The sequence below is a fragment of the Zosterops lateralis genome, assembly GCF_965231275.1.
Source record: "Zosterops lateralis genome assembly, chromosome: 9".
Classification (NCBI taxonomy): domain Eukaryota; kingdom Metazoa; phylum Chordata; class Aves; order Passeriformes; family Zosteropidae; genus Zosterops; species Zosterops lateralis.
Window position 1 is genome coordinate 20,018,139 of NC_139769.1, and position 144,179 is coordinate 20,162,317.

Sequence of the window (144,179 nt, forward strand, 5' to 3'; positions counted from 1 at the left end):
AAACTGAATTCTATTTTTATTCAAGGTAAACATGGTAAGCAATGAACTGTATTTTCAGTTTTAATGCTTCTCAATGCTGGTTGAAGTTCCATTTTTCTTCCAGAGAAATGGTATAGGACTATAAGCATAGCATATGCTCAACCTTTTTTGTTTCTGTCACAAAAATTACTTTTGTTAATTAACAGTTTTCCTGGCAGGCTCAGCAAAATGTCCAGGAAGATATTTTCAAGAGCCATCAGATTTTCACACTAAATGCTTTTTAGACTATAAACAGCACACATGGCCTGCCCAAAAAATAGGCCTTTCCACCGCATTCCTGCAAATGCACATATTGTCATTGAATTAAATGGCAGTGAGTGCAGTGTGAATTAAATTGTAAATATCAGAAATGTACATGACATGGAGATACGTGATAGTTACAACATGGAATAGAAAGCCAAGATGGGGGAGCCCATTCCTAATTTCATCACTTAACTCTCCCATGGATTTGAGGAAATAGCTGATCTGTATGCTATCTGAGTCCTACCAGCTATAATCTGGGGATAAGAGTAATGTTCACACAAAATACTTTGAAATCTTGCTGATAAAAATGCTAAGCAATGTAAAAACCTTTGAAAACATTCTGACTTTTTTCACATATTTCCTGGGGTTTGGGGCATTCCTAAAATAGCAGCAAGTCAGCAGATATAGCACAGCTTTCCAGGACAAGGGTCCTACACATGTCATATATTTAAGACAACAGGATGAACACTGGAGGTTTTTTTGTGCAGAACTTGCTTTTATGTCACTAAAATGAGGCACTGGCACAACTGGTGCCAGCTGAAGTTGTGCCACGTGCATTGATAAACTGGGCTGAGGTTTGGTCCTGGTCCTGTCCAAAGTAGCAGGAAGTGTGGCCTCTGTCCTGAAAAGTAACCTGGAGAGAAGCAGCCAAGGCACAGCTTGCTCTACAACCACGACTATCACTGCAGCTGTGATATGCTCTGCACAGAAGTATTAGTTTGGGGCAGAAATAGTAGAGTCTGTCTTCTAAAATACAGATTGTCCTCATCATGATAGCAGCAGTGAGCCAGTTATTAGCAGGCCATTACTACAATGTTGGAAAAAGATGTTCCAGGTCAGCAAAATAACGTGCACTAAACCTTCTCACTTCCCAGATTTTCTTCAATATTCTGAGTTTCCTAAGAAGTCAATTCCTGCTACCCATTCATCTGACAAGCCAACATCTTACACCAACCACAGAACTTTCAGAGAAGAAACTTCAAGCTCTTTGCTGTACTCCATCCTATAAAAGAGCTTCTGGAGGAACAGGTACAGAGGTTCCTTTTCAATCTTTTTTATTATAATGCACCAAAAGTAAGACACACTATCACAGTGTGTGATACTAAGCTGCTGCTTAATATCACTGCTGCTGCTTAGCATGCAGTGCCATGTAGTCTCGAAGCATTCTTCTTATCTGTCTTGATATACATGTGTTATTTTTTGTCTTCTATCCAGATTGTAAGTTTCCTGTGGCATTAACTAAAAGGAAAAGTGAGACAATGCCCACGTCTCTGGGGTGCTATAATGTTTGAATAATAATTATGCTAATAGTATCTTTCCAAGAAAAACGTTGGGACTGGCAGGCAGAGACCAATGGAGTCAGAAGAACAAATATTGTAATGATACTTTAAAATGACACTGATGTTCTGCCAAGGCAATGTTAGCAAAATCAAAGTGAAACTTAATGCTATTCTAGTGAGTAAGACAGAAAGAAGGAAAGCAGAGTATATACCCTTGACCTGGAAATTGGGAAACATTTTCTCAGCTTGGCCATTACAAGCAGAGTATTGGAAAGTGACAAAGAAAGGTATCCTGGCTAGTCCACAGGAGTTCATGTAGTACATCCCTATTTTACTTTGGCAGAATTGCAAAGAGGAAGCCAAACACTAGTGGGAAAAAAAAATCCCATCATATTAAAAATGCCATGCATTTTAAAAATTCTTTTGTGACTTATAGCTACTGGATATGGAGTTTTAAATGCTTGTGATATTAGTGATAATTTTGTGGCATGAGATGAATTATTCATTAGTGAATCCTGAAATTTCAGCTATTTCCACTGATGGTACTCCACAAGGAGAGAAGAGCTGATCTGCAATGTTCACTGAAGGATTGTGACTTAAGTCTGCATTTACCATCCTTTTCATCTGGATTTCTGAGATGCTACCACTGTGAAATTCAGATAGAGATAACAGATTTATATTCTATTTTTGAAGGATGCGGGAAAGATATAGAAAATGAAAACTCTTCCAGCCAGTGAATGATTTAATTTTTGAACTTTTTCTTCCTGGGAGAAATCTAAATGGGAAAACTGGTAGGGCAATAAACACTGACACAGGGAAAGGTGAGACCCAGTTCACCAGCATAGCATCACAACCTAAACTCAGCCTTTTAAATCCCCGAACTGGGGTAACTCTGGGCAGATTGCTGGGATATGTAATGGCTGTTTATATCTATTGCAGCATATTTTGCCACTTTACCTCAACTAACTTTGAGAGGAGAATTGATTTGGTCATTTAGTTAATTGGAATGCTAAAGCAAAAGGTTTTGTTTACACTGGAAGCAAGTCTTTCATGAAAAGCTTTGTCCATCTTAAAAGAGAGCTCACAAAGCAAGGGAGACGTGATGGTGGCCACTAGAGAGTGGGAAGATGAACGTAAAGTGAATTGCTGCCTGCAAAGTGCTGCTTTCCCTGTCTCAGGAGAGCAGCTGCCAAACACACTCGAGAAAGAAATCTGAAATCAGACATCTGTATGTGCATTGCGTCCACCATGTTTGCTCTGAGGAGAGAGAACCATATGAGGCAAGACAGTAAAGGTGAAATCCAGCAAGACATCCTACTTTATTGCCATGGCAACTCCACCCTGATGAAAAGTAGAAAAACAATAAAACATCTTTAGGAAAAAAAAATCAGTGCTATCTACCAAGGGAATTGAGGAAGATGCACTTTAAGGAAGAGCTTGACATTTCCACCATTTGGTGACTCTTTGAAATAAAGGTATGGCTGCAGTTTTTGCAAGCTGCAGAGTTAGAGCATATTGTACTTGATAAATTATTTAGTTTGTTTAGCAGCTAAAGTCTGAATTATAAGTGAAAGCTGTAGTTACAGATTAGAATCTTTAATGCTGCTGTAGTCAGACAATACTATTATTGTGATTTTCCTTGATGTCTTCCAACATCTGTCATCCTAGACTAGATTAACACTAGAATCACCTTTCCTGCATTATACTTTCCAGGACAGGTGTACATGAGTGTGGATAAGTGTGTGCATCTTATGTAAGTGTATATCTGAGTCTGAATGTCTGGGCTTGGAGACAGTTTCATGCATTTGGCAGGCTTTCTTTGAATTGGTAGTTGATTTTCAATGTGAATTGCATTTGGTCACATACAGAGCCCATGTCGGGGTCGTGGTGAAGGAGCTCAGCAATGAAACATCTGCTTGTAGAGAAAATAACAACATCTCCTGAATCCCTGTACTGACACAGAACCAGTATGTGATAACAGAGTGTGCAACACGTGCTGCAAGGGGGCAGAACTGGGGCAGGTGAAGGGCTCGCACTGGGCATTTGTCTGCACAGCTCTTGTGAGAGCTGCAAACTGCTCTCACAGTCCTGCTGCCTCTCTCCAGAAGGTTCCTGGAATGGCCAAACACCTTCAGTGGTACAGACTGCCATTCCCTGCACTGAGGTATTCCTGTGCAGCATGGAAGGTGTGATCTGTACCTCCCCCAGCCTTAGGGAATCTGATCTAGCAGTTGTGTTTGCCAAATATAATCCTTTCATTTTCATCTGCTATTTGCAAATATTGTTTCTTGTAACTAATTTGCATGGGCAATGGTTATTCTAATTCTGCACAGTAATGAGAAAAGCAATAAGACTATCTTACCAAAGGGCACTTTTAAAACTAAATATATTGCTCTCTGTTTTAAATAGCTTATATCTAATGGGATTGTTTTTGTTTGTATTAACTGTAGCTAAGCCCTTATAGTGGCATCTAGAGATCCTGTTTCAGGTTGTAATTCCTGTGTACAAGGTGGTAGCTATATCAAAGAATAGAAAAAGTAGAATTTTTCCTATAAATATGATAACTGTAAGATATGAAGGTGACAAATGACAGAAAATCACTTGATTCCCAGTTCAGAACTTAATGCGATCACCTTTCCCTATCTCCATATACATGATGGATAGGGAGATCATCATTCTTCCTTAGCTCTGTCTGGTCACCACTGCTCACACCACGTGGACAGCCTTGCTCTTCAGCACCCACCCAAGCAATGTTGGCCTTTGGAAGAGAGAGGGTGAAATCGTCCCCAGAAGCAAAGCCCTTGGCTGCCCTGCCATGTGGATCCCTGAGCTGGCACTGACTGTGGCCAACAGTCCCAGCATATGTTCTAAATGACACTCAAACTACAGTCCTACAGAAAAGCCAATGGAAACCACTTGGCAGGTGTGAGAACACATTTTTTAAAGGGTTACTGAAGTTTAATGCCTTTGTAACTAGAGGGATAAAAAGCTCCATCCTGTAGTAAATCCATACCATTTTTTACTCTGAGGGGAGGCTGTGGCCTTTAGTCTCTACTACATTCATCAGGAACCATGTCAGAGTTTAACATAGTACTGCATTAGTGCATGATGTAAAATGGAGTCAGGATGACAAGAACTTATAGTAAATTTGGTGTGCTTATGGCAATAACTCAGCAGCTGGTGTTTGCCACCCTGTGCTGTGAAAAGCATATACAGACTTTTCTTTGAAATAGCAGCAATTCAGAAATACGTTTGTTTAAAAAAGCCCACAGAGATGACGTGCTGTCTGGTTCCAAAGAAAAGAATGTTTGGGCTTTTGCAGAACTACTTCATCCATGTGGGAACAAAACTTATGCCTGGTGGCCAAGGTCACAGAGACTTGGATCATTCACAGAAAGCACAAACTGAAGTGGTTTTGGAGCAGAATTAACAACAGCTCACACTTTCTCATTGAGGATGTGTCAGGAGTAGTTTTTTCCTTACAGTGGATGCAACTTTCCTCCTAATATTAATGGGAGATATGGCTTCCTGCATTTTCCATCAATATTAATGAGAGATGCATGTGCCACTAATACTGATGAGAAACGTGTGTGTAATTCCCATTAATGATCATTAGCTACCCACAGGAGAACCCTCATTAATGCTAATGAGCATTGCATGTATACGTAATTCCCACCAGTATTAGCCCAAGATCTATGTGCCTGTACTGCCCATTAGTGTTAATGAAAGATCCACATCTGTGTGGCTGAAACTGCCATCAGTGGTAATGGGAGGTATGCAGGAACTGACAAAGCAATATACTTTACCTTGATAACAGGAGCTTGCCCTTGGTGTTTGGGTTCTAGCTCATCTTCAGGAAATGAATTTCTCTCTGTTAATAAGCCAGATTGTGAATTATGCTGTGTTCTAAGCACCATGCCAAATTAAGGCAAAATGCAGAGATTCATTTTCCAGGCCTCTATGTCACAGATCAGAGAACAGCAATCTCAGTGTTTATGCTGGGGTCAGTATGTGGAGTAAATACATGCCTTGATTCAATGGGGTTTGATCAAAATTGTCTTTCTTAATGAAAATAAATCTCACCCAAGGCTATACTCTGATCAGTACTCGTGCAGCTGTGGTCTGCCTTGAACTTGGGTCCTGCCAGCTATGCTTTTCATTGGACCTGTGAAGTTTGTGACAATTTATTGTACACATTTTCTTTTGTAGTTGGTTACTTCTAATCAATTAGAGGCTGTGTGTGCAGAGGGGGTCTGAATTGTACCCTTCAGTGAAAGGAGTTAGCAGAATTTACAAACTGAAAATGTCACACATGGGCTGCAGCCTTTGCTATTTCTGGGGGAATCACTTGTGCAGATACTGAAATTCGCTACGCATCTTTCACATCAGCAAAAGTCCATAGATAGACAGCAAGCAGACATGACCCCAAAGTATTAAAGATCACAGTCAAAATATAATTCCCTGCAATATTCTTTTTTAAAACTGTTAACAGGGCACACCACACCATAACCTCAGAAAATCCCAGAGCTCCTTACCTAGAACAAGTCCTATTATGTGCTGGCTAGCAGCATGTAGAGCCACTTTTGCCTTGCAAAGCCCCTGTAGCAGCATGAAAGAGTAGAGTATCATCCCTGTGTGGCACCATACACAGAACTTCTTAAGGAACCACCCAGGGAAGCATGGGTTTGTCAGAACTACACCAGTGTAAAATATCTTGTGTCCTTTTCATCCATGTATCTGTTTCAAGATTATTTGTTAAGACTGGGAGATAAGTGACTGATCAAAAAGAGAACTTGTCAGCTCAGTAAGACTTACTTGTGTAAGGAAAGGGAATCTCCTGCATTGCTACACTATTTTACATTTAGAAAATCCAAAGTGTAACACTACTGTCTTTGTCAGAGAGGGTCTGCCTATAAAACATGCTCATAGCATTGGTACAGCCAGTCTAAGAAATTCCTGCCCCTCAGCACATCTCTCTGCCCAACCCTTTCTGCCCTTGCTTCACCCCAGGGCTCTCAGTCATGCCAGCACCCTTTGGAGCTGTGCAAAGAATTAGATATTTGAAATCAGCTGCTTTAGAGAAAACACCCAGTACTGGGGTGCTCTGCTTGTCTTTTTGTTTTTCTTGTGGCAAGGTGATTTGTATGACCCAATTTCCCAAGGACAGTCCTATCAGGATAACTGAGGGGACTGAGGACCACTGTGCAAAGACAGGAAGAGGCAATTTTGAGAGAGGTGGTTACCAAAAGAGACAAAGTCTCATCAAATTATTCTCAGGTGCAGCAGTCAGTCTTCAAGTTAGTCGTCAGGACTCCTGGAGTCGGCAGAAGCCCAGCACGCTCAGATTTTTAAGGACTGAGGCCACACCTGGATGACAACTAAGAAACAAATTAAAACCTGGGGCTTATTATTCCTGTTAATCATTTTTTCTAGATGCTGCATCACATTCTTCAAGCTACACCTGCTCTTAATTGCTTCATTGCTACCAGCCAGGAAACAAGAGCATTCCAAGTCAGAAGAGCAAATACGAAATGAGAAGAAAACAATCCCAAACCCAAAGAAAATAACCACAAAGCATGCTTCTGGAAGAGCATGCACTTCCATCTAGGAATAAGGAATTTAATTTGGCACTGGGCTTCATGTTAACTAAAAACTAACAGAAGTCTATCACAAAACTGCGGCTTAGGGCTCAATTTTCCTTTCTGAGCATGTAACCTTTGTTTACATATTTGCAGCTCTGGGGCTCAGCACTGTAATCAAGTAATTAAAAGCTCCTGCTTTTAATTAAGGGAGTAAAATTTGCATATGCAAACTCCCCTCTTACTGGTGTTAATGCCTCAGCAATGCCAGCAGCTTTGAAGGAACTAAAACAATAAAAGGTAGAAATAAAAAAGATCCAAAATTTAATCAATTTCGTTTCACAAAAATAAGGGGATACAGAGAGATCATTGTAAATATTTCCACTCCTAAACCAAGCATGCAGTAGCTGAGATTCTGGACCATGTTTTAACTATGGAGATGTTTTCATAGATAATACAGAGGCCTTGTCCTGTCAAAGGGCCTGAGGTAGATAACTCAGGAGCAGGGTTTTCACGCTGGGGGAAAGCCAGGCATAGGTGAGTCTTGAGAGACTGCTGTTCACAGAAGTGCTCCTCCCTCATGCAGCCTGGAGAGATGCTTCTGGTTTGAGAAGTAAAGCCTTGCACTTCAGGCTTTCCCAGGACACTCCAGCCTGCTCCTTCACTCTCCTTTTTGGATCACCACAAACATACAGATCTCCTCTGCAGGGAAACACAGACAAAAATCAATGAAAGAAAAAGCATGTGTTATTTAAAAAACACTAAATTTGTGAGCTTGAGAGAATGTCAAGGGGATATTCACAGATGCACCAGAAAAAAGAGATTTTTAAGCAAGCAGACTGGGGTTACCAGAGAACTGGAGAAAGTTTTGGTTTTTTCACATTAGTTTAACCATACAATCCTCCAGTGACATTTGGAGTGTACCATCAAATCCCACTGGCCTGCTGACCAAAGAGAAGGCAAGTCTCATTTTAAGGAGAGAGACGGAATCTTGGCATAACATAATGCTGCTTGGAGCAATCTCCCTGTCCAGGCAGGTACCTGCTTAGAAAGGAATCAGTCCTTAGATCTTCCTGAAAGGGCACACCATGAGTATGCCTGCATTAATGTTGGAATTGCAACCTATCTCAAAATGATGTAAAACATCACAGGCTCCAGAGGAGCCGCTATGGTACACTGAGTAAAATGTGCCCTTTTATAATTGTTCAAATGCATTTTGACATGACAGATGAAAAATACAGAGCTGGTCTATTGAATAAACACTGTGGTAAGTTTCAAAGATGTTACAGCTTATTCAGTAAATAATAAAAAGTTTTAAAATGGTCCAAGAATGTATTTTCACAATATGACTGAATTGTTTCAGAGAAAATGATTGTGTTGATTCCCAGGCATGTCCATGAGTGATTTCCTTTATTTTCCTTTTAGTTTCACCGTTTAGCCTGACTGTTATGCATGACAGTTGCATAATGATGTCCCTGGGCACAAATTATAAGAAACCTGTTATAAATTCACCCCATGCTAAAGTGATTTTGCTGCTGTGGGTTTAAAGACCCAGTAAATGTGGGTTTAAAGACCTCAGTAAATATTTTAACATAATCTGGGAGTAGAGGGAATGAAAGGCAGTGCTGAGAGAGGGAAAGGTATTTTCTAGCAAACTGGAAAGAGATGAGGAGGTCTTTCTCTGCTTGCTGCCAACTTTACCTTCATTTTTTGTCCTGTTTTTTGACTTGATTCTTCTTTCCTAAACTAATAATGGCAGGAAACCTTTTCATAACATTCCATTTCATGACAGAGAGAAAAGGTATTCTGATCCATGTCCATCATTATTCTTGATCATAATTTTATTTCATCCAATGTCTTGAAAAGTCTTATAGAGAACAAAACTAATTACAAGACTGATAAATCTTCCCTCTGAAATACAATACATTAAGAGCACATAAAGAATTAACTCCTACAGCAGTTTAAAAAAAGTTTATCTAATTATCCAGGACCAAACTATCCATAACTGACATTCTCACAGCCTAGGAACAGCTAAGTTAATAGGGCTGCATTTTGTTGTTACATCTCTAAACCAGAAGATACTCCTCTAGATTATACAGCTGTAATTGTAAGTAGAATATTTGAGTCTGAAATACTCTATGGGCTGTCCTGTGAGCTTTTCTGAGCATTTCCTTGAGGAGATGCCCCTGGCTCTTCCTTGGTCCCACTGACAGCCTCTGCTCTGAAGGAAAGGAAAAACCTGTTCACCCAGGAGGCAGACAAAGTGAGGTGTACAGAGCACTGGAGACAGACTTTTTACAGCTTCCCTTTCACTTAAATGTGAAATAGCTAGACAAATAAAGAAGACATTTTTAATAGTGTGCTAATCCTAAAACAAACGGCAAAGATAAACAACAAGCAAGGTAATATTTTGCTTAAAGATCGAAAATAGAAAGCATGCAAAGAGTTACACAAGGTTTAGGATAAGGAACGCAGAGTTTCAGAGAAGGAAAAGGTAATGCTGAGGCTAAGCCAACCCTTTCTGTTAATGAAGCCTAGGGATAAGCTTCTGCAGGAGACTCACACCTCACCTGGTCCTGGAACTCCACCAAACACGCTGCTAACTGGCTGCTCATAGAAAAAGAAACTAGTTTGATTCTCAGACGTTGTAAGTTAGATGCAACTAATTGTGGACATGGTTTCAGTAGCTGAGGTTTCAACAAATACATCCAATATAGAACACAAGGCATCACAGCTTATTGACAAATAACAGGTTTGTAGTCCATGCTAGAAATAAAGAATATAACATCATATGGTTCTCAGTTTTTATAGTGTCTTTCAGTTAAGAATAAGAAGCAAATCCAAAGTTTTGCAGAGTCCAAAAATTGCTGACAGCATGAAAAGAGAAGCATAGTAACACTGAATTTTTATGAAAACCCTGAAGCAGAATGCACTTTGAATTATTTTAAGTTTACAACGTATCTTTCAAGCAGCTATAATAAGACACGGATTCCAGCAGTTACCAGATTTGCTGCACAGAATATTCAGAATTATTTTCAATATGGAAAACAACCTTTCATGTATCAAATAACTATTTTAAAAACAATGCTTAAGTTATTACCAAGACTATCTACCAGCTTCATGGTGACTGTACTAATTTTTACTTGGAAAAGATTTATCATTATCTTCAGGGTTTTTCCATACAGGAGAAATGGTTAATTCTCTTTGGTTCCTTGGTAAAATAAAACAGTCCAAAGTGTTTACCAGCAAGGCTATAAATCATGAAAGAGCATTTTTGACCTTTTAATTTTAATGCCCCATTATGAAGAATATAATGACTTGTAGTGTTTACTAGCATTATTATCTTTCCAACATGGAAATCAAAGAATTTTTGTTTTGGGAATTTTTTGTACCTACAAATAGGCTATATGACTTTTCAGGTAAGAGAAAATCAGTATTCTTATGGAAAAAAATTGTGGATCCCTATTTTGTTATGGTAGGATTAAGTGAATGGCTTAAGGCTGAGAAAACAAAGCTGTGGCACTTCCACATATGCCAAGTTCATCAAACTCAGTGCTTCTCAACACTAAAAACTGAATGAGTTCTTCCACAGACAGCTGTTTAATTTAGCAGAACTCCTATTTTGTATCTCACAGGGTCACAGTCTCCGGATACTTTCCCAAATTGACATTAAAAGGCCCACTGTGGGCCAGGCACGCCTGAGGGTGGCTAAGAGGAAGTTCAATGCCAGACATCTAGTGGAGCAGGTCTCCTCATGCACTCCAAAACTGTCTTGCCCTGAGGACACCTGGGAGGAAGGTGCTGAGCACACAGTGTGTGTGGTGCTGGGCAGTGTGACAGTATCTGGGTGTGTCTGGTTATGGGGGGGATGGCACTCACTGGCTTGTTATCAACTACAGAAATGCCAGGCAAGAATTAATGCCAGTGGTCTGTCAGTGCCTCCACCAAGAGTGATTTGGTGAGGTGCTGGCAGACTGCTCCTTCCACTCCTGCCTGAGCTGCCCAAGAGACTGGGGAAATAAGATCCTTTATCTTGGCAACTTGTGCATTTAACAGCCGGTTCAGGATTTCACACTTATTTGTCACCTGGCTAAAGGGCACTTTATTTTGCAGAAACTAAGTCAGACCTCTTAAGCAGAGCATACGCCAATAGTATCTTGATTAACTAGCAGTCAATACTCTAGACTGTCACCAGTTTCCAGGGAGATAGACCCAATAAAGCAGCTAACCCTATTCAGTATGGCCCAGCTGAGTATATAGTAATAATATTCTACATTTATATAAGCCATTCATCCTCAAGCACTTCCAAGGTTATTGTGTTCTGATACCACCATGGTGACAGTGTCATACTCCCATCCAGCCACACTGAACCACAGCAGTTTCTCTACCATGGGTGCAGGAAGAATGCTGCTGTGCTGAGATAAACCTATGACAGGAAAAACAAAAACAAAAACAAAACCAAAAAAACAAAAACAAAACAAAACAAAACAAACCAACCAAAAAAAAAAAAAAACAAAAAACAAACAAACAAAAAAAAAAAAACACCACCAAAGTTTGTTGAGTTTCTGAATCTTGCTTTGGAAGAAAGACTTTTAGATTTAGAACTAATCAGAACAAATCCATGTAATAAAATGCAAAGACCTCAATCAATTGAATTTGAGAAAACAGTCAAGACATCTTTTCCTATACACGATTCAACAGATCCTGCAGATTAAATATTTCAAAATCTCTTATTTGGACTGCTAAGCTCCCTTTGCCAGTGACTGAATGCTGAATTACTGTTGGATGCATTTTCCTCCCTTTAGTACCTAATTTCAGTTTTATTTCCTCTTTCTACTGTAGAAAGTATTTCTGATTAACCATCTTCTTCTACAGCCCTTCATTTTTTGTTATAATCCTCCATTTTATAAATGCAGAGAGTATCTCATCTTCAGCCACATTTTCTAAACGACAGAGGAAATGAAATGAGGTACTGAATGCTTAGCTATTACTTTCTCTGCTAGAGTTGTGCAGTACTTTATATATATGGCATATGCAGCATCTTGTTTAGTTGTTGTGGATGGAGTAATGCATTCACTCATAAGAGAAAAGCAACAATATATTTGATTGAGAAAAGACACTGAGTTAACAACACTGATTTAACAAGATTTGATGCCGAGGTACACAAGAATTTACTGCATAAAGAACAGGATCAGACAAAACTTTCAGGAAGACCATGAGGTTCATAAAGGACCCCCTTGAATTCTAAACATCTCAGAGGAGAGTTCAGGTGCAGCTGAATCCAGACTTGGTCCCAGACTTGGTCAATGGTTTATGTCCAAAGGATTACATCCATCTTTATGTCACTTAGCTAAGATTTCAGAATTTCACTGTGTCTATCCCTAATTCCTTTACCAAGTATCTGATGTGATAAAGAGATTCTCAAACTTGAATAGTAGAAACCTTGAGAGGCAATCCTGCCTCAAGGGAGATCCTGGTGTACAGCCCACAGCTCAACAGGCTGTGGGCTGTCCACTATTTATTAAGTAAAACCATACAATCAGAATTCCAAGTACAGATGTTTATTTCTTCCAAATTTTGCTTGAATTGGACTGGACAGCTCTGTGATTAGGTGGGTGTATTGCTCAAATTAGCCCTTGGCTACTGAGCCGTTTGCTGTCTCCCCTGGATCTGCTTTGAGCTGGTTGCAGCCGTCATGACCAGCACAGAATATCTCATCTTCATCATGAGATATTTCATGAGTATGACTGCTGCTGGTGGTTTCCACTGGAGCAGGGTTATGGAAATAAAGCTCAGGCTGGGTTAGGAGGCACAGCATTACATAGGTCAGCTACACCATGCCTGCATCCCTTTCCTTGATAAAGTGTCTCCCTCCAAGTTCACTCGGGACTGTGCTGACACTGAAGCTGTTGCAGTGCTTGTGGTTAAACTTGCCCAGCTGCCTATTGAGAACTACCCTTCCCATCTGCTCTGTTAAGCAAATATAGCCTTCAGCAAACAGGGAACTTAAACCACTTGTTTAGGAGGTTGTGTTTGTGTGCTGGATGTATTTCGCCAGAAGAAAGCTAAGGGGTTTTTATGCCAAGTCTTGCAGACCTACCATTTTTCTTTAGAGGTCTCAGCTTTCAGCTCTTCAGACTTTCTGCTGTATTTTGTAAATGCTATGAAAATACTATTTATAAAGCACAACATTTTAAAATGCTTTTATGAATGGAAGCTCAGTAAGATTATTTGTCTTATTGCCACTCTCTTATTCAAGAATAGATGAAGAAGTTTTGCTCAAACTTGCCAAAATAAAAATGTTACTTTTGAGAAGGAATAAGTTCAGAAAGCTGTTTTAGCCTGTGTTTAGCTCTGGCATATGGTTTCTATTTGCTGCAAGGGGACCTAATTCATTCTCAATGCATCGTTTTTTGAATAGAGAGATTTGCTGGAATCGAAGCTGAAGTCCCGGAAAGTTTAGCATCAGAGATAAATGTTTTGGAAGGTTAATAGCCTGTGGAAATAGAGGAGCCCCACATTATGTTTAGTACTCACTGCAGCTGAAAGATGAAATAGAGACTCTCTTCACCCGGGCACTGAAATGCAGCCACCTGTGGGGAGTAATGTGCCAGCTCTTTAGTGCAACAGTGCAAAACCATTTAAGTGGGAAGTGGAGCGTTATGCTCATTCCAAAGGGAGTGTTTGCCATTGCTATTACTGAACAGCATGACATTTTTCTCTGGGTGGAAGGCACTGTTTGTGTAATGCCATGTTTCAAAAGAATTTGACTTTAGATACACAGGAAATGGGATCCTGCCATCAGTTAATCGATAACTCACTGCCATGGACCAATCTCCCTACTTAGCACTGGAAGAAACCAGCAGAGGCAAGACCAGGAACAAAGTGAATGTTATTTAATGTGAGTGCCCTCTCCAGTAGGGGTTCTTGTATTTATAATTTTTTTTTCACTAAACTTAGAGAGATTGAAATGTTTGGTACAGGCAAATAGCTTTGAGAATTTTGCTATAGATTAATATCACTGTTTAATTTATTTTAAATTTCCTTTCTTTTCCAGAAGAATTAGTTGTCTCTCCTTAATTTAGGGAATTTCTCTTATAAATTTAAGCATAACTTTGACCTGAATTTTAACCAAGCCAATTCTATTCACTTTAAAAATCATCTTTATTCTGCCGTATTAGAAAGGGAGACTTGGAAGAAGTTTTGCAAGAGGTGAAGCCACATAAAAGTAAACTGCAGGATTCTAGTTCTCGGAGGTGATTTGTTCAAGGAAGCCACACACTATTTAATGGGTTTAGTGTATTAACTGTGGTGCTTTCTCCCACTCTTCTTTGTTTTACTCAAACCCAAGGAATTGAATTTCCCCAAATTCAGCACACCACCCTGTCTGCCCTTCTGTGCTCAACTGTCAGAAGAAAAAGCATAAACATGCTTTAAAAATGGTTAAGATGAAAAATTGTGAGAGTATGTGTGAAAGAAATCTCTTTAAATGTTTAGATACACTTTCACCTGAAGGTGGCAATATTTAATAATGTTCTGAAGAAAGAAGCTTCCCATATAGATACCTTTAATTAAAGATTTTATAGTTTTAGGTGGATATCCTTCTCCCCCATTATTTTTTCACAATGTATTGAGAGAGAAGTATGATGAGGTATCATATACTTGTTTCAGACAATCTTGAACATACTTTATGCAAAATTATTTGCAATTAAAATTAAAGCTAACATATAATATATAAGCCATAATTTTAATAATAAAAATATAACCCTTATATAATAAGCCAACCATTCCCTGCCCTCAATTTAAAAGCAATTTTAAAAGAGATAGGCTATATATATTCCTTTTCACAGTATTATTACCAATATGCTCTTAACTCCAAATCCAAATTGAGGCTGATTCTTTCAAACCAGACCTTGTCTTTATGCTAAGTTATTTCACCTGCACTCAGTACATGCTGTGTTTCAGAATGTGATGCATCATCCAGGCAAGAAGAGGCAACGTTCTGGGGATTGTGCTGTGTATGGCAGCACTGGGGTGCCCTGCAGACCAAGGGCAAGGTGCTGTGTGCACTCAGCATGGGCTAATAATCAGTAAAGAAGCTTGGCCCAAAGCATTTCTGTAGAACAGAAGAAATAAGGATTTAAAATATAATTCCTTTTTAAAAAAGATTTTATAGATTTTTTTCTAAAAAAAATTAAAATAAATATACTCTACAGATATCTGTATTTGGATTTTTAAGAAGATATAATTCCATAAATAACCTAATCTTTCCATCCTAATTCATCTTTCGCTGTTTTCCAGAGGGCTTAGTGATTTTTTTCCTTTGATTTCTATAAAATTCAGTGTTTTCTGCAATCCCATTGATTACTGTCCTTGTGGCTACATGCAGTAAGATATTATACACGGAATTGAAATGTTTTACACAGTCCTGGCTGGTTAGGCTACATCTGCAATGCTCTGAGCATTCCCGACTAGGAAATCATGTTAGATTTGAAGAAAAAAGAACACTTAACTAGGGCAGGCAGCAAACAAAAAAATCCTCAAAGTTCAGAAGACAGCAGCTCTTGTATTAAGAGTAGTTAGGCAAGAAAGCCAACTGTTGAATTTGCCCTGTCTAGAGAAAAGATGAAATGATAACAGGCTGTGAGTACTTAAGAAGAATTAATAACAAGAAGGTGGAGGGTGGTGTGGGAGGATGGTTGGCAGCATGGGGAAAGCAGGTAGAAGCATAGTAATAGCTCAGAATTACTGAAGGGGAAAATGTAGATTCAATAGGACTAAATGAGAGAGGAGGGAGGTAATCTGGCACAGAGGGTCACTGATTTCAAGGCAAATGTTCATCCCTGAGGATCATGTCAAGCTACATTGTTTGCAGAAGCTGGAGCTGGTCACCCCAGGGGTCTTTTCAGCTCTAATATTTATGGGTCAGATGACTCCTGTCTTTGGCACCAACTGAAGGAGGAGTGTTCTGTATGGAGAGCTCTGCGTCCTGGGGACTGCCCTGTGCAAAGGGAGCTGGGAGCCTGCCTACATACACCCTGCTGGCTCCTACACCTGGGGAACAGCCCCGAGCTTTACCCAGACTGTCCACCTTGAGAGAGGAAAACAATTTCTCACTGACAGTGGCTCCTGTTGGCTCTGGAGACAGGCTGATATAAATAAAGTATAAGGAAGAACTGGAGAGCAGTTAGCTGGAGCACTGTTAGTCAGAGTACCATTATCTTGACTTGAAAAAGTGCCATTGATGAATTGATGGCCCCAAAACTAACTAGTTCACGTAATTTCTGACAGAAGGTTGATTTTGCCTTCATGTCCATCCCTGAGCAAAAGTGAACAGTAAATTATTATCCTTCCAAACCAGAAATAAAGGCCATTGAGGAGGAAAGCTGAAGAAAATAAGGCTGCAGTCATTTCCTGCCTGTTCTTCCTGCCCAGCCACTGTTCTAGCAGGTGGAAAATTTCCTGGTGCTGTCCCACCTCTGGGAAAAGAGAAACAAACTAGCTCCCTCAGGGCATGAAATGAGGGAGCTCTCTACTACATAAGACCACAGTCTTAATCTTCCTCCTAAAGATTAGCCATATTTCTTATTGGGTTTCAAAAGGTTTTTTTGGGGAATGTCTCAACTCCTTTTTTAATGCATCCACTCTGTGACATTCAATGCACTTAGTCATTAAAGTAGGCTCACTACCTTTGGCATTTCTATTAAAACTGCGTGTTCAGGAAAGGAACAGTGTCTGAGTGAATCACTGACAAGAAAGTACAGGTATTGCAGAGGGGGAAAAGGGTGATTATCTCCAGGCATATTCTGCTGGAAATTGAATAGAGTCAATGAAGAATTGAAAAAGTTGTAATAAGAACCACAATGTCACAAGGTAACAAGGCAAAAAAGCAAAATTAACACAGTCCTAAGCCTATGCATTCAAACTTCACGGTAAAAAAAAAAAAAAAAAAAAAAAATCCTAACACAAATGACAGAAAGACTTCCTGTATACTCTGACACCAGACCATTCACTAGGCAAACATGACACAATATGTTCCTGAGCAACAATGTGTGCAGATTAGTCATTTGCCACAGCCGTAGCTAAAAAATATTTTCAGCTTGCATCTGTAGGGACAAATTAAGTGCACTCACGAACAGGATAGTCTCAGTAGAAGACTCTCAACAACACAAGTGAAAATGAATTGAAATAAAAATAGAGGAGTGAAAATAACATATAATAGATAAAAAAAGAGAATTCACTGTGCCATCCAGAAAGTTTTGCTACAAACAGAGAAGTTTTTCTCAAAGTGTCCAAAGCAAATGCTTTTGGCCCTTCTTAGACCTGGTGGGATTTCAGTCTGCAGGCTGTATCTGCAGAACAAAGCAGCCACGTCCAAGCCTCAAAGTCATGGAGCTCATGCTTGGCACAGGGAGGAGCAAGGCAAAGGCACTGCTGGGCTCTCTAATCCCAGAGCTGGCACCTGAACACATTAGTCCCAGGCACAACACTGTGCAGGCACAGGCTTTGTATCTCAGCACCAAGGAATCACTGAGCACCATCTCCAGCACCTCTTTGCTCTGCAGCAGGTCTGGCCTTTCCCTGAGGCTCCCAAGGAAAGCAGTCCCTGCTGCTCTAGGGTGGGATGTGCAGGGGGGATGCCATCCGTGCAGAGTCCCTGATCCATGGCCTGGGGCACTTTGCTCTTCAAATGATGGGAAGTGAAGTACCAAGGGGCTTCATGCTGCTACACAGCCCCTCCCACTTTCCAGGACTGGCTTTGCAGGATTAACAGATCCAAAACCCCAGGGCCTTGGCCAGAACACTTCATTACGGCAAAGCACTGCTAAAGCTATGACACGTTTTGCAAAGAATAGCTTAATAATAAATTTTAATAGAGTCACATGCTCTACTTATTTGTGCTTTAATTATTATGCCTCTCCTCTCCTACTCTGCTGAGTTGAGCCTATTTTATTTTCAATAAGGACGCTTGATGAAGATGAATTAAAACCTGTAATACCTAATTTAGCACAGAATAAAATATTTAGTGTGTTAGTTCATATTCTGATGTGCTAGGCAAATTTTTCTCACACTTAACAAAATTTAGGGTCAGTCAAACAGCAGGAATCTGTCAGGCCCAACTCTGGCTATAATGATCTGTGGTTTTACCTGATCTCTTTCACTGAGGAGAATCTCAGTAAATCTTTTTTCTTGGTGAAATCACATTGCAATGTACCTTTGGGACAGTAGATTCATCTAGTTAATGAGACATATTTCCAATGCAGATGTAAGATGGAGGTGGAAGGGTGCTGGGGTTTTTTGTTTCATTTTGCTTTTCTAAAAAGCCTACACAGAAAAAGTTCTTTTCCTTTTGGATTCTCTTGCAGTTAGTTCAGGGTCCTGGAAATGGTTTTATCTTTTATTAACCAGGGGGTCATCTCTATTATCTCAGATGGAACACACTGTCCTATTTACAGCACTGCCTCTGAATAAATTTTCTGTGTTTCCATATTTTTCCTTTACTAAAAGAACCCACTGTAGAAAAACAGAAAAAATAAATTTCAGGTTGAAGAATCCTTTACTAAAAGGAAAAAGGACTACAGCAGAAGAAGCAGGTCATTCTGTAAGATTCAGTACCTAAATTTTAATGTATGCCTCAGCAGGGTGGCATGAGCCTAATTGGATTTGAAAATTGTGTAATAAAAGCCACATTTGCCAGGGCAGCTACAGGAAAACATTATTCCTATTGGGTCTTAGATTTAAGGGACAGCAGAATGAAAGAATGAATAAGAAGCATTCTACGAAATACCCTTCCACATGACTGTGGAATGCTGTGCAACTTCAAATCACAGTTCCAAAAAACAGGATTTATATTAGGTTTATGTTGTCTCCTACCAACAACCTCATATTGATAGAATACTCGGGGGGAAGCTTTAAGGAAGATTAGCAAAATAATCCTTTCATGCTGGGAGTTGCATTTCTTCAGTTAAAGGCCATTGCAAGCAATGAAAATGCAGGCAAAACTGCCAGTAAAAGAAGATATCCACAGAAGACTGAATCTGAGCGTTTTCTGGAGTCAGCTTAAATTATCTGTTAATGGACAGCTATCACACACATCCCTCTTTCAGTGGAAATGTATGATCTGTATTATAACAGCATCTGTTAATGAGGTGTCACCAGCACAGACAACATTGCATTGATGTAACCTGCTATTTAATTTATTTTTTAGCTGGACAAAAATTATATGAAGTTTAGCATTTAGATTTTTCATTTATTTCCAGTTTAATACATTTAGAAGCGCACAAAGGAATTACACATGCACTGCCTAAATCTTGTGAGGGACATAAAAGTTTTCTCCCAGCACTTAATAAAGCTGAGCTTTTTCTTAACCTCACTTGAAATGACAGATCAAGGAGAATTTTGTTCTTAGAAAAGAAACAGAGCTTTCTTTAAAGGACAATGTATGGATAAGGGTTGAGGATACCTCTACAGTTCAATGTGAAACCAGCAGCATTTAACCTGGCAACAGTGCTGAATAGAAATACACATTGTCTTTAAAAGATACCCTGCACAAGTACTTTTACATGAAAATCACTGGCTTGAGTTTGGGGTGTTTTGGTCTTTATTTTTCCATATTCTTGACAGAATAAACCAAGGCTAACTCCATTTTCCTATCTGATAGTTAACTATTTTATTTCTGGTTCAGTGCCCTCCTTTAGATACAAAGACCCATGAATAAAGTAGCTGATCCCTTGAGGAAGCCATAGGTGATATTGCTATTACCCACTCACATTTTATAGCAGTCTTGCTATGAAATCAGCCCCAGAGAAAAGGAGGCAGAGCACTGCCCTGCCTAGGATGTGACACAGCCTCACTCAGGCCTGATGTGATACAAAGCACTCGGGCTTCACCCAATGAAAATGAGGGAATAAATATTTGTTTAATTTGCTTCCTACTCAGAAATATTTAATCCTAGGCTAAAGGACTGCACCACAGAATTCCCACTGCAGAGGAGAGAGATTTTTTTCCAGTTAAATGTGAATCCTAAGATGCTCACAAGGAGACCTTTTCCAAGCAAAAAGTGATCATAGGGAATTTGGGCATCACCCCAGTAAAAGTCCATTTGACCATATAAGATACAACAGTGGGAAAGCAGGCCATTTCCCTTCTCTTTCTAAGCAGAAAAAAAAAAAAAAAAAGAACAGCAGTTGGAGACCAGGGATATGACTATGATCTAATTCTACTCTCAACCTGAGGTAAGTTACTTGACAGCAGTGTACTTCCATGCAGGTCAATATTAGGATGGAATCAAGCCAAATGGATTTACATCAGTACATGCTTTCACAGTTACTGTGAGAAACAGTCCCCAAATTCCAGAGCAGTTCAAGCTGTACTTAGTCACAGCCTGGAGAGGAGGCAGGTCCCATCTCCATGTCCCTCTGTAACACAAGCCAGTGAATTTACAGCCTTTTTTAGAGAGAGTTGTACTCATTGAGTAAGGACTCTGAGATTTACGATTGCATCCGTTGTTGTGCTCCTCACAAAACACAATCTCCACCACTACCTCAACATTAACCTTGAGTGTTTTCAGGTGTTGTTGGTTTCCTCAGCCAATTCCAGAAGTTAAGGCACTGGGCATTAGTGCAGTTTGAACCACCTCCCCAATGCCCTCTCTGCTCATGAGTCATGAAATCCCCTCTGCCATCCCTGCAGGTGTTCCAGCTTGTGGCGAGTCCAGTGTCTCAAAGGTTTATATTTGTACTGAGAAAAATCTCTGCAAAATTCTCCCATCCTCCAACACTCGGCACATTTTAGGGATGGGAAGAATTACCAGGATCTCAGAGCAGGCAGCGCCAGCATCCAGAACTTCCTTTTTGCTGCCTAGATCCCATCTTTTACTGTCAGTGAACTTTGAAACTGCACCTCAGAAGATTAATTACTAACCAATACGACAGTTCTCACCCAGATGTCAGCAGTGATGCCTTTTCAGTTAAATAAAAAATATATTCTACAGAGATTTTTCAAACGTTGATACATTTAAATAGCAAAACAGTTTAAGGCAAGAGAGCCAGTTTTCCAACTGACTAACCTCAAGTAATAAAAAATCAAAATTGTATTAACTGTACTTAGCTTTCTTTTTTCATCACTTTACCTCTCTTAACAAATGCATATGTGAAGAGATTCCTTCTGTAGTAGCCACTCTAGGTGAGTGCATGGAAAGCATTAAAAAAAGTTCTCAGGTACTGCTGGATATTGCTCTTAACCTGCCTATACATTAAACTTCTAATAGAGACAAGGTGCAATGGATGTGAATGACAGAAAAAAAAATATTCTCTTGTAGACATGACTTGTGGCACAAAAATGTGGGGTTTTTTTCATTTTTTTATAACTGATTAGGAGGAGGTCTCAGTTCATATTCCCAAAAATAGCCAGTGTCACTCTAACTGCTAATTTGAGCTCATCAATAAATACCAAGCTCATAAATAAATACCAATTCTCTCCAACCTGCAGTAAACTGAAAATTCTTAGTTTCATTATTTTTCCTTTAAAGCATACATTCTTTGTTTGTGTTGTGTAAACTTAGAAGATCAGTCAACCCCTTCTTCTCATAAGGGAGAAAGAAAAAGTTACTTTTTTAATGTTACATGTGTATAAAATAACTTTTCCCGTCCCCCATCTTTATGGTGATTTTTGTATAGTTCTGGGAAACAATTTTGCACCTGCCCTGGAAAATCAGCTGTATAATTAAAATACTGTTGCACATGGAAGTAAAGAAATAAGTAGATGCAAGATGAGCAACAGCACCAGTTGACAGATAAGGCAAATGAAGAATGTTCATTTTGAGACCCAGACCTCTCTGAGTTATTAATACATCTAACTCCTTAAATAAAAATCTGGGTCTAGGTTCAGGCTGACACAGGATCACTGGTAATGGCACCAGAAATTGCAGTCAAATCTAGAAAGCTCCATCCAATTAGCAGCTCACTGACAAGACATTCTTACTCTTTTCATTTTCAATGCTGGCAGAATTTTTATAGATAATTTTCATGAAGATGTAAACTAGATTTTTGAAAACACACATCGCTGAATAAAACTTATATATGCAAATTCGAAAATTTCAGAGTGACTATTACAATAGAAAGCCAGAAAAGGTCAATAATTGATAGGAAAATATCAAAACAAACAAAAAACATGGAAATGTTATGCTGATCTTCCTCATAGGGGATGATGTGACAGTATTTTGAACTCACATACCAAGTGTGATTTTTCAATTATCTGCAAATAAAAAGTTTTATAGGACTTTTTTAGACAAAATTATTAGGAGAAAAGTCAGATCTGATAAGCATATTATTTCAATAATGCCCACTTGAGATATTTTTACAACTGCTTGTAATGGATGTGCTCTGTACCAAACCCTTTCTAGTTTTTGAAACTTTTTAAATTAAGCAAAGCATCCTAATTTGCACAATTCATACTAAGCTATATTATTTATTTCTGCTATCTTTTTACATTAGACGATAACACGAGCTATTGCTCTCCTGTTTAAGCTTTCTCCTGATTTAGCACTTCTATGGACCTTCAAACCACAGATTTTGGAGTCAGTTTGAAGATAAGACAAGCCTCAGGCCAAGATGAATTTGCCCAGCATTGCTTGTCCATTGCTTTCACCATTTAATTTGCATTAAAGAAAGAAAGAAAGAAAGAAAGAAAGAAAGAAAGAAAGAAAGAAAGAAAGAAAGAAAGAAAGAAAGAATACTATTTTAGGAAATCACAAGGATATTTGATGATTTATCTGACAAAATATGTTTTAAATTATGTTCAAAGGAAAAGGCGATGGAAAGACATTTTACAAATTGCCATTATTCTTCTTCTGTTGGATCTGGTACTGAAAAAAACATCAGAACTAGGTCTTGTGTCAAAAAGAAGGGAATCACAAATGTCAAATGTAACTGAAGCAAGTGATTAGATTTGGGAACTTCCTCACTTTTGGCACCCAGACATTTGGACACCCCAAACAGTGACAGTGTAAGGAAAAGGAAAGGGGGTCCCATGGTGGGTCCATGGGTCAGGACTCAAGCATAGACAGTGCAGTGACTGAGCTGATGGTGTGAATGGAGTCTGAGGGTCATACTTAACATACATGTCTGAGGTGCTGTGTCCCCATGGAACTTGGCAGTATTTGTACACTTGCTCTGCACAGGAATTCAGGAGGCAGTGCAGAATTGACACAAATACAGATTTTGATGCAATTACTCATAGTTAAAGTGATATTCCAAAGTTGTGGTTTTGCCAAGATGACATAGCACCTCCAGATGACATAGCACCTCCTGTTATTGTTACTTACATGTTATCATCACTAGGACTGTTAAGAATGCTGCACCATCTAAATCTCACCTGCACTGGGCTAAAAATTGCACAACTTCTCAAACACAATAAAGGCTCATCAGCTGCTCCATTAGCCAAATGTGGTGTGTTCTTCACTAGCTGCCATTCTGTGGTGCAAGACAATCGTATTGTTAATACGAAAGAGTCAGAATAAAATATACAAAGCCTCCAAATTTACCAGAAGGTAAATTCAATGCATTCAATTCAATGTAAACATCAATGCATTTAATTAAATTATCTGAATGAGAAATCAGCTCCTAGATACTAAAGGCTTGCATTCAGCCAATATGTATTCCCATTCTTCTGTCCTGTCCCATTTTCTGTGACATCCTTATGTTTTCTTTCACTGATCTCTTCTGCCATTTGGCCAAGATCAGGTTCAAAATCTTTTTCTTGCCATTAGTAATGACCCTTTGCACACCCTGGGAAATCATCTTCTTTTTATAGAGAAAATACTTCACCAGAGCCTTTGCTGTAAGTAAGGTTGAAGGGACATCTCTACCCCCTAATAAATACAGAATAGATTTAGCAAGGAGGTTCAGAAAAGTTTAAAAAAAAAAAAAAAAAAGAAGCAGATGAAAATGTAGTACAGCATTAAAAAAGAGAGCCTTGAGACTCACTCAGAAGATAAAAGGATTTCTTCTATCTTGGAAGCTTGTGAGATGAAGGGTCCAGGTAACCTAGGCACCTATGTAACCTGGCATATTTAACTTTCCTGATACAAATTTATTTTTCTGGTATTTTTGCAAGATAGAGTAGTTAACTGAACCAGTCATGATGGCATTCAAATAATGAGCCCTCTATCAGTGAGGCTGGAATAAATTCCAAGATGAGAATAGTCCACTACAATTTAAGGAAGTGTTATTTTACTGTAATCTGGTTCACATTTTTACAATTTATCTAGGAGTTCTAGCACTTATGAATTTTCTTTTTTGCCTACAAAATGTTATGTACAGTATAACTATTTTCCCCTAGGAAAGAAACTATAGTGTCCAACACTTTTGGGATCAGATGTGATAGCCTATATTAAAGTGCTACAAATTTTCTTCTACACCAGATATTATAATCAATGACACAAATTTATATAACATAATATACTTATTATAATATCATATGTTTGCTCAGGAGTGTTATTTTTCCCTTGCCCAACTAAGTTTCGATACACCAGAACTCTTCTATTTTTAAATAATTAGGGAAATCTGGTAAAACCCTTATTGCACCATTGTATTATGTATTTTGACATTTTCTTTTCATGCAGTATTAATATAGTTCTTCATGCCATCCCATTTTCTTATTCTTACTTTCAATAACATAAAATATCTAAAATTTAAGCTAAACACCTCATTGGATGAACTAGTGAGTTAATGGGTCCAACTTTGTAGTGTCACAGCCAGACAGAGAGGAGACCACTTCAGGTGGGCTTTGATAGGGAAGTATCCTGACAAAATAATGGGTTTTTCCCATTTACTTCATGCCTTCCAATGAATAGTCTGTCTGCACCTACAGAAAGCTGCTTTTATCAGCACATTTCCCATCTGCTCTGCACACTGGCAGCACGGCCGTATCAGTGTGAGCTCCTAGCAGAGACAACCTGTCCTTCCAGCCCTGGAGTTCAAGGGCAGAGCCTGTGTTATCTGGTCCTTCCACAACACTGACTGAAGTTTCTCCAAAGTCACGGACTACAGAAAGGCTAACACGGAAACTTGGTGTGAAATAACCCATTTCAAGGTGAATTTTGCATTTTGAAGTTTCCGGAGACTGTTAACCAGCACCAGACAGACCAAACCCATGAGGGCACTGCCCACACAAGCAGCAAGCATCATCCAGGGAGTGCTGAGCGCCTCCAGCTGCACAAGGAAGGGAGATCCTGCAAGAATAAGCAAGAGACATCTCTTGACTTAGGCTTTAAAAATTGCTTCCCAGCTTTGTCTTGTCAAAGTAGATGATCTAGTTGTTTTTATTTAGCAAGGAAACAGTAGTACAGGAGGTTTGAGGGTCAGGGAGATAACTTGCTTCTGTAAATTATAAAAGGATGGGATGTGGCCCTGAGAGCATCTGTAATTCAATTTCCAAATAGTTTCACTAACAAGTATTGCAACATCTTCTCCACCTTACTGCTTTTCAAGGACTAGTAAAGCTTAAACATTTACTCTGAACTTGCAGGTCATGTAATTCAATTCTCATAAAGGAACATGCAGAGCACCTGGGTATCATAAAGATGCCCATCACTAAAGCAGACTTGCATGTGAATGTTGTCAATGTTTCTGTTTGGGTTTTTTCCCCCACCACATTGTAATAGGATTCTATTATGATAATGAGACTTACAAGGAATTTTTGCCATCATAAATTTGGATAGAAAAGCTGAGAAGTCTATTTAACCCAAGTCACCATCATGCAAATCTATATAAAGCAATAGACAAAATTAATTTTCTTGTGAAATGAAAGAGGAGTAAGAGTCATTTTACTTTGCTCTGTCTTACACATTAAGGTAGCAGGAATTTCAGAGAGAGCACATTACCTATTCTACATTATCATGAGAAATGAAAAAATTGAACATGTGCAATTGGGTGTGTGCATGTGCATCTCTTTTCCAGCAGTTAATGTTAAAAAGGCTAAGCTACATAGTCAGAAATTATCCTTTTTTTGGAGTTGTGTAGGTTCAGTAAGTCCACTGAAGTTCCTTTCATCCACATTGTGTGAATGAAGAATCAGATCAATCAAAAATTAAAATCCTATTAGTGGACTTGGACAAAACTGATCCTCATGCAAGCCAACTTAATTGTGAAGTTTCCTCTGATTTAAATTCCACTTAATTTGTCTGAAGGCAAACTCATAATTCTGCCTCCATACCTCACTATCTCCTCAAGTGCACTGGGAAAGCAACTAAAAGATGTGTTTAATAGGCTGAGCTATGGATTCTGCAGGTCAATAATCTTCAGGGATCAAAACCAAAAGAAAATGCTGAATTATACCCTGCCAATGACACTGTCTTTCTTGCAACTGCCAAAATACCTGCAGAGGGTTATCTCAGCTCATCTCAGTTACAAGGGCAGAGCACGACAAGAGGAACAGATTTGAAAGATCCAAAGAAGAGACTGAAACCAAGAACCTGCATTGAATACAGAAACAGTATATAAAATCCATCTAACACATGATAATATGCTCTGTGCCTACAATGCTGCTGAACTGAAAATGGAAAATAAACCTTACAAGATGCTCAGTGTAATTTAGGAACAATAAGCCACGGACAACCATTCTGAGGGACCTGGATGGAAAAGGGCCCAAACCCTTTGGCAGCTGCAGGTTGAAAAACTGCTTTTTGGTATCTTTATGACACCATCCAGAAGCAGATGGATATCCAAAAAGACCCTTTTACTGTGAGCTTTATTAAGAAAATGATATGCTGTTTGCTCAGATAGTTATTCTACTAAAAGGAGCTATTCTTTTTTGCCCCAGTTGTTTTACTTCCCAGCTAACACATCTGAGTTCTTACCAGCGATGGAAAGAAAATCAGAATTTTAATGCCAATGTTGCACAGGGTTTCACTAAGAATTTAAATAATAAAAAAATTTAGCATCCTAAAAATATCATTTTTCGTAAGTCTCAGGAAATACTGGTACCAAAGCCCTGTCCCAGGGATTTTGAAACAACTAATGAAACCTTTGCTTTGTAAATTCTTTCCAAGAAGTTGCGGAAAGTCAAGTAGTGTCAGGACTGGGGAGGATATCACAGTGTCCTAAAAGTCCTTCAGGAATAAAATCCTTTTCTTTCAATCTTAACAATAAAATGTAGGGACTTTTGATTCTGAAAAGACATATTTTCTAATTCTGACATTTCCTTAAATCAGCTCTTCAGTCATTGTTGCCCTTTCTAGGGCTTAAAAGTCTTCACTATGTTTCTCCCAACAGCTAATTTCAGCTAATTGAATATCTTTCATTTTAATCAGAGGGACAGCTCATATATATCTGTGAAAAAATAATGTGTTAAAATACAATACAATACAATATCTGTATAAAGTGATCTAGAAACGGAAGTCTGACTCTTTTTCCCAGTCATGAGGGCATCCAATGTTTCCATTTATCTGATGGAAGGAAACTTCATCTGGTGCCCAAATCACACATTCACTGCAGTCCACGGAAGCTTTGTTCAGGTACAGTTCTCCCACAAACATTGTTCCTGGGTTTGGGGCACCGTGGGTGCCCTCAAAGGGCTCCTACCTCTGTGTAACAAGAGGGTGACCTGATATGTTCATCTGGATTCTAGATTTCAGGAATAAATATTTTAATTAATATAAAAATTAAATTTTACTTATCAGGTTTATAGAAAACAAAAAAAGTGTTTAAACTAAACAAGAAAGAAGCTTGTACTTTTTTTTTTTTTTTTAATGTTTGAGACTGAGTACTTTCAGACTAGGAACAGAAATCCTGCCAGGCAATAACACTCTGATCTAAAGCTGGGGTCTGTGACAATGCATGAGGCAAAGCACTGATAACCCTCTCTGGTAAATACACATCTAACCCTGACCCAGTACCTTTATTAAGAAATTCACCCACACACTGAGCAAGCCATTGCTTTCCAGAGCTTAGTTCACATCTATTTACTGTAATATTTTTCAATATAGAGTAAAATACACTTAGAATGCACTGAGATCTGGCCAGACAGCATTTATTCTTTTACCAGGAGGAATAAAACATACTACATTGAAGCAAGTGTGCAAGCTCCTTTCATAAAAAGTCTTTTGCCAAAATCTGTCCTTGCAGTTATTAAAAAATATTGGTAAATGTGGTTCAGATTGACTAAATAGCAATTAAAAGATGTAGGCAATTTAAATCATAATATTGGTGTGGAGAAATTTCCCTTTGGTGGGATAACCTGGTGGGTAAGATGGCTGTGCAGTACTGGCTGTTCAGTGGAATGGGTTCTCAGAAAACCCTCCTTCCCTCTTTTGTAAAAATCTTTAAAATCCATTAGCTTTGAGTAAAAGAGAGGAAATTACATGACTGAGCATGTTAGCAAGAAAATCCCGAGTGGTACGAAATCTTATAAGAAACTCCAGTAATTCTATTAAGAAAACTCTATTTTTCGTTTCATACAAAGAGATAACCCCTAAATTTGTACTCCTTCCCTCACCTTTCAAAGTGATCTTGTTGTTACAACAACTCTAACGTTCTGCATTCACCATCAGCAATACCACAAAGTACTTAAAAAAAAAAAAAAAAAAAAAAAAAAGAAGGAAAGAAATAGTCCTTGTGGACTTGGGCAGCTCACTTACGGTGTTACTATGGTCAATCTTTCCAGCCACCTGATTTATGAAGGCCATAAGTTACTCAAAGATATAAATCACCACCACATTTCCTAATTCTGTTCTGTATGTTATCTCACTGTTTTACACTAACACATAAATATCTCCATATTCCTAATTCATGGGGGTTACTGTTACTATTTTCAGTGTCTATTTTCCAATGGGCTTGAGGTATGCAACACAATGTCTTTTGTTTGCTGTGAGTATAAGTGTATCTGCTGAAGTAAGGGATGACAATAGTATTATAAATAGTATTAGAAAACTATTTTGGATGATTTTTTTTAAATTGGAAATTTAAAAAATAGGTACTGTCCCATAATACAGAGTTTTGGTGCAGCAGGAGTTATTTCTCTCCAAATGGAGGGTCCTTATGAACAAAAAGAGCTTTTCTTTATGCGACATTTGGTTTATTTGAGAGGGTCATATTTGGTCTGTAATTGGTACATAGTAACAGAGCAGGGAAAAGTAAAGAACAAACAGAAGTGGCTGTGTTTTCAGAAGTCATGAAATGCTAATGAAAACACCCCAGAAGTGCCCATACACAGCCTGGTCCTTCCCTAACAACGAGGGGAGCAAGAGGTCTGGAGTTTAATTTTCTTTTAGGGCAGCACAGTAATACACCTTCATTCATTCAGTACTGACTTGATCCTGACATATTCCTCTAAGGCCACAGGGGAAATGATGGGAAGCTGGAAGGGTTATTTCTCTCCTCCTCCTGCAAACAGCCAGTGGCAGAACTGTCCAAGGCAGCAGAAATGCCAGGCACTGAAATAATGCTGGAATGTTACAGAAGATAAGTGAAATGACAAAAGGCAAGGCACAGCCCCCACACCCCTCCAGCCCACTCTGTTTTAACCAGAGTCATCTCAAGGGCTTCATGTAACAAGAGAAGACACAACATTTTCAGATGGAAATGTGATTTTCAAGTTGACAGTACAGCTTTAATTAAATGGGAGTCCAAGGAAAGAACATAACACTGGGAAATAAATAGGCTATAAAAGAAGAAAACCACTAGTGTGGATAGCCAAGGAAATTAAGGGAGAGAACAGGAAAGAGCAAAGGCCATGTGAGACATCTATTACAAAACATCAAGGTTAATGCTACAAGTGGAGGCATAGACAGCCTAAGTGATAGGGATTACGGAAATGATCAAGGAAGCAAAGATCAAACATGAAAGGAAATTGGCAGATTCTTACTCAGTGCATTCTGTCTGCACTGACCTGAAAAAGGGAACTTTTGTGTTTTAAAATGTTGCAGCTGAAAAAAAATAGCACTGAAATATATTGTAGCTTTTTAGACAGTGAATTGACTTAAAATGCAAGCAGCTATAGAAAGCAATTATTTTAATATTCTACATAAAATTATAGACTCTCTGTCACTTCCTTAGAAATTGTCCTAGATTAATGTGAAAGAAGGTACTTTGAAGCATCAAACAGGGAACTTATGATTCTCTAAGTGTAGCTCCATATCTGAACACTTCTGCCATTTTCTATTTTTCTCCAAAAACAAGAAAAAAGAAAAAAAAAAAAGAAAAAAAAAAGAAAAAAAATTTCTGCCAAAAGTATTTTGGAATTAAGGAAAAATAGAGCCAGACATCATGGTGTAGCTGGAGCATGAGCTTCTGCAGCTTCCAGTGGGAACAAGGACACCCAGTTTGAGCAGGACACCTGGGCTCCAAGGCAGCCCGAGAGGAAAATCAAATCAGTGTTTGATCCCAGAGCTGGCTTGTGCTGGGAAGTCCTTCTGTCACCTTGAGGAGTGTAATTCTGCTGTTTTATCAGTTTCCTAGTGGTGGCCATCCCTTTACCCATCATGGCCACCACACTGCTCTCTGCTACTTTTGTTTCATTCTATCTTAGGCAACTTTTTACTGCACCTTGTGCTCTGTTTGCTGTTGTTATTTACTTAATTCAGCTGAGCCCAATCTGATGAGTCACAGTCAGACCCTGAGCAGACACGTCAAAAGGACATTTACTGTTCTGGAAAGCTTGTGCTTTGTGTGTCAGGGAAGAAGACATGTTCTACGTCATATTCAATCTACCTGGCATTAATCCTCCACATATTAGTTCAGTCATTATGATATCTGTTTGGATAGATATTATTCTAATTAGTGAAACTATGAAAGAACACAGATACACTCATGCACACTTGAATGAGGGGTTTTTTTTAGCTTTTTGTTAAACTGTCAATTTTAGCAATTATTTTGCCTCATCTTGAGACTTCTGTCTTTTCCTTCTGTCTCCAGTTTTAGATTGTACCTGTAGCTCACACATTGTAGCCACAGGTTTTCAGCTCTGGTACTTGAACAAGAATTTGCCTTTGAGATAAAAATGAAACACACTAAAACTGACAATTTCTGAGTCAGCCCAACTTTTTTCTGTATCCTAAGGGGAGAATTTCAAAGGAGCAGCCATACCCCTGCTTCTACAATTCTAACAATCATTTTCTAAGGAGGATAACATTATCCTATCTGCCATTCACCATTTATAGCAAATCTAAAGTGAAGAAAGGCAAGCAAAAGCAATTAAAGAATGTCTATTTTTTCTTCCAAAGAATTAAAGTCTATTCTTACAAGACTTATATAATCATGCTCTAGTTGCACTTGACTCCAAGTATTCGATTCCCTAAGAATTTAGGAACAGTGCTGCTGCCTATACATTTTCTTCAGGGGACTATAATGGGAAATGTGAAATCCAGTCTGTTGGAGGAAGGCCTGCAGAATGCTCTCATTGCTAGGATTAAGGAGCAGAATCAAGGAAAGGAGTAGAATTACTGTCATTACTCTCTTCTGAGCACATCACAGCCTAATTTACCGTCCAGTTCCACAAAAGGGTTCAGAATTATCTATTCCAGGGTTGAAGTACTGTTTCCCTTTGGTGAGTGGAGACAAAATCATACCAGTCTTGTCAATCTTCTCTATTTTCCTCTGTTGGCTGCTCCCTTCTCAAAGACCTGGGTGGAGGCATTGCTCCTTCAGCTCCTTCTCTGTGCAGGGGTTGCTGCCTCTCTCAGCCTCTGACTGAGAACATCCCATTCACCACCAGGCACAAGAAAACACTGCCAAGCACAGCAGCAAAGGGAAATGGTGCCATTTGACTTTTGGAGAATGTTCAGAAAGGTAATATAAACACACAGGAGATCAACTATACAGAAGCTCAGTGGGTACATGACAGCTGCCCACAAACACTTGAAGGAAATAAGCACTACTTTAGTGAAGGTATTATTTAGCATAAGCATTGGGAAAGCAATGCAAACACTGGATAACTGAGCTATTTTAACTTGTAGGGTCAGTTCCTGTATAAACATTAAAACATTTGCAATAAAGCCATAATTTTAGGAGGGTAGTTTGGAGAGCTATTTGACTATAACAGAAAAACACCCAGAGACTGAATTGGTTTGGAATCAAGTGTATTTACAAGTTATTTTCCACCACTTACAATCCTTTTTTTTTTTTTTTTTTTTTTTTCCCTCTGTAAATGTAAAGAGCCACGTGGTCATTTTAAACCTATGTTGGTCAAGGTGTTTTCAGGCAAAAACTTAATGCAAATAATACATGATTTTTAGCTCCCTTGAACTAGTATCGGTTCACTGAGATGTGTTTAGACAATGCAAAAATGGAATGCAAATGCAGAGAGCTTTGAAAGGAAGGGTCAGTGAACAGTGATGACAGAACTAGCTTTCCGAATTTGCTTGGGAAAAATGTTTCATTTCTTTCTAGCATTTGAAGGTGTGGGGGTGCTGAAATGGTATCATAGGTTTCTTAGTTGTAGGTTTGATGTGATTTGGACTTTAACCCTAGCCGGGTAAAGTTCCTGTCTTGGATTGTGCTTATCAGAGGTTGATAAGAGTTGCCAAGACAACTCTAATCCTCTGCCCTGGGTTTCGATCATCCTATTGTATTTTCCCCCATCCCATTGTATTTCTCCCCCACATGTCCACCATCCCCCAGACCCCAAAACCTTCAGGAGAGGTGTCTGACAGTGATTGGTGGGTCTCCTAGGACTCCATCCCAAATTCACCTGATTTGTTAATGTTGTGTATTGCATTTTGACCTTACCCACCTGGCCTTGTTTCATTGGTCTGGTAACTTGTGTCCACCCCTGAGATTCTGGGGGAAGAAAAACCCCCTGCAAGACAGGCCGGGGGTCACTCCCCAGAGGCACAGGCCTGGAACCAGGGGCTGCCCCTGAGTTACCCGAATAAAATCTTTCTCCCTGAGCCTGGAGTGTCCCCTCTTTCGAACCACGGCCGAGACAGCTAAGGCAAAAGCACTGCGGAGCCAAAGACCCACGCAAAGGTACTGTTGGACGTATCAGAGCTAGCAGGGTGGCCCAGCTGACGCTGAGCTGACCTGAGAGACAGATACGCGAAGCAACATGAAGGAAAGCAGTATCTGTGTTTTTCACTGAAGCCACTGGTAATCATAGGAAATAAAACTATACCTGCTCTTCTGGGGTAGTCAGAAAATAGATGTGAATCAACACCTGGCTGGTTTGGTTATGGCGTCTCCAAGGCAGGGCGTCTGTTGAATGCCCTTTCCTGCAGCAAATCCTTTGGCTACTGGGAGAAGGAAAACACTGAGATTATAAATATATTCCTAAGAAACCTCTCCATCATCGTTTTACTGTTGGGTCAATATCCATGATTAAAGTAACCTTTGGACAGTATCTCTATTATTTATTTTTATGGCTTAGCCAGCTATTTCTGAATAAAAAAGACAGTCAAAGTTATGGATGATGTTGACAGAGCAGCAAAACTTCAAAGATCAAAAGATGTTTCTATTTGGAACTTTCACAAGTCCTTTAAATCTGTGTTTACCAGTTCAGTTTCCCATACACCAGCATCTATTTCTTCTGAATTGATAAAATTCTCATTTTACAAACTGAAAATTTCAGGAAAATTTTCTATACAGACATAAAAATCAAATTTATAGAACAACGAACTCAGCGTAGAAATGATGAACATTCAGTATGTCTGTATATCCTTCATGAGCAACAGTGATTTTTTGTTTCATTTGGTTTAACATTGCAGCACCTGCAGCTTGTTTTGGCTCTATAGAACCAAAAATTCCATTTGCAAAGAGTTCTCCTTTTACTTTTGGACATATTTGTGCAAATACTGCTACTAAACATTTATTTTAAAATTTCAACTCAATGTGCTTTTTTATTCTATACTTTAAAAAAATCTAGTCTCTGTCATCACTACCTCTCCCACCTTTTTGACCCCTCTTCTTCTATGGTTTCTGTCCACTAACCAGTCTTCTCTTTCATTTCTCCTTTCTCTTCCTTCTCTCAATATTGCCTTACCTGTTTATGACACTTGTTGGCCTCTTCTTTTTTCCTTTTCTGCCCATCTCTAGTCACCATCACTTTAAGGAGAAGCCTTGTGTCCAGAGGCCATCCCTTGGGCAACCTCAGCCTTGTGATGGAGCACAGACCTTAGAGGGGCAGATGGAATGTGAATGTAAGCAATGGATGTTGTTTTTCTTCCCGAGCTAGAATGGGGACACTGTGAATGATCAGTCAGAGAGTGGTGGAGAAGGGGTCCAGGACATCAGAGAAGACAGAGTTGGAGAAACTAATTCTAGTCCAGAACTGAGGTAGAAGGGATGGCATTAGAAGGAAAGAAATACTGTGTCCTAATGGTTGTGGACAGCTATGAAAACTAGATATCAAAGTGCTTTCTGGGATATTATCCTGGATGTGAGTCATTACCTGGACAATGGCAGACATCTCCCTTTTTCAGCCATCTCACTGCTAAAATGTTTATCATTATTAGATGACTGGACAGCATCTACACTGAAACAAATAGCAAAGCCACTCTAATGATTTCAGGATATTTAATACTCTCCACTCATTTCTTAAGTGCCCATAAGGACCATTAGGTCATGAGTCACAGAGGGTAAACACCAACAGTAAACGTAAGCTTATAAAAAAGTGACTCATCATGTAATTTTATGCATATGAAATACAAGAAAACACTTCAACCATCATCTATTGTAGCAGGGAAAAATGTAGGGAAAGGTTTACTGAAAGAGAACAATTTATACAGAAACAAAGGTAACGTGTTTGAGCACATTAGGCCTCTCCATTATGCATTTCCTGTGATTTTAGCTTGTTCCTATAAGCAGTTACATGGTCAGATACAAAGTGTTCTTTGCAGCGCTGTCACCGAATGAGATGTCTCATCTGCTTATCTTGTCTGTGTGTTTTATTTTAAGCAAGCGCTCACAAAAGTAACTTGCATTAAATTACCCAGATGTAATGTTTTGCAAACAGCCAGTGAAAATTATGATGAGTGTTCCTAGTTAGCTGATCATCAAGCCATAATAATTTTAGGATAATTCAAGCTATGGATATTATGGAAAAGTAAGGAAGTGTTAGAGAAGTGTTAGTGCCAGGATTTTCTGTTGCTTTTTATTATTTTTTTTAACTATATGATGCAGTCAGACAAGAAAGGCAGAAGAGGTTTGTTTTACACTTAACCTCTGTTCACTTGTACTAAGCAAATACAGATTTCTCAAAGCTCAGAACAGAAATCCTGGTTTGAACTGAACTTTTCATCACCAAATGGGATTTTCAGTAGTGAAGAACAATTTGTTTTTGTCAGCTTTGACCCCACTTGTCTTCATCAGGTTACTTTTCTGAAAGAAGTCTTCAATGACTACCTTAAAGAAAGAGATGATGTACTGATCTAAATGGCTCTGAGTGGTATTCTCAGAAGTCACACTGCTTTCCTGAAAAAGGCTAATGAAGAAAGACCATCTCCTCTTCTATGACACTCCAGTGGCTGACAATATATTATTAAAAATCTTCTATCTTCAATGATACAACTGAGCAGAAAAAAGAGATACACAGACTCATAACAACCTACGTAATACTGCATGTTTCCAGATATAATTATGTTAAAAAAATAATTCTACTGTGGCAATTGCTAGCCAATATAAAAGACATTAAAACTGCTTAATTTAAAGACCACTTTGGAGGTCTTTCAATCCATTTTAAAACGAGCACTGTTCAAAACCATTATGAAATATGGACATTCCAATAACACTTCTCCTGTTTTGATACCTGGGGCAATTTAAGAAGGTCTTGATTTTACGGGTTCTACAAGATTAAGTTCTCTGTTTATACGTGAACCATGGCAATTCCAATTTGTGTTTCACAGACACTGCCCTCAAAGCCTTCCTTAAGATTTTAGCTCTGGAGTAATTATGCTTCATAATACATTTGGGCCCTCAAGTTGGAACGAGGTTGGCATGGCAGATTAGCACATACTGGATTAATTTCATGAATGCAATGAAATTTTTCTGCTCTGGTGTAAAATGACGAAAATTTCCAGTGATGATGAATTTAGAATTTTAATAGGCTGCAATTAATCTTTTGTACATTTTTTTCTCCCTCTAAATCTAACATATCTACCTTCCATGCTAATTACAAGATTGGCTGTAACTGTGTAATTTGTCATGCAAAACAACAGCTTCTGGACATCCTCTTATACAGAAGTGAAGGAATTGAGTTTGGGCTATGTTTGGTGCCAGGGAATGTCGATATATAATAAATGATATTTAAGGGCTTTTCCTTTTGCTTTAAATATTGTCTCAAAAGACATGAAGCTAAAGTAGGAGAGGCATTGTGAAAGTTCAGTCCTGCCCCTACTGCCTTGTCTCTCAAGCTTTTTGAGTACTACTACCTGCACAGAGCCACATTATAATAAGTGCCAAATATAAGACTCAGTATGACACGAGTGTTTGTGTAACTGCGGGCCCAAGTTTCTTTTGACCAGCTTGAACAGATAACCTTTTTGCAGTGCTACCTTTGTATTTAAAGGGATCTTTTTGGTATAAAAAGTCATTCTAAAAAAGCTGAATAGAAACAAAGCACTGATTGTTTCTTAAAAAATAGAATGTGCAGAATTGTAACCACAACGAGAGATGTATATCGGGTATCAGAATTTCATTAGTTCAAACACTAACCTCATTAAAAACCTCATTAAAAGGGAAATATTAAATATTATTGCCATCTCTGGCAGTAACTAATAATCACAGAATCCATTTAGGAATCCACCTAGAGTTTGCACAGAGGTGGGAAGAAGCAGCATGAGAAGAGATGGATCAAAGGCTGGACAGAATTCCTGCCTGGGCTCTGCAGATACCTGAGAGAAGACAAGAACTGTGGAAGCTCAGCACATTTCTTTTGGGCTCTGACTGTCAGCCAGGGAGAGCAGCTAAATCTGAATCTCACCCAAAGCTCATGATAAACAAACAAGCAAACAAAGAAGCAAACAAATAAATAAAGTGTTTTCCTCGAGGCCTGCTGTGGATGTCAGGGGAGAAGCAAAGAGCTTCTGGGTACGTGGAGCAAACAAGGATCCAGAACTAAAGGAACATTTTTTCCTCAGGGACAAGTAACACCAGATATGTATTTTGAGGTATCTCAGACATAATTTTGAGGAGTTTGAGGCAGCTGCAGCCTCTTCTACTTTCAAATAAAACTGTGACACCCAATGGCTCTAAAATTTCAGCTCCTCAGTTTTTTGCAGGACAGTTCAAAAAGGAGACTAAGAATTGAGTTACAACTCTACAACTCTGTCATGTCAGGGTTTTGCTTGGTTTATTTTCTTTTTCTTTTACAATGAAATGTGTTTGAGATTTTTCCCCCAGTATTATATTTTAATTAAAATGAAGTATTTAATGTGAAATTCAGTATTTTCTACCTACGCATAAGAATTTTAAATAAAACATGAAGTTCTAAAATTAGGTGTAGACATGTGGACAGGCTTGTCCTTTTAAAATGTTTTATTTATTTCCCCGTCAGTAGTCTGACTGAGTAGGAATCAACTTTTTCACCTGATATTCCTTATCCAAATTGACTGAATGCAGAGGAATCCTGAACACAGAAACATTTTCTGGGGCAGCACACTGACTTTTTCTGACTGTCCTAATTTACTCCCAGCAAATGAGGGGAGCCAAATGATCATGCAGGCCCAGGCCTGGTTTAGTAACCAGGCAAAGTAGTTGAAAATTGCAACAGGACCAGAACAAAAGGGTTTCCTGGCTGTTTATGCACATCTAATTTCTGTCTAGATGCAATACAGAAATGAAATTAATTTCAAAACCAGCTTCTTAAGAGGGATTATTTTCAGGGGAAGAGGACCTATTTTTTTCAGTCCTATATGAATGTCTATGGTTTGTTTTTTCCTCTTTAAAAAACAGAGCCTTCGTATGAGGTGCTTTCTATAGTGATTCAATCAATATTAAAAAAGAAATAAAAATAGGTTTATCAAACCTTCAGGAATAATCTCCTGGATTTTTTAAGATAGCTTTCTGTTTCCTTTCAAGCTTTCTTGCATCATTTGATAATGATGGTGTTTTGCCACTTGGCTCAAGTTAAGGTTTAGTACCACAGTTCCTAATACAAACCTGGGCAAGATCACAAAGACCACCAGATTGTTTTGGACCAGATCCCATTCTGCAGCTGGGAGAGGCTCTGTGTTCTGGCATTCACTGATTGATGAGAAGTTAACATGTAAAGTCTTTCATGCTGGACACTGTAAATGGCAGTGGAAATCCTGAAACCATATTTACCACATGACAGTCTATTATGGCAAGTGTTAATTACCATGCTTAGTCTGAGCTGCTGTGCTGAAATGACACCACAAGGTGGGCATGTGGAAACTGCATATCTCGAGGAATCTTTGTACACAATAGAAGCAACCTTAGTATTTAGTGAAGGTTCTGATGATTTATTTTTCTCACTACATGCTAATTAACTACCTGTATTAAAGGACTTCTTTCTATTTTATTTTTACCCATGACACCCTAAATACCATATCAGACTGAACCTCAGCTTTGGGAAGGAGGGAGTAGATGAAAGGAAGGAGAGAAAAAAAAGAGGAGTAGACATGAAATTCCTTTTCATTAGGAGACCTTCCATTCCTTCTAACATTGATAAGATGAAATTCTGACTAGTGGTCGTGGTCATTGTCATGAACTAAACCACAAGAAGTTTCACCTCAACATGAGGAAGAACTTCTTTTCTCTGAGGGTGGCAGAGCACTGGAACAGCTGCCCAGGGAGGTCATGGAGTCTCCCTCTCTGGAGACATTCCAATTCTACCTGGACATATTCCTGTGTCACCTGCTCCAGGTGACCCTGCCTGGGCAGGGGGTTGGGCTGGATGATCTCCAGAGGTCCCTCCAACCCCAGCAATTCTGTGATTCTGTGAAAAGATGTCTGCAGGACTGCTCACATCTGAAAGTTTCAAAACTTACAATGGTTGATAAGGAACAGGAAAAACATCACAAATATACATCCATGAATGTATATTTGGGCACAAGTGTGACCAAATCCTACAGTGACAGTGCTGAAGAGGAAGGTTTGCCATCTTTGATGTAGGAGCCCAGCCACTGGCAGTTCTCTGATAGCTTTTTAAAGCCGGATTAACAAACTTTAAAAAACTTCAAACCTGTCCACTCCATTACAGAAAATATCATTTTTCAGTTGTAACCAGTGAAAAAATAGGCTCTGCAATGAAATAGCTCAGAGACCTCTTCGTTTGCATAGTGAGGCATCCTTTGAAGATTCCTTTACTCTTTTTGCCTTTGATTAAGGCCCAGATCTAACACTCACTCTCCCAAGGTCTATTTGTGAGAGCAAGTGGCCTCTGTATCTTGAGAAAAACTTCAGAAGTGGCTTCTTGGAAAGTGCCCCAGCAAAGTAAGTCATGACAAAAGACAGCTAAAAATATAGTGTAAGATTTTCTTAAATTAATCTCTGATCATCTCAGAAAAGACTGGGTAGAAGATGGTTTATTGTGAGTCTCTGAACATCTTTAATCTAATATCTCTTCTAATTTTTTCAGTTGTACTCCTATTTATTTAGCTAGCTGATGGAAAAAAAAAAAAAAAAGAAAAAAAAGAAAGAAAAAAAAAAAGGAAAGAAAAAAAGAAAAGTAGCCTTGTATCTGTGATTTTGTCTCCTATCTAACAGGTAAAATCCCAGCCTGGTTGCAGCTGGTGTTGCCCTCTCACATCCCACTGCTCTTGTGTACAACAGATCAGACACAATCTTCACTACAGCTCACATACCAAGAGAAACAGAGTTAGCACCACTAGTAGGACTGAATTAATCACTTGTACTGGGAAAAAAATTCCATCTTTCCACATTCCTGGTTTTATTTTTTGGATATTTTTCTTGGCTGATATTTATATCACCACAGCTGGCAGAGCTCAAACCTGCTGTAGTTCCAGCTAGGTCTCAGAGCTCTCCATGCAAGAAATCAATAAAACTGATTAATGAAAAGCATCATTCATCAAACCCAGCTCTTGGATACAGCACTGCAGTTGATAAAATAACTTAGTTGTCTTATCCTTTAGCTAACTGCCTCATGTGTGGCACAGGGCAATTAATTGATTGTTTGCCAGTACTCACATTTGTCATATGTTTTTTAACTAGTAACAAGATATTCTGATGAGATCCACTTGAATGTTTTAATTATAATGAAAACATTATGCTGTAAAAATAAGAATCAATTCTGGCAAAGAGTAAATCTATAAACAATATTGTCAGTTATTTTTGGTGAACAATACAACATTAAGTAAAATTTAAAATCTGGTGACAAGGAACAATAATACACATGGACAAAGGTAATAAAAGCCTAAAATAATATCATGTTCAGTTAGTTATATTACTCTTTGACCATTAAAATGTTAACATGATGATAATCAATCTTAAATCAATTACCGTGTAATTGCTGAGTCAATAGAAGTGCAGTTAAATATTGATAAGTCTCTAAAAGCTCTATCAGGACATATTGACAACTGGAGAAATGAATGCAGGCCTGTGCAAAAGGAAAGCTTGACTTGCATTGCTTTGATGGAGAGCAGCACAAGGCTGAGTTTACATTCTTATTACCAGTTAGACGTGGCGATCGATACTGGCTGCCTCTGCCCTGTCAGCATGGAGCAGTGAAGTTGTGTCAGTGTTATTTCCACTATTTTCATCTTTACAACAGTGTGAAGATGACCAGCTAATATCCTGGGTAGTAGAGGACAAAGCACTTAACAGTCCAAAGGAAAAAAAAAAAAGATCAAGTGATATGAGAAAAAGCCTATTTATGTCCAGAAGGGTCACTGCTGTTTCTGCTTAGCATTCTCTGGTGGTTGCTAAGGTAGTCAGAGTAGCCTGCAGGAACACTCACTGGAGTGGCTGTTCTTATAAATTATGAATTAAGAGTCCCTTTATTTTGAAGGATATAAGCAAAATAGCTCCAAAGATTTACACCATCTTTTGCAAAATTACAGAGACAAGACACATTTTAATAAGACCCAGCTTTTTTTTATGATGCTGTTTATCAAAGAAATCACCAGTTTTGTTCCTTAAAATGGAATAGTCATCCCTATCATCCTGTTCTTCAGTTTATGAAAACTTTCTTTGTTTCTACAATACTGAGCTACTTGTGTTCCATTTGTTTGATGAAGTCATTATGTTGAAGCAAATACCCTTTACTATTTCTTTTGTATCTATGAGTGGATGAACAATCGGTATCTAGACACTAATATTCTTTGAATGAAACATGCTCAATTTTATCTGTAGCCAGAAGCAAAATATAAAGGAACAGAGAACAAAACTATTTGGCTTAGGATTTGGGTCAGATAAGATACAGTATTATAGTAAGCTCCTGTAGCAGTAGCTGGTAAGGTTAAGTCAGGAGTGCCATTATAACTTTCTGTTTCTTTCATTCAGATAACTTTTTGAAATATTCTCCTTCTCTGGTGATATTTTCCTGCTTTGTGGCTGCTCAGGGGCAAATGGTTTTTAGCAGGTTTCAGCTAAAACTGTTTAGCCATTTCCCTTTACTGAAAGAATAATTTTCACTTCCCTCTTAACCCCTTAGTATATATTAAGGCAACGTTTTGTTCTTGAAGCAACAGCTGAGTGAACCTTTCAGGCCAGCCTTCAGGGCTCATTTTCTACTTGCCCTTTCAGGCTGGCAGCCAGACACAAAATATGTGAGGACCATCTTCCTCCATCTGTTGCAATCAGTAGCAGACATCACCTTCAAGGGTTCAGCCATGCCACAGAACATGAGAAGCTGGAAAGCAGGGAGTTCAATTCAGGAGTTTCTGACAAAAAAAAATCTGTGTCATACACATGACTTCCATGGTATGACTTTTAAACCCCACTGCTGGAAATTTGCACTAGAATTCCAACCATTTTACGTATTTTGCCAGCTGAGGAGTAGCCTCCTAAAAGCCCCACAGTATTTTCCAGGCTTTCACAACTCCTCAAGTTCCACCACACCATCGGGGCTCAAATTTTCCTCTTGTCTCAGGAACCTCAAACACTTACATTTGTCTCAGGAACACAAAGAGGCTTGTGGTTTTGCTTAGTATTGTATTGTTCAGCAAATAAAGGATGAATGGCCCTCAGTAACAGTGGCCCTTTGGCTTCATGAGGCTTAGATGACATTGGACAAGATATGCACCTTAGAACAATCTGGTGCAAGTAACTAAATTGAAGTTTGTTGCTCAATGAATAACAAAATATGTCTTTATAGCCCATTTACATTGCTGAATTTGCTGCTAATAGGGGAAAGAGAGAAGCATTTATAGGTTCGGTTTTATTTTCATCACTTATTTCTTCTGCAAACTTCAAGAATCAGAAAGTCCATATTTGCCTAGATGGTTGGTGGTTCTGAGAGTGGAACAACAGATATCCTCAGCCGGAAAAAAACCCTTAACTGATGAACATTCTGAGGCCAAGATACAGCACACCCTTATAGAGATATGAAAGAGATTTTGGTTACTGTTAAATTGATGTAACTACCCAATTGCAACACAATGTGGAGAGTGGCTGCTTAAAATTCAGGAGTGCAAACTGTGTGGATGCAAAGTGAGCTACGGCTCAGATAGGCAGAGCAACCAAACTTCCACAGCTGTGGATCAACACTTTCTGTGCTGTTTTGTCTCTGCAGAATTAGCAAAAACATACATCTGTACAACCAAGACACCAGTGTCTTATTTAGATTCAGAATGTGAATGGGGTTATTTTCTAGCAGGAATAGACTCTCTCTATCAATCATTGCCATTGATGAAAAAGTCACTTTCATGGGGAAGAATGTTACACTTTCTAACAGGCAGAAATTTTTTTAAATGTCAAAGACTTTTGATAAGTCTGTTAAAAAATTCACTGTTTGACTAGAGACTGGTTTTATCAATTGTTTGGACATGTTATACGATAAGTTATTATGCTTTAGGAATCATTTGGAAAAATGAAACAATAAATTTTAGATTAACATCTCTGCTAATGAGATCCCCATTTTAATTAAAGCTCTTTAGCAGATGAAACAGATAGGAGTTCAATAGTCTCCAGCTTTTCCACTTTTCCATTTACAACAAAGCACGCTCTTCTTAAAAAAGTGAAATCTAGACATAATGTACTTATTCAGATATTGCAGCAAGTAGCAATTAAGACAAATAGTATCTTTAAAATTGTGCTGAATTCAGCCTCCAAAAGAGATACAAATTATATTTACAGATTAAAAATAAGATTTTATGTGCTTAGTAAAGATGACAAGCCAGTCTTAGGGTGAGCTGTGGGGCAGGGGTGCCAGGCCTCCCATGCCAATCCTGGTGGGCTCCAAAGGGCTGGGCCTGATGGCAGCACAGTGCACACACAGGGACACAATGGCTGTACTCACTCAGATCTCCCCCCTGTCTACATTCCCCAGGTAAATTCCTTCAAATGCAGCCACAGTCAGAGCCCACACTAAGTCAGTATGAAGATTCAATTTGGTTTTTAAAATTAGGTGTCAAGGCTAACCCTCACATGGCATGTTGTATAAAGATCACATCAGGATCACAAAATGTTGTCTGATGCTCAACTCCTCAAAATAGGCCTGAACTGAAGCGCTCACTAATGCTGCTTTTAGTGTGAAGAGAGAGAAGTAAAGATACCCCACACATTTTAATAAGTCCAGATAACTGATAACAGCAAAGTACCCATGAAACAGATCAATTTGACATGGAATTTTTAGTGTTAGTCTCAAATAAAAAGTATGAATTATCCCTCAGCCTTTTCTATTTCCCAGTGGACACTTTGACAAGGAGGGCTATGGAGTTGCTCATGCTCTCTAAATTCCCCATGTCTACCTGTTCTAAAAAATTGAAAACCCTATATATTTAACCTCATTTGGAAAAATAATAAAAACTATAGTTCAGAGTCTGAGACTATTTAAATAGCAAGCTAATTACCTCTGAGGAGAGAAGTGGTTATTTTCTTATATAACCACTGAAGAGATCACCTACAAATCTGCCTTTGTCACTCACTCCTCATTAACATAAGCTTCACATATTGAAAAAGTGGATTTTAAAATGTAGGTTTTAATACATTCTTACGATTAATATATGCCATATATAATTTGGGATATGCAGCTTAGCCACATTACAATTAGAACAGACCAACCATCTAAAATATTCTGATTTTGAGTGTCAGATATTACAGTGCTAGCACTGCATTAATGTACCATTTTGAAGCACAAACTGTTTGTATTTATTATTAAATTTATAGAAGTGGTTCTGTACTCCTGTAGAAGTGTGAAGAAGTATTCTATATATACCCCCAGTACTCCTGCTAGGCCTTTGCTTTGCAAAGACTAACTGCAAAACCAAAAGAGGCGTGACACTCCTCTTTACAAGCATGACAGGGAATCTGTTCAATATTTATGACCTTCAGATGTAAAAATGCTCTTTATCAGCTCCTGTTTTGCATTCTATTCAGCTAAAGTCACACCACAGGTCAGCTAAAAAGACTATCACTAGTGCAAGATAAATGAGCAGCTAACAGCATATGTGAAAGGCTGCAAGTATCATAGTAGTCTAAGTGGATAAAGTATAGGATTTCCTTTTACAGGAAAAGGCAAAGTCCTTTGCAAATTTTTAACAAGGAATGAATTGATTTGTGCTTTACACAAAATACCTACTTTAGTAAGACAGAGAGAGGATGAGCTTCAGCTGTGTGATTTTTAAGGAAAATTACAAATGCGAGATTTGTTGTTGCATTCAAGGCTAAATCTTGCAGCATTTGTCAATCATGTCTTCTGCTGGTGTTCCTGTTGCTCTGGGCCTTGACATGTAAAGCTTCCGAATATGGCCCATGTATACATATTATGGTTTTGACAGAAATAAAAAGTGTGCTTCTGACCCAGCTGCTGCACTGTGGGGCAGGAAGTGCCATGCAGTGGGGTCTGTCCTTCAAGGGCTGGTCAGCAGCGCCCCAGTGATGAAAACTTGTGGAAATATCCAATTTTTACTGACAAAATGCTAAGTTCAAGGAGATTCACCCTCCACAGGAACAATCTGTCTTTAATGAACTGCACTGGTCTGAATCCCTGGCAGATAAAATCACAAGGCTCCCACATAGAGGGATCCAAGGTTTATAAAGGTTGTTTTCTTTAATAGGGTGTCAGTTTTGCAAAAAGTGGCATAAAGGGTTCAACTGTTAATCAAATAACACTTTTTTTTAAAAAGGTCATTCCAAAATAGGAGGTTTTGTTTGCTTAATTTCTTTGATATTGCTTTTTCCATCTGTCTGGAAAGTAAAAATACACAAGGCTTGGAATCACTGGGCCAGCTTGTCAGGAGTAGGAGAGCTGTCTAATGCTATTCCAGCCACACCATAAGGTGTTTGGACACTTTCATGTTCCCCTGCACAAGGATCACATAAAGCCTGTGCTTTTTCAGCAATATACTTAATCATATGAGTGTCCAGACAAATAAGGACGATTACAAACAAAATGTAGAAATACTTTCCATTCCAAAGGAGGCATGAGATGCTGTTCTCCTCAGGCTCTGCTCAGCAAGTCTCAAAAGGTGATCTTTTTTCCAGTTCAATGGTTTTATTTCCCAAAGATTTAGGAGAGAATTGCTGTATGTATAAATTATACAATACTGCTAAAACCTCACAAGAAATACATGCTTAAAACCATCTCTGGTTTTGAGGGGATACTACTGTCTGTCCTGCCACATACACATTATCTAATAGCACTCCTAAAGATTTCAGATCCATTCAGATCCATCTTTTCAAATCACAGGTGGAATGATGTTACAGTGCAAGAGCTGGCCATGGATATGTCAATGTAGTCCCTTTTCAACAGGGATCAGTTGTCATAGGTTTTTTGTTAAAAGTGAGCAGCTCCAGTGTATGTGTGCAACTTTTTACCGATAAAAGGAGGAGCAGACAGGAGGTACAAGATATACCACTATGCCAGCAAAGATTTTAAACATTCCAGGAAAACTGTCTTAGCAAATCTGTTAATTGAAAATGAAAATCCAGATTTCTACCTCATCGTCACTCTAGCAATTTTTTTTACCAAGATAAATCTGCTTCAGGTCTCTCCACAAAACAAAGCATTTATCATCTTTTTATGCATCACACATTTTCTCTCAAGGCATGTTCAATCATTTATTTCAGGCACTAATCATTTAAGGCTATAAAATTGATTCAAAATAGAAGTCAGTGTACAGGTATATACTGACTTTTCCTATGGAATACTAATGCATTCAACCGCACAGAGTTTTTCATGGTGGATTTTGACTTGACTTTGAGGAAAGGCTAAACACAGCATTTCTGACTAAGTGAATGCTACACATCCAAAGGTGTATCATGGGGAGAACGTGTAGTTGAGGTTTAAGCTGAGAAGCTGAAAGAAAATATCACTTCAGGAGGTTTTTTAGTACCAGTATAAATAGCAGTTGCTGTTTAAAATCTGTCACAGTATTTCGGCTTTGTATACTGAAGAGCCCTGAGCAAAAAAAGGTTTCTAAATGTGCCTTCTAGTTATTTTTTCTAATAGTGTGCTAATTATGCAGAAAGTATGCTGAAAATTGGTACACTGGATGTCGTGGTGCACTCTATATTTTTCTCTCTGAAAGCACTGTGTTTATTTTCACCCCAAGCTGTTTTCAGTATCAGTGGCCCAGAAATTCTCCAGTAATGATCCCAACAAGCCCTTTCCCTAGGTATCCCCTATGGAGATTAGGATTTCACTGAGGCAGGCTTATTTCCATAGCCACAGGAGCCCTTAGACCCTGCCTGTGCCCCTGGGGATGTGCCACAGGGAGTGTGATACAATCCCAAGTTTGGCTTTTTGTCAGTGCTGTTAGGAGAGGTATTAGGTTCACTTCCTGCAAACCCTGCCCATGGCAAGGATGACACGGCCCAGATCCCAAACCCAGGAACTGGAGGGAAATCTGAGGGAGTGGATTGTGCACCTGCAAACCCAGCCAAGAGGTCTGTGGGGTCAGTGGTGCACTGAATGCAGTGTTGTCACTCTGGCCAGCAGCAGGAAAGAAAGTCTCTGTGTGCTGACCCTCCATGACATCTGGGCTGCAGTACAGCATTGACAAAGAAAGCAAGCATCTTTTTGAACCATTCTTTGGGGCTGACAGCCAAACACATCTGATTTGTATTAGCTTTGCTAGTTTACTTTTCATGAGTTTGGGGCACTACCAAGATATGTCTCATCTATGGCCTCCCACCATCAAACCAGTTTGCTTGTAAATTAGACTGGGCTTATCTTGTCTGGTATCACCCTGGGGTGTTCCCACAACATCGTAAGTCTCCTGATGCTTGCAATGCTGTTATTTAATATTTTGATATATATTTAGATATTCAAGCCAGGTGACAAGCTGCACAATACAAGAAAGTAGTCAATTCCTTTTAAATATAGATGCTAGATGTGCTTTTCTCTACTTTGTCTCTTTTGCCCCTCAAGATACCTCAGCTATTTCCTTGAGGGCTCTGCTGCAAGTTTGTTTATTTTTGTTGTTGCTGACTTTTTTGTTGACCTCTGATTTCTCTAAAATTATCCTGCAGTTTGTTCTTTCCTTACCTCTGGAATATCCTCGTGATCCTTTTTTCTTAGTTTTAGTACTATCAAACATCTAGTAACATTAAAGCATTCTGTAAGTCAGCAGCAAGAGAGCATTTAACGTTCAATATTTTCCACATCATCCATTATTTGTTGCCTCTTAAATAACAGACATTCACAAGCCTTTCCTCTGGTTGTGGTGAAATTATTCTCTTTGATTCATGGGCAGTATATTATAGCTAAGAACCTCCACTGCTAAGAACACTTAGACAAAAGCTACCCAGGAGAAGCTCTACTTTCATCTTCAAAACTTTTCTTGATTTGCAACCATTAGAGAGGGTTACATAACACATTATTACATTAAGAGCAAAATAAGGAGCACAACTAAAAATGTGAAAGTCCAAATGCCTGAAAGTAAAACACCAGAACCATGGACCACTGTCAAATCCTTTGATTGAGTGGTCATTTCCATTAAGTTGTGTATTTTCCTTTAATTTACTCCATATTACTGCACTCTGTGGCTTTACCCTGGGGATTTAATTTTGTTCTACCTCAGCCTAGCACAGTATAAAGCATATTTTCAGTACAATAATTAATTTTTCAGCTTTGTATTGCTTTTTTCATCTTCTTTTATCAATGACCCCCAGGCTACTACACAGAGCAATTTTTGCATGTGACACCAACAGAACAGCTTTTCATCAGACTAGGGGACAGCAGCCAGAACAAGGAAATTTTGCATTAATGATGAAGGTTCTGACAACAGCATTAGAGCCAAATTGTTTACATTTACTTTCACCCACTTTTGATTCTGTTCTTCAGTGTGGTAATTAGGTACACACACACCAATGTACCGCCTTTGTGAAAAAACAGAGCCCAATGGCTTTTGGTAAGTTGTATGCTTGTTATTATTTTTCATCATGCACTCATTATGGTAACTACTACCTTTCCATTAAAAAAAAGATAATGAAATCATTAATTACTACTGCTGTTCAACTGAGCTAGAAACCACATAATCTCTAGAAGGTAGGAATAGGAGCTGAAAAGGGGAGATGTTTTTGAAGGACATGCTTACACCTGGGTTATGTGCTTCTGTGTGACAGTACAGGCCTGGAGAGGATACAAGACAGCTGTGTACCATATAGATTCATCAGAGTTCTTCTTATAAAATGTACACACATGAAAAAAAGGTATTTTATGTCTACAATTAGCTCTCATTGCTTTCATGGTCAGTAGTATCCCTCCATTAGGGATTATCTCAGGATAAATGAAAAGAGAGTTTGGTTTCATATCACTAAGATGCACAGAATGAGAAAGGAATAATCGCCAGTCTGAGTTACTGTTATTTTGAGCAGTAACTCAATAGGATAGAAAACAGAAGGAGTTGCAGTTTCCTTTTATAGGCAAATTGGTTTATGACCAATATTTAGGCAAGACAGAAATTTCCCTTTGCTTCTCAGTTAATTTTCATTTCACTGGACTGCTTGTGCACCACCACCATGCTAATATGAAGAGAGACATCATCTGGTCCATGCAGGCAGAGTACACTTGTCAGTGTTTATGATTACAGAAGTCAAGCTGCTTTCAAGTCACATTCAGAAATGCTGAAAATGTGCGTCTTTTGATAGCCTGCCAGTAGTGTATAGATATATAACCAGTATGGTTACAGCACATCATAAAATTTTATTTCCTGCAGATTTGTCTGCCACAGAACATTTACTCGCTGTCAAAAAGGTAAAAAAATATGCTAACAGCTCTGGGTTTCCTCTACACACTCTGAAATTTCTGAAACCATCCCTGCAGCTACTGTTTTTTGCCTTCTTTCAGCATTTGATGTACTCTACTTTTGATGTATGAGGAGAATTTATCTTTAGAAATGGATTATTTTCATATTGGTATCTAGGGAACAGCAGCTTCTGGAGATATGATTTAATTTGGGTTTCCTCCATGAGGCTTAGGCACGAGCCTGCCACATGGCACTTCACATCATCTCTTTCTGGAAAGAACCTTCAGAGAGTGACATTTGTGTGGTTTATTAGATCCAGGTATTGCTCCACTCAAGCCTGTGTAAGCAGAGATGAATACAGAACAGACCTATTGCCAGCTCAGTGGTTTCATGGTTGCCAAATACAGGGCTAAGAAGTCTCTCCAGGGCCATCTAATGCAGCAAGTGTTTTTGTGCTGTGTGTCAGGACTCCTGGTACAGCATCAGAACTCAGCTGAAGGGGGCTGAGCAGTGCCCTCAGCCAAATTATTAGAAAACAATCTGGAGCCACCTTGAACTCAGCACTCTTTGAACTCTGTGGGAGCTTTACTTAAGTCATCCTGTATCATCAAATTAGCTGAAGATCTTTATGCCAAATTCTTCATACAGCTGGGCATTCCCTCCTACTGTAATGTAGAGCAACCCAGGTGTGATCCCACTGCAGACACTGGCAAGCCTAGGTTTTTACTGCTTTTACTCAGACCATCTCCCAGAGTACAGGGATAAATCCCACAGCACTCATGCTGAAAAGTGCAGGGAAGGTGCACAGCTTGCATTCATCCAGCACCTGGCTCAGCTCTTCCCAGTGAGTGCTGCTGCACCAAGGTTGAAGAGGAAATAACTCATATTTAATCCTCACGTTCAGGAAGCAAAATTCAAGTCCAAAACAGAGCACAACTCCTGTGCTGTGAGTTACTGTTACTGTTCATCCAGTCCTTTTCTATCTGGGGATTTTCCCAGCACTGATAGCAGTTTCCCAAGGAAGCCCCCATTCCCCAAGGCAGCCTCAGCAGAGCCCTGAGAGCCCCTACACAGTCCCAGCTCAGCACTGCCCTGCAGGGCCTCCAGCACCCCAAGCTCAGCATTGGCCCCAGCACCCAGGTGTGCAAGGTCTCCACCTGTCTCCCTGCCTCCAGGAGCTACCCTGTCTGCACCAAAGTTTTTCCAAGAAGTTCTCTAATGACACAGTGCATGTGAGAGAAGAAACCAGAGTCACCAGCTGTGCTCAGTGACTCTCAGTGACTGAGCTCAGCCACTACTGGAGATGGCACGACAGCTCTGATCTACCAGCAATAACTGGGGGTGCTTTCTGACACCATTAAGGGCTTCTTGAACAGCTCTGGCCATACTATAATCCTCTCCTTGCTAGAATTTTAATGAAAACAGCTGTCTTTCATGGTATGTGTGGCACAGAGCTTTTGGGGAAGGAATATCTTACACAATTAGCTTCTAATTAAATTTTCTTTCTGTCTAAAAATATGCAGCAAATCAGGTCTGACAGGTAAAGGTTTTCCAGTCCTAGATGTTTTTGTGTTGAAAGAGGAAATCCACAATTCCAAAATGCCTGAACAGACAAAACCTACAAAATTACTTCCTAACTAAATGTTTAATTTTAACCTTAAACTTCATAGTACATTCCATGCAGGAAAGATCAGAATTATACATTTAAATGAAATAATTTATTACAATAAATTACCCAGAAAGCGGAGGAATATTTTCTGAGGAAAAATGATTAGTTTTAGTGAACAAACAGCTTCTAGCATTTTTTTTCTGAAAAAATCCCAAGCAATTTTAATCAAATAATAATAATACCACTTCTGAACTCTATATGTGTGTCTTTACTTTCTCCTTAGTAAATGGAATGCTCACAAGATTATAGGGAGGAAAACCCCTCCTGAGTTTTAGCATTTGGAAAAGGAAGCATAATAGAAACCAGTGCACTCCTGTGGGTGCACATGCAACCACTCCCACACTGCACCTGGCCACACAGCAGTGCAGTGTGTTATGAGCAACTGCATTGAAGTGAAGTCACAAACTCATTTAGAGTGAAAAAAACTTTAAGATCATCAAATCCAACCATTGACCCAGCACTGTCAAGGCCACTGGTGAACCCTGTCACTATGTATCACACCTGTACGTCATTTACGGCCAGGAATGTTGATCTCACCACTTTCCCAGGCAGCCCATTCCACCGAGCTAATAATTCTACAGTTAAAAACCGAGAGTCTTTCAGTGACAGACAGCTGAAAAAGAAACCCATTGGAAGAGTTTTCACCAGCCTGGGTGAAAATATTTGTATGACTGTCCTGCTAGTGCTTGGAAGGACTCTCCACTTCAAAGCCTGCTGTACTTCCCCCAGGCAACTGAAAATACTGACTGATGAGCATGGCTGAGGGCTGGATTCAGGCTCACTTCAGCAAAAATGTGAAAATCAAGTTATTTCAGATTTTACGCTAGAGCCACTGCCTCTTGGGCACATTTCCCTACAAAAGCTGGAAAGGACTTTCCAAGGACCTCACCCTGGGTGCAGGCTTTGAACTGGAGCACAACTGGGGCCTTTGCAACTCTTTTTAGACTACATTTTAAGCAACAAAGCTAAGCTTTGCATTCAGAGTAATAATGGCCCAAACACAGCAGTGTTGTGAGCCTTATGCGCTGTTTGCTGCATTATTTTATGTGCATCAGCTCTGAATGTCTTCTGTCAATGCTGCACAATATTTTTGTTTGGTTCGGTGCTCTCCTCATTATGAAAGTACAATAGCATGTACCTAATCCCTGCTAGGAAGCCTGGTTTACACAGACCTCAGAAAGCTACAATTGAGTAGAAAACAATCTCTGTATCTGGGGGTTTTCAGAGAGTCATAATATTTCTATTTTTATTGTCATTGGGTCTTTTTTACAAATTCCTAAGCACATGCAGAATAAATACACCCAATTCCCTGTAGAGTTTTTCAGTACAATAGGCATTTATGACAAGTAAATTGCCAAGAAAACATTTGCAATGCATATAATTTTCATGTGAAATCAGACCTTTAAAATAGAAGTAATTTTTTTTAGAGTTCCACAGTTTTTACAGCAAAAGCTTGAGGAAAGAGTGTTTCCCTTCTGAGAAATAAAGCAATAAGATAATTGCAGAGCTGCTGTGAACCATTTGGCAAAAGCTGCTTGCCATATTTGAGATTATCCCTATGGTAGGTTTTACTTTTCCTCATAAACCTTAAAGCAGCTATTAGATGAATAGTAATGAATGAGCCTGGAGAAATATCCATATTTGGCCATGAAGCCAAAAGAATATTAGTATGTTACTGTTTTACTCTAAGGACCTAATGGAAAGACAGATTAACTGATGGAAAAAATGGTTGGATCACGTTCTTTAAGAAACCAAGGTGAGTCTTAACCTGGACATTAACTAACAATGGAAGACTCTTGAAAGGAATCAACCTAATTCTCTTATTATTTTAATAATGTGGCATCCTCTTATGTTTCTAGCTAGCAAGTTATAAATCCAATGGAAGGAAAAATTCAAAAATGGAAACGGCAGCATTAAATTCAGTACTTCTGAAATGTTTCCCCTTGAGTTTTCCCTCCATGTAAGAGAACACGATTAGAAATCTGGACACAGCACTACAGGCAGCAGTGCAGTCTGAAGGGGAGTTGCACTTCATGAGCCAGGAAATTAAAAATAAACAAATAACTATTAGCACTGGAAAGTGTGGATTTCACACTTTCCAACAGCATATAACATGTGTTGCTGGCTTCAGGAATTTGTGCAATTATGCTCTATGGTGCAACTGCTCTTTCCAGGCCAAAACAGGGCAGCAAAACCAATCAGGCAGAGAAGCCAGAAATGCCCTGAGCACCGAGTCAGCTTTCAGCCACTCTGCTGTAATATAGACATCACAAATACTAAAATCTGTAACAAATAAAATTGCAAGTATTTAAGATGCTTATTCTGCAGAGTTCAGTGTTTCACTGACACACCTGAAGGCTGGTGGCAGAACTACAGCAACCAGGGATATTTAGGAAGAGCTGCTTTTCATTAAGAAATGTAAATCTCACCATGCTTTTAATTTCAACTGTGAACCCAGTGATATTTCTAAATATGCCACTGAACACACTGAGCTATGTAGACCTTTTATAAAATATTAAAATTTCTGAAATATGAATGAATATACTGTCACCACAGTTAAGAAAAAAGGGTAGCTCTATATTAATAATTATAATAAACTCATACCTGAATTTGATTTTCTATCACAAATAGCCACTTTTATTGTGAGAACTGAATATTGACTCTGATCTTCATTGGGGGCTATATCGAAAAATATGATGACTTTTCAAACCTACAAGAAACTGTTTAAAGAAAGAGTTACTATATTTGGTGTTGTCTCACTGAAGAGTCCCTATGACCACTGAAAAGATTTCTCTCTGTCCCTCTCTCCACACTCAACATCCTGACACATAAATTTAAGAAAAACTACAATAAATCAAAGTTCTGACATGCCAATATGAAGATTTTTGGTTTGGCTGTTTTCTCCAGTGCTGTAGGAGTACTTGACTTATTTTGTGCAGGTTTGAGCTGATATATTTTAATTTCAGGGTTTCACATAGCAGTTTTGTAGACTGTTGCTGCTCTCACCTCTTTACCAATATTATAAATCTAGTAAATTATTAATGAATTATTAGTCAGATTTGGGGCTTCAGTCTAAGCTTAAGACATACTACATGAAATCAGAGCATGTTGTAAAACAGGACATGGCTTTACTAGTCCCAGATTATGACAAACTTGGGCTGTTGCGAGCTACACTTCCTTTTCAGAGAGCTCATGAAAGAAGCTCTTGTGAGGCAGCAATGATTTTCATTATTCTTTTTAAAATAATGTGTGCAAAGAATGAAGAGTAGGAAATAATGAGCGGCATTTCTAGAGAAATTGTAGAAGACAAACCTCTGTAACTGCATTCACAGCCCCACTAACCATTTCTAGTGGTTGCACTGACAGGAAAATTATATGCTCTTGTTCTGAGTAGGTAATACTAGATATGAGCAAAGGTGTGCCTCTGCACATCTCATGAGAAGAAAAAAATTACCATCAAAGTTTGTGAAGCTATTTAAAGTAAAAATGAGATTCTGCTGTTGAGGAGTCCTGTAATGACTACATATGCACAGATACTGGCAGTGTTTCTGCAGTATGCTGATGTGTATGGCTTGACTCCTGTCCCTCTGGATCATTGTGTGACAACTAATTGCATGGACTCAGATCGGTGGGGGTACTGAGACCTTTACTGCCAGAAACCAGAAGCTGGTTTTGTGCACCCCTTCAGGGCAAAATGTTTCCTTATATAGTATTTTTCACTAAGCGCCCTATTACACATTGCCACGTCAGCAACACTCTTTAATGTCCTTATATGGGGGTGACCATGTGCTGTTCACTCCTCTGGCAGGCTCCTCTCTGCAGGCCATCTGCCATGCCCCATTTCTTCCCCCAGAGGTCTGGCAGAGACAAGCTTCTCTGTGCTGCCATGGAATTCTGCAGGCACATCCCACTGCAGCTCAATTCCTTCTTCTCTCCCTCTTCACATCATAGTAATGTGATGTCACTCTTCCTGAAGATGCCAGAAAATAATATTTTCCATAAAATCAGCACAAGAAACAGTGACTATTAGTCTAATCCCAATTTAATGTGCCACAACTGTGTATAATATTCAGAAGAAAACTAACAATATTTCCCCTGGGATTTTCCAGGACTAAACAATCCCTCACATTCTCTGCTCAGGTTAGTAAGAGACACATTGTGCCAGTGACAAAGGTGAAATGTCCACAGAGTGTGTTTTCAGACTTTTTGACAAAAATATTGAAAAATTCTAACAAACAGAAAATGAATGCAAACTAACCTGTTATTTGTGTATCCTATGTGTCACCATACTTGATGTAGACATAAGAGTCATATTAATTACATTTATTAGCTAAAAAATGCCAAAGCAAACCCCAACCAGAAAACCAGAAAGTGATATAATTTTTTTCCTTTTTAGACAGGAATTTTATCTAATGTATCTGGATAAGCCACGTGAGGGAAAGGAAAGCAAACCTCATTTTCCAATTAATATTCTTTGTTATGTGTCTGTGGAGGGTGAAGACCACTGTTTCCCACGCCTATTGCAAAACTCCTAATGTTGTAGAGATGTTAGAGCACATAAGAAAGAATTAAAACTCATCTTTTCTAAATGAAAATTCTGCAGTGGTCGCGGTGTCTCGGGAGTCTCGTCCCGCTTTGCCTGGCCAGCCCTGACCCTGGCTGCAGTGAGAGAGAGGTGCATTCCAGTATCCAGGGATACCTTCCCCATCCTGTGGGGTCTTTGCCACCACGAGAGCGATGACGAGGAATGAAGGAAGGACTCTGATGGGTGAACCCCAGCTGAAGTTTATTGATGTCCACAAGGAACCACCTCCCCCCCAGAGAGTCTGCCCAACAGAGCGCAGATCGTCTCTGTGCAGCACCTTAAATGCAGGGGAGGGGCAAGGGGAAGGGAACAGTGTGGGACCAACCAGGGGAATGGGAGGAGAGGCTCTGCACATAAAGGACAAACAGTAGAACAAATCAAGAAGGGAACAGCCAGGATCCTGCCCAATCACTTGATGACCTCACTGGAACTTTCTAGACCCAGAGTGAGGCCTCAAAGTGATGGACAGGACCTGGGGGTTATATAACATATGATTGTCATATAACTGTAATTGGGGTAAAACCAAGAAGGGGCAAATATGGGGGTACAAGGAACAAATCATTATAATTTATACAAACAGCATGAAAGCATGGAACAAATACATACATGGAACTGATAAAACTAAAAACACACCACGAGAAAATCCTTCATTTCAATAACACTTTTCCCACTGATTAGTATGGCTTATTTTTTGTTTTGAAATCTAGCTTGTTTGGTTACACACTACAAATCAATAATATATATAATATTATATAATATATTATATAATATATTGTTAAAATATTAATAAATGATTTATTAATCTGCTTTGTTTAATGATACTATTCCAATTCCAAAATCAAGAAAGTCACTTTTTTTTCCCATCCATATACATGACTTGTTCTTTTAAATATTCCCTTTATTTTCCCATGCTTCCATTTAATATAGATTTTAAACCAGAAAAAGTTTAGGCAATTAAATCTTTGCAGAAGATGATAAAGTCTTCCAATTAAAAGTAAACTCATATTTTGACCTGTGTAGCCTTTTATAATGTACCTTCCTTTATTTATTCAGTGGAAAGCTGCAACACGAGAATTTAAGGTGGTAGCTACAGTAGTTTTTTCTTTCTGAAACCTTAGTCTTTCTCTGGTTAATATGCTCTTCCTTGGTTGCCTGCTGCTTCCTAATCTTTCTGTCCTGGTGCTTGGGCTCACTGATAATAATCCATTTTAATTAAAGCTCTCTACCCCAGTATTAGGTCAAAAAGGAAAATGTAAAAAGTGATGGTTAAAAACACACGTTTCATTATATTACTGGAATCAACCCAAACCTCTTTTGCATGGTGCCTAATTTCCTTTTCTGTAAAGGAAATCTTCTTCTGGTGCTACTTGTTTTATTATTTTATTCACTATTGTGCACTGAAGTATTGAAAAAATGAGTTTTTTTGAGAAATTGGCTCTGAGGTATTTTTCTTCTATTTGAAATGTGCAATTTTATAACTGTACCTCCCAATTGGTATAACTGTACCTCCTGTTCAGATCTCTTTCATATCAGCTTCAGGCAATGGACTTATTTTACTTGCACTCAGCAAAATTTTGAATTCTGTGTATCTGGCATGGCTCCAATACTTTTTAAATGGTCTGAGAATGAGATGCTTGGATACACAATAAATAGGAAGAGAAATATTTTTCTCATGTTACGCTACCATGATTACAAGAAACACTTTTTTATATAAGAAAATATTTGTGACAACTCTTCATAAAGGTTTTCTTCTTGATATAATTAGTTGATCTTTAAGTATCCAAGATATTCTGTGATACCTCTGATGCCCATATAAGAATTAATATACTAATTTACCAGCCATGGACAGGATGCAATTTCTAGTAGAAAATGCTTTTTTGATGTTCATGATGTAGCATTTATACACTGCTATCATTGTCACAGTGTGGTAAATACCAAAAGAATAACATAAAGAGGTAGACATGAATGATATAAAAAGAGTTAATGGTAAAGGTGGGGTAAAAGCCTTTTTCAAGCTTGTTAGAATGGCTTGCCTTTTCACAGACTGCAGTCTCATTTGCTGATAATTGGATAGTGGATAGGAATTGCTCCTATTTTTTTCCCACCTGAGAGGACTGAAGTTAAACATTCATAGGAGGACTGAGTTGCCTGTCTATATTCCAGACAGCTCTGCATATGAACCAGATATTCCTGTTTCATTATTTTATTACATACAGCTAGGAAACCTTCCTACCGCCCTCAGCTCCAGTGGGCCTCCCTGGATGCTGAGGTGCACAGTAATAATTACCTGGGTTATCCATAGTGGGTCACAGCACAGTCACAAACCAACCTGCATAAGCAACTGTCAAATAGCAAAAATCACTTTAGAATACGTAAAAGGGAGCCTCATTCTAGAGTTTTCTTCCACTGTTAGTTTTCTATTACTTTGTGGTTTTCTAAAAAGTCTCAGAGAAGCTTGTACTTTCCAGACAATATAGTAGTTCATAAGTGACTTCACCAGTGTGCAAAGGGAAGGTTAGCTGGGGAAAGACAGATGGTTTGTAACCCCTCTCAGATACAGAAAGTACCTTTTAACCTGTGCAGACAGAATAGTGATCATAATGTAGTTACACATAATTGAAGAAAAATTATTAAATTACAAAAAGTGTTATTGGCCATTGGAGTAGCTGACATCAGCACACCCAGCTGTACTCTCTGCATGGGGATGGCATCCCTTTGCAGCCCAGTTGTCAGGGGCAGATGTTCTGCAAAGTACATTTCTATTAATCAATTCAATATTCCAATGAGACTAAGCAAGAAAGTTTTTCTGGCTTAATTTTTAGCAGGAAGAAGCACACTTCTGCTCTCGGTGAATCAGTGTGTGTTGATTTAGGAAAAGGATTCACTACTAATAATCTGTGAAGAATATTGGTAAGCATTGAAATAATGCAACTACATCCAAATAAATACCTTTCTCCGAAGAAAAGAATTACTGAAAGAAAAGACCTTGGGTGGACATTTTTCCTTGACTGGGGAAAGATACAAATATTTTATTGAAGAAAAATATTCAATAAAAAGTTCTGCAAGCCTGAACATAAAGAATTTGAATAGTCTGCAAAGGTTATTAAAAAGACCAGAAAAATGCTTATTTCTGGATCTTCTCTACATCATGAAAATTTGGAACCAGATTTTTAACCAGAAGAAAATGCAAATGAATCAATTCAGGCAATACGAAGCATGGTGGTACAGGAATAGAAAGAGTGTGCCACCCACATGCCTTTTTGTAGCTCTGGCTTGGTAGGAACTATACACCCCAGGAAGAACACTTTTCTTTGTAGAGGAAACGGATAAATTTTAGCCTTGCACAAAACTCTAAGTATTCCTGCAGAATTTCCATGATGTATTTTGAACAGTAATTTCAACAACATGAATTTTGAGGGCTACAAAATAGAAAATTTACATTAAAAACCCCCAAAAACATATATTTTCCTGCCATCTCTCCCTGATGTAAAAACAGCCAACTAATTTCATTCCTTTTTCAGTTCAACTAGCAAAATGAGAACAAACCCAGCCAGGAAGCAAACCAAGTAAAGTAAGTGCAAGTGCTCATCATAATTCTCCAATTTCAGCCACCTTGAATCTCAGGGATTGGCAATTCAATCATTGCACTTACAGAAGGAAATAGGTTTATGATCTGCACCATCCCTGCTGACTTCACTGTGGCATTAGGAAATTTTCCCTAGCGCATAGTTTTTATCATATGCCTGGTCTCTAGCAGAGATCAGTATAGAGATGATTTAAAAGATTTAAGTAAGGCTCAAAGGCTTCTGAAATGGTGAGTTTCAAATGAATCTGAATGGGATGTGTTTAAAAGATGTTCACCTACACTAATCCTTTCATGGTGAAAGGATGGGAGCAGAAAGGAGATGATGAGAGAAAACAGAAAGAAGCAGATGTTGAAAAGATGAACAGTCAACATTAAAGCAGGCGATGGATGCAGGCTAGAGCCATCCCAAAGATGGTTTGGCTCCCAGCTCTGCACTGTGAGAAAACCAGTTGATAGATATACTTTTTGTTTTCTTTTGTCCCATTATATAATGGCCCTTCTCTGATTTTACATCTTATTTTGAAGGAATTTTTGATGAATCACAATCAAAAGCTTATTCCTGATCAAGCTGTCATGGAAGTTTGTGCCCAGGTATACTCAGAAGCCCCTGTGTCTATCCATCTGCATATTAGTTAAGAGAAACTTTTCAAAGTCTGGCTTTGTGTTACCAGTTGTCAGTGCAGATTGAATTGCTGAACAAGAACTACTGGGAGAGAAACGTGTGGGCAGACATTCAGAAACAGAGGCTTTTTCATGATCTGGTTTCTTTACATCGCCTGAACATTGCAAAGCAGACAGTCTGTTCACAACAGGCAAACAGAGGATTGTCCTAATGCATGAGAACACTGCACTCCACAGAGCTGTTAGATCCATCTCCCAGATAAGCAATGCCACCACCTCATCCAGCAAAGGAAACAAGAAAGAAGCTTTTGAAACAAAGCAAAACAAAGCAACCTTTGGCATGACAGCCAGATGTGACTTCTGCTTTGATACTATAAAGTATATATTGTGGTGGCACCAGTGTCATCTTTGCAACTAAAACTTTGTAATCTCTGCTTGTATATTCTGGCTGGAACAACAAAGCTTCTGTTTCTGCCTGAGTTGGTTTCAGCTGCATTCAATCTGTTTTCTCAACATTCATATGAATAATACTGCTGCTTCAGGTTTTGCAGACATTCCTTTTAATCATGGGAACGAGGCCGACATGTAAACTGACATCTGCAATAGAGCACTGTAATTTCACTCACACATCTCCAAAAGCTAAGTTTATGACTTATATTGTTATTACAGCTAAATCACTGTGGTATTTCTCAACCTTCACCTGGTTTGCTCATACTTATTTTTTTTAATGGTATTGCTCAATTTTATCATTGATTTAATAAGGTGAAGTCTGGTCCTTGGTGGGTCATTTGCCTCATAATAAATGGTGGTAGCACTGAGATTTCATGGCCAACCCAATGACAGAAAGAATGTTATATTGTACCATTTCACAATGTTATGGTCTCGTGAAACACATTCTAATGCACAAGTGGTCAAGTGCTTACTTTAAAATGGGCTGGAGATGACCATCTGCAGTCACAGATATTTCCATGTGTTTAGGATAGGCATGTTTCATGCATTGCAGAGTCTGGTGTCATTGTCCTTCTCCCACTTGGCATTAGAAAGATATTGTGTTCCCATGAATGATGACTGACTGCAACAGTTCTGGCACTGACAGAAAATGCTGCTATTGTAGGATATGCAAAATATGGCTTCCAGCAGAGGCCGTCACGGCATGGTTCTCAAAAGCCTGGCCAGAAAGTCTCTTTCCAGTTATTCAACAGAGCCACTCTTTATTGAGCACTGTGGTTTCAGCACAACAAATGTACAAGCCCAGACTGTGATAAATCACAAAGACAATACTATTTTGAAGATACTTCAAGAGCTACATTTTCCCTTCTGTGGTGTGGAGGTAAACCCAAGATTCTACTGGGAACATGTTCATGCACTGAGTTCTGCACAAACACCAACTAAAGAGAAAACACAAATGGATGATAGCCACAAAATAGAGGCTGACAGTTGTATAAGTTTTCTCCAGTGTGTGACTATGGGTGATCCTACAGAAATAGTGTCTTTCTGTTTTTTTCAGGGGTTTAAATTAATGGGAATAAATATGCACACTGCACAGGGAAATGAATCAGTGATGCAGTCTGGTTTTGCTTCACTGAATTTAATAAATATCAATTTAAAAATTAATTGCTAAGGAAACCCTTCTTTGAGCTTTGTAATCTCAAGGTTCCTTAAATTAATCCCAGGTGATCATTGCCTTTCTCCAATGAACACCTCTGACCCCTTCATGTCAGGAACTTGATGACATGTGGAAGAGAACTGACCTCAGCAATAGGGGCTAGTTTAGATAGTGCTGTGTGTAGTTTATTGACTGAGAGAAGCAAATTAGAATCAATGATAAAAACATCTCTGATGGTCAGTGAGGAGGAATCTGATCTGCTGGCCACTGAACTTAAAGTTCTTTTTCAATGGTTTCAGAGGGATGTTGGCTTACACACACAAAGCCCCTCACCTGTCACGAGCAGAAGAGGCACCACATTCCCAATTCACCCATGGCATACAACAATGTTCTTCTCAAACAACCCATGTGATTAATACAACATACTGAGTACAAAGATTGCAATTTTCCTGGCCACCAACCAGCAGTGTTTAGAACAATAAATATTTAAAGCAGTGATGCTTTGTATCAAGCTCTACCAGCCCATCCCTGTTACACTTCTTTTCATTGCTGTTATGAATTTAGAGCTGCATTTTTGGCTCCAAGAAATCTATATATGTGCATGCTCAACATGATGCAGTCACCATTTTCCTTCAATCTTTCGCTGTACACACCTTGAATGATATGGATGACTACATGCAGTTACTTCACATTTTTACCTCACGTGTATAAGTTCTTCATCTTTTTAAAAATAGCTTCTTTGTTACACTACATTAAAGCAGGATAAAATTTCCTGATAAACCATTACCAGTTCCTGGCAATTCAACTGTATAGAAAGACTTTTGTCGTCTTTAATATCCTTGATGTTGAAATTCAGTTTCTAAGAAGCGAGAGGACATATAACAATATCACCCTACTGCAGCATAACATACAGGGAATGCTTCAACTAAGAAGTTGCACAAGTTGCCTACAAAATTTTCCACGTATCCCAGAGAGACAAACCCTTTCCTATCAGGATACAACATACTAAGCCCTCAGATAAGACTGCTTTTTTTAAAGCAGAAATACCTCTTTTACATTTGACTTCTCTCTTTTTCAGGTTTACATGCCCCTTGGAGGCAAACTAGCAAATTACACAGGAAAATTTATGTGATAAGTCAGTCATTTCTTATGCAAATATTATGTTCTGCTTCAGGGTGTATCCCTAAGCTGCATCAGATATTTACTTCAGTTTTTGAAAATTTCTTCTGCTAGACCAAAATGCTGTCTTGTAGAAAGGAAATTATACTGAAGTTTGTGATAAAACAATCTGCAGGCATTTAAAAAGGCATTATCACTAGAATTGGTAAAGAATACGCAATGAGATTTTGTTGCCTAGCAATCTTCTATGTATTTACAATTCATATTTGGTCACTGAAAATCACAGAGATGAAAGAAACCAAAAAATTTTGCTCCTTACAGCTGCTGGATTGTGTCCAGAGGACAATGGAACTGGGGAAGGGTCTGGAGAGTAAGTCATATCAGGAGAGTCTGAGAGAGCTGGGGGTGTTTACCCTGAAGAAAAGGAGGCCCAGGGAAGACATTATTGCTCTCTAAAACTACCCAGAAAGACGTTGTAGTCAGGTGGGGGTTGGCCTCTCTCCCAGGCAGACAGGATAAGAAGGTTGGTTTCAAATTGCACCAGGGGAGGTTCAGGTTGGACATCAGGAAGAACTTCTCTGACATGGTGAAGGAAGGGGCTGCCCAGGGAGGTGGTGGAGCCAACTTCTTGGAGTATTCAAGAAACAACTGGATCTGGCACTTAATGCTTTGGTTTAATTGACAAGACTCAGTCGAATGTTGCACTTGATCTTGCAGGTCTTTTCCAGCCTAAGTGATTCTGTGATTCTGTTTAAGCCCTTCTGACACAATTCACCTTTACTTTCCCCCCAACAGCCTCTGATCTTCATGACTTTAAGCAGTATAAATAATTAATTCACTATTTCTTCATATTTTTGTACTCTAACTTGTATATATTGTCTAATTAACAATTGACAGATTTTCTTTGCATCCTAGAATTTCAGATAAAATATTCAAAATTGCCTTTTTTTTTTTCTTTTTTAATTTCCTGACTATATTCATAGTTAATGCTGAGATCTCAATGTTAGCTCTTCTGACATTACAATGACCTGATTTTGAGCTCCTAAAGTTAAACATTATGTGTCAATTTCGGATACACAGCCTTACCATTCTGGCCCACTTGAAAGCATTAAAAAGGTCTCAAGGACATCATTCTGAAGGGTGTGAATGAAAGTCCCAACTATACAGGTTTTCTTCCTGGAAAAATAACACCTTTGAATTGGGTGGGGGATGTGCATGAAACTTCTTTAGATGTTGGAGCTTCATTATGCAACTGTTCAGATGTACCCATTACCATGACTGAAAATTCCAGCTGCTTTTTACTTCAAGGCAAAAATTCAAGGTTACTTTAACATAGCTTTCTCTGCATTTGATAATACCTCTTTTCTGCTAAGGAAAAATTAGTTTAGAACTTCCCCTGCCTCACACTGCAATTATTTTTTTCATCACTTAGAGCAGCTGCCAATTTACTACACTTTGTGACCTGCATTAGGTTAGTTTAGAAGCCAATCTAACAGTAATAAGCCTTGCTGAGCAGGAAGAGCCTCTGTGTTCGCTATTCAGGGGATAGAGAGAGATGATAGCATCAACAATCCTTATCAGATAACAATTGCAAACCCAGTTCTGACTCAGTCCTCTGAGAGCTATGAATCAATTGGTTTCCTCATAATATTTTAACTCAAAAATCTCTAAAACAAATAATGCATCATGTTCACAAAAAAAATAGTTTTAGAATTCATCTGAGTTCTTGTCATAGGCATTCCCCATTTTGAGTATGTCACATTTGATGATACCACTGCACACAAATATTTGACAATTTGGAAGCCAGTAGAGTACATCTAAAGATAACTCAACAAATAAGAAGTAACTTGCATATATAATTGTATTTACAAATATAATCACTACTAAATTTATTAGAGAATTCAAGAAAAGAAAAATGTGTATTAAGAAACAAAACTCATCACTTTTTCTGACCAATATTTTTGACTATATTATCTATAACAGAAATTAGATTTGACATCCAGGAATTATTTTTAGACACACGGCTACATGGCAAGTTAGTAGTTTGGTCTTTTTTTTTTTTTCCTTAAGGATCATTGGATCTTTCTTGAATTTTATGGTTAAAAGTACTCTCTGAGTAGCCAAGAGCTATTTTTATAATATTATTTCTATTAATATTTCTATATTTGCATTAATGGTAATTATTATCCTTTTACTTTAAAAAGTCACATCTCTGCCTTTGCAAAAGCTGGACAGAGACTCTTATTTATTTAGAAATTTACTTTGGGATGAATATCCCCAGGATCCAAGAACTCAACACTTCTGCCCCGAGTGCAAGGGACTACTATTTCATCTCTCTCTGCAGCACAAGTAAACACGTCTCATATTTCAAAAATAGCAACAGAAAACCATACCAAAGGAAAATATTCTCCTGCAAGTCTAAGGAGAGTATAAGGAAGAAAATATTCTGTGACAGATTTGGTTATTTAATGTACCACTGGGAGGTGCCCAGATCCTGACGTAATAAACACATTACAAAAATTCATACAGAACAGAACAGTCTAATTCACATGCAAAGCACTGTGCCCAAAGCATCAGGTGTTCCCTAGAGGGATATAATACAGAGGTGATGAAAATAACAGAATAAAAGAAGAAAAAGTATTTAGAATAACAAATCAAATAAGTCAGAACAGTCGACACTTCACAAGGGAAGATATTAAAGACAAGGAGATAGAAAAGACAGTGACTCTGGACATCTGAGATGACAGAAGTTCAGTCTGAACCACAATATCCCATGGGAGTCAAGGTATGCCATGAGGTATAGTAAGATATATGTGAAGTATATCAAGGAATCCAGTGGTAAGGAAGAAATATCCTATATTTTGTTATGAAAATAAAACCACAATTTTAGAGGTTGTGAATATAATCTTTTCTTTTTTAATGAGCTGAAGTTTGATTTCAATTCCAGATCACTTCTATTTTTTTCACTGTCTGTACAGATAGAGAAGAACACATGCATTAAAAGAGAAAAAAGTCATTATTCTTTACAAGATAGATAATTTTTGATGGAAAAAGGCCCTGACAATGGCAGCTATGTTCAGACACATAAGGATGGGTCACCTCATTGATGAGTGTGTGCTCCTACTAAATGTTTTCCATGGTTTTACCTTTAAACAGGTGTAAAACCATGAAACTATCTGAAGACAACCATATCCTTTCACCAGAACAAGGAGTTAATAAGGAGTTATTTATTACAGTCAAGCCATGCTTCACCTGAAAAAGCTCTACTATCCATATTTATGACATATGTATGGAATGAAAACAAAAATAGGATAGGTTACAATTATTTCAGCTCTTGTTATTAGAAAACCTTTGTCTACTATGAAGTATCTACTTGTGCTTGCATTTTCAACTGCTCAAATATAGCTACTTATTAATATCTCATGCAGATGTGGAAAATACTGCAGTTTAAGGGAATAGATCACGATACATATTTTCACATCAATCTTATTAACAGCAAATAATTCATGCAGTGTTTTTGTATAAGGGATACTTACCATTTTGTTGAATGATTCAGATTTTTAATTAAAAGAACATTACAGAAATAAAGGATCAGGAGTCATAAGTTAAAGGTGCAGTAAAAATCTCTTCAGCTTCAACTATCTCAAAACCATAATGAGCTGAAATCCAGGATTTTCACTCAGTTCACTTTATAGCTAATCTGAAGACATTTACAAGATTGAGATTCTGACCATCACTGCAGGTCTGATGTCCAGGTCAGTGTCCTACTTTGAGTCTATTGCCAATAAGTAATTAGAGAGTGCAAACTTGTTGAAAATACCAGTCCCTCAAAAGACAATTTTTTAATATACTAAAAATAAGGAAATATATTAATAAAGATATAAAATTGCTCAGGCTGTTATTGACTCGTTACCTGGGGTAACCAGTTTTACAGTGCATTTTTGTTGAGGTTCAGACACCTTTACAACCAAACTAATTCTTCTTTATGTATGATACATGCTCAGAATAGAGGATTGTGAGGATCAGAATAGAGGGTTCATCATACTGAAAAATGGAAATATTTGCAGCAACCCTTAGTGTTGCAGGTATGCCAGCAGAGAGCCTTACTGTGCATGATTGTTTCAAGAGCACATATATGTCAAATTCCTGCTGTTCTGTCAAAAGGGATACTTGAATGCATAATAATACATTTTTTCTTACTGAAGAGCCTCTTTAATGCCATACAATAAAAGCAAAATCACAGAAAATTTTTTCCAATGTTTCTGTCTAAACAGAAAAATAGATGCATAGTACCTAGTAATTTTATATGCAGCTTTTCTGTGTGATAATTTTTTAATGGTTGAATACAATTTAATAGGTATGATATCTATTAGAAATTATCCTTATTATTTCAGTTCACTCCTTAAGGCATTTCTAGGGTGCCAATTTCTAGTGCCAATCAATATTCTCTTGAAGATTGTCTTACACAGCTAGTGAATAAATGCAATGCATCTGGAATTACTCACATAAATCCAGAGAGGAAACTTGATGTGCATCTCATATGTTTTGGGAAACTGATTTGAACATAGGCTACATCTTCCCTAAAAGTAAGATACAGCTTCTACCAGATAAGAGCATGAGGATTACAAAAATTGTTTTATTTTAAGTAGATTTCATACACATGAAATCTAAAAGTCTACAGATTCCTATAGTTTGAAAAGCTCTGGGCTGATAGAAATTATGTTATGGAAAATATTAAAGAGGCCTTGCTACAAAAGATGCCACGGACAAAGAAAATAGATGACACATGTTCCAGGAAAAATCAGGGCCAATCTGTGCCACAGTTATACCAAAGCAGCAAAGAAGATCAACAATGAGAAGCAGTGACAGAAGAAGCTCAACAAGACCCAGAAATCTCTTCTTGAAGCCCAGAAATCCAACCACATCCTGGACTGCAAAAAAGACTCACCCAGAAGCATGAGGGAGATGATTCTGCCCTTCTACTCAAGCAGCAAAAAAGTATGAGGAATACAACAAATAATTTTTAAAAATCCTTATGCAAACAATTCAAAGTAAAAGAAGGGTCAATACTCTTGAAAAAGGATTGCTAATTCATAATTCTAGCACAGTAAATTTTCTCTATCAGAAGGTCAATCACAAACATTTACTGATGTCTAAATATTTATATATTCTTTGATTTTAGCAGACTATATATATAATGAGAATTTTCTGATGAGCATAAATGTTTGTGAGTGTCAATTAAAGACATTTCAATTTGGGTACAGCATAGGTTGTTAACTTCAAGTGCTTCCACAAAGTAATACCTTCAGTTACATTTGGGTGGCTTTGCTTTATCACTTTTAAGGGAAAGTCACCCCTTATCTGATGTAAATTAAACTAATAGACAATATTAACTTTTACAGAATTGAGGATTAGAAAGAACTGAAACTCTAGGGGGGAAAACATACAGAAGAAAGGTACTTAATGGCTTCTTCAGGGAAAGCCTATTATTTTTTGAACATTAAAAATGTTCAGCTCTTTCAAGTCACAGTTACAAAGTGATACAAGCGTTTCACACAGCTGGAATTTCAATATTAGACCATTAGAAGACCAGAAAACCTGAAGAGATATTTTAATTACTGGTGAGAGTAAAATCCTTTTCTGGCTCACACATAAAATTTTTAATCTCAGGATTCTTCCTAAATATGATAGAAGGCTACTAATGAGAATCTTTTCTGTTGCTACATTGACTGTTTTAGTCAAATAATTTAATGATGGCATATCATGCAGATAATGAGGTATCTAGGCAGACACACTTTACTATTTCGCTGTATATTTATAAGTAAAACAAAGCTTTTATTGACAAATGTTTGTGTTCTTTAATTTTCACTTAGTAACTGTATACATATTTCAGGTTATTTACAACTATTCTACAGCATAATTAAGCAATATTTAAAATTTATTTTATTTTTCATAGAATCCTTTTTGTTTTCTAAATTGGAATCACAGACAGCTCTACAAGCTCGTAACAGTTTTGAAGCTACAACTACTTTCTTTCTTAATACTGTAACAGAGATGGATTTCAATTATGCCTTATTATCCTCACTATTATGCTGTATTTACTGTCAGCTATCTTTCCAATATATTTTGGTAACAAAGCATAAAATACTCCATAATGATAGTGTCATGAATGCCTAAAAGTGAGTAGTTAAGCTTCCCAGACAAAAAGGAGAGTTATAGCCACTAAAATTTGGAAACAGGTAGGTACACAGATGAGGGGCATTTCTATCCTTCATAAGAATCTGTTTTGCATCAATATTGGTAGGAGTTCTCTCTATTTATTTAGATAGTACATTTCTACCAACTACCCCTCTCTGGTGTTTGATTTGGGCTGAACTCACAGCCTGAACAAGCCACATCACTGAATGGCTCAGTCTTCCTGTCTCATTCTTGTTTAGTTTTTCTTCTAATGTCACTAAATAAAAAGTGGGAAGTATGATGATTTGCCTTTTTGAAATGCAGAAGCAAGGCCAGCAAAAACTTGCTGGAGATTGACAACTAATTTATTTTAGGAAAGGCTATGCAATGCAATTATGCTGCCTTCCAGCCATGGCAGAACTAGCTAAGGCTCACACATATTCAGCTATCCTAGCCTAAAACCATAAAGCATTCACATGCTGTTAAAAGTATTTCTAGTTCTCTCTCTAGCTATCAAAACCTCAATATCACTGGGTGCCAATCGGTGCAGGGTTAGGATTACCATTTGCAAAGCTATTAGTGTTTGCTCTACTGCACCACCACCACATCTGAAATGATAATTTTAAAAAGTCAAACAAGAAAGGGAAAGCAGTTTCTTGCATAAAAAACATAGGTTATATGAAACTGGTTTCCTCAAGGAGAAAATGCAGCCTGAAGGTTACAGCTCTGACAGTTGTTTTCTACTGCCTCTGCTTTTCAAATGTGATAATGTCCTTTTATAAGCACCCCAGTAAGAATTTAAAACCTCCTCCCAGGGATTGTAAATCCACTGCTTTTCTCCTCTAAATTTTTAACCGATACTATTGTTTCCTTAAATTGCACACAAGGGGGTTGAAAGAATTGAGATTATCCTCAAGTACATTAAATTCAGTTTCAAGGCCCTTTATGACACACAAAACTGTATCAAGGGACAGTTAATAGGCATGACAGATTCAGTCCTGGAAGGTGAAAGAGCACTGCACCAACAGATAAGCAATGCTAACTAAAACTACAACAAAAATCATCCAAAACAAAGATGTGCTGCCCAAGGAATCCCTGCTTATTGCAACAGCAAGCCATTAATTAGTATAAATGCAGTATCAAATAGTCCTTTTTATTTAACTCTCTTTACGTAAAACATTGAGCTGAGCTGAATATGTTTCAGGCATAGCAGAGCACAGACGTGTCTGACAGGACATCTTACCTTGCTGAACCCTCTGTACAGACACCAGAGTGGCAAAAACCATTTCATACAGCCTGGGGGATGGGCTGGGTTTTGGGGCAATAGAGCCCTTTTTAGAGCAAATCAAAGAGTGGGGAAACCCTTGAGTCACCTGCACAGCAGAACATTAAACCTCAGCACAAGAATCTATCAGAAGTTTTGAAACAAATCCAGTCAGTTACCCTGCCAGTTAGCAACATCTTGACTTCTCACTACAATTTAAAAAGAGTAAGTTAAAGCACTGCATCTCTGTGTGTGTGTAATGCTGCTGGGAGAGGGCACTGCCCAGCTGCCAGGACTGAGCTGGCAGGGCTGCGCACCCCACTGTGCTCCGTGGCCATCAGCTCCCTCTGCAGCCCCCACTCCCTGCCAGCTGCTGCCAGCATTCCTGCAACCTCTGTGAGATACACAGCTCCTCCACACTCTGCTCTGAACTCAGCGTTCAACAACGAAATACAGGGTTTTGGGTAAGAATGTAATGGTGCTTTGGAACGGATAGTTTTAGCTCTATGCACACCTACTCAGACCGGATTGTCAGACACACAATAAGGCCACAGTGTGTTCATTCAAGCCCTTGACACCCTCATGATCCAAAATTATAAATATTCACTCAGATAAACTATGCGTCATCAAACCATAAGAACCTCCAGTATGTAGAACTCTTTGTTACATAGTTGAAGAGTTTGTGATTAAGCCTTGGATGTGCTTTAATAACTAGTGTTATTTCATGTGTATTATATTAATAAAGCCTTCCAGCTTGCTTTTTTCCATCAGGCAGTTTTCTCACCATACTATTTTATTACTTCTTTGGAGCACTCTTATACAGATCTTTAGGGAACTCATCCACTTTGGAAAGCACCCCTCCATACATCTCATCATCTCCTCTCCAAACAGCTCTTTGGTCACATTAGATTTTTCCTCCTGGTCCTCATTTTATTCCATGTGCAAGATTTCCCAGGTGATTGCATATCAAAAGCCTTACTGAAGTCCAGAAGCATTTCTTTCAAGCTTTTGTTGCCATTCCAAGCTGGTAAAAATCTTTGCTACAGAGAGATTGCTTCTCAAAGAGAAGACATTGAAGATGTGCTGTAAAGCACATACATGCAACTTTGATTTTGCTTTAAATATAAAGATGTTTCCTACTTTAACAGGCACATTATTTTATATTCTTCATTAATCATGATCAAAGATTAGACTGGGAGGAAACAAGCTCTGTGCTTTTGCACTAATTAACTGTTGCACATGTATGTGTGCATGCAATAACAATGAAGGATCAAGGGAAAAAAAGTGTTTTGTTTTGATTAAGGATCCTAGTGGAACAAAGTAAATAGTGCTATAATTAAAGCTGCTTAATCCTAATGCTTTTCTGGAATTTTTGCAGCTTCATTCCTGTCTGGCTTTCTGCCACATCCATCTCATATTTCTGCTTGCACATTTGTAAATATAGAAAATGCACGTGGTAAACCTGAGCTCAATTTAGTGAAAACTCAATTAATGTTTTGTCTTGTATTGATTGAAGAAATAAACAGTTATTTCTTAAAACAATTCTGTCTTCCTCCTGCGAGAGTATTGGCACAGTAATTAAACATATTTCCCATCATGTTTTAATTCCCCTTGTAAGACTAACAATTTATACAATATGCATATGTAGAAACACTTCCTTTTACTCTTCTAAAAGCAAGATCCTGATACTGATTACTTTTAGCTCTTCTAATTCAATAGTGATGGATTTCAGAGGAATTCAATATGTCTAAAAAAATCCGCTTTGTATTTACAGATATCATTTTATAAAAAGAGGTCTGATTAATTTTTCTTTTCAAAAGAAAGGATAAAGCCTTTGGAAGTAAGAGACCATTTAAAGTTAACAAAGCAGTCCTTATGTTCCTGTTCCAAACTGTTATCTTTCATTTGAGTGGCTAAATTGCTTTACATATTTTCATTTCCTTTGAAACATACAGATCTATTTGTTTACCAAAATCATAGAATAATCAAGGTTGGAAAAGACCTCCAAGATCAAGTTTAACCTTTGAGAGAGTGGCACTGTCAGCCAGCCCATGGCAGTATGGCCCACGAATGCTTCCAGGGATGGTGACTCCACCACCTCCCTGGGCAGTCCATTCCAATGATGAACCACCTTCCAGTGAAGAAATTCTTCCTGATATCCAACCTGAGCCTCCCCTGGCACAGCTTGAGGTCATTCCCTCTTGTCCTGTCTGCTCCTTCCTAGAGGAGAGCCCAACCTCCACCTTGCTGCAATCTTCTTGCAGGTAGTAGTAAGCAGAAATAAAGTCTCCCCTGACCTCAATGCTGTATCAATTTACACCAGCAAGGCCTGTATTGTTTTTAAAATCAGAGCACAGATTTTAGTGTTTACATTTAGGTTTAGAGGTCAAATTCTGGCTACCTTGATTTGAAATTATGACTCTAATGGACTCTAATTCTGTATAAATCAGTTCTCACTCTTCTTTCTGCACTCTCTGTTTCACAAATGCATTTATCTTTGCCTGAGTTCACTTTTCTTTCCCTTTGGGTCTCTTCTATTTCTCACTTATTATTCACTTGCTCATTTTCTTTTCCCTCCCCCCTTCTCCTTTGTCTCTTTAGTTCCTTAGCCATTTATTATTCAGTTGCTTATTTCAAAGCAATTTACAATGCATGCTAGTCTGCTCACATTTTCTCAGTGCTGAGTAGTCACATCAGGAAAGCTTTTCTCCTTAACACTTAAATTTACCACAATACCTGTTTAGTTTTCAAGCACTCAGGCCAGCAGCTTTTGTGTCACCATTTATACAGTGAAAGAGCTGAGATGTTGAAGCCAAGACTTCTGGCCCTTTACAAGGACATTGCCTGTCATTCTAAGCACCCACATAACACAGCTTATGCTGGTTGCAGAGTTGTAAATTATAATTTATTGTTCTTTCATCCCCTGCTCCTTTCTGGGGATAAGACCTTGCTTAGGATCTGGTGAGAGGCTCATTTCTGACACATCACCCAGTATCTCTGGTTTCAAATTGAGGCATCCTCTTCAGAAGACAGTCCAAAGTACATGTTAGAGGTGATATATCCACTCCAAAAGAATACCTGTATATCACTGACTGGCTGGTCAGCAAGGAAAAACAAGTCCTGAGCTTTGCAGAGTAGCCTTCCCCTACCTGGGGACAAAGGGGACAAGCACACCCATGCAAAAAAGTGATAGGCCAGGCTCTCACACAGGTTTCAGTACAGAATGGGAGATTTTAGTGCAACCAGAAAATTAAGTGCCACAGTGCATTCATTGTGAAGATGCACAGTGAAGCCAACTCCATTTGTATTAGTTACTCTGAGATTTTCTTTAAATTTATTTTTCTAATAAATTTAGGTCACCACTGGAGCAAACTAACAAGCACAGATATTACAGGTGTATTGGGCTATGTGATACAGCTGAGCACTGTGCAAAGAAGACAAACCTGACTAATTAAAAATGGAAACAGCTCCCTTTTTCTAGAATATTTACCAATATTCCGTATTGAATAGGTAAGACCAAACAATGTCAGTACTTTCTGGCTTAATTCAAGACAGATCTTTCTCCCTCCACAGGGAGGGAGGTTATACAGTGTACACATAACCTAAGTCTCTCTGAGCCTGGAAGAGCCAGTCTGTGGAACAACATTTAGCAGTAACCTATTTCACATGGGTAACGCAACAAATATTGAATTATTCAGCATTGATGTATTCAATATGTCTTCCCACACATGTGTGTCCTGTCTGAGCCAATGTACCACTAGGCAGACATTTAAATAAAGTGTACAATAGCATACTCAGTCAAAATGTCATTTTATAAGCTATATATCTTTCCATCTCTTAGAAAAAAGAGAGAAATAACTTTCTGTGTCTATGCACAGAGATATTTTTAAACAAGGATTCGCATAGGCTTATAAGTCTTATACATTGTATGTCAAAAGCCATTGACCCAGAGGTGTGGTATCTGGGGTTATTTAGTGTGAGGAAGGTGCTACACGGTGAGTCTCTGTACCTCCCATTCTAGATGATTTGCACAGGTGGTCTCTGAGCTCAGACACTTGGATATCAGATGAAGGGGATGTACTCAGCCAGATATTCTGAAAGCACAAGCTCACTAGCCATTATTTCCAGGTTATTATTAGCTTTACAGCACTTTCATGTAGTTGCAGCCTGCTGCTTCACGACCAGCTGGTTATCATTTTCAAAGGTCTTCCAAATTCTTTCTGGAGTTTCTTTGGACTTCCCTCCGGAAAGATTTCATTTTCTTTGGAGTTAAGGGACATCAAAAGATTAGATTGTGTCATACTTTTTAAGAGCTAGCTTTATTCATCTCAGAGTAAAAGAAGAATTATCAAGCTACATCTAACAATTCCAGCCTTCTGAAAAATCTTTTTGAAAATGTTAAAGACTAGCCAAGTCTGATCATGACCTTGTTCTATATTTAGTACTAAATGTATTCTGAAGGCATACAGAAATTTGGAGTTTGGATAAGAAGTACCCAAATGAGAGAGATCAAACTGAAAGAAATTTAATTGTAGGGTAGCTAGCAGTCCTGTATAGCAGGCTTTTAATTAAACCAGGAAGAAAAAAAAAATATTCATTTTAGATGAATAGTAATTTCACTACAACCAAACTTCTAACAGATTAACTGTCCTAATACTTACAGAATAACATCATAATTTCCGTATGAACAGCTTTCTATGCAACAGGATGAAAAGGCTAAAGGAAAAAGCCTAGGGATAAAACTGAAATACCTGGTGACCCTGAGGTAAAAATGCTTCTCAGGTCCCACTGCTCAGGACTGCACAACACCATGTTCATAACCCCATCCTATGTCCAGACCTGCCCAAGACCATGGACCTTGCACTTAGTCCAAGCCTCCAGATTTACCGTTGCACAAATAATAGTTCTCTGTTTCTTAAAGTCACCACATACATCTGGGAATGGAAAGCAGGAAGGTGCCCAGCAGGCAAAGATGAGACACAAAGGCACCCTTGTGCCCCAAGAGCCTGGCAGGGAAGCAGTCAAGAGTTGGGTTTGGACAAGGCACTTGCCAAACTTGTGCTATAATTGGTGTCTTTTTGCACAAGTTTTCAGTAGAACATTAAAAACTCCTGTCTCTTTAAAAACCCACAGAAGGCCCAAGTTGCATTTTTGGCACTAACGCTTTCTTGTAATTTTTAGTTATTTTTCTCTGTTAGACTTAGCTGTTCTTTGACATCTTTATGTTCATTATCCTATCAAGCAATGCACTATGTTACTCATACATATTTAGGAGATGGTATTTTATACATTTATTTGCACAAAGCATGACCAAAGACAAGGCTTCACTATTTCCAGTGGCTCATATCAGCCTTAAGTAGACAATAAAATTGTCCTGCTTCATTTAGTCAGACAATTTATGTACTTGTCCTTAAAATGTATTAAGTACACAACAAATTAATTTGCAACTAGATAATTTCATAAATGGCTACTGTTTATTTCTTGCATTTATAATATTATATTTACTTGCAATTGGAATAACAGAAAAAAGAATTGCCATATATAACCAGTTTTTTGGATGACAAGAAAACTGTTACCTTAAATTGCATTATTGGCTATGCACCATAAACACCTAATTCAGCATTCTCACTTTAAATGTTCAGGTCTGTAAAAAGATATTTTTTGCATTTCCACTTGTATAAAAATGTCATCGGTGGTTTATACTCCATGAGATTCCCTCAATACAATTGAAGAATTATTTGGCTGTCCCTGATTAATGCTAACTGGCAGAATACACACAAATTCCTTGTTGGTTAATGAAAAACTCCACAAACCCTTTGCATTTGAAAATCCTAAGCATACAGAGATTTCAAAATAGGATTATGTGATAATTTTTAAATAACCAGTATTTTACCTCCTCCATGCTTCTCTGGTTTTAATTGTAAAATATACTTTGCATTTAAAACTACAGGTCCATCCTCTGTTATTCCAAATGTTCTGTTCCTGTTCTTAAGTCACCTTTTGTTAAGAGTCTGGATCCATAAATAATTTTAATTTCATTTTACCAAAAAATAAAAGAAAAGAAGAGAAAAGAAAAAAGAAAAGAAAAGAAAAAACTTATTTAAGCATAAGAAGATTTTATTTAAGAAAAGTTTTGTTTGTTACATAAATTGGGTTGACTTCTATATGGTTTATCTGACATAAATTCAAGCCTGGGAGCATAGAAATACAAACACATCCTGATTCCTCTCAATGTCATGAGCCCATCAGGAGTATAAGGTGATAATCTGGCCTTTGCACTTGTATTTCATTAGTAACTCTTCAAATAAATGTTACAGATTAGGAACTGAACTAATAGAAAATACTAGTGAAGAGTGACATCCCTCAAATCCCTCTTCAGCGCTGTGATTCTGTCCAATATTGTCAATTAAAAACCACAGTTCCTGGTGGTTGAACAGAGAAATACATGGTAACTCCTGAAGAGTTTAGAATTTCATAATCTGAGATGATACTCAAACACAATCAAGGAAGACGAGTATTCTCCCATTTATTTTCCCTAGCACTAATGACTGAACAAGAAAGAGCTGTGCTCCAATTACACGTATGAGAGCCTGGGATTATTAATAATGATACTTTGGCTAGGACACTAAGTTCTTTTTTCAGCTGGTATAAGTCAACCTGATGTCACTACCCACTTCCTGGAGAAAAAAAAGGACTTAATGCCAATCTTTGATTGATGTCTTCTCAGAACCATCAAATACACTTGCAACTTCTTTTAGTATGAAATACCCATTGCTTCAGGTTATCAAAATATAACGAGAACAATTCTCAAAATTATGGCAAAGTTATTTCTCCTAATGTCTAGATCAAATGCTGAATAAATCAAGTCCGACTCAGAAACTTTTCAGAGCACCAGTCAGTTTGGACGTACTTGGGACAGACAGGAGATGGAGCAGCAGAATATGAGGGAGGCACAGATGTTGCTCCCTACTGTGAAGTGAATGGCAAAAGATAACCTGCTTTCACATTTGCCTAAGTATAACTAATAAATTAAATAACTCCATCTCCTCCTGCCTCCCTGGGATTACATAGCTGGAGATCTGCAGCTGGGATGCAGAACTGTCACACACAGGCAGACCTGGCTTGCTGCTTCCAGCAGCTGATGGGAGCAGGTTCCTACATAAGAATCAGAGAAGAAATGGAACCAGGATGTCCCTGAAGAACAGGAGATGGTCACTGTTTAGCATGATCATTTTAACATAAACTAGAGCTATGCCACCCTCTACTATCACAACACAGAGTAATGTCACTCTGTATGCTCTTATGGTACACAGACATACAGCAAGCAAAAATTATGCACAGGATTTTCTCTGGAAAAGCAATAGCAGGTATAAACAGGCATTTCAGAGCCCATATCTGACCCAGCAGGGTGTGTTAATCTAATCTAACCATGCTCATAAGAATCTGATGCATATTCCAAAACACATTCAATGTTTTTCATTAACAAATTTAAAACTCTGCTTTAAGTCTTTTAATCATTTAATGCTTATCAAAAACACTTTCATAACAAAGTGGTGCATTCCACAGTAACAAAAGAAAGAGAAACTTTAGCAATCCTCAACTCTAGGGTTTGAAAGGCTGATGGTAGAGCAATAAGCAATACAAGCAAAAATGCTCAAGAAACAGCTCACACCATCTGATTTAATTGGGTTATAGAATTAAGTTGTGCCAGGAAAGGATTTCAAACTTTGCAGTCATTTTAACAGCCATGGATAGATAGTTTAAAGGCCATCAAAGTGGAAGCTCATGATAAAATGAGTCATAGAACTGAAGCTGCCAGAAAATGTGAAGGGCATACATAATAAGTACCTACTAGGGATGTTTAGCTATTTGGTATGTACTGTACAATCGATTGTTGAATGCACCACTCTAAAAAGCCATAACAAAACAAATAAATAAAAAAGAAGAATCCTTCAAAAGCTTTTGTCTGACTGAGTTACAAAGTTGTTACAAAACTGTCTCACTGCTCAGCTTTGTTCTTTCCATTGTAAGGGTGGGATTTTCTCAGAGCTCATCCTATTTAATTGATTTTTTTCTTATGTATCTTAGGATAATGTTTTAATTTGGGGAGTAGGGAAGGGGAAGTTTGGCTAATGACCAATCAAAATGTAATTTAGACACTAATAAATATTTCAGATGGAGTTGGTTAAAAAACAAGTAACATAAAATATATGGCCTATATTTGGCTCTGTATGATGAAAAAGACAAGTAACTTCAAACCTTCCCTCACTGAGGAGAAATGGCATAAACTTGCTTCCCTGCTAAGCGATAACACAATTTAGTGATCATTATCTACTACCCCAAGATACCTCCTGGGTGTTGGGAATTGGCCTGAGCAAAGCATGAAGGTTGAAATTTCTTTGCTTTATATTTAGTCTGTGCTCATCCTTTTTTATAAGAGACAAGCTGTGAGTGAAGGATATTTGGTACTGATCAAATGGGACTGCTGAACTCTGCCACATTCCCTCAGTGAGCCCATTCTCTGACTCAGCTCCCAGCAAGGAGGAGGCAGGGACTAGACACCTTGAGCAGCTGGTGTGCTTTGCACATGAAGTGCACACAAACAAGCAATATATAAATAAGAAATCAGGGAAAGGAATACATTTACATGCCATGAGGAATTTTAGCATACTCAAGCTACATAACATTCTCTTCTTTTCAAAAAATACCTGTGTGAGAAGACAATAGGGGACCTGCTTTAGAAGCAAATTTGTGCAAAATGCCAGAAGTTTTTACCCCTGGCAGAGGGAAGTGCAGGCATGCAGTCCTGCAGTTCTACTGCCTTCTGGAGACAGTTCAGTCCAAAGACAAATTTCTTTCTCTTTGACCTAGACATTTTCCTTAAATATACCAGAACTACATCTCACTCTCACAAACAGAAAGAAATCTTGTCCTTAAACAGCATGCCTTTTTATGGTTTTGTGAGAACAGACAGTTAGCTATTTCGAGGTTAAATCCATGCTGTTAGTAGTTATCTGCAGCACAATATCTATTCTGGGAATGCTTTTAAGACATGAGAATGAGCTAACCTCTCTACCAAAAAGGGTGAGAAAGAAAGGCCGTGTGCCATAAAACCACCTGTACAGGGCTGTGCTTGCATGAGGCAGATCCTGAGAAAACAGCTGTGTGCCTGTGGGAAGGCAGGGGAAGGGGATAGGGAAGAGCAGCAACGGAGTCATACTGAGCTATGGCATCATCCAGCTGCCAGGGCAGTACATCAGAGCACAGCATCATCAGCCAGGAGATGCTGTGGGAATGTCAGATGAGGTGTCAGCACAGGGCCAGTGCTGAGGCTGCATTAGTGACCATGGGGTGATGGATGGTGCAGCACACATGGGATGAGGCCTGGGGCAAACTGTTCCACCCAGCACAGCCACCATCAGCCACTCCCAACCAGGCAGCCCTGGCTTGCAAGGCAGGTTAAGACCACCCTTGTCCTTCCAGAGGCTCTGAAGATGCTGCATGTGCAAATCCTTGAGCAGAAAACAGTGCTCTTGCCCCAGGTCATTGATAGCACTGATTCTGGCAGCACCTTCTGCCGGGGGCAGCCTCACCCAAAGGGGTCCAGAGACAGGGGCTCCCCTCAGGTGTCACTGCTACAGAGGGCACAGACACACAGACACCAGCCTCCTACAGGGGCACAGACACACAGACACCAGCCCTCTACAGAGGCACAGACACACAGACACCAGCCTTCTACAGGGGCACAGACACACAGACACCAGCCCTCTACAGAGGCGCAGACACACAGACACCAGCCTTCTACAGGGGTACAGACACACAGACACCAGCCCTCTACAGGGGCACAGACACACAGACACCAGCCTCCTACAGGGGCACAGACACACAGAGCTACACCAGCCCTGCACACACCAACCAGGCCTCCTCCCTGACAGAGACACTTTGGCACCCACAGCACCTCAGTACTCAGCATTTACACATGATTTGCAAGCAGAGAAATCACCACTTTAACCACCATTTCTTGCTCATAGGTAGGTGAGGTCCTTTGGGCATTTTTCCCAGATTGCCCAAGCACAGCTTCAGCTTGGGAATACCAACTCCAGCAAAGCTGAGCAGCAGATGCTTCAGCAGTGTGCTGGCCATGCTGCTCCCAGGTGCATCCAAAGCCTGGTGTGCTCAGAGGGTCTAAAAGAACACTGCACATGGAGCACTGTATGGCTCAATCCCAGTACACTAAGGTTGGGAGCTATCATGTTTGGATAATCAAGGAAATTTTTTCTATTATTCACAAGCACCAAGGAACATCACCCTGTTCTGAGCAATGACTTTCTAAATCACTGTGGTTTATTTAGTTGAATTTGAACTGTTCATGTAAACAAAGAAGGGAGGAAGAAAGATATTTGACGAAATCAAAGGAATGAATCAACCACAAGACCACAGAAACTGAGTATTTCCCTTGATGGTTGGGGAGCTCAATACAATTTGATTATATTCAGTAAGTAAAATTTTGGCTTGTGATATTAATGGGCTCATAATAGCTTCCTTTGGGATATATATTACTTCCACTTCTGTTAAAACTTCCTTTGATAACTTATTCATCATTTTGCCTTTTAAGAGTTACAATGTGTTTCTTGATACATTTAGTATGCAAGTCCTCCTGGAAAAAGGTTTTTGACCTTAGGTAATTTGAACTCTCATGATTTATTGTGCCAAAATTAGAGAGGGTGATTTAAATTGTACTGTACAAAAAGATAAAAGAAAAAGACAAAAGAAAAAATAAAAAGTCATTGTTGACAAAGACTATAATGTCAGAATAATTTGGGCTTCATGAGAATATTCTAATTTAACTATAAATAGCATAAAAATAGAGAGTGTATATAAAGAATGTTAATAATGGAAAGATATTATGGTAATAAAGAAAACTAGGCAAACAAGACAACATGGCAATACTCAGCATTACTGAGCATTTTACAATCAGTTATATAAATATTTCTTTTATAGCTAGTAATTCTGACAGTAATTCATGTCAGTAATCATATGGTTTGAAAAATTGCTGTCCTTTCTTGACACAGTGAGAGAAAATGAGGGTCAATGAAGAAATCAAGACTGATTATGAAAATAAGCAGCAAGCTTAGATTTGCACACACTTACTGTGTTGTAATATATCTATGAAATGTTTATGACTTTATCTATGATATTCTACTTCAAAAATGCCTCCAAGTGCATACACATAAATAAAACAAAAATGCTATAAAAAACAGGGAGATAGCGAATAAGAGACATCAAAACAACATGGATCCCCAGAACACAGGAGTTTATAGATAAAAGTCACTGTTTTGCTCTATACAAAACCAAGAAATTGATAAAGTCAGATACTTGATGGACAGGCAGGTAAAACTGATTTTAAAGGAGAACAAAGACCACTCATTTTTGGGCTTCCCTGTGGAAGGACATGGGTATAGAATGACCTGAAGTGAGAGATTTATTTCACAACAACTACCTTCATTTTGTAAAATGCAAAATAATCTGTACAGCAGGGACACATGGACTGCTCTCATATGGCAGAAAGTGTTTACCTAGAGAAGATTTTATAACAGAGCCTGTGAGTCATGACATAGGCTAACTAGTTGTAATTTTATTACACATTTCAAAAAAAAACCCCAAAAATTCAAAACCCTTGAACAAGTTGAAACACACCCACACACCCACCCCCCATCTCAAAAAAAAGGATTAGGAAGCACCACTGTATTACCATCATATCCTTCTGCATACCAATGCTTTCAGGTCTTATTCAGACTGCAAGCAATTAGTCGTGGAGGGGACACTATCTAAGTGTTTATTTAGATTTGATGAAATAGCTGAGGGTAGCTTGTTTGCAACACCTCCATCCTTAAAAACTACTTTTCCCAGTGTTCTGTGTACGCACTAAAATGGACCCTATAATAATGAAGCTTCTGGAGAGACAAATACATAGAGCAAGCCTCTTAAGTATCCCAGAATGAAACAAAACAAAATGCTTATAATCAACATCACACTCTTATTGCTATCAGCAATCACTGTACTGATTTAGGGGGGACAGTGCTTGATTTGAAGCCCCCAGCTGACCTCACCTTGCGAGAGGAGGTGGGAGAAATATAGCTTTGTGTCTCCTGTATGGGGTGCCTCCACAACTGCATTAAAATAAGGCTACCAAACTAGTGAAAAACATTATTGTCCCCTGAGAATGTATGACTATGTAGAGAATGTATAGTTCTAATATTCCTAACTCTACATTTCTCTCCTGAAAAGGCCCAACAGCAGGTCAGCAACAAAGGCTAATGACACCTGCTTAGAGTTTTTCAGATGGAGATTTTACAACATTTGCTGCTAGCACTATCTTCTCATGTGGACATACCATCCCCCCTCAAAAAACCCCAAAGATTCCTGGTGATATCACTTTTTTTTCCATAATTAACTTGAGTTAAAGTGCAAGACACTTCAATGTTGCAAATATTGCTATAGGACTGTTGGGAGTTCTGAACTCTGAAATTGTGTCTGTCATCCAACATGGACATTTTCTACTTCTCACTCAAAGAGAAAATACAGCATCTGGCATAGGGCAATTTGTAATAGGATTGCAAAAGTTATCTGATTAAATGTCCTATACAGTTTGACATCTATAATACATTTCCACTGATCTAAAAATTAAATTTCAGAACTTGGTTGTTCAAAGAATGGATGGAAAAGATGGGGGGGAAAGGTCCCTGTCCCAAGTACTTTATAGAAATCTGTACTTTCAACTTTGATATTCTTGGCTCCACTGAAGACTATTTCTACACATCATAGTCTGTATTTGATTCTGAAGGCAATGGATGTTTTTGTGATCTATACTTTGCAAATCTTTATCCCTACTGTGGTGCATAATCCATGCATTTTAATAGCTCAGCAAATCAATTATCTATTTTGCTCTACTGAAGCACTAACATCAACAGTTTAGATACCTTACTGCACACAACCACGGAGGAGAACATCTCTAGCTTTTTGACTCTAGCTTTTGGACAAATATATCCAAAGATAGTTCAACAAAGATGGTAGTTAATTACCAGACATCACTTAATCTGGGACTTGGAGCTGCTTGAAATTACCAGTTTGCATAAGGTTTATAGGAACATTATTATAAAACTGAAGTGCACCTGTCAGGGCATTTCATGCGCTGCTTATGGGAAAGATTAAGATTTTTTTATATTACAGAAAAAATCAAATGTTCTTTGTACATGTGATAGAAATTTTTAAATTCCAGTACTTTATGTCTACATGACTCAAAAGACTTGGATATTGTTCAGTGCAAACTCCTACTACAGCATATCACGCCATCCCTCGTATGTATATTAGATTAGATGCTCAGGAAATTCAGATTTTCAGACAACATTTAGCATGTGAGCATATACATAACCTAAAATAGTTATATATGTGTAAATTTACACTGATCAGTGCACTAACACTCTTTTGGGCTTTGGGTATTTTTGATTGAGTTTTTTGTTTGTTTGTTTGTTTTCTGAAGTTATTCCTTCTCTGCCCTTTATATTCTTCTAGTTTGATCACTGATCTCAAGGCCTCAGCCCTTGTTTTGTTTAATATCCCCACAAGGATCTTAAATATCTGTTGCAAGGTAGATAATGCAGATATTAACATGGAGGCAGAAGTTTTCTCTCCTGGCTGATGGAATTCACACGATTGGAAAAGATGCAGTCCCTCGACCCTAGATCAAGAAGTAGAGGAAGCAATTTCCACACTATAATCCCCAAAAAACTTTTGCTGTTGCTAAGGAAGAGTTAGAAAAAACATTCTTCACTGAAAGAGTACTTGGGCAGTGGAATCATCTGCCCAGGCAGGGGGTAGAATCACTGTCCCTGGGTGTGTTTACAAAAAGACTGGACATGGCACTCAGTGGCATGGTTCAGTGGATGAGGAAGTGTTAAGTGATAGGTTGGACCAGATGATCTCAAAAGGTCTTTATCAACCTGCTCATTCTGTGATTCTGTGAAAGTACTGTGCTGGTGCTTGAGAAAATCCTCACAAGCAGATTTTTAATCCAAAAAAGATATTATTTTCCTCCTTTCCTTTCTGCAGTCCATCAGGGACTCTCCAAACCCTCATTTACATCAATCTCAAAACTTCATTGCACCTGTTCCATATCTTTCAAATATGCTTTACTATTTGAGTGTCTAGTATTCTAGAGAAGATTTGACTTTACCTCAGCTGAAAGAAGTTCAGCTGATACATCTGTGTTTTTCACAGTTGCAACTTACAGCTGGTCCCTAGCCAATATCCAATTAATTAATGCTCCAAGGGCCTTCTGGTGCTCTGGCCTTCTCAGCTGAAGAATTCCTGGCTTATTGCTGAAATTTTTGTTTTTACTTAAGTGCATAGGTTTGCACTTTGCGTATTATAGCTCATTTGTTGCTTTTCAAGCCTAACAAATCATGTTGTCAATAGATTTCATTTACACACAATTGTTTTTTCCAAAAGCTGTGGAAAAAAAAAAGCCCTTGAATGCTTATTTGGTTAGTGTGAGCTATAAGTAATTGCAACACCCAGACCAACTCTTGTCACCTCTGGAATGTTTAAATCACGCTCCCTAGGGAGAGGCTTTCACCCCTATTCAACTGCTGGAGGGAAAGTTATGTCCAGTTGTCTTTGCCAGACATCACACACCCCAACAGCCTTCAGGAGCACATGGGAGGGAGGAAATGAAGTATTGCTTAGAGTTTTCAGTGAATACTTCATCCAATAAGAAAATGAATTAATTTTTCACTACAGACCCAATCTAAACCATAAATAAAAAGGTTTGTGTGCATCCAAAGCACATCAGAACTTAAAAGCACCTATGAGAATAAAAGAAGTAGTTGTTTCCATGTAGGAATAGGCTTTCAGAGGTATTGGAAGCATTTTGTTTAGAGCTGGACTGAGACTGAACAGAAAGATACAGACATTCTGCAACACAGTGTAAGATCCTGTGCCAAGAATTGTTTGTTAGAACAATATTTGTGTGAAATCTGAAAAATTGCCCAAAGGTAGCAAAACTCAGCCCTGTACAAGACCAGTCTGGACCATGTGACCCAGTGTCTCATTTCTGTCTTCCTCAGTTCAGCAGGTCCGAGTGAAACCTCAGCAACTCTGTAAATCAAGTCTATGATTTATCTCCATTGTTTTATTTCATTACTCCAGTGCATCAAATATCAGTTTTAATGTTTAACTTGAAAGTGGAAAGAGAAAGCAAAAATAATTACTCGGAGAAAGACAAGCTCCACATCAGTGGCTTGGTGTTCAGGCAAAGTTTAAAAGCCCCTGAAAATATGAGTCCCCCAAGTGCCCTGTGCTGCTGTTTCATGCAGCACACAGCAGGAGTGTGGTTTGCCTGTTCATGACACAGCATGGAGGTCATGTCATCACCTAAGTGTGGCTTCAAAGAATGTCAGTGGGATGACTCAGCCTTCCAGGTTTTAATCCTTACATTCATCCCCTCTATGTACTACATTCTCCTGGAGTGCTTGTTAACAACACCTTGGGGAAATAGTTTTCCTTTTGGATAATTTGTTGTCTGAGGTTGAAGTAATTTACTGCTATGTTACAGTCACGATATAGTCAAAGCCTTGGACACCTGAAGGACATCACTAAGTGATATGTTGTCACAGAAAAAAAATCTCTTTTCCTGGTGACATCATGCTGATATGACATTTATGACTCTCTGCCTGCTCTTGTTTATTTTCTCTTATTTTCCAGAGACATCAACGATTTGCCTCTTGTCAAGCCTTTTTCCTCTGCAGGTGCTACTTTTGCCTTTCTGCTTTTCTGTTCCTGTTGCCCATATTGTTCTGTCCAACACTATGGTGGCTGGTGCTCAGTTTATTTTAAAATTCCTTCTAATACTTCTGTAACATTTTGTTCCTTAAAAAAACCAAACCAAGCTTGCAAATAAAAAACAAATCCCAACAAAAAACAAAACAAACAAACAAACTGGCAAAACCCCCCCCCAAAAAAACCAGAAAAAAACCCAAAGAAAGCAAGCTTATGACCCATGTTTAATCTCAATTAAGAATTTAATCAATATCTAGAAGGTTTCAATATACTAAACGAATTAAATAATAAGGGAAGGCTGAAAAGTGTGGCTGATCTGATGCCCCCTGAAGCCACAACAGGCACACTTGTTGTCCTCAGCAGACATCAGATCAAGTCTGACTTGAGTGTCCATGTTTCAGCACTTCTGCGGATTCAAATTTACTGCCTTTCAAGCAAAGTCACTGACTTCACTATCATTTGATGACATAAAACTTTGCTGGCATTTCAAGGCTGGTTGCAAAATCTTGAGGACTGAGAAACCAAAGATATTTTTTTATCAGAATATTTGCGTTCTGCAGCCAGCATGGAATGGTTTTTAGCACACTGAAGAACCTGGGAGTTACTCATTATTGAGTGCAACACTGAAGTCCTTCACTTCTCCTATACCATATCACAGATAAAGATATCAGTTTACAGTTTCTGTTCATTGTCAGAATTACAGCTTTAAATTAAACAAAATATAAAACATAGTTAGATTTCAAGTTCAGTAATTGTAGCATTTATTTGAAATTTGAAAGAAAACTGATAATTTATGTTTGCTAATCAAAATTCTTGCACGTACTTGTACATGTTTAGACATTCCATTCCTATTGTTGTTATCAGCTTTTTCGAAAATCCATTTTATGACAGATAAATCCAAATGAGAAAAACCTACATTTTTTTTCTGCTGCTTTTTTTGATCCAAACACCTTTTAACCCTGGTCTTCCAATCAGAGCTCAAAATCCACCATCAATTAATTATCTACTGAGATTTTTTTTCCTTGGTTGACAAGAAAACCATCACCATTCTGAAGATTAGATTGAGCCAGTTTCTTCAGTAATAAGTTATAACTTAATGCCATCTGAACTGCAAAAGATTAATTCTTAATCAAAGTTTTCACACTTTCATGGTGCAATTGGTTTTACTAAAATCTACTACAAATAGCATTCACAAAAAAATCCTAGTAATTTGTCCTTAATATAAGGTTATAACATACTCAGGTTTGCCTTATTTTCCTGCTAATCAGCCATTCAGAATTTATTCAGGAGAATATGCTATTCAGTAACATAAAGACAAAAGTCATCTGAGAAAAGTGAAGAAAAATCAGCCTCAATGTTTTCCCTGAATGGAATGAGCATTAAAGCCTAAAGAGTTATTATAATACAATAAAAAAATATCTTTTCTTTTACTTTAATCCCCTGCTATACAGCTCTAAAAAAAAGCTACTGAACCACAGATGCTTTAAGCAATGTGAATTTCAGTATGCTTATAATCATTTATCAAAGCAGAGCTTTACCCTCAGTATTTAACCAAAGATCCTCCCTTTTACCAAACCTGTAACTCTTTAGGCATTAAGCACAGCCACACCACCTGCTTTTCTTTTTATAATTAGTCTGTTCTTAATGGAAAACATTAATGACATTCATTTACATGTGTAAGATACTGTATTGTATTCATATGAAATCTAGCTATAGCTCAGGATCAGTACATTCACATTTTCATGACTTCCCTACATGAAGAATCACCTACACTGGCTGATACTTCTTTTTGGACAAAACATCAATGTGAAGATTTTTTTTTTTTTTTTGGACAATTTTAGAATGTTTCATTTTCCTGATCAAATTAATTTTGTTTTTATTTTACAAAACAGGTGTCAAATTTAATGTCAAATGTTCCTGCAAAGGTTAATTTACCACATCTAGTAAGGAAGAAAAAGTGATCATAAGATCATTATTTCAAAATTATCTGCTAGATAGCAATTTTTAAATAGCTATCTCGTGAATACTGCAGGAAATGAGGTTGCAAGAAATTGTTATATGCAAAGATATTGAAGTCTTTTCTGTGTTAGAGCTGTATTAGTCATTGGTTTGTGAGTGCAAAGTAATTAATCTAGAATATTCAATTTATAATTTATAATTTTATGATAAATAAGTATTCCTCTGTAAATTCCTCTGAGAATGGCCCCATCCAAAGCAGCAGAACAGCACAAAGTCCAGCACCAATTTTACCCATAGGCAGGCCACTTCCCTAGGAAAGGGTAAATTTGTCAGAAATCATTTCAGAGAGCCAGCTGGCCTGAACACAGCCCCTGAGAGATGGGCCTAGGGCCCAGAGGTGCCAGCTATAGGCTGAGATAATTATGGTAGGCTTAAGAAAAAGTCAAATGTTATGGTTTACCGTTGCTGAGTTATAACATAGGGTCAGATGTAGGAGGCACAAACCATTTTTGAAATTATGTGGTACATTAGAAAAGCTGACCAGTCAATATGTTAATCTTCACTAAATCAATTGATTTCAGAGACCAGGTTGATTGGTACTGGGAATTCTTAGCTATTAATCACTGCTAGCACAATAAGATGCTTGAAGTGTAATCTGAATATTTTAATTACATGGATGAGCTTGAGGATGTGCTCAGAAACACCTACAAGGAGCAGCACAGCACAAACCATGGATATCCAACAGCAAAGCACACTGTTATAGGCAGAGACCCACGGGGAAAGGAGCAGCCAGCACACTCATAAAGCCAGGGGTGGCACAGGGCAGAGTCCTGTAAAGTTTCCAGACCTCAGTGGTGCATGAACAGATGGACAACACTTTCCTCTCCCCACCATATGTGTTTTACCAAGAGGAACGGGGTTGGGAGCTCTTCCTGTGTGACCCTTGCCAGGAGGGGTGGGGACAGCTCCTTCTCTCCCACTCCATGTACTTTTGGACAGGCCACCAGAGTGTACAGCTTCCCACTTTTTTTCACTTTTGATATTAAAACTAAATATTCATTTTTTCCCCAAAAAAAATGTAATGAATAACATGCTGTTCTCCCCTAGTAAACTCCAGGCCCACACCTCCATCTCTCTCCCTTTCTGGCATCTTGGCTTTATTCTATTTCCTTCTAGTACTGCTTGCTTTGTATTAGTAGCTTATGACAATGGTGAAATAGACTAACACATTTGATTCTCATAATGTTCTAAAGAAAAAATATTCAAATCATCTAGAGGCTCGTGTGTTTTAAAAATAACTATTAATCAACTTAATCTCGGTAAGATCAGACTATGTAAGTCAGAAACCCTCCAAAACCAGCCCTTTTTTAGATAGTCTAGAGAACAAAATGAATTGCAGATAAGCTCTTTTGGGTTATGCTGGATAAAACTCACACAGTTTCATGCTTCTGTTTATCCTGTGAGTTACTCAATACCCCAGATCTTTCCGCCAAACATTGTACCTCCAAGGCTCCCCAAATTCACCCCAGGTATCTCTCAGTTGTCAAGGACACGTTTTTTGACTTGAAGTGCAAAAGCCTTTCTCAGAGCTTAGATTTTCCAGCAATCAACATAAGAGGCAGGCACATGTATATGACATTTTCAAAATGCATTCCCCTTGAGAACTTACTGTTCTTTCCCATTTTAATTTCATTTTCAATGATCTAATTGGTTTTGGTTCTTTTGTGTGCAGGCAGCTCTTTGAAATGCTTTTATGAATAACAACATATAATTTCTTCACCATTTCATGTTGTGGACTTTTTATTGGTAATAGATAATGGGATCTAATGAAACTTTCAAATTTCCATACCTCAAGATAAAAAAAGAAATTCTCACCTCTATCTCTAAAATTCCTTAATGATTTCACATGTTGCTACTTTATATTTGGTTACCTGTAAATTCTTGTTGGTTCTGTCAGTGAGGAGTGCCTGAGAAAATTGCCATCTGAAAGTAACTGATTTTCTTTATAATTCTGAAAAATCGTAAAATGAGTCAATAATGTGCAAGCAGTTTCTGTTCTCACATGTTAATGCTCAACTTTATGCCTCTTCATGAGAACATAAAACACACATTAAAGCAAGAAACAAAGTACCAGTGAATATAGTCAGGAATCTGTCAGCCATTCTGCAGTTTTCTATGAGCTGCTTCTTTCAGTTTGGGTCCTCTGAGCCCTTTTTTGTTTTCTCTAAAGGGTCTTTTTAATACATTATTTTTGCGAGTAGAATAAAAAAAGTCCTTATCTTCATAGCACACCTATTTTAATCTCTTTGATGCACAGTAATCCAATATGCATATAACCTGGGGCTGCTTTCAAAAAAGATCTGCAAATGATAAGAGCCATGTAATTCAGCATGACAGAATTTAAAAAAGGCATTTGCAAGGCTATTTACGAGAAGAGCAGAAACTAACCTTTCATCTTGGTCTTGTTAGTATGGATCAAGATGGTTAGATGTGGATTGAGTAATTCTATATTAGTCAATCAACAGCTTCACTGTAGCTGCTTTTAAATGTTCACAGTCTCGTTTGTGAGCACTTAAAAGGAAAGCTGTAATAGCTCATGCCATAAATTCAGTAACTATATTTCTATGCACAGGCATGTACATGTGTACATAATGTATAGCTACTAAAAGTTCCCTCAGAGCATGACACACATCAAGAAGTTTGTCAGTGAAAACAACAGTGTTGCTTTTATAGAAGAGAAACTATTTCAGAGTATCCAGGGAATTAGTGTCAACAAGAAATGCATCAAATCAGTATCACTCCCCACATTCCTTCCCTGGTTACAATGCAGGCTGCTTTACCACTGCATGAAGGAGAGCTTCAGTGTTACCTCAATGAAAGAGGCAAACACTTGCTGTTCAAGTACCTGGAGAGAAGTAGTTGTCTCACAAAATAAGTGAGTGAACAATTAAGCAAAATCTACAGACTGAAATCTGTACAGAGGCAAACTGATGGGAACTGCAGGACATGCCTAACCTGAGGAGAATCTTCAGGGGGTTTCAAAATCTGTAATTGATTTCTAAAAGATGGGTCATCCTGGTAACATTTGGGATGCGATACCACAGAATCTACAAGGTAGGAAAAGGCTTCTGAGATAATCAAGTACAAAGGTTGACCAGACACAACCATGTCGCCTAGATCATGGCACAAAGTGCCATGTCCAGTCTTAAATACCTCCAGGGACAGTGACTCCACCTTATTTCTTACAAGAAAAAGGATGAGATTTCAAAATAGGATTTCTGACAAAACAGGAAGCAATCTTTTCTTCCCTGCACTGGCAGCAGTGCAAAATCAGCTAGAGGGCTATTGGGTTGTTCACACCAAGCACAAAGCATCCCTCACAAATATGAGTCAAGGCATTTTAAGCAATAAACAGAGTGGGCTAAAAGGCAACTCTGAAATTTTGAAAAGAGGAAAATTCTGAAAGAGATCTCTTAAGGTTATCTTGATGTTTTCACTGCTCCTACAGGAACATGAGCTTGCACTGCTCACAGTAGCCATAATTGGGACATTGCCTGTTCATCGCCTACAGTTGACATGTTTCAGTAGCATATAACAAATAAGATCTGTTCTGCTGTTATAAAAACAATGAGTCTCAAGGCCATCTCCCACTGCAGACTTCCTCTTTAACATTTGTGTTTCTTCCCTTGGCTGAGGAGGAATAAGAAGAAATGCACCATAACATCTACTGTACAAGTGACAGGGTATCTGGAGAAACTGAAGCATCAAACCCAGTCAGGAGCAGGACACAAACTGGATTCAAAAGAAACTGTCAGGAACCTATGCCCAACACAGGAGACAGGGTACAACCAGGCAGGCTACAACTGCCGGAAGCTGCAAAACTGCATTTGTATCTGTTCATGCTTGCAAAGCATCCTGTGCAGGCAAGGCAGGCACCTTGGATACCCTGGCAGGGAGAATGACCAGCCTTGCACTTCCTACTTGTTTCTCACCAAGATGACTCGCTATTACACCCTTATATCTTGACACTCTTAATCCTCAACTGGCTGGCATTATTCAGGCAGGCTTAAACAGGAAAACTTATTTCTGGGCTGTAATTCTTATAACTGCCATATCTGGGGTAATGCAAGCTTTTCTTTCTTGCCAGTAAAATCACTATTTCACTTGGATCAGTGACTAAAAGATTAAGTCTAACATACCAACAGTGACTGCCACTCGGGCATGGTGTATTGTAGGGTACTAAAACATTGTTCAGCAAAGTCATATCCAGGCTTTCTGCCCTGTAGGTGTAAGCTTTGAATGGGAGATGAGACACAGGTCTGTGTTCAAATTGATTCTCAAGCAAAGAAATGAGTTAAAGGAATTTGTGGAAGGCAGTGTTGTTTCAAGAACTTGGGGTGGGACATAACTCAGAAGAGGTTTAGAGTACCTGCTGGCAGAGCTGTTTCTCTCTCCAGCTGGTTCTTCCTCCTCAGCACCCTTCTAATTTCCACAGCTTTTCTATCACGGACATCCTCCCTTAACTGTCCCCCATTCCTGGGCATTCCAATGACTTTTCTGCTGGTCTAAACCAATCTTTTTCTGCTCAAACATAATAATCTGATCTTCATGTGTAAGCTACACGTAACCCTTTCTCCTCCTTGCAAAGGAGCCTACACTCCCCCTTTGTGCCAGTGCATTGCTGGACAGAAGAGAGAAGGAAAGGACCAGGAGCAGCACTGACTGCTCTGGGTGGGAGCAGGAGATGGGCCAGGCTGCAGATCCAGCTGAGGGAACAGCAGTGGCAGAGAGATCATGGATTGCCTGGAGGCCTTGGGCAAGGCAGAGGTGCCCTGGGCAGAGCTCAGCCCTGACCCTGCCCTGCTCCAGCCCAGCAGCAGGAGCAGCCCAGGGATGCTGCAGGTATTCCTGGCTTTGGAGAAGGCAGGAACAGAGGATATACCCAGACAAGCTGGGCTTGGGTGAGCTTTTGGCAAAGCAACAGCTGCTAGAGAAAGAGCTTGATTATGTGGTGCTTCAGAAGCAAGGACAGGCAGCTCAGCCACCCCCTCAGCTCCTCCTGTGCTGAGATCATCCAGCCTTTAGCTGTTTTTCTTCTGTGGATTCTATGTTTTATGAGCAAAAATTTGAGTTTTAGATGGTTAGAAGACATGAGAAGTCTTGCCACAGATGCCAAGTCAGAAGGAAGCAGAGGGTAAAGGACACATCCCAGGATTGTTATTTTTCCTTTAGGAGCTAAGAAAATGAGAGAATAGCATCTCTGTCAGATACATGTATTTACAGTCATGAACAGAGAATTAAATGACAAACCATCAAAGTACAGAAGCATCAGCAAACCTACAGTTCCCTGGGCTCCAGAAAGCAGCTGGTTCAGACCTTCAACCACCACTTATCTTTTGTTTTCCCCAAAGACCCTGCATTTAAAACTGCTGTGTGTCTTCATGCTTTTACTTTCAAACTCTGGTTACAAAAAGTTCATTGTTTATTAAATATCCATCAGGAAGAACCCATCTTGAATTTCAGTTCAAGCTTGATATTGAGAGGCTTTTTAGGATGGAGGAAAAAGTTTAAAAAAACAGAAAAACCATGAACAAAACCCTTCTGAAAGTTTTTCCCTAATGAAGAACTTTGCTATTTCCGTCTAAACGACAGAAATGGTTTGTAGAACAAAATTACTTTCTGAAACTTAATAATGTAGCAACAATCCAAGTGCTTCCTGATATTGTCCTACAGTAGCAGCAATAGACAAGATTTTTTAATAGCTGTCAAATGTTTTGTTTTTTGTTTTTTGTTTTTTTTTTCTTCTATTAAGTGCATTTTCCCTACCAGAATGAAGAAAACACGCTCAACATCTTTCTCGTGCCAGCAGCAGCCCTGCTATTGAGAAGATGTGCCTATCTATTGGCTCATGTGAGAGAACATGTCTTTGTGTAGGGGAGAAAACACTTATCCTGATGATAGTTTATAGATACTTCAAATTAACTGAAGTTCATCTAGCAGAGTGCTGAAACCATCAGAAATAATTCTGTAAGTTTTATAATCAGAAACAAAACCAAGATTTTTTTTCTTATCCATTTAGACATGCAAAGCAAAGACCTGGCCATAGCTATACACTTAATTCAAGTATTTAAACACTTAAGGGCCTGGTTAGCTGCAACCTGAAAAAGTGGCTTTTATTGCACTGCATCCTCCTTGCTCTAAGGTTTTTCTGGGTGTTTGTACAAACTTTTGTAATAGAAAGTGCTGGCAGAGATTTAAAAAAAAAAAAGGCAAAAACCCCAACATCAACAACCAAAAAATCAAATCTCATACTAGCAGATGTACAGCATTTGATATTAACTGCAGTTTAGGGATTTACTTGGAGAGATAAAGATGTGGCCTGAGTGGTACTAGGCACACACTCTACCCTGTGCAATAAACAATAATGAGCCTTTCAGCTGTGCAGCCTCCATTTCATTATTTCACTATTTTAATAATCAGGGACATTTGTGGAGAAAGTTGTAATAAAAAACAGAGAACATTAAAATTTTGGGATACCTTTAGGTTATGCCTAAATACATACAGGGAGATATACTAAAACTTTAATTAAAATAGTATTAATTACTAAAGGAATAGCTGAATTACTGAGGGATAATGAACATGAAGTAACTGTTTTCAGATGGTCTAACTGGGGCAAATTACTCTCTAGAGTACAATATTGTAGTCACAAAATCAGAACATCGTGGATGTTAACATATGAAAAAGGACAAATGAAGGTCTAGTTAACATTGTAACAGCTCATTTTCAGAACAGCACAGAACAGACATTTAGGCAAACCTCATTGCTTAGTACCTTTATGAAGGTTAAGTAAAAGAGGAAGCCATTCAAACCCATCTTTTTTATGTAACTTTAAGTGAAAGGGTATTTTAAAAACGACCCAGTGAAGTCAGAGAGAATGAGCACCTGAGTGGCATCTCTGCTCCAGCCTATCTATCTGCTTGCCAGTGTATGCAGTTGTATCACTGCTGTTGATTAGAGGAAGAATCTGATCTTTTTCCCACTGTATTATGAAAATGCATACTTGACAGAAGGAAAAAATTCCCATGAGCAGAATGGATGTCTTAGGACTAGTGTTGCTCTGCCAATGAAGTGCTGCCATAATATAAATAATCTTTTTTGTCCTGACTGCTAGAGCAATGAAACTTACATGACTGCACTGCTTGTTTCACTGGTTTTTACCTTAATAAGCGAGAAATTCTGCTGTTTAATTTTATCCAATTGACACAGGGTAGGGGACAGAAAAAGTCTCAGAGATAATTAAGTTCCTGAAAGTTTCAGGAAAAAAATTGTGCCTGAAAGAGAAAGAAAACTCTAATTAGTGTTCCCACAGATGGGAAAGCAGGTAGGCTCATCTCTGGCTTGCAGCTAGTGACTGACTAATCTGCACTGTGGAAATGGCAAACCATCCAGCACACAGATAGCTCCAGACAAGCACTGGAGAAAACAACATTATTCACAGAAGTTGAAGGATAAAGGACAGACATGAGCAGGAAAATGGCTTAATTACTATGTATGAAAAACCTTGAGTTAAAGCCACACCCCTCATTAGTGACATTCTGTAGAATAAGTAATTAAGCATCCAGTTCCCATACGGTGAAACTCCCAAGGATATCTAGACTTTCATATAAAATGCATTATGGACATACAGCAGCTAAGCTTCCCTTTGCAGTCATAAATCCTCCATTTACACAGTTCTTCCAACTCCACATCTACAGCTCATACAAATTCTTCAGGCCAAAACAGCTTCTTCTACTGTTGCTATAACCTCTGTGCTAGTCCTCAATTAGCATTCTAAGAGCTAAATTGGACTTACTCCTCTCCACTTCCCCACCATGTGCATCTTTTTTTCCTTCCATCTTAGCAGGTTTCTAGCTTCTCCCTATCCCACAGTTTGATTTCTTTGATACATTTCCAAACACCACACATTTTAACTTAGCAAACACCATCAGCCCCTGTGCAATTTCTGTATTCTCTCTACATTAAAATCTGATGAGTACATCCTCCTTTTGACTTGCTATTTAGCCCTGACAACAGAACAGCAACAAAGCTTCCTGCCCTCGAATCAAGCCCAGCATGACTGAAAACATCTAAGCCTTGCCGTTATTCAGAAAGTCATATTCTGTCCTGAGCTGCTATGCTTTAGCTGTAAAGCCTGAGAAGAACTTGAATGGGCAGGGGTGAATTGCAAAGCTTCTCTCAGAAAAAGATAGACCTTTTCTGAATAGAAAAGTTTGCAGGTGCATCCCTGACAAAATTCATTCCCTGATAATCCAGTGTATTCCAAAAAACAAAATAAACAAAACCCCAACAACAACAACAACAAAAAAACACTCCCAAACAAAACAAAAGAAACAAACAAACAAACCCCAAAAAACCAGGAGAAAACAAAAAACCCTACAAATTTTCCTCATAAGAGAGATTCAGCTCAAATTATCCTGGACACACTTGCTGTGTATTGTTCTCTAAGAGTTAAAGTTTTCCAAAACAGGTACTCTCTGTACATGCTCAAGGATACCCATCTTTTCGATTGGATTTGCAAGTTTTTAGCCATCATCTATGCTTTTTTAAGAACAAAATATAGCAGTGGTTAAATGAAACGTTTGCAAACACTTACATGGTCACTTACATGGTTTCTTGTAACTTCATGTCTATTGTGAATTGAAATTTTATGCATAATGGGAAACATTTCAGAGAAGCCAAATATTTAGTCTCTATTTTTCAAAGAAATCCCAACAGCGACAAAAAGCCAAGAAAGAGGGATCATTCCTTTTTGTCCACAAAACTCTGCTGAACAGGTTTGAAGCTGAAAAAGATTCCTTGGCTGCTTTTTGTGGCTGTGCTGTTGGTAGAGACATGAAAAAGTCCAATTCAGTATCAGATAACTCCACTGGTATGGTAGCAAAGGAACAGCTTCCAAAATATTGCAGCTGTCAATGGCAGAGGTATCTCTGGTAACAAAACCCTCTGTGTTCTGCTCATCTCCTCCAAGTACAATGGGAAAAAAAAGGAGGTGTGTGTATTCATGAGGATACGTGACTCTATACTCAAACTTCACTGTATTTTCTGTAGAAAAGTTTTGTAGGGAGGTCTAATTTTGGTTCTTGTCTGGTTTACAATTTGAATACATTTCTCTTGGAAGGATACTTATTCCTTTGCTTTTCTCAGTCAGAGCATTCACAGCAGAAACGGAGAGCACATTGCAGCCATTCATGTTTGTACAATTACTTCTACACTGGCAAAACAGAGGCAGCTAAAATTGGGAATTTCAAGGCATCATGGTCTCATGATGCTTTCACAGTCACTTTTCCTATATCCCTGCCTGCCCTACATAGAGCAATAAGACCAGTAGCATTCTCACTGGGAAGTGTAGAGCTCATTTCTCCAGTGCATCAGAAAAGAAATAAACCTTGTTGGTACCTAAATACCTACTTTTTTGGCAATATTAACATCAAGTTTTGGAGCTGTATTTAGTTATCATGGCCTGGGTGGGATATACTGTTGATGAGGTATGTATGAACTGAAGTTCATAAAATACAAGGCAGACTATGTTACTTTGAAGAATATGCAATTTATAAGCTGCATTCTCTGATAACAAGTAGCTGTCAGAGGCACTAAATGCTATAATGTGTAGGAGCAGGCTATTTGCAGAATGACACAGTTTAACCCAGAGAGAATAAACACAATTTATAGCCTAATATTTTACAGGCAAACTAGGGCTGCTCAGTGGGACGCTATTTCCTAAAAAATAAGATGTTCATCCGAGGTTATGTATGTGCAGTTATAAGTGTGCGGATATATCCACAACATGAGCATGACTATGGAGTGCATGTGCACAGAGTCATGAAGATAACTATGCTTTGAAGTTGTGTTTCTTTTAATATAAGATTGCAAAAATAGAAGTGAGGCCTAAATAGGCTGGTGCCAAGAGCTGCTCAGATGATAGTCACAATATTTCTTATTCTCTCCACAAACAAAGCCATGGAGCATATTAGCTGTTCTGAAGGAAACTATTCACTTCAGGATACAGTGGGAATTTGGGAACAGTCTTTAACAAGCACTGTCTTGTCCTGTCATTTATGTATTTCCTCTGCTCCAAGTATAGGGCCATTTGGCACTGGAAATATATTAGCACATAACCAAGGTAAACTTGTAAAAGTAATAGTCTAACACTTCCTATTACAGAACTGCCAGAGACAAGTGGCAAAGTTTTAATTCAATACAAAGAGTAAATATTAAAGAGACAGAGAAAACAGCTTGAGGAATAGATTGGAGGGTACTCTGTAAAATGTGCTGTCAGAAGAGGTTGCAGACACTTTCTTTGAAGCTAATGCACTCAAGTTTCCTGAGGCTGGTGCAGCCTAAGGCTGGAGCATCATGTGAACAAGACACATTTCTGTCTAATCCTGCTGAAGACAGATAAGTCTGGCAATTGAGACTGTGCGGGTCTGACAGCCAAAGGCACCAGCTTTGTGATAGCTCGAGATTGATGCTGAAATACCAGCAATGCAACATTCTTAACAGCAAGAAACCAACACACGTTAGACAAGAAATTGGAAACAGGATATTTTCCAGTCAAACAAGGTGTCTCTTCATGGAAAACATCAAATTTACCTTGCTAGCAAAGTTCAATATTCATTTGGTTGGTGATGTTTTACACTTGCTCCTTTCAGAGGTGCAGTAAATTTAGAGGAACAAGAATGAGATTTCACTTCCTCATGCTTCTCAACAAGACAGCATCCTCTGTCATTTTCCCCTCAACTGGGAGCCTGAAATACAAATTTGAATAAAGTTTGTCAAAATTTTCTAGTATTCCTGATGTTTAGTGTTCTCAGAGTTATCCTTCAGACTTGCTTTATTCATTGAAGCTTAGAATAGGTTTAGACAGCTTTGTACAATCTCATCATAATCCCCTCTTTTATCCTAATTTCCTGCACAGCTCTGTATCAATGACTACGTTTGCCATTGGAGACTAGCTCAGAAAAAACAAACCCCCCATCCACTCAGGATGATAATTCACCACGAACAAAAGACCATTTTTTTCTTCTTCTGGAATCAGAGGAGAGGAAAAATGGAAGGGAGTGAGGCCACTTAACAGGAGGAATGATTAGTAATTGAAGTTAACCACGGCTTGGTTCCAAAATAAAAGATGTCTACATAATCATTGGTTTACAAAATGGATAATAGAGCACAGTTTACTTACAACAGCAAAATTCAATCAAATAACCAGAAGATCCTTCCACTGTTATACCAGGATTCTCAAAAATATCAAACTCACCCAGAAATCTAACAATTTTCAGAAATTTCCAATGCTTCTGAAGAATAGCACAAATCATAAATTTGAAGAAAAACAATCCCAAACACCAAATCAATATGAATTTAAAAATTAGCACTTGTGCACTCTGCTGCTTCCAATTTTCAGAACTTGAAACTGACTTCTTTTTGAGGATCATTTCACTTGAATCAGAAATTACTTTGTGCTGGACCTATTAAACAACTTTGCTTTTATTTAATATGAGAATTTCACATGGATTAGCCTCCAAATCTGAATAAACAGCATCTCCTCATGATTGAGAAGTAGGAGTCTTGTTCTGTGACAAAAAAATTCCAAAAAAGCAGCAAGCCTTTCATTTTAATCTCTCTCAGGTACACTACACTGTTCACTTAAAAAAAACAAAAAAACAAAAAAACAAAAAAACAAAAAAACAAAAAAAAAAAAAAACAACAAAAAACAACAAAAAAACACAAAACCAAACCCAGCATGCAAAACAGGACTACACTTGAAATCATCATTATATTCCAGGGCTGTCTGACAGAAACAAATACGATTTTGAGCTAATATATTAAAAATGGGATGAGGGAAAGTCAGAAAATGGAATTGTGTTAATAAAAACAACTGCATCAAAATAATTTTATATTATCTTTTTATATTATCTTATAACTTCATATTTTAAGTCTCTCTTACAGAATACCTTGATAAAAAAGCACTGGAAATTCAATTCTAAGCCAAATTGAACCGCTTGCCGTTAGGACACTTTTGCTGGCAGGAAAACCCAATAGAGTGGGATTTCCAGAAAACATAAATTGTTTATCTTTTTAAGGAACCAGGAAAAAAAAAATGGAAATATGAAAACACATTTTTTGACCAGCTGTTACAAAGAAATGGAACATTAATTTGCTCCCAAAGCAAGCAAAGTGATGCACCATTGACATTGCAGAGTTCACAGTGCTTGGAACCAAACCATGTCACTGCAGTGGGTTTATTTATCTCCAGGTACAATTGTAAGCAGACACTGCATGCATCTGGAAGTGTGGAGCTAGATATCAAAGTCTCTTCCCTAGGGTTTTCGGGTGGGAACAACCACGTAAACTAACATTACCTGTTCCAGTGAGTTCCTGGTTTTGCTGAAATGTCAAGAACTTGCAAAAAACCTGCCTTTAATCATGCTTAGAAATGAACCTGGGCTTAAACATCTCATTTTTGGGAAGAAATATTGACTTATTTAAGTTACTGTCATAGCACATACATGCTATACACTTAAAGGAAGAAAGCCTCATTTCCAGCATCCTCAAGAATTGAGAATTCAAAAAGGAACTGCAAGTATCCAGGAAAGTTTGCCTCTGGTGGTGGCTGTGGGAGAAGTATATAAAGGGAAGGTTAAAGGAAAGTACTGTGCATATACCAAATTTAAAAAAATTAAATATGGCCATAATTTGTTAGCAACTTCTAGAATTTACTTTAATGGAGCAAATACTAACAGTTGATTATCACATTCACAATGTCTTTGGCTTCATAAAATCAAAATGAACAACAGATATCAGAGACTTCTTTTCAAGGAATGTGCTTCTCCTTTCTCTAACAAAATCCCCAAATATGCCATTTTATCCTTAAGCCTTGCACATTCATTTGCAATCTGCATTCACTGGCCATGCACACAACACCATATATAGTATTTTTCATTTTATTGTTAAGGCTTTCCATCAAGCATTTACATATTATCATGTCCATTGTTAAAGGTTTACCACACATTAACATATCAATGTTTCTGAAAACGCACCATTACTGAAATAATCTATAATTTCTGCACTGAAATCTTGATGATAAAATGTCTTCTTTTATCCAGGTCTTAAACTCCAAAACAAACACACGATGAACAAGATTAGCTGCTATTACTTCATTGACAAGAGCATATGACCTCGAATGATTTATGATAAGCCAAAAAATATTTCATTAGTATATCCACATTACAAAAAAAACCCCAAAAACCCCACAAACCAAACTGAGGCACAAACAAAACCCCAAAACAAAATCAAACAAATAAGAAAACAAAAAAATCCCCCCAGAAAACCCGGAAGAAACAAAATTTATTTGATGAGAAAATTCTGAGAAGACCACAGCTAAAGTATGCAGCAGGTAAGAGAGAGGTAAAGTAATTTTGAAGCAAACACACTTTTTGATTATAACTTAGACAAGACATGAGGATGAAACAGGCATTAGGTACCACAAATTTATGGCAATGAGGTCCCCAATATTAAAATATGTTCTCTTTGTATCACTCTAATTAATTTTGAGAGCAAAGAGCTTGCAATGGATGCAATAAATTGCAGTGTACAGACACTGGATTTTAATTAGAATTACCTTTTATAGGTCACAACTCTTTATTTAATGATTAAGTGGTTCGATTTGATATCATTGTGCTGTTTACCAACTCAAAACCACTGAAGTGTGTTCATGCAAAGCTGTTTGCAATGTTATTTACGAGCATTTTTTATTTCCTGCTTCTCCGTGTAACAAATTCTTAGCTTTTAACTGGCTGGGGAGTATGAGTAGTTATTTGAACTTGAGCCAGGGGGATTCAGGTCTCCATAGTCACTAAAGTGATCTTTACTGATCAACATTTTATATTTTGCTAAATAATATTCCAGAAAAAAACCTTACCTAAATGACTGAACTGATCTGGTTTCCTACATTTTTAAAAGTCTTTTTATAGTCAATGGTGATTTTAGATATAGACTCTCTAATATCTTCTTACTGATCTCAAACAGTTAGGAGAAGTTTGCATGGATTCTTATGAAAAATTCCTAGACGCAAATATCAGTGTCTCATAGTAAGCTACAAAACAAACAAAAACACATATTTAAAATTGAGTATATAAGGTCAAGCTCATTCACATCTGCATTTGAAAAAGGAATTGGGATGCATTCTATTTTTACACATATCCACATTTTTCTATTTTAAGTAGATTCTTGCTACAGCAGACAGTTTTGCCTTATTATCTATAATTTATTAACTTCTAAACCTTTTTTTGGAAGAGAAGAATGGAATAATTGAATACGGCAGGTCGTGAGTAGAACAGTACCAGACTAGCAATTGAACATGTGGCAGGAATTTGCTGTACCCCAGGTTTGAGGTAATTCCCAGAGCTGTAGATAATAGCCTACATTAGGTCTGTGTGGAGTGTAGATATACGAAGCCAACTTTCCAAAGAGCTTTCATCCACTGAATGTAGCAGGTGATTTCACAGTGTTTGTTCAAAACATGCACCCTTATTGAGGGCACAATATGAACCAAGATGTGACCTCGTAAGGACAGAGTATCTCATAATTTTAGTGACTCAAATCCCATAAAATATATTTACAATACTAATGGCCAGTCCTCAACTATTGGCTATTTTCCTTAACAAAAGGTGTGGGGGTGCTGAAATGTTATCATAAGTTTCTTAGTTGTAGGTTTGATGTGATTTGGACTTTAACCCTAGCCTGGTAAAGTTCCTGTCTTGGATTGTGCTTATCAGAGGTTGATAAGAGTTGCCAAGACAACTCTAATCCTCTGCCCTGGGTTTCGATCATCCTATTGTATTTTCCCCCATCCCATTGTATTTCTCCCCCACATGTCCACCATCCCCCAGGCCCCAGAACCTTCAGGAGAGGTGTCTGACAGGGATTGGTGGGTCTCACAGGACCACATCCCAAATTCACCTGATTTGTTAATGTTGTGTATTGCATTTTGACCTTACCCACCTGGCCTTGTTTCATTGGTCTTGTAACTTGTATCCACCCCTGAGATTCTGGGGGAACAAAAACCCCCTGTAACCAAGGCCAGGGGTCACTCCCCAGAGGCACAGGCCTGGAACCAGGGGCTGCCCCCTGAGTTACCCGAATAAAACCTTTTCTCCCTGAGCCTGGAGTGTCCCCTCTTTCAAACCACGGCCGAGACAGCTAAGGCAAAGGTGCTGCGGAGCCAAGACCCACGCAAAGGTACTGTTGGGCGTATCACAGCTAGCAGGGTGGCCCAGCTGACACTGAGCTGACCTGAGAGACAGATACGCGAAGCAACAAAAAGGAAATCAGTTTGTAGCTATCGCAAATATTAAACACAAAGACAGGCCTAGAGTTGGATAATCAGGTGCATTTTAATATTTTCTGAAATAAAATAGTTGTCCAAAACTATAGGCATAAAATAGTTCTTAAAAACTGAAGGCAGAGTATATAAGTTGGAATAGTAGTCAAAAAATGAAATAAAATCCATAAAGAGAAATGGACAGAATACCAAGAACTTTCTTTATTGGCTTTTGCACACCATGTGAAATTGTAACCCTTGAACATCCTTTTTAAATAGGAAATATTTCCTATGGTCACCTGGTTTCACACTTAGTACATTATTATTTTATTATGCATTTACTCTAAGATGCCTTTCCTCCTTTTGTTTCTTCTTGTCTGTCTCCTACACTTTCTTTTGTTTAAATCTCTTTTTTTAAAGGAAAAGTACAAGAATAAAAGGAATCTAATGCTGGTTTTCCATAAGCTTATAGTCCCTCTCTATTTTCACTGTTTCTTTCATTACAATTTATTCCTAATTCTTCTCCAGTCTCTCATCTGTTTTGAAAGTGTATCCTTCTACACCTTTTTTTCCCTCCCTTCCACCACTCATCAGTTCCTTGAGTTGTCTTCCCCCCATGGTTGCCTTAGATATGTAAACTTTCAGGTTTCTTCTGGCCCTGTGGCCTCAGGATGCAAACCAGAGGGTTCCCTTGCTCAGTGCTAGGGCTTTCCTCTCACTTCTAGAGCCACCAAAGCAGAGGGTGACAGCTGCTGGGTCTAAAACCACTCTGCAAACCCTTCTTGCACTCCTGCACTGGAAAGCAACAGCAGCTGCTGCTTTTTTTTTTTTTTTTTTCCAGAGGTTGAAGTAACAGAAAATAAAGAGCTATTCACCCATAATAAGAAAACCACCTTATTATTTTCCTTAGCTGAGAACAAAGTCCTCCTCATTCTGAGCAGAACTCTTTATCAAAGACAAGTCACATAAGAAAAGCAAAGTTGATGTTCCCTCCCTCCCAATCAGAAAACAAAGCATCCATTAAGAGAAGCCCTGTAAGGTGTCAGCTTTTCACAGAACATTTGTGCTTGTGCCAGCTGGCTGGAGGAGGAGGTTGGTATCTCTGAAAATGAGATTGCTATTATGACAGGGAAGGAAACAAGATTAAAATACACAATATTCCAAACATCCTTCTTTCAAAAAGGCGTGATTTCCCAAGCTTAAAATAAATTAAGAATAAAATAAAGAAAAAAAGATACTTTCTCTAAAAGCTACTTGCACATCAACACTCTTTACAAGAAAATTACTGCAATTTCAAAAATATCTCTCTAAACCAGTTATCTTTAGCTTTGTTTGGAAAAAAAAAAAGTTCTAGAGAGGTGAAAGCAAAGTTGGCCTTAAGTGATTTTAAAACCCTAAATACCACATTATTTCATTCATTATTGACTTTTAGGATCAACCCCTATTTGCCATGTACTTCAATGAACAGAGCTTGCTAAGTAACTTTAAAAGGAATCTGGAAATCAGCCTCACAAAAACATAGTTGCTTTAATTCCATGTCTATAGAACTGTAAGACTATTTAAGACAGGAAGAGCTTGATCCAGCATTTCTTTTTAATCAGTCTGATAGGAGCTGTACAACCTGTCCAGAAGGTTAACTACCTGAAGCTGTGAAATACAATATTCAAAATATCTCTCTAAAAATATTCAGCAGGCCTTTGACAAAATTCTTTTAAGCTTGTCAAGAGCATTTTTGGTAAGTACAATAATAACATGGAGAAAAAATATAGACTTTATATCAAAATCATATGGAATGAACAAATGGTTCAAAACTATTGACCCCATCCCTTTTTTCTAAGGTGTGATTTATTCCTCTAGATTACAGTCAATGTTAGATCAATGCAGTTTTATTCCCTTGCTTACATCACCATTATAACTAAGCTTTGTTTCAGTTTACATAAATGTCCTCCAAAGATCGGGGGGAAGAAGTCCCTGTAATAAAAAGGAAACTGATACACTGCATCAGCAGCAAAACCAGAGAATACTGGGACAATCAATATGTTTATAGACAGATGGCAGAAAGGAAGGAAGGGAATAAAAATAACATGCCATGCAATCCAGAAAAGATATAATGATTTGTTTTGAAAAAGCTAAGCCATTTATACTCCACTAGAAAAAAGAACTTCTGTAGTATCATTTCTGATATCAGTGCTGGAGTTTCCATGGTTGAGCTACATCCTTACAAAGATATATACATACTGCACATCTACGTAGAATAAAATGTGCTGGCGAATAAACTTTGTATAGGCAAAATTTAGACTGACTCCCTCCACATTTCCAAAAAGTACATGCTACTGATTAGTCTGTGGGTTTCTATCAGGAGCATAAAAAACACCTTTCCATGACAGGAAGAAGTCAGTTTCTCATGATCCCCTTTTTCCTTTATTTTCCTTATTTTGTTTATTTTGGCAGAGCTCTCCTATTTGTTTCAGCTCTAAAAAAATTGTTTTAGCCCAGAAGATCTTGACTAGAAAGATGATATGTTTTTTTCTTTTCTAGCAGGACATGCCTCTGCTGTTTTTTGTCCAAATTAAAAGTTACCTAGATCCATGTTCCTACAGCTAAAGTATTATGGAAGGGATCATAGAAATCACATGCATTAAAAATACCTTATGGAAAATACTCCTCAGAAAAAGCAATATAATTTATCTGTAATGCAGTTTATTTCCAGTTGTAACAAGTGCAGAAAGTTGTTTCTATTGTGATCTTGACAGGTTATATGATGGGATGCAGCAGTCATCCCTGTTTATCTGTAGGGGCAGCACAAAATACAAGCACCCAAAGGCAGGGATTGTGTTGGGCTTTGCACCCATTGGATCCAGGCTGGTTGGTGCAGTGGAATCCCTCCTAAACACAGGGATTTGGGGGGCACAGGGGAACTGCCGAACCCCTCATCGTGCTGGTGTGCTCCACATCTCCCTGCTCAGCAGCATCAGTGTGCAGCCAACTAAACAACTCCTCTGAAAAGCCTTGGTGGCATCCTGAGTGTCTTTGATCTATGGGCAATCTCAGGCCTTGAGGCTGCAGGGTACTTAGCATGCTCATCACCCAGGCTAAATAAAGAGCCTGAAACAAAACAATTAAGCTTCTTTATGGAGCGAGATAAAGAAAATAATAGATGCTACCATTAAAGATAGAGCTACGTGGCAATACCAGAGCAAGAGCTAACTGGGAGAGAGAAGAGCACAGCTTCCTAAGCAACTAACTCCACACACAGGACTGGGCACGTTGGTGTGGTTAAACTGAAAACATCAGGAGAAAAGCAGGAATTCAAGGAGAAAGCTCCAACACAACACAAGACAGTAAAAAGCACGAACCATGGAAAAAATCTGGTAGTGCCAGTTGCTTTTTTTGGTGTTTTTTTTTTTTTGTTTTTTTTTTTTTTTTTTTTTTTTTTTTGTTTTTTTTTTTTTTTTTTTTTTTTTTTTTCAAACAGAGAACACACAGAGCCATGGTTAAATATTGATCATTTCAGGGATTCCCAAACCTGCATTTCCCAAGTACTGACAACAACCAGCCATGACCAGGGAAGGGGAAGGTGTTACTCTGAATTTATTATATGTTATTTATGGCTGGGAGCAGCTGCAGATCCCAGCCCTGCACCCCATGACATATGCAGAATTCAGGTGTTCTTATCCACCCTTTCCAACGGCACTCATCAAGCAACTTCCTCCCCGCTAGTGCAGCCTTACTCAGCAATGCCTCTCTCAAGAATCACACATTCAAACACTTTTTTGCTCCCATTTCCTTAGATTATAATGTATTTCCAGCTCTACAATCACTTCTAATCCAGATGTGCAGTGTCTTGGCTATAAAGTGCTGACCTTTCATCTGTGCACAAGTGCTTACAGAAACAAGAAGCCAGCTGTTGACTGCCTGCAGAAGCCATGCCATCAGAAACTGAAAATACATTCCAACTGTTCCCTATCTGCTGTCTAAAAAGGTATCATATGTTAGCAGCATGAAAATTTCATCAAGTCTATTTCAAATTCCTTATATTTTTCAGCCAGCTGTGAATAACAAAGCATGCATAGTTGCACATGAATCAGTGTGAGGTTCTTTTCCTCCTCTCATTTGGGCACAGCAGCACTTTCAACACCTCCTTCGCTTGTTTATTCTGCATTAGCCACATTCAGATAAACTGCTTGGGCTCCCCTTTAATAGGCTTCTCATACAAAACACTGAAAAATCTTTTTCAGCCGTGGGCTGCTCAGATGCAATTACAGCTTAGCTCCTAAATTTACTTCTGTGAATTTAGTAAGGTCCCAGTTTTGAAAGGAATGTTATTTAGGGGTTCGAAAGCTTGATGAATTTGATATTTAAAGCCAAATTACATACTGGTCAGAGATGCCACTACTGAAGTTTTCTGGCAGCATTCTCTAATTCAGTACTTAAGCTGAACCAAAGCACCTCCAGCAGGTCTTCCACTCTGGAATTTTTTGCTCCCCACCTGAAATGCCAAGTGCCTTTAAGAACATGGTACTTTAGTGAGTCCAGCTCAAATGAAACCAGTCAGGTCATTCTACTTCTTCAGCAGGGAAATGTATTGTGAAGCAGCAAGGCCACAGCTCAGGAGACCGTATCACAGAATTGCAAGCAGACCTATTAATAGGAGCAATGTAAGTTCACTGTAATTTACTCCTAGACAAAACTGGTAACCTTTTAGTGACAGAACCAGGAAATCCTCCATTACTGCTATTGTAATATTTACAAAGAATGTGCATGTATGTATATGTGTATATATATCTATATAGAGAGAGGTAGTGAGTCAATCTTATTTCTCTATAGTAAAGTACTACTTGAGAATAAAATATCACAGTCTAAGCTGAAAGGAAAAGGAGATGTTTAATTGCTTCCTCCTTTAACTTATCAAAACTCTCACTGAAAATTATTTGGATATGTATAAAAAAATTAAGGAAGGATTACAGTAGGATTCTATCTGCCACAAGAGCTCTACTCCCACTGGTAATAACGTAATTATTATGTCTCTTGTAATATTCTCTGTGAATGTGACTGTGTGTCAGTGGGTCAAATAGGTTTCTGCCTGCCTTAATTTTGCTCTTCTCTGTGACACTGCCATTCTAAGATAGCACTTTGATACAAGAGCTATGGATCCTTGTCTGAGGGCAGCAGTGGAATCTCAATGAACCCCACCATGCTTGTGTAAGTAATCACAACTAAATTAGGAATGAATTTGCACATCTGAGGGTTAGTGGAGAAATATTTAAGAACACACACCTCAAACATTAAATTGTGTAGGAAACCATTTCTTAGTGTTCCCAGAATTCAGTCAAGCTACTGACAATCTGCCCTGCTAGAATTATTGCTTTTCTATAACATACACTATTTCACCCTCTGGCTTTTGACAATACATTAAAGGGAAAGAGCACCTGCTTTTTGTGTATACATTATGACTGCAGCTCAGCAGGTTCAAAGAGCTTAATATATTGAAAATTTGTCATTTTCCAGATTTAAGAATTTGTATATACTGGTGGCAAGGTAAGAAACAGACCCTGTGGGCAACTGAAAGATTTCACAAGGCACATTATGACCCAACTTGAAGATATCAACCCATAAATCTGTGGAAAAAGATCCTAAACCTTGTGCCATCATCTACTGTGCTGGATTTACTAGAGCAAAATTGAGTATTAGAATTTTAATTTTGTAGAAAGAAATTAAATACAATATTTAGAGATATGAAAAACCCAAGGTATCATCTGTTCATAGATATATATCCAACTGTTGACTAAATATTAAAAGTAACTCATATGGGAACTGCATAATTGATTTCTCTTTTTCCTATGGGACAAAGCAGAGTTATAAAAATAATTGCTTTCAAATGGTTTGCTGAAATTATTCGTGTTATAGTTACATTATGTCTAGTACAGAAAAAGCCTCTTGGGTTTAATCTAAGCCCCATTGAATGTTATTAAATCATATCTATACAATTAATGCTTTTTTCTGTACATGCTGTGTAGCCTGAATTCTGTCAACAGCCAAAGTCATTCAGGTTCCATGTGCAGCACTATTTGCGACACTCCATGGAATAGAAGGCAGAAAGAATTACACTTAAACTACAAGAACAAGGGCCCTGAGTTAATGATCTAAGGTAACCAACCATGTCACACTTCCAGAATTTTTGGTGTAGGCCACATTATTCCATGGTTTCAACAAGTGTTTAAGCATCACTTGGCAAAACCTGTATCTGAGCACTGTTTTGGCACAGCACCAGCTCAATGGATCTCAGCACTGAGAGCAAGCTGGTAGTTAAAACCCTCAGTTATGAGGCTGAATTCATTCTGAAGCTTGCAAATATTTGCTCTCAGCTACAGTGAGTGACGTTAAAATGTCCAATATACAAAGACTAAAGGAATATATGACTGAAGGGAATCTGTGAAAAGAAGTCACCACAAAAGATATTATTTTATACTGCTGGGGACAGACAAACATGCTGGTGCATGGGTTTAAGTTTTTTTTTTCTGTTTTCCACATCTGTAGGAGAGACTGGGTGACTGTAAGAATTAATGTGTAATTAAATTTCCAGAAATCAGAAGTTTCACTGGGAACAATACATATTTATTTTATGACATTTTGTCAAAATACTCCATAATATAGTTTTAATATAATGGGTTACCTCTCATTTGATCTGCTTTTGCAAAAAAAAATCAATTCATTAATTTAACATATTTTACTTAGCTTCAGTTAAAGGTTTGCGACTGTAAATGCTCTCTGACAGAGCAAAAGGTTGGCTTTTTAGATATAATTATATCTTTAATGCTGAGTCATATATTTCATAAAGTGTAACCCAAAAAGGGCTAGCACAAAGTGTGCCACCACCCATGAGTGTGCTGGGACAGTGTTGTTCCTCCCACTCCCCTCTGAGTGTTCTGTTTTCTCACAGAAATTTTAAAATGTCTCCTTCTGTCCCCTGAGGCATCATTACAACCAGACACCTCTTATGTAGATGTGTTTCCTGAAGGTGCCACAAGCCTATTAGTTAACAAAATGCATAATTTACACTCTGAATTTGATAATTCTGCTAAATTAAAAAGAAAAAAAATCAAAATAAGTTTCTTAGTCAGACTCCTTGTTGCTGACTTTCAGTGAATATTTTATACTTCTAGCTGAGTATCAGAGAATACAATTAGAGTTGTAGAGGTCCTGAACCATGTTCTTATTTACAGTTGTCACCTTTTCCCTAAGTAGATGCATTTCCTGTTGGATTTTATGCCATAGAAAGAAATGGTGGAGAAAGTCCCAGGTAGACATGGGAGCGCAGCCAAATCAACCTTCAGAAATCAACAGGAATTTCTGCCATAGGAAGACTGGGATCAATAGGTATTTAATTTAATTGAGATTTATATGGATTCTCTAGAAAGCTGTTTTCATTCCCATTTCAAAGATGTGTTTACTCCAGTAAGTTCAATTTTAAATATATTTTGATAACTTCTTTCTCCAAAACAGAGATCTTGTGCAAGTGCTTTTAAGTGCATGAAGAAAAACCAGCTTGTGTTGCAAGTTGCCTTTAATGATGAGTCTGTTATGCTCCAATCCACTTTGCTACTTTAATTTTTTTAAAAAAGTTGCTAAAATTAAGGATTTCATTTACAAATTTCCAGTTATCAAAGTCTTCCATTACTTTTATTTCTGTGTTTTCCTACATCATCTCTTGCAATTGTAGCATCCATGGAGAATGGGAGTGCTCTGTTCTGCACTCCACAGCACACAGAGCAGATGGGCCCACCGGTCCTGCACAGATAAAATCATCACCACAGGAAGAATGAAAGCTGAGATTGGCTTTCAAGATACTACAGGAAGCACAACACATTTCTGGCCTATGAAAGAATTGCAGGTGCTTGTTGTGTAATAGTTTTTGGGACCACTCCAGTGTGCTGACAAATATTTAACTGATTTAGGCACATGTTACTGAACTCATGAGACAGCGACAGCAGGAGCTCTTGACACTGGTGGTCACTAGATGATGGCTAATTAAGGTGAACATATATACTCATTATATTCTGCAATCTATCACACTTTTTCATTCATTTTAGGGAATGTTTTACTTAGGCAACGTTCACATTTTATTTCATTGCTGTCTTAGAAAGTGTTTTCCAACGATACTTAGAATAATAAGCAATGCATTTCTTTAATAAAATCCAATTTCAAATTTGTTATAAACAGGTCATAAATCATTCTTTTTCTTTGATCTGTAAGAACTTGCTTACTTCTTGCTTCATTGAAAAACTCATCTCTAACATCTACGTAGTCTGCAAGTGTGGGTGCATTTGTTTAAATGCAGAAATAATGAAGAATGAATAAGCTTTGAAAGTTGAAGACAGTGAAAATTAAATGTGCAGCAGCAGACCCATTAAATCACATACACCTAAAAAAATGAATGCACTGCGTCAATGAGTACATAACAGTGTGAGAGTTTTATTAGACCTTTTGAAGTTTCTTTTACTTTTTTCTTGGGCAAATTTAGTGTTCCACGTGGTAGGCATTTCAACTAGATAATCAATAGGCTAATCTAAAATTTTGCACACATGGACTCAACATAGCAATCAGTCAGCCAGCTGAAGTGCTACATTATCTTATCAGCTCATAGTTTCCTCCAATTAGGAATGTATGAACCTCATCACATTTCCATTAAACAATTAAGCCATAAGAATTGTAGCTATAGAAACACTGCCAATTTATTTCCTTCCTTATTTCATGTTCTTGTCTTATTACTTAATCATCCTGGAAAATAATACACAGGCCATGAATCACTTGGTTCAGTGAAATGATATATGAGCCGTAGGTGTTGCTGGACAAATATAATATCTGGCTCTGCTCAGAGATTGTTTTTCCACCTATGTGTACTAGAGGAATTAAAACTGAGCTTTTAGCTGACACTTGCAAAGGAGACTTCTTTTTTTTCATCTATAATTCTGAGAATTTGTTTTCACATGGTCTTATTTTTCTTTACATGCTGCCACACACACAAAAGAATTTTCTGCAGTACTATGGGCTTTCCATGGAAACCACGCACTGAGGAAAAACACAGTTCTGCAAATTCCACCCAGTTTAGTTTTTTCCACATAACTTGATATGACACTAATTAGTCTGAGAGTCCAAAAAATAATTTAACTTGCTTAAGAAGACTTGGTGTAACATGAAAAATCATTTGCTACTATTGCAACCATTTTCTTGGCAATGTCTATTGTTATATAACTTATTTTGAGCAAACCAAGAGACAGTAATTTACATTTCCACAGAACACTCGAAAACTGACAAGAAAAAAGTTCTAAAGTGTTCTAAAATGTTAAACACCTCCAGTTTACCAATTTTCTGTTCTATAAAGAGGGAGGTACAACAGATTGCTTATTTCAAAGAAGAATTTAGAGACTTACTACAGACATTTTTTCTATTTTAATAATTCTAATTATGCTTAAAAAACAACCAATGAATCCTTTGCTCAAAGTAGTCCTTTTTCTACTCTCCTTTTTAAAAAGGCTCTTTAAGCACAGGAGGACAATAGCACTGTAAAAACACTGTCAGAGGGGCATGAGCCCTTTGAGCTGTTTTCCATGGTGCCACAGCAAAACATACATTAAGAAAAACACAATTACAGAAACTGATGCTACATTTTTTATACTATTAGACTGTAAATTCTGCTGAAAAGCAAAACTCATAAGCAAGAAGTGTTTGAAGAAAAGTGATACATTTAGGAAAGCAAAGTTGCATTGATAGCGCTATGTAAGAGTGCCATGCAATACACTGTAATCAAGTGGTACATTAAGGTTTTAGGGGACTTATTCTAAAAAATAAGGAGATTTTTGGAACTCCTTGGACTCCATATACTTCAGAAGTCACAGCATTACTTTAAAACAGCTTTGGTGTGCAGTACACCACATTTCATTTCAATCCAGTCCACAGGGAGAACAGATGAAATATGAATTTGTTGCTAAAATGGTTCTTAAAGGTAACAATTCCCATGATAAATAAGCACTGTCTGACTGGAAGCTGAGATACTCCTACAAAATTTGGTGCTTTCTGCCTCTTTCCAAGAGCAGAGGGGCCCAGCTCACCCAGAAGATTGGGTACTACTGAGCTAAAGAGTTTATTGTTGCAGGAAGAAAGATACAGACTGATAAGCTTTTGCTATTTTCAAACCCTGGTTTTAGTCTTCATTCTACCTCTGGTACACGTCTGGACATAAATAACCCAGATTCAGTCTCAGACTTTCTGTGACCTTAATGTTGCAATGACTTGAAACAGATTAGGATCTGATCCAGAGCTACGCACTCGCAACCCATCTGCATTGCAAAACACAAGTTCAGCTGAACCCATCTGAGGAGTTCTTTGATTTACTTGCCTTGGTACATATCAACCAATGTTGAGATGCCATTAATACCAGCACATCCAGACATAATTCATTACAAAGTCCCATTTCCCAACTGGACAGTTCCACATTTCCTGTGGTCACCTAATTAATGGATGTCTATCAGCCCCATCTGCAAATCTTACTAGGTAATACTTCCACAAAACTAAATTGAGCTTGCCACAGCAGAAATGATGCAGTACCGTGGGGTATAATTAACTATACAGAGACATACTTTATCCTAAGCCTTAGGCACAATCAATAATGAGTTTCTTTTCTGAGGTGTTATGGGGATGTTATAAGCACGAGATGATAGCCTTGAATTACTTAAGTTTTGGTGACCTTTTTCTACTTGGCTTTTAACTCTCAGTAAATATGCAGCTAGATAAAGCTTTATAACACAATATAATTCCCTACCAATTCTAAAATTAAAAGGTTTAGCTGCCTAAATATAAAGCAATAGCTTGCCAGTGAAAAATTTAAGAATTATAATAGTAATGGAACAATGAGGACCAACTGACATCTTTTCTATGCTTAATTTTTCTGGACCTCAGCTACCTGTGGCTGCTTAAGCACACAGTACGTGCACACCACCAAACAATAGATAATCTCACTTAGCCGCTAACGTGTTGGATGTCAGCTGCCCACACACAAATCTAGAAGGCTCTCAGATTAAGTGAGAGTAATCATCCAAAAATCTACAGAAGAAAAGAGAGAATACTTACAGTGTCCAGGAATCGCCCCCACCTACATTTTCCCTCAACCCCTGTGGTCTCCAAACACCTCTAACTTTCTTGAAAGTATGTATTCAAGTAGAACATGGGGATTTTAAGTGGATAAGAAAATCAAACTGTGCTGGTGGTTTGCTGTGCCAGTCAAACTGGTTTTCATACTTTAAACAGGTCACGAGAAAATTATTCATTTATTTACAAAGAATTTTGTGGCAGCCATGGAGAAATAACTTTGGAATGTACAATTTATTACCTGGTACTTTAGAAGCCAAACTATTTCAGCAAAAGCCTAAAGGTGATTCTCTCGCAAGACTATAGCATGGGGGGGGGAAGCCCACAAAGAAAGTTAATTTCAAATCTAATTTCAAAATTCACAATGTTTATGCCTTTCCAAGGTCACACAGCAAGACACGTGAAATCAGGGAACACAGCCTGAAGCACAGGAAGAAAAATGATTGGTATAGGCACTAAGTGAATAAGCCATAAAACCAATTAGCAAATGCGTATTATGATGCAGTAGGATTTGTGCTGTGTAGGAGGGCAAAGCTGCCTGGACTTGGACTCCAGCTGCTGGACCCACCCAGCTTTGTCCAGCTGCAAACATCCAGCCAATGCTGCCCAGCTGGTGGCCTCCCATCTGCATACTTTGCTCATCCTTCTTTCTGGATAAAGGAAGCACAAGTAATGGGTCCAAAAACTACTGGAGTTAGTTTGGACCAATGTAGAAGCAGAAAAAAGAGTAAATAAACATGTTTGAGGCTGGGAGATAACTCCAAACAGACAGAGAAACCTGATAGATAATGATACACAGATCTTTGGAAAGCTAATACAGTTCTTTCAATACCTTATTTATTAATACATACAGACAAAGAGATATTTCTTTTGCCTCACTCCCAAATGGGTAAATATATATTGTTTGACTTTTATATCCTAAAATATACTGCAGTGGTTCGGCTTCTCCAATGGGTGCAGCTCCGGCCAGCCCTGCCGCCACTACAACCAGGGGGCCACTTTGCCAGAGGCGTGGGCAAACCCGACCACGGTGCGGATAGTGCGCAGAATAGAAAGGCGGGACTCTCAGGATGTGCAACCAAGGGGTGCGTGTTCCCCAAGGCAGTGCTCCGAGGAGAGACGCTGACCTCGGAATGCCACGGCTCTTTATTGAGTGGGTTCAGGGGTGGGATTGCGTGGGACCAATCACAACCTTTTGCCAACGTATAATGAGGGAATGCACAACTTTTGAACCAATAATAAGTAACTTGGGGAGGAGGAATACATGATGAGGGGGTGGGGAAGTTATATAACTTAAAGATTGACACTTAACAGAAAAGTGGTAAACAACTATTATGGGATAGGGTTACCAGGACAACCAAGGTTTTGGCGGGAAAGTCTGGGGGAAGGAGAGAAGGGGAGAAGGAGAGGGAAGGAGAGGCCATCTTAAACAATAGTAATAATTACAAAATTATAAAACACAACTTATAAAACCAAACTGGAGCAGTGAAAACCCAATTGGAATTGAATTTAAGTACCACCACAATATACTCCACAGTTACAAGTCATTTGATTTTCTTAGCTATCCTTGTTTTCTAATGTGGAGCTATGAAGCTGACTATTTTAACTCTCCAAGTTGACACAGAATGATGAATCTCATCCTTCAGTCCCACAAAACCTAGTAATCCCCCAAGAATGTGCCCAGGATGAGGCAGTCTCCAGGTAACACAATACTGCTGCACATGCCATTCCCATTTCCTTCACAGGTGCAAGGATTGCTGTGCCCTAGAAAACCTCCATTTCCAAGCAGGCTCTGGAGAACACTGGCAGCTGAACATAAACTGGAGCAGCCTAGAGGCTACTCTAATTAGGAGGTGGGATCCATCTTGACCCCTGCTGTGCCCAGAATTAAAGGGGTTTACTTCTGTCACCCACATGTATTCAACTTTGCTTCGCCGCTGCTAGACAGAAAATCATCCAAGGTGGTTTTATAGAGCACTTTTATGTAGGCTCAGAACATTCAACAATATTTATTATCTACTGTAACACATGGACGTTATGAAGCAAAGTTGATTCACTGGTGTTCATAATTCAGAATTTTCTTTATGCCCTGTTTTGGAAATGGTATTTCTGTTTATTTCAAATGTAGGGTAATTTCTTCAACTTTTCCCAGTAAACACCATTGATAGTACAGAACTTAGTTCTCAAACTGTATGATATTTCCATTAAATATCACTCCAACTCAATTATAAACAAAATTATTTCACATAAATTTCAGGACTGAAGGATTCCAGAGTGAAGTTATTTTATTGGTGCATGCTTATTTCATTATGCAGCACTTGACTACATAGTGTCTCATTTCCCTTTCAGGTTTTAAAAAGACACCAACAATTCAGTATCTTAGGAAGAAAATTACAGGAGGTTTCAGTGTGTTTTCACATCCTGAGCTTTCCCATGAATATTTTCTGATAACAGATTATGGGTTGCATTAAACTTTCACAGTCCTACAAAGACTAAAACTACTTCAAAGAGTGGTATATTCCCTTGGGTAATATCTATGTGGCAGATATTAACTTTACTTAGGACCTAGCCTTCAGGATTTATTCAGCAATCATAAAAGCTAGCTTGTCAGCGTTAATAGGGTTATACCACAAATACATAGTACTTGCAAGAAAATTGATACCATTCATTACATACAACACTGTTTTCAAAGCTTGGCAGTCTGTACAGTGCAGCAAAAAACCCACAAGCAGCAGGGAAGCAAAAGAGAAATGTGTGGGAGCAAAGGAGGACAAGACATTTTGAGCCCAATGTATAGGAATGAGAGCCAGGACACCTGGGTTCTCTTCTCAGAACCCCTTTCTTGTGTGACCTTGGGAAAGCAAACATCAACTCTCTAATTGTCAGAAGGCAAAAAACCACAAAGCCCAACTCACATTAATGAAAGCACCTCTGACTGTCAGTCTGAACAAACTTCAAGTGTCAGCAAGGCAGCTCTATTACACTGTTCCTGGTGCAACACAGAGCTGTTAGCAAGGAGCTTCAAGATCAGTCCTTGCCTGAGGGGAGCTGACACCACTTCACATCCTCTTGCTGCAGTAATGCTTCTCCTTCCTGCCCATTTGCCAAGAAGTGGGGAAAAAAGAGTCTTGGCTCAGTCAAATGCTCATCAGCATCCCTTTGGTGGCAGCCTGCTGGGCAAGCTTACACCTTTTAGCACTGCAAGAGTGGTACAGGGCATTTACCAGGTCAGCTGCAGTGCCAATCTCCACCCAACATGTTCTGAGTCACTCGGTCAGTTCATGCAGTGACAGTCATAAAAAACCCAGAGCACCTTAGGTCTGTAGGAGAAATAACGTTTGAAAACTTAAAGAAAATAGTCTTTTTTGCATAGGAAAAGGTTTAGAAAGCAGAAAGTCTGAACCTTTCTTCCTGAAGTAACTTTGATATCATGGTTTTGAATTATAAACTACGTTATGCTTATTGTACTGCACAGCTATCCAGTGTTTGCAGAACTGGTGTGTCTAAATTCTGCTTTGTAACTCATGGATCATTGGAAAAACCAATAGGTCCAAGAGCGTTCATAAATGAACAGATAGAGATATTCCTCCTGCTCATGCCAGGAATAGAGATGTGGCTTCAAGTCCAGGCTCATTTGCACCCAGGCAGTTTCCTGCAGGCAGAGCCAGAGTATGACAGCGATCTCAAACTGTGTCCTTGCTCCAAACCTCATATGGTGTTTACTGAGAGTAGTGGAGACCCACAGTGCAGTGACTAATCCCCGTGAAAGCCTGAGCCTGGAGTGACTCATCCAACTTTAGAAATGAAGATATTAGTATTCTTTTTTTTTTTTTTTTTAAAGCTGAATTTAGCTTTCTATTTAGTGGGGTCAGTCAACTTTTGCTCACCTCAAGGAGAGAAAACACTTCTCTTTGATTTCAATCAGACAGCTCTGAAGCATGGCAGTAGATCACATCTGTCAACATTTGAAAGTTACCATATGAGGAGAAAAATAAGGATAGACCTTTCATTGAAATACTCCATTGAACTCTCTTGAAATGCATTAGTCTAAGAGATCTTTTGTTCCAGGGGAGCTTTCTAGGGCACAGAGCAGAAATGTGGCTGCTTTTTCTTTTTTTTCCTCTCTCCTTTTTTAAGGAGATAGCAATAGAATAGCTAATAGACAGCCATAGAAAAATGTTTTTCAAAGAGAAGTTAACAAATATATGGTTAATATTTCTAATATACTTTGCTTTAACCAGGCTAGTACTTGTGAATAATTTATTTACTCATCCTTATGACAAATTTGAAAGTAGCTTTGAGGAAACACTTCATACTTGATAGCTGGCTTTTAAGGTCAGAATTGAAGAGTGTAACTATGTAGTCTGATTAGCTCTATTACTGTGGCTACAGATTTTCAGTCAGTGTTTCTCCTTATATGTAATGGAAACCTAATTAGCTTAATAATGTCGTTAATTTCTCTAACTAGGAAAAAATAGAAAGCAATAATAGTCTCCTGTATTATTTCCACCCAAACTTTTCATTTCAGTCTGCAATATTTCCTAATGGCTTCACAAACATTTGGGGTTCAGCCATAGCTGAGATAGACGTAGTCCAAAATGAAAGCCAAAATCATTTTGCAACACCCTTCATGCTTCCCTCTCAGTCCTTTGCCAGGCATGTCCCCTCAGATGAGTGCATGATGACTACAACCTGAACCTAGTTCTGCTGAACCAGAATATGACCTGAGGATTTGACCTCTCTCTTGATAAGGTATCAATGTATCCTACAGTAAAAACCTAACAAAGACCCTCTCCACAGTCTCTGCTGGTTCTGTCCACCAAGGACACCTGCACAGAAACTTGTTGCTAGTTCTCCTAATTTTCAGCACTTCCAGTTTACTCCACATGCCACTTCCAGCACTTCATTGCCTCCAGGGGTCTCTCTCATACCATAAAAGAAAAGAAAAAGAGTAACCTGAGAGGAGCTGGGTGATGCTACTGCAGTTCAAGGACATCTAGGATTTCTAATGTTCCCAGCATGATTGGGAACAGCCTTTTTGGATGAAAGCGTTCAATAAATAGTGACCTCAAAACTTGAGAACAGCATAAGAATGATCTAATGTTTGTAATTGTGTGCATTAACCAAGAGACCAAAACACACAAACCACTTACCAGTGTCTCCAGTTGCAAAGACTGATGCAGCCTGTGAAGGAATCCAAATGATGCCTGGCTCTAAAGTGGGAAATATCTAACAAAAAAGAAGCTACAGCAGCCTCTGTGGCAGACAAAAGCCAGTGGTGTTAAGCTATTATAATAGACACAATCCCTAAAGTAGGGCAATTTCAAAGGAAGTTATAATTTAAAAATACTGCTGTGTCCTTCACTGTTAACCAAATACTGTTCTCACAAAAAAAAAAAAAGATAGAAAGAATATCCTCCAAAAATTGTAAAGGAACAACAGCTGCACTAATTCTATACACATGGTTTGCTAAATGTAAAGGCTTAAGAAAAGGAAAAGTGCACTTGCAATACAGTGAACACCACACTTAAGCTCACAGTTGTTGTACCTTTTTTTGGTGGCAGGGAGGAGTAAAACAAAGGACTAAAACACACATGCTAGCTGGCTGAAATTATCAGTAGGTAAGATGGTGTGGTTACATTCTATAAGTGATTGCAAAGTAGCTTTGAATAAGCCTTCCAGGGGAGCAGTGGTTTTTATACCTCAGCTTCCACAGTGGTTGGTGTGATAGCTTACCTTTTATAGCATCGGGCCTGCTGTGGCTCAGCCTAAAACGTATTCAAGCTTATCTTTCCTCCAAGGGTGATTCTTATTCCATGGCTAAGAATTTTAAATAAAATGCTTTATTTAGTTGTGACTTTGCATTGCAAGTACGTTTTCCATGGAAGCTCTTACATGCCACAGCTGACATTGAAACTTTTATGTTTAGTCAGTGACAAGTGAAAACTTAATGTATATATACCCATGTCTGATAGTGATATAACAAAGTTCCGTAATGCTCGTTGCCCAAAGGAAACATTTCTGGCATATAAAGAAGCTGATAGTTACAGCTACTTCCAAACATTGTTAATGATACTTTATTGAAAAAGATCCCAAAATGCCCTCGTCCTTCATGTGGTGTCCTTTCTGCAGTCCAGCAGCAAAATAAGCACCAGTTAAGCTTCTAACACCACATATGCTCAGCTCGTGCTCCTTTCAGTTAGATTTGGCTATTGATGCAGCAGGTCACAATGCAATTTAGAAGCAATTAAAAGGTAATGAATGTGCTGAACTGAAACCACTGCCTGGGAGGCTTTTTCTGTGTACAAGGGAAAGAGATAGATTTGTGTCCTTCAGTGGTTTCTGTTAGTGAAATGGCAAAGAAAAATGCTTCTGAAATGGGCCTCAGATGTCTGAAGGACAGTCTGTTTTTGCAAATGTGAGCGCTGCTGAAGTGCTGTGATACACCAGCTTAAACTCCTACACACAAAATCAAAGAAACTTCTCTAAACTGGTAACTATCCGAGAATTCTCCTTCCATAATAAGGCTTTGGGGAAAAAGAGAAAAAAAAATAAAAATAAATTCATACCACTCTTGGGATACCATGCTGTTTCCACATACTGCTGCATAGCAGTGGAATTAATATCCTATTAAACAAGGTAGACATTATCTCTACAGTTAATGATGGTGTATGTCAAACACTGATTAAAACAATTACATTCTATTAAGCCACATGTACCCAGAGTGGTTTATCCTCATTTAAAAGCTTTATTTGAAATCGCATTTCATGGTTCTCTTTTCTTTAAAATTATTGCACTCTGTATCTCCAAACACTTTGTTGACATTTCACAGTGGGTCAGCCAGGTGCAAAAACAGTGTTCTTAGCTTTCTACACCTGCTAATTTATGTGTATATTTTTCTTGCATTTTTAACCCATTGAACACTTATATATTGGAACTAATGGATTAACTGGCTTTAGACCTATTCCAGCCAAGAGACATTCAGGATATCAGTCTTCTTAGCATCCAAACTAAGCAGCCACAACAATATTGGAAAGAGATATACACGTACTCACTAGTTTGCACAGTTTTAAAAACACAGTGGCTGTATATATCTTGAAGATAGACATATACTGTGTGTACACACAGAAAAAGGTTTGAAAATGGCCATCTAGATAATAGTGTGTCAGGACTGTATCTGTCTAATAAAACATACTCTTGCATGCACCCTAACTTCCACGTGCCAGAGCTTGCTGCCTCTTCTCATACTCAGCAGCATCTGAAGGAGCAGGAAATGTTTTACAGCACATCCAAGCGATTTATGCTCAGATTACCCAGAGACTGTTTAGCAATGTTTTGAACTGCTGACATTTCCAGGAACTGCATAGAAAAATCAGAACATTCAATGAATTGTATTGTGATCTGTGAATTGTTCACAGGCCAATTAGACTTCTTGAAGCCAGCAGCACCAGGGGCTGCCAAAAGCCTCTGGTGCTCTGGCCTCTCCAGTGGAGGCTCCATGCAGGGAGAGGAAGGGGGACAGTATTTCTGCCATAAACAGACTCACTAGTGACAAACTCTTCTAGACCAATGTATTCAAAGACAATTTTCTCTAGGTATTTCAAAAGTGACAATTCTGACCTAGACTTTTTCCAGAGATCAGTAACAAATAATATACAGCCATATTGCATGTTGAAACGTGGTACAGGATTTTATCCATTTAAAAAAGAGAAAGCTCTCATATCAGCTATTTTTTAAAAATAATTATCATCTTGAAAATATTACAGGATGGCAACCTTCAGAACTAGCAATGTCTTACTCGTTGGAACAGAAATTTAAACTTGACTGCTGTTCCTTCAAAAACAGGTGTCAAGTCACTAGGTCTAAAACCTGCCCTTTTGGAGATGACAGAAAATTATACCCTTCATTCTAGAATTTCTTTCTTGTGGTTCCACAGGTCAAGAACATTCAGTTACGTGCATTTTTTTTTCTACTTTAGTGTTTCTAAGACAAAAATAATCTCTGTTTAATCTGTTGTTTAACACAGTATTGACAATTCAACGAGACAGCTGTAAAATAATACATAACAGACCATATTAAATTGAGACTTAATATACTAATCTTGTATGCCCATAAAATACCCTTATCAATAACATCAATTCAACTCCTGATATTCGCTAAGAGATTCTATCAAAGTTTCTCTGGCAAATATATTTTATACCACACACACACAAAATCTTTTATAAGCCACAAAACATTAAGGTATCCTCATGAAAACCAGCTTATAAAAAATTGGCTAAACTTCTTCCAAGTTAGCATGCTTTTTCTGATATTAATAAAGACTGCAGGATCAGGCTTAAAGAAGGAAAGAATCTGAATCAGACTACTCTTGTATATGGCTATGGATTCTCTTTAAATTACTATTTCTAAGGCTAGGAAGGAAAGAAAAAAAAGTTCAAATGCCTGGGGGTGGCTTCCCAGCTTGCATTTTGTGAGAATGTGAATTATTTCACATGACAGAGGATAACTGCACATAACCCCATTTAATATGGTATGGCATTTTTTTTAAAGCTATTTATTTCAGCTGCTCATAAAACACGATGAAATCTTATTAGGGAGAGTCTATCAGGGCTGCCTGTTGTAGCTGGTTTACAAATATAGATATTCTGACTCTACAATAAAAGTTAGTTCTGTTACTGGGTAATACTGAACAGCACAGAACACCAGCTCTCTAGGATGGAAATCTCTGTGAGAACACAGTCTGTGTCTCAAAGTAAATTGTTATTTTGACAGGAAATACTGAAATGTTTACAACAGAAGAGAAAAACAGAAACCAGGAATCAAAGAAAAAAATGACAGTAATCGACTTCAGAGAGGTGTTTTCTGAATATGACAAAGAGAAACCTTCCCTCAAAGATGCCTGTAACAAAAACCTGCACAGTCTGACTGGTGTCAGGGAATGAGCCTGAATCCATCCCTTCCACTGCAGCACTCAGGACACAAACTCCACACAGTTGCCTGATACACTTAGAAAATTATTCTGCAATTACAGAAAATAAGCAGAATAACTGGCTAAGAATGGCTGAAACACCCCCAAATTCCCACAGCAGCCACCTCCAGACCTTGGCCTATAGAGGTAAAGTGAGACTTTGGAATATAAACTGCAGCTGCTGGAGCAGCTCCAAGTGGCAAGGAGCAAAAGAGTCACAGCTGATGCTTGAGCTGGGCCGGCACAGGGATGGAGTTGGAAATCCCACACCTGGAGCTCCTGCTGCTCTCTGCACCCCTCATCCCACCAAGGGGGACCCAGAGCACACAGGTCATGCTCACAATTAACAGCTCCAGTACTTATCACTGGGAAAGGAAAACGAGTAATGCCGGGCTTTTGAAAAAGCTGCTTTACACCTGTTGAGGCTGTTATAAAGGGGAAGGTGAAAAGAAATAGGCTTAGCTCCCATTTTTGAGGCCTATATATATGCAAATAAATAAAGGCTTATGTGGGATCATAAAAAGAGTCAGAGGGTTGGGGTTTTTTTTCAAACCACCTTTAAATCACAAGAGAGTTGCTACTGACCTCAGATCACAAAACTCTGATAACCCACAGAAACCTGATAACCTGAAAACTTTATGCCCATCCCAAAAGTCAGTCTTTTTTCTTTGCTAAATCATAGTTAAAAAAAGAATAATCAAATAGTCTGCTGTTTTTTAGCTTTTATACTAGGTACTGGATTGAGGGGTCTCAGGTAAAAAAAAAAATTAGAAAAGCTTGCCTTCACTGCTAAAAACCTGACAAGTCTAGGTTTGGTGTCAAACTGACAGAGCTACTCCTCACAGTGGCATTGGAAGGGTCCTCTACAGATCACTACATCCTTCTCCTGCACCTTTAGTTTCACCTCTGCCGAGCACTGTTCCAAATCTTGAGTGTTTGTTTATAAGATTTTCTTCCATGCTGAAGATGGGAACTGTACCATGCTCAGCATCTCTGGAAATCAACCTGCTATTTCTGGAGTTCTTTACTCACATGGTAGTGCAGTTTCAAGCCCCCTGGGACGTCCATGTTTGGCTTCTTAAATTCCTTGACAGTTTTGACATACTGACAATTCCCAATTCCCAGCTCTGTGTCCAGTGCTGCTAAAACCATCAACAAGAAGTAGAATCATGCAAGCAACCCTGAAAGATGTAAGTTCTTGAAACCTCCTGGAATTGAGTATTTAGCCCCAGTTCATCTTGGAAAGTCTCCTTTCATTTTTGATAGTAATAATCTGAAAATGTCATTTAAGAAGTGTAGTAATTTTGGAGAAGAAACTTCACTGGATCAAATTCTGCCCTTCTAGCATAACACACTGTCAGAAGAGGCCTGGTTCATATGCATATCAATAACACATCTGTAGAGAGAATAAGTAAAATTACCCTGGGGACAACAGCACCAATGGAAACAAAATGGTGCAGATTTTATACATGGAAATAAAAAAAGGAATAATTAGCATAATGATCTTAACCTCAGAAAATCTTAGCCTCTCCCTTTAAGAGTGGAAAGAACAATTTCATTTTTACAAACCTATAGTTGCAATAAAAACAGCTCTGATTAAAAAAAGAAAAAAAAAAAAAAAGAAAAAAAAAAGAAAAAAAAAAAAAAAAAGGAAAAAAAAAGCGGGTTCTTGGAGTTTTATGGTGCTCCAGTGCTAAAGCAGCATAATGTGCCTCTCTGGCTGGAGGTATTCAAAGGATCTTGTTTTTCGTTTGGGCCTCTGGGTACCTTAGAGGTCTGATTAAAAGCTGTGGCAGTAATGAGACTTTCCTCCAGCTTTAGTAGGCTTTAAACCAGACCCTGCATCAGCACAAAGCAAAACAGAGCACGTATTGTGGAGAAAGCTTAATCAGTCAACTGTTGGACTCTAAGTCAAATGACCAGAAATAAATGCACAACTCTGCAAACAAGCATGCCATACATTTGTGCTACCAGAGAAGTTACTCTGGGATGAATTTTCTCTCATACAAAAACATGCATGTTCCTGCACACTTTTTAAAGGATAAAGCTCACAGAAATCTCACTGCAGAGTTAAACGTATGTAAAGGCTAAATTAAACATGGAGTTACACACTCTGCCTGATTCAATAAGATACTTAAAATGCACTTACTCTAAGTGCATTGACTTCATAGGTTTGAAGTTAAGAGTATGTGTAACGTGCTGGATCAGCACTCAGGAATCCATTTTACTGAGACCTCTTCCCAGGAGACTTCACCTACTCCCTCAGACATGTCTATCCCTCCTTGTACCTTTCCTCATTTCCTCAGCTCCCATCTACCTTTCCAGGCTCTCTCTCCCTTGTCTGTTTACCTACATGTCAGGTTACCTTTCTACTTCTTCTGGCCTCTTCTACCACCACAAACAGCAGTTCCCCTTGTTTCTGTACCTCAATAGGGCCTCATCCTTCCCTGTCCCCCCTTCTCTTGGGGTGGCTTTGGTGCCCCTTCTCAGCTGCATTCCCCTTGCTGCTTGGGGACAAGAAAGCCTCAGCAGAGCTCAGCGTGTCAGGACATGGCCACCTTCAAATTCTGATGACAAGCATTGAAGTTGTCACAGCAATTAATTCTGATCATTTAATAAGTCTGAAAAAGCATAAAAAAGCCAAAAAGGTGAGTTGCTGGCTAAATATAAACCATAACTGGTCACATTATTCTGTATTTCCACTGGATGTGAAGAATGCTGAAATCATAAACAAAGAGCTTCTTTCCACAGCTCTGTGTGCAGCAAGGTCAAAACTTCAAGTAACTGGGGATGAAACAATAAAAATATCTAATGGGGCAAAACACAGCATTGTTTCTGGTCAAGAAACCCCTGATAACTTTTTCAAGAACTCCTGAGCTATTCCAAATGAAAAGGTATGGAAAACCTGACCATTATAATGAAGAAATCCTCTCTTTCCCTGGTTAAAAGAGAAAGAAAATGTGGCTACATACAGTGGAAAATGAAAATAAAGATGAGGGTTTTTAAAGGAAGGAAAAAATGTCCACTGCTACAAACGTAGTTAGAGGACAAAAGTGAGTGGGGAGTCATAGGGAAGACTGGAAAGATCAGCAGTCTCATTTTGCTGCTCCTTTCTCCAACACAGTCCCTGCTCAACCTCTAAAGATATAACTTATCTGAAAACAACTGAAAAGTAAAACACTCCCTCTATCCTTCTCAGCTGTGCAATTTCACAACATTTATCAGGTGGGGAGGCCTCCTTTGAGAGGCAAGTGTTCAAAACTTACACATTATGAGCAGCTAAGGCTAGAAGCAGGTATTTGATACCCCGAAACCCAACTATTATTTTCAAGATATATTACAAGGCAATAAAATTCTTGAAGTGTCCTACATCCAAATAAATGACAGATTCTTTGAATCTTAAAATGTTTTTACCTGCAGATTTTAGCTATCTTCCCTTGAAATGCTGTATTCTAAAGCACAAGGTGGCATAGTTTTGAAGATTAAAGATATGTGAAAATCAGATGTAAAAGCTGTTTAAGCTATTTTATTATCTTTTAAAGATGACATTTCTATGACATACAGCATCATGAAAGGCAAGATGATACAATTCAATAAGACATTCTTTGACATATGTTTACAGTGATCTCCATACTGCTCCAGAAGCTTTACATATAAAATGAAAAGTATTTGCCATGCCTGCTGCAGCTCAGAAACATATTTTGATAAAGCCAAGGACCTACTTGGTGGTAAAAATTCAAAAGCTTTCTTGAACTGGGACACTCAGGCCCTCAAATATCTCACCCCTTTCACTACTCACATAGTTTACAGGTCTCCTCCTCTGATTTATGCAACACCACCACCACATCAACAAGGTGTTCCACACTTGAGATACAAGTCCACCAGCAGTTTGTGCTGATACTTGACTCCATTTCCAAAATTAAACTATACAAGTTAAACGAATTTTTCAGGCTTTTTATCTTTTTAATAAAAGGTCACAATTTCCTGCTTCAGTAGTATACATCAAACCATACAATTCTTCAGGGAGGATTATTTCTAGCACATTACTTCCTGGAGCATGACTATTCTGTAATATCCCTTAACAATCAATTAAGCCTGAAACAAAGTCTGATATAGAGTTAATGGCTTCAAATCTTTCCTCAAATCCTTTGAGCAAACCAGTATCTTAAAACTGACAGCATTTGAAAAGCCATAGAAATTATAATACTAGAACTATTTAAAAATCTTTAGGCTAATGCACCTTCAGCAGTACTGCTCTTCTAGCATCCTGATTTTTCACTCATCCAATGAATTGATGAAAATCAATTGATGAAAATCAATGAAAGCATAACTATGATGGTTAATTTTAATCATTATTAAAACTCATGGGTCATATTCAAAGCTTATTAGTAAATAACACATCATAGCACTGTTTTTGTCATAAGAGCTTAACACAGAGAGGGAGGCAAGAGAAGGAAGTGGTGATTAGGGAAATCTGTACCAGCCTCATGCCTCAGTGAACAGAAACCAAACACACAATTACCTTTTCTGCTTGTGACCAACCCTCAACAATTCAGAGGGGTTTTTTTCAGGGCACAAAGATTTTCACATGCATAAATATTTCAGATATGAGCTTAAATTCTCAGAGCCTGCCAAAATACCTGTATCCAGACATCGTGCAAGAACAGGAATTTTGCTACATATCCTGCAGCTACATGTGCTCCCTATGGACTCCCTTTAACAAGTATACTTCGAATTCAGAAGAAAGGGTCTGGAATATTGAGGTTATAATCAGCATGTTCCAAAGACATTTTTGCAGACAGTACAAGAGGAGATGTGTCTCCTGTAGATGGCAGTATCTTATCACATTGTCCCGATGGGAAAGTAATTCCCCAAGTTTTTGTTCTTGATGCTGAAGTGGGGGAACGGGGGCTAAACAAGCAGACCCATTTGTGAAACTAAAGAGCTAAAATGGGATTTCGAGGGCTGTTAGTTATTAGTAGGATCTGCAGTGACGGTTTGTTGTCAGTTTATTTCCTAATGCGTTTCTTTGCCATTAGAAGGTTTATTGCATTTATTACCCATTTTTACAACGGGGTACTGCAGCTGGACAGCACTAAGTTTCATGGGCAAATCCATTTACAAGCACTATCAACCTTGCTCTGCATTCAGTTTTCCTTGGCACGTCCCCTGACACTTTGGGGCAATGGTTGAAATATTTCCTAGAAAGCAAAGATCCATGCCAGCACCAACTGGGGGATGTGGATTTTCTGGGCAGCTGGATAGCAGCTTATGTGATCACAATCTCCTCTGCAGGTGGGTTTAGACTCACGGGTCCCCCCATGGCACAGCATAGAAAAAGACATGTTTTTATTGCAGTTTGTAAGATCAGAACTCCTAGCTTAATATATAATTTCATCATTTCCCATAATTAAACACAATAAGCAGCTTCACTTTGAAACACAATGAATCCCTTCAAACTCAGTCTACCATTGTCAAAGTCATTCATAATGCCTTGTTCAGGTGCCACATTTCAAAGAAATTTTGTGGTTGCTTTGCATAAACTGTGCACCTGCCTTTGAATTCACAATATGCTTTTGTATAAATTATAATAATTTTCAATATACCATAGAAGAAGCCATATAAAGATCCACTGCAAACAATAAAAAAGTAAACTAACTGAAACATTAGAAATACCCTTAAAAAAAAAAAAAAAAAAAAAAAAAAGGTGCCATCCCCTCAAGAGAGATGCACCTCCCTCAAATAGGTGGAGAATGATCGTTATGGGAAACAGGGAAATTCAGAATTGTTAAAGCAAATTTGTCACAGTGACCGAAAGAAAACTTATTCGAGAAATAATTTCAGTAATGACAAAATCTCCATAGAGAGAAAGGTGGGCAGGTTCACACAGAAGCTACTCATCAAAACTTAGCACGGCCTCTCACCAGGAAGACCTCCAGGCTGGAAACACGCACAAAAGGGGAATCATAAAAGAATAAGTCTTATTCTTCCACCATAAAATTACAGAGTTCAGGGGGTGTGGAGGGGAAAGTATGGTTTCTCAGCACTCTGAACCAAGTGACTCCATGAGAAACACACTCACTGGTAGGAGATAGACATACCTGCTATCAGAATTTGCATTTTTTCTAATTAAATTTCTATTACTTTATGAGACACCAAGCTGGATTCAGTAGCTCATTTTCAATTCTCAATTTCCATCTCAAAGCCTTTAACTAATCAGTTTATTCTTTTTAAAGATAACTCAGGATTTTTATTCCCCTCTTTCCACTATTCTTTCCAAGCCCCCTAATCAGTATATTCAGAGAAACCACTCTCCCTTTGTAACCTCCATTTTTTAAGGTAATCTTTACTACTATTTATTTATTGCAGATGATGGATATATTTAAGAAAGTTCTTTTGCTCTTTCCTATTTTCTCCTTTAGGAGAGGCAGCTGTATCTTCCCATTTGCCTCCTTGTGTAGTCACTCATATTTATATCTTTGAAAGCAACATCAGACATTATAACCTTTCTCACTTCAAATTATATCCATTTTGGGGTGTTTGAGGTAGTTGGCAAACCAATGTAACTGATTTCAATACTGACTTATCTTCTAGGTAAAGATGGCTGCTATACTGAATTATTTAGCTTGAAACAAAATCATTTAAAAGAGAAGATGACAGTTTTCAAAAAACTGAGGCTGTCAAAGGCAAGGAGAAAAACAGGAAATTCCTCTGAGCAATAGACAGGATAAATCTGCATCACACAATGCAAGAAGATGCATTTCACAGAACTTCCACCTCATCCAGTGTAGTGCTCAAAAACCTTGGTGTGAAGGAGCTGGGGGGTGTTGGAGGGAGGACTTCCAGCTGGAGCATGTGAATGCAGTCATGGATAAAATTAATGACTTCTCTTTTGCTTTTCTTGCATGCAACACCTTTCCTTTACCCATTAAACCATCTTTATCTCAAGCCAGGATTCTCACTTTAACCTTCCAGATTCCTTCCCCTTCCTGGTGTGGGGGGAGAGAGAGCAGCTGTGTGGTGTTTAGATGCCAGCTGTGGTTAAACTTCTGCTTTACACCATGCTGTTCATTGGATTGTAAATAAACCTGACCATGTTTCTACCTCTGACAAAACACACCCATACCCAGCACGTCCATTATTAAAAGGAAAATTTACCAAAACAACAATTCATTAGTTATAGGCCTTAGGTTTTTCCTTATATTTGACTTAATAAATGCCCAATAAATTTGACAGTACTTACCACTGCACCAACTCCTGTATTGCTCAATAAATATATCACTGTAATTTCCTGAACTTTATCATTCAGTAGAAAATCATTAGTGCATTTAGGCCTATAATTTTGTGGATTTTTGTTTGGCTCTGTGCTCTGACCAGTAAAACATTATATATGTCTTAATGCAGCAGTTTGGAAGAATTATACTCCAGCTGTATAGTCTCCATGTGCATGTCTCCATCTACTGCTTGATCCCAGATCATAACTTGTCTCCTAAAGGGCTCTGTTTGAAGTGATTCAGAGGTGCCCTTTGACATTGCAGACCTCTGGTTTTTAACTCCTCCTGAGCCACTCCTTCCCAGGGAACAGAGGTGAGAGCACAGGAAAGGGAGGCTGAGGCTCTTTGCCACAGCACTGCTGACAGTGGCCCCAGTCTCCTCCTCAAGGAAAAACCCTCTGCAGGATCCACATCCATGCCTCTCAGCACCTTCTTTCACTTCAGGTTTGCAACAGGAACTCTTGCTGGAATGCAGCTGAATGCTGTGGAGAAGGCATCAGGACCCTGTGTTAGCTAGAGACTCTTTCCCATGGATCCCAGAGCAGGGGGAATATGCAGGTTTGGCAAGAAAGCAGCACCTGTGTGCTACTGGAGCAAGGGCAGCCTGGGACAGGGAACAGCCTGAGGGAGATTTCTGCAGTGCCCTCAGGTCTGAAGCAGACACCAGCATCTACAACTGTGCCTATAAGGATGCAGCTCTCTTGCTATTAAATAATTTATACACTTGTGTTCTAGATGTAGTTTTATGTCATTATATAGACTGAATATACATAGTTATTTTATATCTAAACACACCTGGGATAAAAAGGACTTTCTAAGAGATAAGATTAAAAAATTAGTATTTGAAAATAGTTTTTAAATTAAACCTAAATCATTGTGCAATGCTACCCTGGAGCCAAACTAATTTGAGCTTTTCCAAGCCCTTAATTTGTCACACTCATAGCTCAATAAATAGTTACTGGATTAATTCCTTCCATTTAGCCTGCTTCTTCATTTGTTTTCCCACTTTGCTCATTTCTGGATCTTCCTGAAATTATGAATAAACACCATTATCATTGACCACCAAATTATGTTTTTATTCCTCTCCTTGTCTCTAGCTACATTCCCATAAGTTACCAATTTTCTCCAGAGAATTGCTAAATTATTGTCTCTCAGGAGGAACTGAGTGCCTTTTACGGTCAACTCCACAACTTGCATTTATTCTAATTCTTGCTCAGAACCTGGCTCACATTTCCTAATATATGACAATGTTTCGAAAAATTTCCTTGTTGATGTTCTTGCAGGTTACATTAGTGGCACTTCTGCTCGACCAGTAAATGCTGTGTTTCAGCATCCATAAAATCTAATCAAGTATTTCACTTGGCGTGATCACAGTTGCAGATAAACAACCTAAATTTAATGTAATAGGTAAGATACCGAAAACATCACTCTACAATACTTGAAAATAATCAGAATTGGTTAAAAATTAACCTTTGCAAAGAATGGTCCAGTCAGATTCACCGTGGCCACCTGCTGTGAGTGTCAGAGACTCAAACACACACTAATGGCAGAAGCAAGTGATAAACCACGTTCCTCTGCTGGGCCAGAATTAACAGCCTTGAGCTCAATCCTTTGACCTTCAGTTACTACTATTAGAAGAAGAATGTGTGAATGGAGAAAGTGGTGGGGGTGGAGAGTTTTGAGTGCAAATAGGTAGAGGCACTTCAGCTCACTATTTTCCTAACAACCTTGTACAATGCAATTGACAGCATCTTTTATGCTGAAGGCACTGTTTCGGCCTAATGGCTTGGGTCTTTGTCTCTTCACTACATGCTGTCACAGCATCCTCTGCATCACTAACATCTTTCTCCATTCTGAGAGGATCTGTGGGTGTAAGTCATCCATGCAGAGAATGTTTTACAGGATTACCAGTCTTCCACTTTGACACCTTAAATGGAGTTTATTGTGGGGCTGCACAAGCCTCTACACAATCTCTCATGGAGCAGCTGGAAAACAGGAGTGGGGTTGCTCTTTTCAGGGACTGGTGGTTCTCATGATGACTCAGCTGTGCTGAGCTGCCCAGCTGCAGGAGAACAAGTGTGTGTGGACCCAGGTCCTTTTCCCCATGGAGTTATCAGCCTTGAGGACACTGGGACTTCTCAAACATCCATTCCTGCTGAAGCATCCCATGGCCCTATAGCATCCTGTCTTCATGACTCCAGCCACCTCACCTTATCATACCCACAAACTCATCCAGCAGTACTTTTAACACCAATCATAGTCTTTAGATCTCCACTGCAATTAGAGAAAGGCTGCTGCAGAACCTCTGAAGTTACTTCTCAGCCAAACATTTGTCCCTTACCAGAACACACATTTGTTCTGAATTTAAATAACTTTTTCTCTTCCCAGCACAATAAAAAAAAACAAACTGAAAAAGCAAACACTTTCTACAAGTGCATCAGAGGTTGAACAGTTGCACCTTTTTTCTTTTCCTTTTTCACAGCAAGTCATCCATTCACATTATCAGACCTTTCCTTTATCTGTTCCCATTTGAACCCATCTTCTTAAACAAGTCTGGGTAACCAGAATTGCAGTCAGCTCTTTTGAGGAGTGTGACTACATTACTTTACTCAACAACATTAACATTTCTTTTCTCCCTTGAGAAGAAAACTCACATATTTTAATGTATCCTGAAGGATCACATTTATCTTTCTTATGTCTCTGTCTCATTAGTGCCTGATTCTGTGAAAGTGTACACAAAGTCCTTTCCTCCTTCAGCTGTTTCCAGCTGATGAGCTTCATACTTGGTGCAGAAATCCCTATTGTTACTTTCAAAGGGCATGAATTTGCATTTTATATAACTGAATTACAATTTTATTGCCTTTATTGCAGTTCTCAGGTTCACCTAGTTCTTCCTTTGTGGTATTGTCATCCACCTTTGTACTGGACACTTCCACACAAGCAATACTCATCTCCCCTACTGCTCAGGGAAAGGCCCTGAATAGCTGAATCTTTCAGCCTGATAAATCTTTGATTCATTTACAAGAAAATGAAAGAATTGTAATGGTTAAGAGGTACAATTAAAGCCTTAGGACTTTTATACCCATCCTTGTATGCAAGCACACACAGCTCAAATACTAACATTTTATATAGCAATCATAATGTGGAAGTGATCTTGAAATTTGCTTTTGCACTCAAGCACTAGCAAACCATTGCTGATAGAACTTTCTATTTATACCCTCTTTACTCAGATATACACTTGTGTGTGCAAAACAAGTTCTTTAGGAATAGATCCTCATCAATGTAAACTTCTTGAATATTACTTTATTCCAATGTTAATGCCATTATTCCAGAAAGTAATCAGCAAAGAAAAAAAAAATCTTAATTAGAAAACAACTGTCCTGACAGGCCGTCATCCAAAGCAGGACCAAATTTAGTCTCTCCATTAGAAAACAGCACAAGTCAGAAAGCACTAAGCTCAACTCTATATGATCTAAAATACCTTGTAGGAACTCTGTAATTAGGGTTTCTTTCTTGAATATCTGAAAACAAGGGCTTCATCTGGCTTTTTGTTAGAATCAAGTTGTCAACTGATATGCAACACCAATTAAGCTTTTGTACTTTCCAGACATTGTAAGTTAGGTTTGTACAGGTGTTCTTCTTTGGTAGTGTTTTTTTTTTTTTTTTTTTTTTTTTTTTTTTTTTTTTTTTAATTGTTTGTTTTTATTTGTTTGTTTTCTAAGAAAACACCAGAAAAGACTTTTTGGCTTGAAACTTTTTTGGCTTGCTATAAAAAAATAAATTATGCTATATCACCTTTCCACAATTTCCTTGGGAGACCTACCTCAAAAAAAATTTTACACTAAGAAATTCTTTTTGAACAACAGGGTATTGGAATATCTTTCTCTGTTAACTATACCCTCCTACATATTCTTAAAACTGCATGCATCAAGTCAATTATAATAAACCTATCTCCAAGATTCATTTTTTGAAAGCATCAGAAGTAACCTTCCCCAAAGGAACACACTTGAGGTGTGCAAATGGACAGCAAACTTACACCTCAGTGACACAGCATTAGGAAAGGGTCCCTATATTCCAGGCACCAGCAGAAGAGGAGGGAAGGAAGTTAATGCTCCACTAATTACGTGCTTGATTTAATGGGGCAGAAATGTGAGTATGATCTAATGTTAACACTTAACTAAGAACTGCTTCTGAAGCCAAATTTAAGAAGTAATGACCTCAGGGCCTAAATATAAGTGAAGCAAAAGGAATGTGATTTTATTGCTCCATTGTGGGGATAGCATGGGAACTCAAGTGGAAAAGGAAGTGAAAGGCGAGAATTGTGGTGTTAGAAAATGATGGTTGAAAATCTGGTAGAAAGAATGATTAAGCTGACATTGATGGAGGTAGATGTCAGGAATCTTCAAGCCCAGGCCCAAGTCTTTTATGTCATACAACCACTGGAGATAAGGCAAAGGTCTCTCCTCTATTTTACAGAATTAAACTAATATGGAATGAATTCAACCAAAAAACAGTACACTTCATTTATATCTTCTGAACTCATCATTAATAACTTCTAAATCCCAAAGTAAATCAGCACCCTGTCTGAGGACTGTGCCCTGGCTGTAACCAACACCTGTTTTGGACAGTGTCGCTACCTGAATCATCCAATTGCAGTCTGCAACTCCCTTTGAATCCATGTGTCCCTCCTGCAAGTACAGAACCAGCCTGTGTCTTTATTCAGCCATGCTGGGACAAGGTTATTTGCTACGAGTGCTCAAATGCATCTTCCCCAAGGTACAAATGTGTCAAAGCTTGTCCTCCCTACCATGAAGCCAGAGCGACTGAGGGAGACCCAAAAAGCACCAATCAGTCAGAGCTGCTGCACAACGCATGCCATTCTCAGGCTGCAGGTTCTCCTGCAGATGGGCTGCTGGCCAACTCCAAATCTGTTTTTTAGAAAAGAACATGTGCATTGTGCAGTCCCATGCTTACAGCATAACCAGTAGAACTAAGATCACTTTGAGTTTTGTAATCTATTAAATAAATCCAACTACTTCCTCTTCAGAGAGGAGAGTTTTAACCTGCAGGTCTATTTAACACCTGGTTAAACACTACTTAACCTCACTGCACTAGCCAACTACTTTTCATAGAAGCTGGATTTTGGCTAATAATGTCCCAATTAAACAGCAGTCATTGTCATTCACTATCATTAGGCTAAATTGGTTTCCTGGGAAATGTCCCAATAAAACAGCCATCCTGGTTAAACGCTTACCAGTTAAGTAAGATATGTGACACAGAAATGGGTTTGTGAATGAAAAAATTCAACCTCTTTTTACCCTGTTCTATGCAGATAATTTGCCAATAATTTTACGATCACATGCACTGAACCACAGAAACTTTGATTATTAGTTCTCAAACACAGGTGTGTGCAAGTGATCTAGCAGGAAGTAAATAGCATGTGTAAATCCCATTTCCTTGCAGAGCCAGGACAATGTGTAACACAAACTTACATAATATATGCCCTGTGAGAGGAGAAAAAACAAAATGCTGTAGGAACAAAAAATTAGAAGTAGCTCTGAAGTGCTCTGTGGGAGTGGGTTCAGAAGGTTAATTTAGAATGATCTGTGTTTAATATTAACAACCGAGAAAAACAGTTTCAAGATTATCTCACAGAAGCCTGGGTCTTCCTTTCCAAATCTGGCATTTGAAAGTGTCTACCCAGAACTGCAATAAGGTGAGCACCCAAGGAAACACATAATTCATTTAAATTTAGCCATTTAGAGCAAGATGTCAAACCTAGCCCAGTTGTTGAGAATTTCTCTGATGTCAAAGCAAGGTACTTCTGCTTGCAAAATCATTATCTCTGGTAGGAAAAATGAATAAATTACTTCAGATAGTGATTTATCTCTAATCCCCATAGTGTGTGCTCATCCAAGTTAGGTAAAGCATTTTCTACTATTAAACTCCACAGAAGCTGCCCCAAAGGTCTGGCAGAACTGAGTATGTGCTTTCCCTGTGTAGTCTTTTTATAGGCTAGGAAAGAAGTAAGCATCCCTGAGACTGGCAAATCCAATCATTCACCTGCACAGGGCATGCAGTAAGCAGCACTGGCTAAAATGGATGAGCTGTATATCAATCTCACAATGTCTTGGACAGAGGAACAGGCCTGAAAGAAAAGCAGCTTTTAGATGATCATGTCAAATAGATACAATCCTGTGGACACACTGTCATGAAAAGATCTAAATCGCAGCTTTAATGGCAGAAAAAAGAGACAACTGTGTTAGGATGATGTCTCTTTAACCCCATTTCCAAGTTAACCACCCTGATTCTTGGAACAAAATCTGTAGGTTGTAAGACAACAGGACCACACTGCTGTCTACCTTCCCAGGGTGCAACTGTAGTCTGTATCATGGCTTGCACTTCATGTAGGATACAAAACTGAGCCAGGATTAAAGCAAACTGAAGTAGTCACACCTTCCTTGCACATAGTTCTTGGAGCAGAGACTAGCACATACCTAACTTCTCACTGCTACAAAAATTCAGCTGAGCACAGGGCTCTGTGGCCTGCAGTCACAGCTGCACAAACCAATTCAGGCTTCCCAGCAGCTCCTTTATGGTCACGTTGCCTTAAAAACCCAAAGAGGTTTCTGTCAGTTAAGTGACATTTATAGAAATTTCCTCAACAGCCAGGAGTAAAGAGAAGGGATATAGATGTTTTAAAGGAAAGCTAAAAATTTAGTACTATTTAATGTTTTTAGAGTTTGTGGCCTGTATGGTCTAAGCATTGAACTGGCCTCAGAACAGCTTTTGTACTTAGGTCAGCAAAAGCCTGTTCTTCTAATGAATTCTCCAATCCTTTTCTTTCTTTCACAACAAGAGTCAACAATGTGTTGCACTATTTGCAAACACTGACTTCATGGAAATCAGGAAACAAGCAAACATAACAGATTTTTTAAAAGCAATATTCTGAAAGGGATAATTGGGTGAACCTCTGAGCTTCACTCGAAAACTCCTGCCAAAGAGGAAAAGAAAAAAAATTAAAAGTTGTTGCTGAGGTTAAAGTATGGTTGGTTTTCCCTCAAGATAATATAATATCTGAGACAATAGGGACACACCAGAGACACAAGAAGAGCTCGAGAAGCTGAATTTAAAAAGTCTGATGCTTACATATTGTAGAAGTCTATACTGCTCCTTTATTCTATGTTTCTACTTACAGATATTAAGACGAAAGAACAACATGCTCAAGGAAATAGTCTCAACTGAACATCTCCAAAATGAACCACCAGCAGAGACCTTAAATAAAAACAATTAACATCATCTTTTGTGCAAGAATGCAACCTCCAGCTGCAGGTATATGAAAACCCTGAATTACCATCCATACTCCCTACAGTCTTGCAGGTAATTTAAATAACATGAAGATTTCTTTTTCTTGCTGTCTGTCCCTGCCTCAAGGGGAAGATCTCAGCACTTTCTGAGGTCTGTACTGCAGCCTCTCCCTTTGGCAGCTGTGGGGGGCTGATCAGCCCATACATCTTTTGCAGAGGTGCATTATTTACCCATCTTATAGCTAATTAGCATGAATTGAAGTCCTCTCTTCCATCGTTCTCACTCATCTGCCCTCCCTGAAGTACATTGGTACCCATCTCCCTTGCTTTGTTTTCCCCTCCTTCAGCTCCTTGCACTTTGGTGTGTTGTCCTCACCTGTCTGAGCACCTGCCTCACTGCCTCTGGTCAATAAAATGTGTTATAGACCCTGTCTTCAGTCTGCTCCACACCTGGACATGACTTTATTTAGGTATGTGGGAGTGCAAGAAACATGCCAAATCCTGTCTGAGCTTTTACTAAGAATAACTAAGGTGATAGCTGCCCTGAGGTAAGAAACCCCACACCTTTCATGGCAGTGAACCAGTTGTGTAACCAAGATCTTACTGCTTGACTTTGGGAAAACTTGTTTTAAATATTTTATCCAACAATATCAAGTAAAAAGTGAACGGTAGATCAAACACCAGCACTGAAAATCAATTCACGTGTCCAAGTGCATACAATAAAATACTTTTAACCTCTTAAGAACAGAAAAATAGAAAAGGCCAAAACCCACTTACAATTCACCTATTTTTACCTGTAAGTTTTTTGAAGGAACCTAGCTTTCCTGTTATTAGACATTCCTGATTGCACCAAAGTTTTGATAACAAAACCCCAATTATTCTGGAGACAACCACGTTCAACATCTAATTAATATTTATACAAAAAACTCCAATTCTTGAAGCTTAACAATTCAAAATCGCAGGCAGTTTAGTTAATCATTTTTCTGAAACACACCTACAAGAGAGGAAGTCATAGGTCACACATTTATGAACATTTTGAAAAATTAAATACAGCCATTACCTGGAGAAAGTAATATCTTTGATGAAATGTTATACCAATCCAATCTTCAATTACTAACTAACTACTCTTCCCTCAAAGGCTTGGAATACTAAATCCTGCTACTCCTGGGATTGCTACTGGTAAACAATTACTTTTAAGCATGAGTGATAGAGGCTTTTCTACCCCAAATTTATGAGTCTGAGCACTGATGCTGCTGCCCTTATGCACAGCAATGAATGGATGGGCCTGGGATCTGCACCTGCAATGCATAACTGAAATGGCACTGAGCACAGGTGCCACAGCAAACAGAGTGCAGCTCTGGCCCAGTTCTTCAATAGATTGTTAAACCACAGTTTTAATTTTCTCTCTCCACCTTCCTGAAAACTTCTGTTGTATTTAGCTACAGCTGCAAAAATGTGCCATTTGTCTTCCACATTTAGGGAAAGGAGGCAAGTTAAAGAAAAAGAAAGAACAGACAGATTATATAGGATGCTCTTTGCTTATATTCCTTAAGAGAAAACAGAATTTTCATGTTGCTGCAGATCAGTAGCACTTTACAGCAACCTCTCCATGTCTAATCATCCTATCTGTTCACATCATCTTTATTATTTATGCCAATGACACTGCATCACAAAGATGTCTCTACTGAACAGTAATGGTATTGATCTGCAGAGGTTTATTTCAATAGTACCATACATTAGAGGTGTATTAATGAGAACAGCAATATCCCTATTTTTTACATTCTGTTGGTATTTGTCTAATAAATTCTGCCTCCTGAACATCCTATCAATACCAGAGAAGCACTGCAAGCTGCTCATGCAAATTATCATGCGAACTTCTGTCCTATTTTACCAGCAATAACTGCATAATAGATAAATGCCTGAATTTTAAAGCTCATTGGAATATTTTTTTCATGTGAACTGACCTTTGCAATCAATTGCAGCTCATTCTGGTGCTTACATTAAAAAAAAACTAAAAGGATTAATGAGTTTGTGTAGTTTTTATGACAACTTGGGTATTCCTGGTTGAATAGGTCTTCTTTTCATGTCAACAATACAATTATAACTAGTTACGGTAATACATAGAAAATAATCAAGGCACCAATTTCGGAATTAAATTTTCTAAATATGGATGTGAATGAGTCTTATATGGATAATATATGATGAGATTATATGGATAGGATAAGATAGAAGTTGGGGAGGGGGGGAAGAGTGTTGTAATTTAAGACAAACCAATTTGCAAGTGCCAAACTCCAGATGTTCAAGACAGTAGCAAGTGTCATATATAGAAGATAAATTCTATTTACTGTCTGGCTTAAGGGGTTGGATGTCCCACATCACTGGGGATGAACACTGGGTTTTATCAAGTCTGTCTGATGTCCACCACCCATTTTGCTTTCACTGCACTTTAATTATCAAATATTATGCTTGAACATGATAGAACTAAGCACTTAAAATCTGTTTGCTGCTTAGCATTTACACACATCTTTAGCAAAAAGAATAAGGGTCACATTTCCATTTAGCACTGATAAGCTCATTTCACTCCTTCAGCACCTTTTTCTTCCTTTCTCCTCAGAGAACAGAGTAAACAAATTCTGATTCTATATTCCACGTGGAGTTAATGTAGGCAGAATATGTGACACTTCTGTGACATTTTACTACCTTTCCTCCTTAGGCAAAGTTCATCCCTGTGCAAAGGGTCAACATAAAGACTGTTCAGCTGCTGCTAATATGAAACTTGAGTATTCAGTCTCTACACAATAAGAATTTCAGCCGAAGTATATTACACAGATTTAATTTAAATTATGCTGCCTCTAACAGACTCAAATACACCATTAATTTACCTACAGCTTTATAGATGACAAAATGTGAGCACAAATATGAGTCCCAGAACTAATGCTACATGCCAGAGCACAATATTCATGTACTCTGCTCTAAATACTGCTCATGCCAATGAAGACAGCCTGTGCTTACAGCTGGTAAATGCAAGTAAAAATGCCATTAGAAGAGTTCCCCATTCAGACAGGAAGTTTTGCCTCAAAATTTTAGAGTCAGTTTTCAGTCCCCTATGCTTTTCTGAAATTATCACATGCTACACATCAACTTCTCTCTGTCAGCTTAAACCTGTTTGATGAGCATTACCTGGCCTGGCTCTGTCAGTTTAAATAGTAGAATCATCATGTGCACATACCCATTGTGGGTTAAACCATTACTGCCAGGGGATCCTGCACTAACATGGAATCTTAACCTGTCTTTCCACTGTCAACAATTTTAATGGTGTAGAGAATTCCAGCATGAAAACACAAGAGCACCTTAATATCATAGTGGCTATTCAAAACTTTTCTAACCTTTTAAGGTGTATCAGTTTTATGCAGTGAGGAATATCTTATACAAGTTGTAGATCACAGGCAGTACACTGAGGCTCTCTGTCCCCTTCCCTTTGCTGATAAACAGAAGAACTTGCAATATTTTAAATTAGGTACTCCAAATCTTCTTCCTTTGTCAGAAGTGACTTAGACTTCTAGAACCATGATTTATAGGCACTATCCCTCCAGCTGACAACAAACCTGAGATTACTTCCCTCACTCCCAGTTTGGAAAGTGATTCTACACTTTAATATGTTCAATTCATCCTCTCTTGGCAAAATCAGAGAGAGAACTGGGGATAGAAGAATGTTGTCAATTAGGGGTGTAAATTCTTATAGAGAGGCTAAAATTGCTAGCAGGGATGCTTGTCTAATTGCACAGGTGCTAGACAGCTAAAAGGTCAACAGGGTGGCTCAGTAATAAAGGATATGGCAGAAATCACACAGGGCTCCATGTTCCCCAGAACACTTGACTGTAACTCCAGATACTTGCAAAACTAAATACACCTCTTCCGTATCATGTGGTTTCTCATAATACAAGCAACAGAAATGTGTTTTATTCATGCCTGATTTTTTATGTTCACTCCAAATAAAATGTGATGGTGAATTTGTCAACTACATACAATTTTAACAAAATTGAGGACTTTCTTACAGGTATTTCTGACCCTTTATTTTAATAGAGGAGTAAAAACAATTTTAAGGAAAAAAAAAACGTTTCTAGCTTAATGAAAGTGTTTAAGAGGTCCTTGACCAAAGAGAGATATGGGGGGAGCCAAATAGGGAAACTGTGCAAAATATTGTATATTTATATTCCAGCCTCCATTGGCATAGGATACTTACCAAAATGAAAGCAGCATTGAAAGTACCACATGAAGACCCATGTAACATCTAAACAGACCACAAAAAACTACTTTGTCTTTTTCACCTTTGCAACTCACAGATCCCTTTTCAATGCGAATGGATGGTAACAAATGGGTACTCTGCTTGTCTAGGCAGCCAGGCTTCAGCAGCAACCCAGCTCTTCATCAATCTATTTATAGGCACAAGTACCAACTTTTCCCATTTTTCAACTTAACAAAAAAAAAAAAAAAAAAAAAAAAAAAAAAAAAAAAAAAAAGCTAATTCTGTAGTTTGATCTCTTCCAGAAACTGAAGTTCTTGCATAAAAAAATCAATTGCACTAAATACAAAGAAATATTACAATAGCTGGGGAAAAAAAAATTACTGTAGCCACAGCTAAAAAAGCAGAATAAATTTACACTTGAAGATTTTACTGTATATTAACTTTATTTTCTTTCTTTCTATGGTGCAGCTCTCAAAATGAAAGAGGATGATGCATCTGGGCAACAATTCAATAGTACAACAATGTTTATTACAGCTTCTATAAAAATCAAAGGACTTTGTTACCTCTTCAATAACATCAACAATTATGCTAACAGAATAACAGTAACTGCAGAGGTTAATTAGAAGTGTGCCTTCAAACACTGTACACACAATTTGCTTTCCTGTTGTGTTTTCTGTGCAGAACTTCCCTGAAACCTCTCATTGAACAGAAAAAATTTTCTCCTGATATGAAACAGATATGCATATCTCTTGGACTCCATAAACTTGTTTGTGTGTCCTGGTAAACTTGTGGTAGCCCCGTTTTCAGAGATACTTATAGAAATTGGATTTAGCCCTAGAATATCCTGAAAAAGCTGTGAATTTCAGAGAAGCCATTCGGTCCTATTGCTGAATGGGAACCAGTGAGGAGAGATGAAAAGGTAAAATGTTTACACTTTGTATCCCTTAACAGCTTTCAAAGCATCTGTGCACTGCTTTAAACTGTGGAGTCAAGAGGAGGTAAGGAAGGCATTATGAAGGAAACAAAAAGAATCTACTTCTCCCCCCCCTCCTCCCCATAATTTTACTAAAACTGTGAAAATGCTACTGGAAAGCTCTAAGTGGTGAACTCTCCACAGGCATTTCTATAAAACCGGCACATAATGTTCTTATGGGCATGTGTTGTTAGAATACAAGATCCAGTGTAAAAACACTGCATGATACTTTCTGGTTTTTATTAATCTTATATCACCTACAAAAAATTTTAATTTTTTTCAAGAAAGCAACATGACTTAGATTTACTAGTAGTAGGTTTAAATTTCTGATGCAACAAAGTGAACTGCCTGAAGAACTGCTTGTATCTGAAGAGTTGAATCAAGATGAATTATACACTTAATATTTCTATATCTGAAGTATTAAATTGTTGTTTAAGAAATTAATCACTGTCTGAATACTACCACGGTCCTCTTCACTGGCACGTTATTGTGCCTTACATTCTACAGTGAGGCAAATGAGCTTAGCAGCCAGAAAATCAGCCCTGCACAGAATCTATAAACACTCACCTGCCAAACAGTGCAAAATAAGAGGGATAATTAGTTCTCATAAGAGATCCTAAAACACAAAGGAACCATAAGTTCAAGCGGATAGAATTCAACATAAGGATGCTGCTGCTTGCTCACCATGGGCCAAAGGTTACTTTCACAAGGGTTTTCTTGCTGGAAATGAGCAAGTATCCTCAGCTGGCAGTGGGCAAAGGAAGGGCATCACATCATGTGGGGCCAAGACAAAAGTGCCGTGGGACAGGCCAGGAGCAGCCAGGGTGCCCAGGAGAGTCAGGCTGGGGACAAGGAGAGTCTCTGTGCTGCTGCAGCTCCTGACCCACACACTCCTGGCCCCTCCCCAAGGGCAGGCACCAGCCTGAGGAACCAGGGCTTTCACAGGGGCAGGAAGAGCAGAATTACCCTTCTTCTTGACAGCAAATTCCCAATGTAAAATACAGATTGTGTGTTTTAGAGTAGAGCTTTGAGCTGACACCTTAGTAACACTCTGAGCCTGCTGT

At 38.4% G+C, this 144,179-nt stretch overlaps 1 long non-coding RNA gene across 1 annotated transcript; it reads right to left on the reverse strand.

Annotated features, from left to right (window-relative positions):
- Positions 1-34,122: 34,122 nt before the first annotated feature.
- Positions 34,123-114,427, reverse strand: LOC310912992. The gene is made up of 3 exons (XR_014590755.1): positions 114,330-114,427; positions 98,477-98,631; positions 34,123-34,245 (listed from the first exon to the last, which is right to left on the reverse strand). It is a non-coding gene; the product is annotated as an uncharacterized lncRNA (long non-coding RNA).
- Positions 114,428-144,179: the final 29,752 nt, after the last annotated feature.